This window comes from Loxodonta africana, chromosome 25 (assembly GCF_030014295.1).
Source record: "Loxodonta africana isolate mLoxAfr1 chromosome 25, mLoxAfr1.hap2, whole genome shotgun sequence".
NCBI lineage: Eukaryota > Metazoa > Chordata > Mammalia > Proboscidea > Elephantidae > Loxodonta > Loxodonta africana.
In genome coordinates this window covers 58,134,523-58,261,460 of record NC_087366.1, presented here as the reverse complement: position 1 = coordinate 58,261,460, position 126,938 = coordinate 58,134,523, and the positions used below count along the sequence as shown (strand labels likewise).

At 44.5% G+C, this 126,938-nt stretch overlaps 1 protein-coding gene across 3 annotated transcripts; it reads left to right on the top strand.

Annotated features, from left to right (window-relative positions):
• The first annotated feature begins 12,339 nt into the window (after positions 1–12,339).
• On the top strand, positions 12,340–122,865 carry TGFB2 (transforming growth factor beta 2). Of its 3 annotated transcripts, none has more exons than XM_010599415.3 (8): positions 12,340–13,403; positions 30,275–30,358; positions 81,661–81,824; positions 111,107–111,239; positions 111,352–111,462; positions 113,143–113,205; positions 114,993–115,146; positions 120,020–120,140. In XM_010599415.3, exons 1-8 carry the CDS (start codon positions 13,058–13,060, stop codon positions 120,042–120,044), a joined length of 1,080 nt encoding a protein of 359 aa, XP_010597717.1. In that variant the 5' UTR covers positions 12,340–13,057; the 3' UTR covers positions 120,045–120,140. The 3 variants fall into 3 exon arrangements, with proteins under 3 accessions (XP_010597717.1, XP_003419926.1, XP_003419925.1); XM_003419878.4 differs by having other exon boundaries at positions 12,344–13,403; positions 113,028–113,205; positions 120,020–122,865; XM_003419877.4 differs by lacking the exon at positions 30,275–30,358 and having other exon boundaries at positions 12,351–13,403; positions 113,028–113,205; positions 120,020–122,865.
• Positions 122,866–126,938: the final 4,073 nt, after the last annotated feature.

Below are 126,938 nucleotides of genomic sequence, written 5' to 3'. Positions count from 1 at the left end.
GTTCTCACCATATGGCTTGAGTGATAACTTGAGATGAACAAGCCTCCCATCTACCTGGACGTTGAAATCTAGGTGCGTAGAATAATCTGCTGATACTCTATCGATATGTTAGCGCCATTTTCATTTGAGAAGATTTTTCAGTTGAGGGAAGGAGAATTCATTCTGCTTTGTCTTCAGATTCGTCTGTTAGTATCAATATGATACTCAGCTCCACTCTGTGTCAGTGAGAGGGAGAGAATCAGGTGAACCCTGCAGATACCATGAGTGCAGAGACTGTTTGAGCTGAATTGGCAGTTAAGACCAAACTTTGGAAACAGGAGAGAGAATTTCTGTGTGCCCACAGAAAGCTCTGCCATTCTGTCCCTGAGAAAACAGGAGTCTGAATTTTGGCCAGTTGGGTGGACGAATCTTACTGTTGCAGAGGTAGCCATGGTGAACTTCTTACTGGGTGAACTTTTCTGACACTTGATTAAATGTATTAGTCAAGGGCACCTATGAACAGAGGGGAAGTAAATTGATGTTTGAGGTAGGTGATAGAATGTTTCATGATTGATGTTTAACCAAAGGCTAAGAGTTATAATGAATCTAGTCACAGAATTTTAGAGATGGTGAGATCTTCTAACAAAGTGAGGTGTTCTAGAGAGTGTTTTCCGGCTTAGAAAAACCACAGTGATATTTTTCATCTAGTATGTTAAACATGACTTCAGGGAGTTAATGATTTAGGACTTTTTATCTGGATGTGTGATGAGCCTTTTGTGCTCAGAGAGGTATCCTCAGAGGCAGAGTTATAAAGCACGTTTTATATTCCTCTGCTTTGCTGAGGTATCTGGTCTGCTGTTGCCCACCTGGCTTCTCCCTCCTCCTCGCTCTCCCCTTCAGTAGGAAATACAGATGTAGCTTTGGTTGAATGCTCTTTGATTTTCATCTGAGTGAGGTGAGCAAGGATACATCTTAGAGGAGCGGGTGTTCCCACTCATTCCAGTTTCTAAACCAGCACTGGCCGATAGGGTTTTCTGTGATGATGGAGTACTTTATATCTGTGCCACCCAGCACGGCAGCCTCTAGCACACGTGGCTGTCGAGCGTTTCAGATGTGGCTAGTGCTCTGGAGAAACTGAATTTTTAACTTTATTAATTACGTTAAATTCTAAAAGCTACTTGTGGCCTAGAGAGCCCTGGTGGCACAGTTAAACGCTCAACTAGTAACTGAAAGGTGGGCGGTTAGAACCCACCCAGAAGCACCTCGAAAGACAGACTTGGCAACCTGCTTCCAAAAAGCCACAGCCTTGAAAACCCTGTGGAGCTGTTCTGCTCTGCACACATGGGGTCGCCATGAGTGGGAATCGACTCAGCGGCTGCGTACGGCAGCATCATGTGGCTTATGGTGGTCTATCCAATATGAAAGGAACAAAGTTGCAGAGCACGTATTTAGTGTCATGAAATAGCAGTGAATTTTGGAATCATAAAGCTGTCTTAAGCTTTTCGCATAAACTTTTAGGGATTCAATTTAAGCATAGTACAAATACTGGCGAAACTTTATTGACTGAATTACTGTTGATTTCTTTTTTCACTATTAATGTTTTGAAAAAGCTAATTAAATTGCTTTAAAATATGAATTATTTCCTGAGGTAGCTGTTGTCCTTAAACGTTAGGGTATTTTTAATAACAGATAGCCTTTGATTTTTTAGTATTGTTTATCTGCAGCTTTCGGAATTACTGCACCAAACGTTAAATCTTATTGCTGTACTCCAAAAGAACGGGCCTGTGACGCACCAGAAAGGGCACACTCAGTTGTCATTCAACAGACGCCAGACACGGTCTGCGCCAGCCAGTTCCCATGTCCTGGACATCTGTCTGGTAACATACTAACTCAGGAGCTGTCCTGAAGAAGTGGCTTCATTGCAGGGCTCTAGGGCTGTGCAAGAGCCCCAGTCTATTCTGACACACACTCAACATCTTGCCAGAGCAAATGTACATGCAGATTGGGGCAAAAAAAAAAAAAAATAAAGAGCATAATGAGCATTTTTAGCACAGCCAGTTTACAATGATGAGGTGTTAACCGCATTTGTATAAATAACAGTTTCTTTAACCCCTGAATCATTATCCCGCATTTTTAATACAATCGGTTCATAAACATCAAAGCAAGAACACCAAATTTGTATGAGGTCAGGACCAACTGGGGCTCTGAATGGAGAGACAGCTGAGCGCTGTGTCCTTGTGCGTGGGTGGCCTCGCAGCTGTTGATCTACCCTCAGGCTACTAGACAGTTGCCTCTTTGCTCTTGCAGAACCAGACTTCAATCTTAGGTAAAAATGTATCCCCTCCCGTGGAATGGACATAAACAATGGATTCACAGCAGCTCTCAAAACACCAGTGAGGCAGCCAGACACAGCAGTCTCCCTGAAATACTGAGCAGTACCAAGCATAACATCAGAGCTGTTTCTACACAATAATATTTGGTTTTGTAGAATAACACTGGGTTCTCTTAAGTGTATTACAAACATAAAAGCTCATAGTTCATAAGGTTCACTGTGATACTATCCTTTACAAATGGCAGGAGTGCTACAAATAGCTTGCATGGGACACAACTGCCATATCTTGGCCCTTAGTCCAAAATACGCTCCTTAAAGATAAGTGAAATTATATTCAGCTTTTATATTGGGCAATTTTTGGAAATATTAATATTCACTGTTAGAGGAAGCAGAATTTTGGAATCAGAACTGAGCTCAGAATCATTTAATCAGATACTGGCTTCGTGTCCTTGCACAAGTGTTTCGAGGTGAATGTGTGAATCAGACATAAGGAGACATAATTCAGAAGGGTTGGGATAATGTACGCACAGTGAGCACAGTGCTGGTACACAGTAGAGGCTCAGGAGGAGTGCTGTGTCAGCACAAATTCGGAGAACTAGGTGCTGCGCTCAGAGATTTGTCATTAACATCTCGTCTCTGTAAGGATTCCACTGCCTCCCAGAAATTTAAAGGCTGGCGGATAGCAGAGACTTATGGAGACCCGTGAATTCTACGTGTGGAAACTGTCCTCAGGAAAGGATCCTGATTTCAGAAAGTGCTGTGTGAACAGTCCTATAGCACTGCTTTTAATAGCAAGAGATTTTGAACAGCCTACACGTTCAGTGATACGGGGATGTTTCCGTCAACTGTGATACTTCGCTCTCCCGCTGCCGTTTAGAATGCTGACTGAAGGCTAGTGAAGCACACGTGTCAGTGATGTGCTAGCTGCAGATGTAAGATTAAAAATGTTATGGGTAGTATAAGTACGTTGTTTAAATGCCAAAAATGCATTAGGTGAATATAAAGATAGACCAGTACATTCTTTTTTGTAAGTGTGGAATTTCTGACAGTCTGAAAAGACAAGCCTCATGCCAAATAGAAAGATCCTGACATTTAACGAGATGCTGCAACGTGTTTCTGCCCACCTCTCTGTCCGCACCCAGACTCTGCTGTTAATACACACTAGGCGGAGACAGAGGCGCAGGAAGACTGTGCAGAGCCCTGTCTGTCAGGATCCTACTTGATCTTTTATCTTTTCCTAGTTACCCTGCAATGAAAGTTGAATATGAAAGAAATGACTTCTTCCCCTCTCAGTTATCATCTCTGTCCTGTGCCTCTTGATTAATAAAAATTTATTTTGAAACAGGAACCTCTGCTTTCTTGATTTATTTAAAAATGTTGTTGCCGTTTCATTTTAAAGCATCTTATTTTGCATAACCCCGATCGATCATTCAAGTAAAAGCTGGGACAGAACGAGTACTAAGAGCAAACATTTTTACAGTATTTATTATCTGCCAGACCCGAAGGGTTTTATACTGCCCTTATTCATAGTCTTTCTAATAACCCAATGAGAAAGACGCTCTTACTGTCCCCATTATACAGATGGGAAAACAGTAGAGAGATTAAACCACTTGTCCAAGGTCACACAGTCCCCATTATACAGATGGGAAAAAAGGCAGTAGAGAGATTAAACAACTTGTCCAAGGTCACACAGTTAATATAGTCAAATCCAGACGCGAGTCACAGAGCTGCTGTACACACAAGGAGTCCTTACATTACATTTATGGCTTACCGAAAGCGAGAGTCTGTAAATTGGACTCTGCTGTGGAAAATTAAATGGGCATGTTCATTTTCTTAGTTCATTTTCTTACTTGTGACATGAACCTGTGACCAGTAGGAGACAGTAGATGCATGTATCAAAAGGCGGAAATGTTGAAGTTAGCAGATTACCCTAGACGTCATTTTGGCTGTTGTCAGTTTATCATACAATGTTCTATTGAAGAATTCCTTGTCGGTCTTCCCTGAGCATGCCTGATCCTTAGAACCTCGGCATTTTAATTATCTGCATGTTGCAGAAATGGAACTAAGGTAACCAGTGGAGTGGCGTCCAGTAGCCTCGTCTTTTTGCTGTTGCTTTTTTTATTAAAAAAAAAAAAAAACTAAGATACAATATTTTGCCAGGACGCTGCTGTTTGTTATTTAATGACACCTGATGACTCGCAAAGTATAAGTGATGTAAGTGGCTGACACTTTGGCTATCAAGAATGTATGAGGACTAGCTTTTAGCATAGAATGTTATTGGCTTGAAGATAACAGGTAATTAGAACTATAAATAATGAAGTCCCATTGCTATTGATGTAGCATTTCCTAAAAAATGCGTATCTTACAATATTTATATGAAATTGTGGTTTTTATTTTATGTGGAGCAATTTTTGTTCCAGTGCTTTTCCTCTGGGAATAAAACCAGAATCAGTGGAAGATACTCTTGAATATCTTCTTGAAACTGTTAAATATATTACAGTTTTAAAAAATAATTTACAGCGGACAAATGATATTATGATTTTATTGTTTAATAAACTGTGATGAAGGCACCCAAAAACAATTGAGCATGTTGGCTTTCTCCAAACGCGAAGTTGTAAGATACACCACCGCTCTCCCCTAGGTGGCATCGTTTAGGCTGCCCTTGAATCAACTGATAGAAATGCTTTTCCACAACCAGGTGAGTGGCTGGTTTCTGAACAGTCAGTACGACTGTGGCTTTGGTTAGATTTAAGTGTTACACCTGGTCAAGTAGTTAGAATGACCCGGTAAGAGTCTGTTGTTAATTAACATTAGAAGACAAAACCAAAACCAAGCCTGTTGCTGTCGGGTCATTTCCAACTCAAGACAAAAAAAAGACCTCTTTAAAAACCAAAAAACAAACAAAAAAACTTGTTATCGTCTCTAATAACCAGGCAGCCACAGTAAGTTTTGAGTAGCCCTGGTATGAGTCGGAATCGACTCGATGGCAGTGGGTTTTGGGTTTGGAGTCTTCAGGTCACAGTGACATCCGTTTCGTATTTCACTGGTTTATGATATGTAGCTTGCCGTTTACTGAAAACCGTAAGGACAGTACTGCCTTTGTACTTGGAAGGACACCTACAATATAACTGAAGTAATTGGAAGAGAAGCCACAAGCTGCAGGAATCTTGGTCACAGAATTCTTCAATTTTGTGAGCTGAACTTCCCAGGTGTGTCTGGGTTTGTGAAGCAGTGACTGTGTGTGGAATAGGAAGGATCAACATGTAGGAAGCCAGTATGAGGTGGCCCATGATCACCAAAGCACAAGCAGAACGTTCTGGTCTCTTTTTTCTGTGCTGGCGTTAAAATGAGAAAGGGGCAGAGCTCATGTTTACTCTTTATTTACTCTTCGTGCTTCATTTTCTAAAATGTAACAGTTGCGTACAACGTTTGTGAATCCCCAATCGCTGGTATTTTCAGCTTCTTCAGTGGGAGATTTCAAGGAGTTCAAAGAGTCTCAGCCACGCCCCTCTTTAGGGACTTCATTTTCGGGGCTGTGCAGATTTATATCAACACCGGAATCGTACAAGCAAGCATTTTGAAAGTGGCGCTTGGAGCGTGATTATCAGAACCTGCACCATGGGCAAAGGAAAAGAAGGCTTGGAAATACGCAGACCATACTATCTCCATTTTAACAACAAAAAAGGTGACAGTCGGGTGTATTACAGACTTAGACTTCAGAGTGGCTCCCTCCTAACACCGGGTGACGGTGTGGATATGGCTGGGACAGCCCTGGTGTCTGCCTGTTGTCCTCTTCACTCTGAAGCTGCTTGGGTTTGTGTGATAATTGTATGGTCACCTAGTGACCAGAACTTATTTGTTACTAAGACTTGAAAAAAACAGCGAAAATTTGTGGTCAGTAGGCCCCAGCTTTGTAAATCATAACCACCTATGTAGCTTTGCTTTTTAAAATACTTATTTACTAGTTTTCTCCTCATATAAAAACTACATGAAATTGTTCTTTTTATATGCAATTTTCTGTTGGTTTTTGTCATTTTTTCAATTGCAGGCTAATTGAGGCAGCAGAAAGGCAAGGTTGTTAGAAATACAGCTTGGTAACTCTGCTAATGGAAATTTACACAGTTGGAATTTTACACAATCCATGAAGCCCAGTGAGATGATGACAAATTCATTTAAAGACCATACATAGATCTTAAAAAATAAAAATTCCACTTTATTATGTCAAGGCATACTCGTTTTGAGTGTTTCTATAATCATGTTTTTCTATATCATTTGCCTTCTCTTTCCCTTCCTCTTAGTTTTTTATTTTTAGTGTTACTTTGCTGAAACACTTCTCTCTCCCCCTTTTTCTACCAGCAACCTACCCCGGCTCCTTGGTTTGTGAAGTGGGTCTCTAGATTGTTGGGAGTGGTGGGGTAAGTGAAGTAAGAACGGAGATTCTATTCCACAAGGATGAGTGTCAAACTTTGCCCTAAAAGCTAAGGACACTGTTGCAGCTGGATTCCTTGATCAATGTTAGCATTTTATGAAAAAGCATCAGTCCATATTGTCATGCCATACACCACTGTCCCTATATGCTTATTTATATCACTCAGTCACTGTTCTTTCAGTGGATAGGTTGGCACTGATTGGCAGTGGACCGTGGGGATAACAGCCCAGGCCACTGGGAGACTACATCCCAAGGGAAGATCTTGGCAGGACGCTCACAGCTGAAAATGTGTAGATAAAAAAGCCACAAAGAGTAATCAGTCGTAACTCCAAAGAGCGGGGTAATGTTCTCACAGTGCCCTTACGTTGTGATGAGTTTATCTCTTTGAGGCCCCACAGCCTGCTGCTGTCCACGCTCTGTTTTTTTTCTTGTCTCTGCCTGGAGTTTATCCCTTTACCTTTTACAATTTCTGATCATCTCTTTAACCTCTTCTCCTTCCATTTCCCTCTCTGCCTGTAGTACCCTCCTCACCTCTTGTTCCGCCGATTAACCTCTAGATACAGAATGGCAATAGTAATTGGATGGCGTTTTATGAGGAAGCCCTGAACCTTTCGTCACTGAAGAGCATAAGCTTGTTTACCTACAGCAACGCTAACAGAACACGAGACAAAAATTGATACAGACCAGATGTTAACCTGTGGTGTCAAAAGATAAAATGATTAGAACTGAAAAGCGGTGTATTTTTTTTTTTTTTTTACATTAAATGATTATTTTGCATTTGTCAAGTGTCCCCATAAAATCTGATCAATTATAGTAGTTTCTTCTCCCCACTCTGGGTTTTTAATGTTTGAAATCATTGTGGAGTACTTTGAGAATTTTGCAAATGAAGTTATTCTTTTGTCAGAGTTAGGAAGGAGCTACCAGATCCTCGCCTCGCTCCTGTGATCCACAGGGGTGAGACGCCAGGCCAGGGATGGGTAGTTGTTTTCATACAGAACATTTGGTTCACCCCTTGTAAGAATTCCAGATTCCTTCACTGAATAGACCCATTAATGAGCAGAGAAGGGTTAGTGGTTGGAACAGCTGCACCCCTACCTCTGATCTGGAAAACAAAGAATTCCATTTCAGGGTGTTAAATACTAAGAGACTCGAATGCTTAGCTGGACTTAACTGGACTTTGATAGAGTTCCGTTTACCAAAAGCGTATTTTCTTGCTCTTTCTTCCTGTAATCACTGGGGACAAAATACCATAACGTTTACAATAGTGAGCATGTACCTAAAGAAACTGCCTGGAGGCATAGCCCGGAAGCAGATTATTGCCTTCTTCCTTTGACCCTCTCCTACTATCTGTATCTGAGAAAGATGTTTTATTACAAATTCCCTGACGAATGAAGTGGGTACGATAATGACAGTAACTTTTCACTAGCACACCCTGAGTGCCAGATTTGTTACAAGCACTTTCTCTACATTATATAATTTAACCCCGCAATCTTATGATGTTGGCAGTGTTTGTTATTGTCCCCATTTTACAGATGAAGAAACTAAAACCAAGGGCCTGAATAACTTGGCGAGGATCACAAAGCCAGAAAATGACAGGAATTTGAACCCACAAAGTCTTGACACTGGAGCCTACCCATTTAATCACTATGTTCCAACCTCCTTGAGATAATCAAGATGGTCTATTATTGGTTAAATACCATTTTTTTTATGGAGACTATATACAGTCCCTAGCACCTTGTAAGATTTCAATAAATTGAATACTTTGCTTCATGGATATAGAGGTAAAAAAGCTCCAAAAGGGTTATTTAATAGAAGAAAGGACTCCTTTATGGTTACCAGGAAGGTAAGTCTAGCAATCCTACCTGTTACATTTTGTAATGATGGCTGCACCTGACTCTCTGGTTCCCCACAGAGGTGGAAGGAGGGTCCCTCACTTTATACCAGAAGATTTCACCAGCCAACCCCTGTCCCACCTCCTGGGCTTTGGGGAAATTAAAAGTAGCATCTCATGAATAAGTCAGAGGTTTCAGGTGTAAAGGACTATGTAATAAGCAGTAAGTGCTCAACAAACTAAGTGTTGTGAACCAAAGTGTGTACGTTGGGAAGGGGTGGTTGTCAGAAGCATTTATAGCTTAAGTTGTTTCTTACAAGTGATGTAGATGGACTTTTGTTGTAAGAATATTCACTTTTTCGTTCTTTGTGTACAGCAGATGACTGCAGTTCTCAAAGTGCACCCAAAGGGATGACTGGATGACGTGACCAGCCCCATGACAGCTCCTCTTGATTAGATTTGGTTTGGTTTTTAGGATGGTAGCTGGTTGTCTAACTCCTTTGGAGTTGTTTCAATTTGAGACTGGCCACCAGGAAAGAAACCTGAGGATGCTGACTTACACATAGTTTTCAGAATTATTCAGAAGTGGGTTAGAGCCATTTCTTTATTCCAGAGTTTTCCAATGGGTAGGTAGTAGGGGAGAAAATCCCCATGTTCAAGGAAGTTTAGAAAAAGCCCAGTTAAAAGAGTAAAACATTTTTCTTCAGGATTCTCAGAGCCTTTAACATGATACTGGGGGTTATTAACCTACAAGAGGAAAATTGAGTACCTGGGATCTCCCAAACTCATTTGACCGAAGAATTCCTGTTTGTCAGAACATATTCTGGGACCGGTGTTTCTTAGAAGTACATTAAAAACCCGTTGCCATCGGGCTGATTCCAACTCAGAGTGATCCTATAGGACACAGTAGAACTGTCTCATAGGATTTCCAAGGAACGGCTGGTGGATTCAAACTGCCGACTTTTTGGTTAGCAGCTGAGCTCTTCACCACTATGCCATCAAGTATGTAGTGGGTGAGAGTATTGGCAAGGAATTCTGACTGTAAACCCAGCTCTGCCACTGCTCGCTGTGGTCTTGAACAAGGTACCTAACCTCTCTTTCCCTCAGTCTCCTCAACTGCAAAACAGAGGCAATAATAATGCCTACTTCACAGGGCTCTGAGGAGTAAACGAGTCTGTCTGCCTATCATGGGAAACCCTGGTGGCGTAGTGGTTAAGAGCTACGGCTGCTAACCAAAAGCTCAGCAGTTCAAATCCACCAGGCACTCCTTGGAAACTCTATGAGGCAGTTCTACTCTGTCTTATAGGGTTGCTAGGAGTCGGAATCGACTCATGGCAGTGGCTTTGGTTTTTTTTGGTTTTGGCCTACCTATCCGGAGCCCTGGTGGTGCAGTGGTTAAGCATTTGGCTGCTAACCAGACGTTCCTTGGAAACCACCATATGGAGCAGTTCTACTCTGTCCTATAGGGTCGTTAATGATTCGGAATGGACTCGACAGCAATGGGTATTTACCTACCTATCCGCTTAGAATAGTGTCTGGCACATCACTAAAAAAAGTGTGATATATGTTAGCTATTATTTTTTATTATTATTTTAGTGGCACAATGGTTAAACACTTAGTTGCTAATAGAGAGGCTGACAGTTCAAACCCACCCAGCCTGCCGCCCTGTGAGGGAGAAACATCCTAGTGATCTGCTCCCATAAAGATTAACCCATTGCTGTCAAGTTGATTCCGACTCATAGCAACCCTATAGAACAGAGTAGAACTGCCCCACAGGGCTTCCAAGGCTGTAAATCTTCAGAGAAACAGACTGCCACAGCTTTCTCCCGAGGAGTGGCTGGCAGGTTTGAACTGCCAACCTTTTGGTTGGCAGCCGAGTGCTTAACCACTGTACCACCAAACTACTGTGCCACCAGTTCTCCTTCCCATAAAGATTACAGCCCGGGAAGCCCCATGGGCAGTTCTACTCTGTCCTTTAGGGTCTATGAGTTGGCACCAATTTGAGGGCCCACAACAACAATGGTTTTAGAAAGTTGCTAGGGACTTTTTTGTAATAAAAGGAACATCTGAACTAGGAATAATATCAAGGCTACGAGTTTGGGTAAAAACTCCACAGTTTCCATTTGAATCATCCTCCTAGTCACTATGGGCACAGGGTCATGCAGAAATGAAAATGCTGACTTTGAGTAACTAGAGGTAAAAAAAGAAAAGTGAGCAGTGGCAGGAATTATTCTTGTTTCATCTAATTTGGACTAGGTAGAAAAAGTTATGCATAGTGTACAATAGTAGATCCCAAACACTTGAAATTCCACTTTCCTGGATGTGTGCTATGGGAAGAATGAAGTTGGCTGATAAGGTCTCCCTGATGAGGAGGGAGGTGAAGAGAAAGCCACATGAAGAAGGGCCTTAGGCAGCAAATGAAGCAGCTGGCCATTTCAGCAGCAAAACAAATATGCCTTACTCCAGTGAAAGATCAGGGCTCTTGTTTTCCAGCAGCTCACAGTCAAACTAGATTGCAAACAACTAGTAAAATACACACTAGGATACAGGTTAGTAACATGTTGTGGAATCTCAGAAAATGATAAGGTTAAAAAAGTAGGATATAAATCTTAGACTGGAAAATGACAATATTAAAGAAGCAGGATGTAAATCTTAGATTGGTAGCATGTCTTTAAGGCTGGCCTGGCCCTAAATAGACTGTACATTCTCTCCGGCATAGGGGTGTGTGTGTGTGTGTGTGTATGTGTGTTATGTGTACATACAAGAGTGACGACCCCCATTGGGTGATTCCATTGGGGAGGCAGTGAGTGAACCACACGAAGTAAAAACGGGAGGCTTGATAGTTGTCCTTCAACAGGCTGGTCCAAAATGACTATATAAAGTAAATACCGTAAATCACTGTTGTCAGGGCGCACACTCCACCTCCTCCCTCCCTCCCCACAGCCGTCCACATTTCCACACCCCCTCAACCGTTCGGGGAGAGCTCGTGGTCTAAGTAAACGAGAAGACTTCTGACTGTAATCCTAGCACGTCACTTTGTTGAAGGCAAACACGTGGTTCAGAGAGAACTTATAAATCTCTCCTCCCCGGCAAGATCGTGATGTTATCTGCTGGCAGCAGAAGGTTCGCTCCGAGCGGAGCTCCGGAAGCTCCCAAGGAGAGAGAGAGAGAGAGAGAGAGGGAGGGAGGGAGAGAAACGGAGAGAGAGAGACAGAGACAGAGAGGCGCAAGTGAAAAGAGGCTGGGGAAAGGGATGGAGAACTTAGCATAACGGTCTAGGGAACTATTGGGGAACAAACCGAGGGGTTGCCTGGCTGCAGAAAGGAGGAGAAAAAAGAGAGGGTCTATTTCAGAAGGGTGGCAAGTGCCTACGTACCCTAAGCGAGAAGGTCCAAGTGGGTGAGAGACCAGGAGAGACTGGGAAAGGACATTCGTCCAAGGCAGCCCCTACGCGACCCCCTTAGGAAATAAACTCCACGGGCAGCGCGCCCCGGGGGTCGCAGCTGCGGTCCGCAGGGGGTGAAAGCAACGTCGCGGCGGCCGGTCCTCTGTTGCTGGGTTGGCGTTTGGAGCGAGAGGAGGAGCAGGAGAGAGCTGGAGGCTGGACGTGTTTGCAAGCGGCGGCGGCGGCAGCATCGAGGAGCAGCCGGGCGGGTCGCTGCGTGCCGGCCGGGGCGCAGGCCACAGCGCGGCTCCGGGAGCAGGATCCTCGCGGCCTTTGCAGCCTCTGCGGTCCCTGCAGGAACCGACCGAGTCCCGAGCGCCGTGCGAAGCGCAACCGCCTCCCGCGGCGCGCCGGGCTCGTCCCCAGCGCGCGCACACAGAGGCGCGCACACACACAGGCGCGCACACACACATACACACAGGCACACACACACGCACACACACACACACGTGCGCTCCTCCGCTCCCGAGCTGCTGCTCCTGCTCTCAGCGCCGCAGTGGAAGGCCGGGCCGAAGCGCTCCTTCTCTAAACACATAAAACAGCCCCGGCCAGCACCAGCGGCCCCGTCCCAGCCCGGCCGGCGCCCTCCCGTCGGTTCGCCCGCTGCCAGCCCCGGGACCTTTTCATCTCTTCCCTTTTGGCCGGAGGAGCCGAGTTCAGATCCACCACTGCGCACCGAGACTGACACACTGAACTCCGTTTCCTCCGCTGCAATTTAGTCCTGCTTCATAGCCCCGTCTCTTTTTTCCTCCCATCTTGTCGCTCAGAGAAAACTTTTTCTTACGCCCAAAAGTCAGAGTGTCCCCCTGCCCATCCTGTATTAATATTTCCACTTTGGGGACTATTTGCATTTTCTTTTTTTTAAGGAATTCAAGAGATTTTTTTTCTATTGAGAATCGACTCTCGGTTGATTGCAAAAAGTTTCTCATTAAAAAAAAAAACAAAAAAACTCTACCTGATCCATACTTTGAGAATTATTGATTTTTTCCTCCTTTTGAATTTTTTTTCTTTTTTAAACTTTTTCCACCGTAAAAAAGAAAAATGCACTACTGTGTGCTGAGCGCTTTCCTGGTGCTGCATCTGGTCACGGTGGCGCTGAGCCTGTCTACCTGTAGCACGCTCGATATGGACCAGTTCATGCGCAAGAGGATCGAGGCCATCCGCGGGCAAATCCTCAGCAAGCTGAAGCTCACCAGCCCCCCAGAAGACTACCCTGAGCCCGACGAGGTCCCGCCGGAGGTGATTTCCATCTACAACAGCACCAGGGACTTGCTCCAGGAGAAGGCGAGCCGGCGAGCTGCCGCCTGCGAGCGCGAGAGGAGCGACGAGGAGTACTACGCCAAGGAGGTTTACAAGATCGACATGCCGCCCTTCTTCCCCTCCGAAAGTAAGTGCCCCTCTTGGCTTCCGTCGCCCGAGGTCTGGCTCTGCCCGGGGCTCTCAAACCGCAGCCTCTCCGGGCGGGGATCGCCCTGCCCTGCCCGGGTCCCCGCTCGCTCTCGTCCCGGTGTCCTGTCCTCCTTCCCATCCACCTCCTCTCCAGCTGTGCGTCTGAGAACGTCTGGCTTCAAAGCTTTCTGCTTGATTTTCTCCATCCTCCCTACCCCCAACGCCTCGGTAATCAGGCGCTATTCTCTTTCCCTTTTTTCTCTGCCCCGATATACTTGACTCAGCCACCGGCAAGGACTCAGCCCTCCTCCGTCCAGCCCGAGGCTGTCCCTGGGGCAGAGTTAAACTGGGACATCTTCGTAGGTTTGTTTTCGTGGCGCAGACTGGCGTGGAGCCCGCTGAACTGGTGCGCGAAGGGTTAAAAAAAGTGGCTCAAAACTAGTTTCTCCCGAAAGCGCCCCCTTTCCGTGCCGACCCCCCCACCCGCCTAGTGGTACCCCCAAACCTTCCCTACTGTCCAAAACTCCCCTAAAAATAACAATATCGTCAAGACAAAACCCGGTGACGAGATCCTTGGGGAAAATCCACCTTGAAACCCTGAATCCTTGATTTATCCACTGCCATTGGTAGGTGTTTACACTCCCCAAAGGCGAGCTCTTGCGGCCACTTCCCGGTTTGCCTTCACCTGGAGTGGGAGAAAGGACAACTGCGTTTCTGCCCGTGTTTAAAAGGGTTTTTTTTTTAAACTTCACGTTTTTCTTTTCAGAATCCACCCAAAACCTACCTTCTTCAGATCGCCTTTGACAGTACCATTTTGTTTAGAGCGTAGCAGATATTTTTTCTTAGGGTTTATGATTGATCTTTTTCAGTCTTGAGCCCGGTGCTGCCTGCCCCTTCCCCTGGCTTCCTGTGGCTCGTTCGCCGCATTCCTCAATCTCAGATAGGGCACAAGCCTGCAGCCCTGTCACTGGCTTCTCTGAGCGCAGTGTCAGCAAAACCAGCTGGCATACAGTAGCAAGGGAAGTGAAATGATTTATTGTGGGGTTCTTTGGAGAGAAGGGAAGAGGGTAGTGAGTTTAGAATTATCTCAAAATTCTTCTTAAAAAAATAAAGGAGAAGAAGCATTTAGTGATACCTGAGAGGGTTAAATACCAGGAAGAAGAAAAAGAAAAGGAAGGGGGGGGGGGGGAGACAGCTTCCACATTTGTGTATCCACATCCCAAGCCCTAAACTTTTCATTGGTTGCCATTTCTCTCCTCCCCTTCCCCTGCCCTATATACTTGTTGGCTGCCTTTGCCAAGCCTCTGTGTCTTGCCTAAATAGATAATACAGCCATCTTGGTAATGTTATCCTAAAACCCAAAGAGGTTCTAATTGCAGGGTGGTGCTTTTCTTTTTTAATATTTATTTTTAGTTTGACAAGTTGTAACTCTGTGACTTGCCATGTCTTGTACTTGATGGTCTCAGAAAGTCAGCCGATGTGTCTAAACCCCAGCCTTCCTGGCCACCTTTCTTTTTGCAGCAGCTCCTCTTATTGTTCAAAAGCGGAGCAGATACAGGAGGTGCTGGCAAGCAGGACGATTTCCTTATTGTGATTGTGGCACCTTCCAAAACAGCGTGGTAAATACACTCCACCCTGCTTATTCCCCCTGGGGAAGTCAGGCTTTCTACTTGAGGTGCAGCCAAAGACATCTTAGGAAAGAAAGTTCATTGTAATTAGTCCAAAACCGTTGAGACCGAGCAAGGAGCTGAGTCGGTCTGCTTTCTCCAGCACGTGCATCAGTCCTGCTGGTACTCGGGCAGACAGGCACGTGTGCTCTGTGGGACCTGATCAGCTTATCCCTTCAGTGTTTGCTGACCAAAGCTCCAAAGAACTGCCAGCGCTTTTGTAACAGCGAGAGGAGACCTGACCTCATATTATATAGGTGTGGAGAGAGCAAGTTACCAAAGAGGGCCTTAATTCTTTGCTCAGAGAGCTGAGATGACCAAACCCAGGGTCATGGTCATCACCAAATTAGAAAAATTCTCAGATTCTTAGGAGGATTTCCAAGTATGGCATTTAAGATCAGTGTGTGGATTCTCCTCTCTCCAACCCAAGCCCCCAAATAAATGAAAAAACTGGCAAGTCCAGTATAAAGATATGTATATATTATGTAAAATCAGTTTTGATACAAAGAATATGGGCTCCTTAGAGTGTGCACTGGAAGTTTAGGAGAGAAAACTATATTAATAGCAGGTTTGATTCCACTGTGCAAGGGCTGTGGATAATTTTATACAAAGTAGGTTAACTGATTTTCCAGCACTTTCTAGTTATACTGGAATATGGTGAACTCTTCCAAAAATAGGAAGAAACGAAGAAATCACTCCACCATATTTTTAAAGAGCAAATTGAAAGTACAGCACTGACTTAGGGTCCAGCCTTCCCTCTGGAGGACTTCACTGCCTGACTTTGAACTCTGCTGGCACTGAAGTGACTATGGGGAGGGAGTGCGCCTGCCGTTTCTTGCAGTGCCTTTGCCGAGGGTCCTAAGCCCAGAGATGAAGGCATGGGAAAGATCACTGTCTCATTTTTTTACCACCAAGTTGTTAGTGTTCGGGAGTGACTGCGACTCAAGTATTACAAATATGCTCTAATTATATTCAATGAGCTATATATCATTAGAGATTGCTGATAGTCCTTTTTGTAGGACATTTTATAAAGTGCAGACTGAATATTTTTAGCAATGTAGAGATTTAAAAGTAAAATATAAGAGATATTGTATATGCCCTAAGGCATATTTGGCCTTAAATATTATCCTTGGCCAAGTGTACTATATAAATACAGTAAATATGAATAGAACTGGCCAGGTGCCAATCTCCTGGGATGAATTTTAGTCGAGAAGGTATTTATGGGATATAAATAATACTGTGTCAACATTTAAAGAAGGGGTCTGATTAGTTTTGAATTTATTCATATTGATCTTTTCACGTGCTGTTAGTTTAAGGCTCAAAGGAGGGTTATGCTAAGGTTTACCGACAGTTTGCCCAGTGGGGATTGGTGGGCTTCTAGTCCTTTTGACAATCCCCTTGAAGTTCAAGGCACATCCGTTCAGAAGACCCTGCACAAGGCTTCAGAAGTTTAGAAAGAGTGATTGCATTAAGTACAGTAAGAACTGAAGTAATTGACAACCAAAATCGGTGGTTGCTTGGACTCTCAAAAAAAGGAAGAAAGAAATGTTTTCTTTTTATTTTGCCCCTTCCTCTGGGGGGATGGGGTGTTCGACAATGTCCGGAGACATTTTTAGTTGTCATGACTTGGGGTGGAGGGTGCTGTTGGCATTAAGTAAGTAGAGGCCAGGGGTGCCGTAACTATCCTATAATGCACAGATGGCCTCCACCCCCTCCCCTGCAAAAAAAAAAAAAAAAGGAAAGAATCATCTGGCCCAGAATATCAGTAGTGCCTACACTGAGAAGCCTTGGTAGTTCTGGTATTTGTTTTGGGTTGTTGACTCCTGCTAGCAGTTCCATTTTAAAGGTAATAACTTTAAAATATCTTCATGGTCAAAGGGCATTGAAAGAAGAGCGTCAGACAGGAGGATAATCAGAAAGTTATATTAAGTGAGAGTACAAATTAGACCATTTTCTATCATACACACTTTACTTTTGTGACCCGAAAGCACCTAAATTGGAGGCATCAAAATCTGCCATTCATTTAGCTTAAGTAATGTGGGCCCACCCACTAGCAGCTTCAGTCAGCGCCAGCGTGATGCTATTCAGAACAAGGAGAAAAGAAGTGAGGCATAATCTTGGATTCTCATTGCAAGGAAAATAAGCAGCTCGTGTTCATGAAGAGTGGAACCTCCAAGCCAGGCAACCGAAGAAAATAAATAGCCGTGTTGGTTGATTCTGTCATATTGAATGAGATAAACTAAAGTACACAGCCTGCAAAATCACAGTGAGGTTTCCTTCGTAATTGTTGCATACGAATGTCAAACGTTTAATACCCAGCAATCTCTTTTTTTGTTTCCACCGTGATTTTCCAAGTGGAATTGCAGACTGTAGAATGAAACCCCCCTTGCCCTCTTTCCCTCAGCCTCTGACTTGCCTTCTTGTTCTTCACTCTTGTGGAATGTCTGCATGTTAGGGGTTAAGTGCTCCTATGTCAGGTCCTCACCAATACTCTGCTGAGTTCCTTGGAGGTCGCAGCTGTCCGGTGGTGCCCTGAGAACCACTTCAGCTAGGCTGGAGTGGCTTAGGACCTCTACCTCCTTCTTTTCTATGGCTTTTAGGAACGTGACTGGGCATTCTATTCATGAATGTGCCTTTTTCTATGTAAATTGCTGGTCTACTGGCCGGTTGCCCAATGAAAGAAAATACGGGTTAGCAAGTGCTGGGACATAAGTAGTATTTTTGCTTGATGTTCAAGGATTTTACTTTTTAATATTCTATCTCTGTGTTTGTGTGGGCACGTGTGTGCGTGTGCGTGTGCGTGTGTGAGAGAGAGAGATCTCAGCAGACAAACACAATTGAACCCTTTAACTTCCTGAGTGATTATTAATACACAAGCTTTAATTTCCCACATTCTTATTGCATCATTGCTTGTGCTAAAACTAGTGCCTGATTGTGGTTACAGTTAAGTTAGGCCGCATTCTCCTTCTTTCAGGATTTCCTTTTTTCTTTCTTCTACGTTTCAAAGACTAAAAACAATCCTCAAGGAAATATACTGTTTATAACTGAAGCAGTTGGGCAGTGTTTGCTGCCAAGGGAAGCCAGCCTGCTAGGTGTGGTGTCCCTGCTGAGGAGAGCTGACCTGAGGGAGGCAGGTGGTGACCACTTGACCTCACAGAGGGAATGGGGAGCCCTCAGCGCCTCCACAGCGACCCCTGTGGTCCACTCAAGGAGCGGCACCTTTTGATTTACAACTCCTTGGCGAAAAGATGCTGATGTAACCTAGTCGCTGCCTCTTTCATATAAAGATATTAAAGGATGACAAATCATTTTTCCTAGAGGAAAAAGAGACGTGAAAAGAGGCCTTATGACTCACTGTTGGTCCCACATCGAATCTGGGTTAGAACGGAGGAGGTCACTGACTCCTAGGCCTTTGCCCAGAGATTACAACACAGGGACCGCTGCTGCCCTTTTACAGGGTTAGGAGGGAGCCTGGCCGTGGGGAGGGTGTGCAGGCGGGCTGACCGTGAAGTGCCCCACCCCGCCCACCTTTTATATTCAGTAGTAAGGTGGGCAGCTAGCAAAGAGACTGAATTAAAGAGCTCTGGAAACAGCCCTTTCAGCTCTCTTGATGTAGTATTTCCGGTACTGATGGGATCCTGGAGAGAAGATTGGGGTTTGCCAGCTGTGCTTGCTCTCCCTACTCCCTACGCAACCCTTCCGCTGAAGGGTGTGTTCCACGTTGCAGGCTGCAAGTGAGCGCTTGCTCGGAACAGTTTGATGAAACGTGGCTCTGGCCGAGATAAACAAACGTTCCCTTGTCATTTTGAAACCATATGGTGTGCTTCTGTTTTTTACATATATATATATTTTAACAAGCATAGTTTTTTAACCTAGGAATTCAGTGTCCTCCAGGTATTTTATTTTTAATTTAATTACATGTTAGGAATTATTTCGCAGGTTTGTTTAGTCTGAAAAGTTTGCCTATGTCATCTCTGTACAAGAAACTTGCTTCATACCCACAACCACAAGTTGGTTTTGGTGGTGGTCTCTGGTTTTGTAGGAGTCCCTAGGTGGTGCAAATGGTTAAAACCCGGTACTAACTGAAAGGTCGGCAGTTCTAATCCGCCCAGAGGCCCCTTGGAAGAAAGACCTGGCGAGCTGCCTCTAAAAGATCACAGCCATTGAAAACCCCGTGGAGGGCAGCTCTACTCTGACATGCATGGGTTTGCCATGAGGTAGAATTGATCCCATGGCAACTGTTTTTTTTCTGACTGGGCGGGGGTCGGGGGGTGTCTTGGTTTTGTTACCAGTCCAACATCTGATTTCCAGAAGTGAGCATTTTACTTCTCCACTCTTACCACCACCTTGCTCCCTAGTTGGCTTGGTGGGCTTGATGAGGCACGAAACTCCCTCTTGCCCTGTTTGCCTCAGCCTCTGACTTGCCTTCTTGTTCTTCGCTCTTGCGGGACATCTGCATGTTAGGGGTTAAGTGCTCCTACGTCATGTCCTTGCTGATACTCTGCTGAGTTCCGTGGAGGTCGCAGCTGTCCAGTGGTGCCCTGAGAACCACTTCAGCTAGGCTGGAGTGGCTTAGGACCTCTGCCTCCTTCTTTTCTTTGTAAATTCCACCCAACAGATGCATTTCTCTTGCTCATTCCCATTGTTCCTTTGCCACTTATGGGCAGTGATGGTGATGGGTCTTGGAACAGAGAATGGCAGAACTGGTAACTGCAGTGTTTGTCTTGGCCTGGTCCTCATATGAGGATCCTGGTTGGCACAAGTGGTTTGTCACTGACTGTTAACCTAAAGATTGGTGGTTTGAACGTTCCCAGCAGCTCTGAGGAAGAAAAGCCTGGTGAATTGCTTTCATAAAGATTACAGCCAAGAAAACCTTACAGGGCAATTCTACTCTTTAACGTACAGTACTCTGTAACACACGGGGTTGCCGTGGGCTGGGGGCTGGCACAAGAGCAGCCAACAACAGCCCTCACATGGGGGTCTCTGGGAGCTCAGACCCCTTAGATAAGAGCTCAGACTTCTTAAATAACATCTGGCCTCTCCTCCTTGCTCAGCCTACGTCTCACGGACCCATTGCCATCGAGTCAATTCTGAATCATTGTGACCTTATAGGGCAGAGTAGAACTGCCCCATAGGATTTCCAAGGCTGTAATCTTTACAGAAGCAGATTGCCACGTCTTTCTCCTGCAGAGCAGCTGGTAGGTTTGAACTGTAGACCTTTCAGTTAGCAGCCGAGCACTTAAGCACTGCACCACCAGGGCCCCTTCCTCTCACTGGATCCCTGCATTAGTCCTCCTCGCCAGCCACACCACCTTCTTTGCCTTTACCCACGTGTGCCATTGCTTTTCATGCCTCTGGGCCTTAGTTTCTGCTGTTCCGCCTGGTGAGCCATCCTTTAAAACCTTTGCAGGCCCTTGTAGGCTTGGCCAGAGGCCACCTCCCCAGGAAGCCTTCCTTGATTCTCCTAAAAAAAAATCCTAGCCATGTTTAATTCCTCTTCCTCTGCGCTCTCACATACTGGTGTTTCTCTCCATCACAGCCTGTTTTCTTTTGCCGTTGGTAAAAGTTAGCTGTGTTCTGGGCTGTCTTCTTCCGTGGTTTGTAAACTTCCTCAGATCAAGAACTGACTTCTGTATTCTTACAGAACCAAGCACATTGTAGTTGCTCAATAAATCTTCAATTCATGAATGAGCATCTCCCTTTAGAGAATGAGAGCGAACCATTGAGGAAGGTCTATGAGTTCAAAACGTCAGGACCTGGAGGTATGGAGAAAAAGAACCTATTGGCTGACGGAGCACCTCCTCACTATGCTACAGGCAGGGTGGCATTTCTTACAACCCCACAGCTCCCGTTTCCAGTTTTGTAGATAATAACGGCAAAACCAAAAATGATGGTGATGGTATAGCTAACCTTTATTGAGCGTTTACTGTGTACTGAGAAGTTTTAAATATTTCACACGTACATACTCTTTAATCCTTAGGGCACCCTGTGAGGTAGACGCTAGTGTTTTCCCTTTGACATATGAGGAAATGGAGGCAGCTATTTTTGTCAGTGATGTTGTATTACAACTAAGGTTTTCAGTCACCATAAAAGGTTTTCAGTCACCATAGATAATAAAAAAAAAACAAACAAAAAATCCAGTTGCTGTTGCGTTGATTCCAACTCATGGTGACCCCGAGTGTTGCCGAGTAGAACTGCTCCATAAGGTTTTCATGGCTGTGGTCTTCTGGAAGCAGATCACCAGGCCTTTGTCCCCAGGTGCCTCTGGGTGGATTTGAACCTCCAACCTTTCGGTGCATGGCTAAGCGCTTAACTGTTTGTGCCACCCAGGGACTCCTGTATAGATAGGAAAACCCGTTGCCACCGAGTCAATTCTGACTCATAGTGACCCTCTAGGACAGAGTAGAACTGCCCCACAGAGTTTCCCAGGAGCAGCTGATGGGTTCCAACTGCCGACCTTTTGGTTAACAGCCTGAGCTCTTAACCGCTGTGCCACCTAGAGGCCCTAATATGGAGATGAGGAAATAGAAAACAAAACCAAACCCATTGCAGTCTAGTCGATTCTGACTCATAGCAACCCTATAAGACAGAGTACAACTGCCCCATAGAGTTTCCAAGGAGCACTTCGTGGATTCGAACTGCTGACCTTTTGGTTAGCAGCTGTAGCACTTAACCACTGCACCAGCAGCGTTTCCCGGGAGATAGAGACCAGGACTTTCTTCTCCCGCTGCAAAACGAGGTAGTGTGTCCCACCACGAGCTACGTCCTTAAGTTCTGCGTTCTTTCCCTAGAAAAATTGTGACTGAGTACCTGATTTTGGTCTTGAGCTGCAACCATTTTCTTCATAAAAGCTTTGATGAATTTGATTGATAGGGGAGCCACCTCGTCTTTTTCAGACAGTTAATTTATTTGGGAAGGCAGGATGGTGCCATACAATGAGCACAGACATGGGAGTCAGACAGACCAGTAAGTAAAGGGAGGTGAATAAAGAGAAGGGATTGCAGCAAAGTAACCTCATAGGTTGGAAGGGAACTCCAGGCCTTTGGCAGTCATTAAAAAGCGGTCCTGTATCGGTTAGCAACACGACTCTCCCAGAGCAAGTTATTAAAACCACTTCATTGACATACTTGTATTTTTTACGTAGATAACGTGCATGTTCTACGTTTACTTGCCAACCGCTCCCCGCCCCCACCCCTCAGAGGTATTTTCATGCTGTAAAAAAAGAAAATTAGCATAGCATGCTTACAAAATTACCTCATGGGGTAGGGGAGGGAGCGGCTGGTAAACAAGGGTAGAAGGCACACATCATTGGAGTAAAATATGACAAGTCACTTCCTGCTGAATTTGGACCTTGGCTCAGCCATTATTGGCTTTGTGGTCAGATTTAAGCCTCTTCACATCACCAAGCCTCAGCTTCTTTGCTTGTCAAGATAAAGGAAACAATACGTACGATAACATGTGTAAGAAAGCACCCAGTGCTGTGCATCGGGGCTCACAGGCATTCTTCACACATCAGCCATTATTCACTGACTCTCAAACACCACCGATTCTTAAGATGCCCCCTTGTTTTATGTGCTGCTAAGAAAGAACTATCGCTACCAATTAAATATAGCATGCCATTCATTGCTCATAAGGGAACATCTGGATTTTGTAGATATTCAAATGTGAAAAATCCACAGAATCAATGAAATCAGATAAATATTTGTGGAATGAAAGAGTAGTGGTTCACTTGCACATAAGTACAGAGTGCTGTGCTAGAAGTGTTTGGAGAATAAAATTAAGTGGAGACGTAATTGCTGCCCGCAGGAAACTTGTTCATGCAGTAAGAGGCAGGAACTGCTAACCGATACTGCCCATCTTTGGAACAAAACCTCCTTCCAGCCACAGCATCTTCTGGTGCAGGCTCGGTGTGTTCATTTCCAGATTTTTTTTTTCTTTTTTACATTTTAGTTACTAATTGTTTTAAAGGTATATATATATATATTAGGAAAAACATATTTAAATTATTTTAGTAGCTCACTCTGAATATATCTATATACACACACATACGCTACATAGCACTTGCCACTTTATCTCTCAGGGTCATAAAGTATGATTTCCAGCCAAGGAGTGAGGGGACAGTGTTCATGGATGGTCCACGCTGTAGGTGTGCCTGTATAGTGTGCATCCAGGGGATGACAGTGGTGGTTCAGCGGTAGGATTCTCCCCTTCCATGTGGGAGACCCGGGTTCCATTCCTGGCCAGTCCACTTGGTGCACATCCACCGCCCGTCTGTCAGGGGAGGCTTGTGTATTTCCATGACACAGAGCTTCCAGACTAAGATGGACTAGGAAGAAAGGGCGGGCAGTCTACTTCTGAAAATCAGCCAGCGAAAACCCTATGGATCACAACCATCTGCTGCTCTACAACCAATCACAGGGATGTCACAGGTCTTGGGAGCGTTTCGTTCCATTGTGCATGGGGTCCCCATGAGCTGGGGGCAACTTGACAGCAGCTAACAGCGAGGCCTGTTTCAACCCCTCCCTGCACATCCCCTGTCCCTCAATACTTCCCCTAGTGATAGTCTCTGTTGAGAAGGTGGCCAGGACATTTGGAATCAAGGCTGAGCCAGGTCAGGCAGTGGTGGTTAGATCGGGGTAGACTTCATTTCACCTCTATAACCAGGTATAGTCTGGCAGGCGATGTGAATTTAAGAAAAGGCTTTACCAACAGAATGCCATTAGGGAGTTGATGTCTCAAAGAGGAATGTGGGTGACCGGAAGGGGAGGAGGTGGTCACCTCAAAGGGCTCAAGGGGAAAAATGATGAGTTGGGAGATGATATCAAAGAAGGGCTCCTGTGGTTAACGGCTCAAGGCATTCTCTCAGGTCAACAATATTGTGGCTTTCCTGAGGTAACCTTAGTGAAACCACTTCATTGGTGGTAGAAAACACTGATCGCTGTGCAAGAGGGATGCTGAGTTCAGTGGATCTACTGTCTGTTTCAAGGAGGGAAAGGAGCCCTGGTGGCACAAACAGTTCAGCGCTCAGCTGGTAACCAAAAGGTTGGCAGTTCACACCCACCAGTGACTCTGCGGGAGAAAGACCAGGCGATCTGCTTCTGTAAAGACCACAGCCAAGAAAACCCCATGAGTCTTTTCTACTCTGTCACAGGGATTCGCTGTGAGTCTAAATTGACTCAAGGGCACCTAACGACAACAACAGCAGAAGGAAGGAAAGCCTCACAGTGCTGAGAAAGCTCTCCTCTGTGGACCTGGGCTACCCCTTCATTCTCTCAAATGAGCACCTGGATTTGTCACTGCCTAGTAAGTCAGAAACGTGCGGCTTAGATGTTCCTTTAATCACAAAGACGTGAGGAACTTCAGGCAAATGGCAAATGCTCTCTGGATTTTGTGAAGCCCAAACCTTCTGGAAACAGTTTGAAAGCATTTCCAACTCTCCACAGGCGTCTGTTCCCTCTCACACTAGCATGTTCCACGCGTCGTGTTCGCAGGCAGAGTTCCACTGTTTTCTAGGGCATTCCAAGTTGCCTACATGTTGCTAATTATGAAGCAGGTTATTCCTAAGGAAGAGATACCTTGTTTCTGAAGGAAAAGTCATGGAGTGGCATTTGGAGAAAGAATAACGCTGTTTTTCTGGAGTAGTTGTTTGGGTCAGGAAATACTAGCGCATCATTCTGGTTTCATGAAAGGAAAAGAAAAATGCTGTGACTTAGACCTTGGCTCTGTTCATTTGGCTTCCCCTATCTAACCCACACCACACTGACAAATACCACATCTGTCTTGACAAGCTAGTTCACAAAATACTATTCATTCATAACTTTAGGCTGTTGTAAGAATCTTTATTTGTTGTTACCTCATCTTGTGAACGAGAATGCAAAGTTTAGTTTTGAGAAAGACTCTAAAATGACCACAGCTCCATTGGGTTTTCAAGACTATGAGGAAGCACTATCTGAAGGAGAATACTGGGTATTTCCTGGGGCATTCTTAGGGCATTAATATAGTCCTTGGAAACCCTAGTGGCATAGTGGCTAAAAGTTTGACAGCTAATCAAAAGATTGGCAGTTCGAATCCACCAGACACTCCTTGGAAACCCTACGGAGCGGTTCTACTCTGTCCTATAGGATCGCTAGGAGTCGGAATCGACTTGCTGCCAAAACATAGCTGGGAATGTTCTGGGAAATATAATTTAATTTTTAAGTTTTGGGTTCGTTTCAGCATTGGTAGTTTCAGTGCTTCTTGGACCACGTTTATCAGGGATTGCTCTGTCTACACCAGATGTAGCAGTGCCTTTGTCATCCTTCCGTTGGGGGTTTGCCTTCTTATACTGTCACTTATTTCCCTGTCTATTGGCTTTATCTTATGTTCATGTCTACTTTGACATCTTAATGACAATACCACTAAAGTTGTTTCTACTTTCTTTATAACGGACTCTTGCAATTGAGCTGCTCGGTAAGTTCAAATTATGGTGGACAATGTATTCTGATTCAAGTATTAAAAAAAGAAAAAAAAATCACAGGCTGAGAACATTCCCTTGCGGAAAATGGATTACTTGGTGAAGGGATCATCTTCTTGAAGGTCTTTTAGGCCTTTCTGTGGGCAAATGTCTCCATACGTTAGCTCACCCCTTGAGGGAGCTCTGGAGGTTAAGGAGAGGGGAGAACCTGACTTCTACCTGGAAGTGGCTGACCAGAACCAAAGCTGAATCACAGTTGTCATCTCAGGTTCTGAAGTCACAGCTCCCCCTTAAGATGGGTCTTTCCAGTTCTACAACCCTGGCTTGCCCGCATCTTCCTCCGCCCTGTTTTATGTCTTAGCCATTTGAGGTATTAAAAAAAAAAAATCATGTTTATTTGAGTAGCAGTTTAATTGTTCATTTGTTCCTCTTCATAGAATTAAGCCTGAAATGAAGTGCGTTGACTGGAGTCACTGGTGTAAACCAAGCCTTGAACTGCCGTCTTTCACCGATTAAACTTGTGCTTTTCCCCTCTAAACAATGCAGGGACTAGAGATGGTTTGTCTTAGAGAGAGAAATATTTAAGAAGAATTCTACTGTCAGAAAATATCAGTATCAGTAATAAGACTATGTGTGGAGAGCCCTATATAATTTCATTCTTTGGAACTAGCATTCGGGTTCTAGGAAGGGGATCTTGAATTAGGCCGACTGAGTCATTATACGTTTGGGATCAGCACGTTGTCCTTTCTCGGGAACATTTGCTGGGAATTTTCAGAGTAGAAACTCATTGTAGTTCAGTATTGGGAGGAAGTAAGAGTACCCACCTACAGATATACTGTAATCCCAAGAGGAATGCATTCTGTTTGTGGGGAGGGCTTGAGAGGGATGATAAGGAGTTTAGCTGGGCATTTTTTGTTGATACTTAATTCTGCTTAAGATACCACGAAGCAAAAAAAACACAAATCAACTGCCGTCAAGTTGATTCCTTCTCATAGCGACCCTATAGGACAGAGTAGAATCGCCCCATAGGAGCAGTTGGTGGATTCGAACTGCTGACCAGCATGAGCTAGAAACACCGTACTTTTGTTGCTCATTTCTTAGTCGTCATCCTAGGCAAAAATGAAGGGCCACACTTTTATAATTAACTTCTTGGTCATTTAGTTAGCCTGTAAATTAACTATGCAAAATGTTAATTCCAAGATTGTTTCTATCTTATTACTAGCGTGAGCCGCAGTGCTCCAATATCACTTGGTGTGTACCTGAGTACTTCTGAGAAGTATGATTTCTCTTAAACTATTACTCATGGCCGTCAAGTCGATTTCAACTCATAACGACCCTATAGCTCTCAGATTTTGGTAATGTTTCACATTTTACAAAGCATTTTTAACATTTACCCAAAACCTTGTTGATGTAAAACGATGTGTCCAAACCTTAATGCTACCCCAGCCATGTAGATTATTCTTGTTAGGCGCCATCGAGTCAGTTCCAACTCATAGCGACCCTACGTACAACAGAATGAAACACTGCCTGGTCCTGCGCAAGCCTCACAGTGTGTTATTATGCTTGAGCCCATTGTTGCAGCCACTGGGTCAATCCATCTCATTGACGGTCTTCCTCTTTTTTGCTGACCCTCTATTTTACCGAGCATGATGTCCTTCTCCAGGGACTGGTCCCTCCTCATAACACATCCCAAGTATGTGAGATGCAGTCTTGCCATCCTTGTTTCTAGTGAGCATTCTGACTGTCCTTTTTTTTTTTTTTTGCAAGACCATCCATGTACATTATTGAAAATCAATTATTAAAAAACCCAGGATTTCTTTCTTTAGCCTAAAAAATTATACCAGTATCACTTATGTCTCCATCCAGTTCGTGTTCTTAACATCTGAGGCATTGAATTAGCATCGGAGTTCTCTATCCTTCCAGTAAAAAAAAACGGTTGCCATCGAGTCGATTCCGACTCCTGGTGATCCCATGTATGTCAGATTAGAACTGTGGTCAGTTGGGCTTTCTTTTTTCAATAGTGCTTTAAGTGAAAAGTTTACAGTTCAAGTCAGTTTCTCATACAAAAACTTCTATGCACATTGCTATGTGACTGTAGTTGCTCTCCCCATAACGTGACAGCACGCTCCTTCTCTGCACCCTGTATTTCCCGTGTTCATCAGCCAGCTTCGTCCCCCTCTGCCTTCTCATCTCGCCTCCGGACAGGCGCTGCCCACATAGTCTCCTGTGTCTCCTTGAGCCAAGAAGCTCACTCCTCACAGTGTCGTTTTAGATCTTACTCAATTGGATTTTCAATGGCTGATTTTTCAGAAGTAGGTCACCCGGCCTTTCTTCTAAGGCACCTCTGGGTGGACTCTAACCTCCAGCCTTTTGGTTAAAAGCCAGTTGTGTTAACTGTTTGCACCTCCTGTCCTCAAAAGCAATCAAACAAACAAAAAACCAGTTAGGCCCTTCTGTTAAAAAAAAAAAAAGCAAGAAAAGAATAGATTTTAATACTGCACCTTTATAGCAGAGTGGAAGTAAACCACAGGTGCCTACTTGAGGACTGCCTGCTGGAAGTGACTACTGGTGGTCCCTACCTTGCTGGTTTCCACACAGACTTCATATGGCCCTAGTGACCTTGGGAGGTTTCAGGCTCTGAATTCAGTCAGTAGAACTGCCCTTTTTTCTGCACCACAACGTACACTGGCCTGAAGAAGGTGCTGTTTCCCAGGAAAAGGAGTTAAATCCCCCCAAGAAATGCAGAGGGCCATCATTTGAAGAAAAAGTATTGCGAAGTGACTCACTCTGCGTATTCTGCATTAAAAATCTGGTTATATTCAGCGAGATTTTTATTTAAGATAACTTTCAGAATCTCTTTTTAAAGATCAGCTATGAATGAGAGAAGTTTGTTTGGCTTGCTAATCTTGTGACAAACAGTTTATACCCAGCGTAGCTTCCTGTCTTTGCTGACTGGTTATTTGAGGGAATTTTCCCTTTGTAAGGCTCTGGAGAAGGCTCTCAAAATAAACAACATGGCTGCTTATTGGTGGGAACATATGGAAACAGATGTCTGCCGGCTGGAAGCAGCACGTGGTGGCAATATGACAGCAGCCTGTGGGACAGGAGACCGCGTGCTGGGCACTTTGTGCATGGGTGCCTCTCGGGCCATCCTGAGGCCCAGATTTGCAGGAGAGTATAATCCATACGTGTGTGAAAATATGTCCCTGGGTTCTGGTTAGTGGGATGCATGTTGTTAGAGACGGTTGGAGAAGGTAAGTTACAGGGTATAGGAAAAAAAAAACAAAAAACAAAAAAACAAACCTTCATTATCAATTTTAAAATCGAGACATAAAAGACACAAATCTGGAAAAAAAAAAAAAAAATTGAAAGAGGAGTGAACCAGGCCTTTGCCCTTATCAAGAGAAGTTTTGAAGTCAGGTCTGAATCACGGCAGTGTCCCTTCTGGAAGACATGCCCTGTCCGAGTAGAAGGTGCCTGGGTTCTAAATCTGTGTAAGGAGCTAGGAAAGAAATACATTCACGCTAGACGTAGAAGCAGTGAAATAAACCAGGTAACTAATGTTGTTAGATTTCCTGAGCGCCTCGTATTTGTCAGTCCCCTGATTTCACTCTCACAGAAGCCGTCAGGGATAGCACTGTGCCTGCCTCATCGTGAGTAGGTGAAGGAACTTGTCCAAACATTCACAACCCATCAGCGACAGGGCTGGTGTCTCAGTCCCGATCTTCTCAGGCAGAAACCCTACACTGACCTCCTCTACCACAGATAGGGGAAGTCTTTGAACGCTCAATAACGTTTCCTTTGCAATTTCTGGTATTTTTCGATGTGTTCTCTTTTTATAAGGACACGGTGGGCAGTGTACAAGATCTCGTTGCTGTTATTTTAAATGTAGCAGCGTTCCAAATTTCGGTATGTAATAACTATCATCATAGAAGGAGCCCTGGTGGTGCAGTGGTTAAAGTGCTCAGCCGCAAACCGAAAGGTCAGCGATTCGAACCCACCAGCTGCTCCATGGGAGAAAGATGTGACAGTGTGCTGGCATTAAGGTCACAGCCTCGGAAACCCTACGGGGCAGCTCTACTCTGTCCTATAGGGCTGCTGTCAGTCGGAATCGACTCGACGGCAGTGGGTTTTCTAATCATTATAGATACGTGCTTGATCTAATCCAAGGAGCTCTAGCATTTTAAACTGTCACTTAGAAGCCTGAACTAAGGTACACTTGTATTTTTGACTCCTTCCAGAAGGAGCGTGCATATGCAGGTTAGAAATAACGACGGGTGATTAAAAAAAGAAAATCTAGGCCCATCAAATAAAAAAAAAGTTCTATAGTTTTATTCCTAACAGGTCAGCTGTCTTTTGTCAAAGGAGGTCAAGCCCTTTCCTACTCACCTTGGCTTCCAGTGTAAGTCAAGGTGTTTATTTTGCCATTTCAGCATAGACACTGTCCGTTGTTACCCTAACACTAGAGGGTCTGGGATGGAGGGAAGGTGAGTTCAGAAGCCTGTTAACCCAGTTAAGGGATGCCAGAAGGTCTGGATCTAGAGTCCAGGTATCCTCCGTGGGTCACTGAGTGTCTGAGGCTCTGGCTGTCATTTTATCCCAGGGTCCTCAGGAGCAGGGAGCTTATATTACTGGGGGAATGAAAAGAGTACCCAGTGAGTCCCTCTTCTGCTTTGAATCTTTGTGTAGCTCTTTGCAAGGCATCTCTTCAGTAAAATAGCTAATGACTGTGCTTTTTAAAACTCCTAGCTGTCTGCCCAGTTGTTACAACACCCTCTGGCTCAGTGGGCAGCTTGTGTTCCAGACAGTCCCAGGTGCTCTGTGGGTACCTTGGTGAGTATCCTTGTCTGTTTATACCTCGTTTGACATAGTGATATCAAGTCCGTCTTTAGTATTTGTTTCCTGTGGGGAACTGGTCAGAGGCAAAACAGAATTCGGAAATGCTGAGCAAGCACTAAGGTGCCCTAAATTTTCTATTCTGAGCTTAAAAGAGAAAACTTATTAGTAGCTTTGAAGTAATATGATGACTTGATTGCAGTATGTGAAAAAAAAAAAATGGGTTGTGGGTGTATGAGATGTGTGTTCTAAGACTTACAGGGTGATTTGAAATATTGACCGCCTGACCCCAGGGAGGCCACTGTTCTGGGGGTTGAAGGGTTTCCTCGAGTGTCAAAGGTCCCCTTTTTGTCAACCTGTGGCATTATTAGATAGAGGGGCTTGGACTGTACTTTATTTGTTTCTATATTCTTATTTCTAGCACAAAGTAGTTGCTCAATGAATTTTTTTTGAAATTAATATTTTATTGTGCTTAAAGTAAAAGCTTACACAGCAAATTAGGTTCCCATTTAACAATTCCTACACCAGTTATTTAGTGATATCAGTTACATGAATTAATGTTTCTTGAACTGAGGCGGGCAAAGGAGATTTTCTCTCTGGGGAGGTTTTGGAGGGAGGCCTGTGGGTGAGTTATGGTAATGCCATTATTTTGACTTTCATTTTGATATTTCTGTGTTGCATGAGAAATGAATTGTCATGGGTCAGGCCCTCCGCTGACTGGATGTGGGGGCTTGCTGCTTGCTCAGACCACTTAGCTCTGACCCTAATACCCAGGGCAGACTCCCCAGAGCCAATGCTGGGCATTAGGCTGAGGGCATCAGCTCCAGAGATCTCCATGCCATTACGACTTGGAACATTCGGCAATTCAGCCAGCATTTATTGAGTGTCTTCTGTATGCTGGGCAAGGAGACCACAAGGACGAGTAGGATTCGGATGGTCCTGACACTCAAGGAATTCAGTGACCCAAGTTGTCCCTGCACTGCGCTCGAGAAAGTGGGAGTAGAAAAGCCTGGCTTTGGTTCACTCAGAGTTTTTAAGGCCCTGAGAAGGTGTGGATTATGGTGATTCCGAATGTGGGTGGAGGTCCCTGACAGGGACAAAGGAAGTGTTTTTGTTACCTTAGTAGAAGCCTGGTTCACGTGGATGTTTTACTCCGCAGTTTTTGGTGGTATAATTCTTGCCTTCTACACGGGAGACTCGGGTTCGATTCTGAGTCAGCGCCCCTCATCTGCGGCCACCAGCTGTCGGTCAGTGGAGGCTTGTGTGTTGCTGTGATGCTGAACAGGTTTCGGTGGAGCTTCCAGACTAAGTCAGACTAGGAAGAAAGGCCTGGCGATCTACGTCCAAAACCAGCCCATGAAAACCCTACAGATCACAAGAGTCCGATCTGCAGCCAGTCACGGGGAAGGCGCACAGTCAGGAGGCATTTTGTTCTGTTGTACGTGGGGTGGCCATGCGTCTGGGGCCGACTCCACAGCTAACAACAGCAACAACAACCTTGCTTCTTAGGAATCAGTATAGCTTATTTACAGTGGCCTAAGCTGGGAGTGGAGCCCTGGTGGCGCAGTAGTTAAGAGCTCGGCTGCTAACCGAAATGTTGGCAGTTTGAACCCACCAGCTCCTCCTTGGAAACCCTATGGGCCAGTTCTACTCTGTCCTGTGGGGTCGTTAGAAGTTGGAATTGACTCCACGGCTCTAAGTTTTGAAACTGGTATTTCCTCAAAAAGAACTGATCCTACTGAGAACCAAAAAACCAAAAACCTGTTGCCGTTGAGTCAGTTCCAACTCATAGCGACCTTATAGGACAGAGTAGAATGGACTCATTGGCAAAGGGTTTGGATTTTTTTTGAGACTGGAATTGGAGCCCTGGTTGCACAATGGTTAAAGTGCTCATCTGCTAACTGAAAGGTCAGCAGTTCGAATCCACCAGTTGCTCCTCAACAGAAAGATGTGGAAGTCTGCTTCCGTAAAAATTATAGCCTTGGAAACCCTATGGGGCAATTCTACTCTATCCTATAGGGTCACTATGAGTCGGAATTGACTTCACGGCAGTGGGTTTGGTTTTGGTTTTAAAACTGGGATTTCCTCAAAAAAACAAACAAACAAAACCTCGTTGCTGTTAGGTTAATTCCGACTCATAGCGACCCTATAGGACAGAGTAGAACTTCCCCCATAGAATTTCCAAGGAGCAAGCTGATGGATTCGAGCTGCCAACCAGTTAGCAGTGGTAGCTCTTAACGACTGTTCCACCAGGGCTTTGTATCCTATTGAGAGTATACATTTATTTTAAAGCAGAGAGCCTCAGGGTTTCTAGAAGCTGCCACGTGAATAAAAAGAGCAAAAGATTCAACCCATGCCTTAAAGGAGCCCTGGTGGTACAGTGCTTAAGAACTCAGGCTGCTAAGGGTCAGCAGTTCTAATCTACCAGCTGCTACGGAAGCCCTATGAGCAGTTCTGCTCTGTCCTATAGGGCCGCTATGTATTGGAATTGACTCGAGGGCAATGGGTTTGGTCTTTGGTTTTTGTGAGACAGGTTTATTTTGTTTTCAAGTTCCAAATTTTAGTTTTATCTTACTTTTACACCAAGGAGTTAAAAACCCGCTCCTTCTGGTTAGCTCTCTTTAGAAAGGAGAAGGGCAGGGAACGGGAGAAGCAGACACTTGCGGAATACCCCCACGTCCTTGTACCAAAAGCTACATCGTCCTAGTCTTCCTACCAATGTGGTAGGGGCATGGGTGACAGTCCCATTTTTCAGGAAGCTGTGGCTTGGAGAGGTAAATACCTTGTCCCTGGTCACAGAGCTATTAGTAGCAGGGCCAAAATCTGAATTTAGCTCTGGCCTGGATGCTTCCACCATACCACAGAGACCCCAGACATTTTCCCCCTTCCTTTTGCTCTCCCTTTGGAATCCTGGCCCATTTATTTTATAACTTTCTTACCTACTACTTTGGATTAATTTTCCTCTCATCATTTCCTCCCATAGTAAACAAGTCAAGAGGTCTACCCTGGTTCCTGGGTGGTTTTTCTTTTCAGGCACTCCTTCCCACTTGGAATTTCTTTCAGTCACTTAACTGCTGCAAGTTTTCCCTCTTTCTTTGGTCAGAAAACATTGGAAACCCACTGTACCCTTTGGCGAGTCTGGGAAAACCTGAACATTTCTGCAGGTGTGGAAAGGGAGATAGGGTCTTCTCCTGGAGCAGGGGGTCTTCCATCCTGCCTGTGGGAAAAACACTGTGGACCTCTCTCAAACCTTCCTTGCAAAGCGGCTGAGCGGTGGGGCTCTGCAATTTTTTTTTTTTTTTTTTTTTGGTCTCTGTTCTTAGAAATAGTAATTGAGTAAAAATGTAAGTGAGTCTGTGCCAGGGGGCAAACGTCCAGGGTCAGAGTGGATTTCTCCATGCTGAGTGTGATTCTGAACACTCGTTAAGTCGAGCCTGGCCAGTGCCAAGCAGCTCGAGGGCCATCCCTGTCACCTTGCGTGAACTGCCTTCCCATTCCAAGGAGATGTTGGGAGTGGCTGGAAAGAGCAAGCTTGGGGCCCTGGTGCCTCTCACCACTCTTGCTCTGCAACCTGGGGGTTGTTGATAACTGTATGCTCCCACTCCCATGGTTGGACCTGTGGCTCTGATGCTTCACAAGCTTTAAGGAAAAGACTCTGGGGTCTGAAATTGTCCCATGTGGCTGCAAAATTATTTTTCTCTTTTTCAATTAATATCCCCAACAGTATTGATTAAGATGAGCTTAGCCTGAAGATATCCCTAATGAGATACAAAAGTCCACAGGGTAAGCCATATGGGCAATCTCTCCATGAAAGAATGGGTTAACAGACAGGAAGGTGGATTAAATTGATTCCAAGCACTTATTGGGTAAGAGGCTTTTAACTGACTCAGGTTTTCAAGATGGGGTTCCTTAACTGTGACCTCCGTTTGTATTTCCTTAGGCTTCTCCAGAAGCAGATTCCCTGGTCCTGTGGCTGACCCACCCAATCAGGACCTCTGGGGTGGGTGGACTGAGAAGCTGCACTTTGTAAACAGGCCCTGCAGGTGATTCTCAGCCTCACGGAAGTTTGCAGGTGTTTAAAGCAGTGGAAGGCAGCCCTGGTGGTGCAACAGTTAAGTGCTCAGCTGCTAACAGAAAGATGGGTGGTTCAAGCCTACCAGCCCCTCCGAGGGAGAAGAGACCTGGCAATCTGCTCCCATAAAGATTACGGCCTGGAAAACCTTATGGGACAGTTCTACTCTGTCCAGTAGGGTTGCTGTGAGTCAGAATAGACTTGATGGGCACCCACCAGCAACAGGACGGCAGTGGGTGCTCTGACTGAGCAGGTGTGTTGACTTACAGTCAGCCAGCCTGGGAGGACCCGGATGCAGAGGGGCTTCTGGTCAACCAGCTGGTCCTCCAAGTGTGTGACCCCGAGTCCATGGCACAGCGTGTTTCCCATTTTTCACAAGTACCTGCAACATCAAGGCAGACCCATTATTGACAGTATGACACGTGTCCCCTGTTCACCACAGAGGAAGACAGTGAGAGTGAGGGAGTGAATCAGTGAAATGGGTGGTGATGCCTAGTATGGAAGTTACAATTGGAGTGAATTCCTTCTCTTAAGTGACTTCAGCTGGGCAACTGTGACGTGGGAAGGAGATTTTTAGTGAATGTATGATGTAGAAACTGTATACATTTTATAATGTATAGGTCAATGTATAATGTACGATTGCCCAAGGCAGTGTTTGGTCAAAGCATGCTGACCTCCTAATGGCCTGAGTCCCTTCCTGAGGCGTTCCACGGGGTAAGGATCTAGCCGACAATGGGATATAAACACTGCCACCTCAGCCAACCTCAGCTTTGGGTAACTGCCCTTTTCTCTTTGCAAGTGACGGTCTTCTCAACCGGAGGTATTACAGCAGGTGAAAATCTGACCCAGCCATTAAAAAGCAAAGTTAATGATCAATTACTTGGTATTTTTTCTGTATAACCTAGTGTTTTCTGTTATTCTGATGCTGGTTTTGAACCACCCAGTATCTTGAATCCAACATACCATATGAATCTTCTATAACTACAGAAACAGGAAACTGTTTATGCTTTCCAGAAAGAAAAGATTTGCCCTTACTTGTTGTTTCCTTCCTCTGGGAGCTTGCTTGACTATCGTTTTGATGAGTCACAGAATAGAAGGAACACTTAATGTGGTCTTGGAAAGAACCGATGCATTTTTACAGGAGAATCCCTTTGGATATGGAGACTGGAGAACATGGTTGTATCGTTGCTTCTTCTACAAAGTTGATAACGTTCAGAGGACATGATTGGCCTGCTGCACATGCATCAAATGCCATTGAGTTGACTCCGACTCATGGCGACCTCACGTGTGTCAGAGTAACAACTGTGCTCCATAGGGTTTTCAAGAGCTGATCTTTTGCCCATGGAACTCTTTAGAAAAATATCTAGTTCTCCTATATGGCCTATATCACCAAACAGCCCCCATGGCTATGAAGTATGAGAAGAATGGTTGCTAGTGTTAACTCCACTTCCCACAGGTCATCAATGAAAAGATTTCTACCTTAACTACAGATATAGATGTAATTTTAAAGCTAAATGTCAAATACCTGTTAAGCTTGTGGGAAGACAAAGATAGGCCTGAACGGTATATTCAGTTATTCAACAGTATTTATTGAGCATCTGCTATATGCCTGGCACTGATCTGGGCACTGGTGATGTTGCTGTGTGCCGTGGAGTCGATTCCGACTCACAGAGACCCCATGTGACAGAGCAGAACTACCCACAGGGTTTTCCTAGCTGTAATCTTTACGGGAGCAGATCGCCAGGTTTTTCTCCCGAGGAGCCACTGGGTGAGTTCAAATGGCCAGCCTTTCAGTTAGCGGTCAAGCACTTAACCGTTGCGCCACCAGGGCTCCTTGGCACTAGTGATACCATCAGTGAGTAAAAAAGCAAAAAAATAAAAAAAACAAAAACCTTGTCCTTGGGGAGCTTACATTCTGGTGGAGGAAGACAGACCGTTAATAATGAAAATTAAATAAGAATGTTACAAGCTGGCCAATGTTATGGGGAAAAAATAGAACAGAGTCAGGAAGATGGGGAAAGGAGTTGCAATTTTAAGCCAGCTGGCCAAGGTAGGCGTCATTAATAAGGTGGCATTTAAGCCCAGACTTGGAGGAGATGAGAGAGTCACCTGGGGCCATCTGCAGGAAAGCTTTTCTGGCAGAGGGAGCAGCCAGCACTCTTCCCGGCGTGTTTAAGGATTAGCGAAGCCTCGAGGTGAGATTAAGAGATCCCGGGGACAGGTCCTGTGGGGCCTTGGAGGCTTTGCAAGGTCTGAGGCTCTTGCTCTGCATCAGATGAGAAGTATAGCTCTGGCAGAGGAGTGACGTGCTCTGACCTAGGTTCCGAAAGGGTCGATGTGGCAGTAAAGTGAGAAGATCCTGAAGGATGGTAGGGGTCAAAGCAGGAAGACCCACTGGGAGGTCCTTGAATGCCACTTTGCAATGGAGAGAAATGGCGCTATAACAAGAATCCCAAACAGACCAGCCTGTGTTAAGTTCCTTTTTTAGCGAGCAGTTTTCTTACGGGCTACAGTGGGTTCTGTATATAGAATGTGTTATTTTGTGTGATTGTTTTCAATTCATAGACCTGAGTTACTGGCAACTCACTTACCCCCTTCCTTTCTGGAAAGAGTCTAGCTTTGCAGCCTTCTGTGCGTGGAAATAACGCTTTGGGTCTTGCATCTTGTGCTGACAGATGTGGAATGGCAGCTGGTAGAGTCTGTACTTGCTGTGGAAACCTAGGCTGTGTTGCCTAGTCATAACCCTCTTTGACTTGGTGGCCAGGGACACATAACACATAGGTGACCATACCTTGGCCTAGGAAAATGACAAACCGCCCTTCTCTGTGTGAAATAGAGATCTGGGCCTCGAAGGGCTTTGGATCTGTCCAGCTGTGCTGAGCACATGAAATACAAGTGCTTTGCCTAAACCCGAAAATGAGGTCAGAAGCCAGGGAATTTGTGAAACTATGTCTCTTATCAGTCGCCACCCATTTCTGTTGGACTAGAGTTTGCTTTCTAATTCTTAAGTTTTGAGCAGCAAGGTGGCTTTATGCTGGTATGTTGACTTTATTCCTTCATTTGTCTGTACAAGAGGAGGAGATGGAAAAGAGAGAAAGATCTCATCCATTTTAAAAACTTACTACCTTGTGGGCATGACATGATCTGATCCCCGCTGTTCCTGTGTCTGTGGAGTCATGAGGAGCTTTATAATGGATATTTACTGAGTAATGAGTAGGTTGGCTTTATAAGACAGAGGCAAATGTTATTTCTCTCCATCTTTATATATGACTTACTTCTCCAAGGGAGACAAGTTTATGTGGTATAAGAGGCAGAGTTGGGAGTACCAGGCTTCTGCAGCAAGTCCTGATGTGTTATGTGAAGTTATGTATATCAGGAAAACTCCGAAACTAAGGCTTACCTCCATAACACGCAGAGAAATCCCTTAGCCCTAGGGTCCTAGATTGCCACCATGGTCTTGACATGCCCAGCAGTGGCTGGTAGGTGCTGCCCATGGTAAGGATTCAGGCTAAGTTTCTAGGAGAGTGTAAGTCTGTAGATGCTTAACTGTTTGCTAGAGGGAACATGACTTTGCTGTTGATTATCTCCCTGGTGTGAGTTCAATGCCAAGTTAAACATCATGTACCATGTAGTTCCCTAGAATCCTGTCTAGCCTGAACCATGGGCTCCTGACAGTGACCTACCAGGTACATTATTTAGACTCAGGCTTCTTCCTGCAAATTGAAAAGAAACCCAGCCTGGCATGGGACATCTCCTGTGTAACTCAGCCCAGTGATGGCCATTGGCTTTGACTGCCCCGAACCTTCTAGGTAGCTTGGTGTTTGTGAGTTCGTAAATAATCATCTGCACAGCCTATTTTTAGAAGCAGCAGATGCTGAGCTTTTCCACCCTGCTCGCAGGGTCAGCGGTGGGAAAGAGAAGAAAAAATGAAAGCATTGTTTTGCACATGGCTGGCCATCTGTATTCCTGAATCGCCCTGTTGTGGGTATGATGCAACTGCTGGAGCTGTTTTGCTGAATATGAACTTTGTCCACCAACTGGAGTATAAATTGGTTTTGGATTCTTCTGAAATCTAAATGGTCAGACCGTATTTTTCTAATATTCCGTTGGATTGTGCGTTTGCTCTGTGGTGGGGGTGACTCGTATGTGCTCACCATCACAGCAGGGGATGCTTCTCTCTTTTCCCGATTGTGGTTGCTTGTTTGCTCAAGACTGCTGCTCACCTCAGCCAGCCGTCGGAAGCAGGAGGGCAGGAAGGCCGCTCCCTGGGGACCTGCAGCCACTGTGGCTTCAGGATCCTTTAATACCAGGAACCAGTTGCAATCGAGATGGCCCTGACTCAGGGCGACCCCGTGTGTGTCAGAGTAGAACTGTGCTCCGTAGGGTTTTCAGTAACTGATTTTCTGGAAGCAACTCAACAGGACTTTCTTCCGAGACACCTCCGGGTGGACCCAAACCTCTGACCTGCCGGTTAGCAGAGAAAGTATTAACCGGTTTCACCATCTAGGGACTTCTGGGAGGATCATTTACCTAGTGTTATTGTTAGGATTGAGGGCAAATGGTTTTTCAGAAACGAAACAGGTGAAGCACCTAGAAGATCAGACTTACTAGATAGGACACACTGGTCCTGTGGCAGGACTTGGACTTTGGAATCAAAGGGCCCATGTCCCTAATTTGGGACCTCGACTCCTAAGGGAGTCCCTGGGTGGAGCAAACGTTTAACGAGTTGGGCTGCTAACCTAAAGGTTGGCGGTTTGAGTCCATGCAGAGGCACCTTGGAAGGGAGGCCTGGAGATCTACTTCCAAAAGTAGAAAACGCTAAGGAGCACAGTTTTACTCTGATTCATGTGGGGTTGCGATGAGTTGAGGTTCTCAACCTGACTCTGCATCAGAATGACCTGGGGAGTTTTAGCATATCCCCGCGTTGGGGTAGCTTCCATATTAGCCCTGTAAGATAAGCTCTGTTACTACTCTCAGTTTTACAGATAAGGAAACTGAGGTTTACAGATACCACAGCATTTCCCATAGTCACACGGCTATTAACTGGCAGGCCCAGGACTTGAACTTGATCTGTCTGACTCCAAAGCTCATCCTATTAGTCACTCCTCTAAGATGATAAACCAAAAAAAAAAAAAAAAAGCCCCGTTGCCGTCAATTCCAAATCATAGTGACGCCATAGGACAGAGTAGAACTGCCCTAGAGAGTTTTCAAGGAATGCCTGGTGGACTCTAACTGCTGCCCTTTTGATTAGCAGCTGTAGCACTTAACCACTACACCGCCAGGGTTTCCACTCTGATATGTAAATTTAAGTATAAAGAGAAGATTGGGGATGAAGGACATGATAAAGGAGACTCCGCTGAGTGAGAGTCGTACGTATTAATGTGTATTAGAGAAACGTTTGCCTTTTTTGATAAAGGAAAAAGATGTGTTTGGATGTCTTTCTTTCTTCTTTTAAATCTAGTGTTTCTCTACTGAGGAGCTCTGGTGGCACAGTGGTTAAGTGCTTAGCTGCCAACCGAAAGGTCAGTGGTTGGAACCCACCAGCTGCTCCACAGGAGAAAGATGTGGTAATCTGCTTGTATAAAGATTTACAGCCTCGGAGACCCTATGGGGCAGCTCTACTCTGTCCTATAAAAAAAAAAAAAAAAAAAAAATTTATAAGGACACTATAAGTCGGACTTGACGGCAGTGGGTTTTGGGTTTTACTTCTGTCCCAAAGAGGGACAGACAGACCAAGGCAGGCAGCAGAAGCCGAGGACTTGAACATGGCATTGGAGCTGGCAGTGGCTTCTGAGTTTAGCTCACACCCTGCTCTGTGCTTCCTGCTTGAGGAAGGGAAGGGTTTCTTCTTGTGTGACCTGGAGGATGAGTGCATCTGGCCCTTGTCTCTTGCCCAGGCTGGTGGCTAATTAGCACGTGCAGTCTAAAACCCTGATGCTTTGTATTTTCTTCCCTGGACAAAAACAACTTTTTTTATTTTACAGGCTGGTAAACAATTTTGTGCAGGCTGGTAAATTTGGGCATTTACTTCAAAGTCTGAATTGATTGTTTTTTGCATTGATTCTTTAATGATAGACTGGTAAGGGCTTCCTAAAACCAGTTGCCATTGAGTTGATTCTAACTCAGGCAACCCCATGTGAGTCAGAGTAGGGTTTTCATTGCCTGATTTCTTTGGAAGTAGATTGCCAGGCCTTTCTTCCAAGGTGCCTCTGGGTGGACTCACACCTCCAACCTTTCGGTTAGCAGCCGAGCATGTCGACTGTTTGCCCCCTGAGAGGCCTGAGTTATTTGTTAGGGTTCCAGTCTCTCCATGAAGACACGTACGTGGTCTGCTAACCAATTCCTGAATCCCTACCTTGGAGAAACTTTTTGTGCACGAAGTGTGATGATATTAATAGATTTTCTTTTCTTTTTTTTTCTTTCACCTTATCCTCACCGTCCTCTGCTTATCTCCCCTAGCCTTGGTGAAGAGATATGGACTTTTTATTCACTCTAAGTGGCATTTTTCACATTGTAAGTTAGAGAATGTTCAGAGTCCCTGGGGCACACGGGAACGGGAGGGAAGCTCCTGGCCAGATGAAAGAGGTGAGGCCCACTTCCATTATTCCTGCCTCAGACAGTCCTGCTGGGACACCTGGGAGGCCCCGCTCCCTCTGTGAGTTCAGACTGCTGTCACTGGACTCGTAAAGGGGCATTTAGGCCTGTATTCTTGGGTCCGCAGCCAGACAGCCCAAGTCTTTTTCGGGCTCTTCGTGTCTCCATCTGTGATTCCTGCATGAAACTTTCACACCCACAGGCTGCAATGAAGTGACTTTTAATCTGCTCTCTGGGTCGTGTTGGAGGCCTTGGATTAGTACTCCAGCCTTTAAACAGTGTTTTTTTTTTTTTAAATTGCTAAATATCCAACAGGCTAAATGGAGGAAATTCAAGCCTAACTCTGGAGGGACCCCTGTTTAGTCATCCGTCTAGACAGACGAGTTCATATAATGGGCTTTTTTTCTGTGTCTTTTACTTTGTTACGACAGACGGTGGTCCCTTCCTTTAAATGCAGTGACGATGTCAACCTCTGGTTTTTTGATCCCAGCCTTCTGTTGATAAGCCAAGAAAGTGACTCACACATGAACCAACGGTGACCCTTAAGTGTGACAGCTAGGCCACCATGGAGTAGAAGGAAAATGCAGGCTTCGCGTAAAGAAGGCCTTGTAAAATCCTGGCTGTGTGACATCGGGCAAGTCACTTACCTTCTCTGGGCCTAATTTTTCACTTCTCTAAAATGAGCATTAAGAAAAAACAAACAAACAAAAAGGCAGCTGCCTCTTAATGGATCTTTAAAGGAAGAAATTACCTGACGAAAAATGCCTTGTGCATGACAGTGGCTGAATAAATTGTCATTCATTCATTCATTCATTCATTCATTCATTATTTCAAGGTGCTCTGTGAAGCCTTTAACTTACTTTCTTTCCTGAGACCTATAGGAAAACTGAAAACTGGAAATCCCAGTGCAGGCTTTTAACATCAAGTTGGCATACATTGAGAGAGGCAAGTGATGTGTTTTTGAAAGTATAGAAAAAAAAAGAAAGAAAGTGGTACCAGCTTCTGTAAGAACATAATATTGGAGATACTGTTTAAGCATTGGTAGAAGGAGCAGAGAAGGCAGAGTGACATTCTTCGTCTTACAAGAGGGCCTGGACTTTAAAACCAGTTGCCTCTGAGTCGACTCTGCTCATGACCATCCCGTGTTGCAAAGTAGAACTGTGCTCCATCAGGTTTTCATGACAGTGGCCTTTGGAAGCAGATCGCCAGGCCTTTCTTCCCAGACATCTCTGGGTGGCTTAAACCACCAACCTTTCGGTTAGTAACTGAGCACTTAACCGTTTGCGCCGCCCAGAGACTTGAAACTCTCGTCGCGGTTGCCTAAAAGGACTGTGTGTTAGAAACTATTTCTACAACGAGGTAGTACGTCCCATTTTCCTGTTATTTCGCTTTAAGCACTGCCTGGATTGCTCCTGAAAATAATGACCTGGTAAATTTTGTTTTACCCAGTTTAACTCGGGAAATATCCACTCTGTATATGCTGCCTTGAGGGCCTGGTGGTGCCTGAATTACACAGGAGGATAAAAAATTTGTTAAGTAGGGGTGGGTCCCTCCTGGAAGAGTCAGCCCAGAAGGCCCGGTGGGCAGGCATGGGCTCAGAGAACCTGGGTTTCAGTGGAGGCGCCACTGTTCCGGTTACGGAAGACTCAGCTAGCTCCTCGTTATGCCTCAGTTTCTTATCTCCTACCTAAATTGGACAATCCATGTTATGGATTAACATGACTAGTTATTGGGAGCATGACAAATGGTATGCTCCCAATAACGAGTAATGTTGCCTTTGCTATTTTTATTCTTGTTCTGGGTGGTGTGAACCCATTAAGTGCTGGACTACTAACCCAAAGGTTGGCAGTTTAAACCTACTCAGGGGCACCTTGGAAGTAAGGCCTGGCAATCTGCTTCTGAAAGGTCACAGCCTTGAAAAATCTTAGGAGGGAAGTTCTACTCTGCACACATGGGGTCCTTAGGAGTCAGAATTGACTCGATGGCAACTAACAACAACAGAATTATTATTATAGTATCCTTGTCCTCAAGGGGCTTACAGCCAACGCAGAATCAAAAGCCCCAAGAGATATTTACAAGCAAAATGCAGTGGCAACACAGAGGAAGGTGTAGCTGATGAAACCTACTTGTAAGAGAAGCAAGCCCGACCATAGTCCGTAGAATAACGTGTGGACCTGGATAGTGGATAGCCCCGGCCTTAAAGTGAAGAGGGAAATAGAAAGAGCAGCCTCTTCTTTAGCGTTTTCTTTGTTAGAGGACAGAAGCCAACGACCTGTATGTTGATAGCAGAGCTGTTCACATTTCATAGTACAGCTCATGACATTCTTATACATTAAGATTCCATTATAACCCAGCGCCTTACGTGGCTTTGGATATGGTATGTCTGAGTCATGTCTCTTCCAATACAGCTGCAATCAGTAAAAAGCCCAGTAAAACGCGGTTAACCGCAAGGACATCCCTCCCCACCAACCCCACCCCCCAAGTCAACACTGTGATTCATTCAACTGAGTGCCCCCATCTCCAGTCTACTTCACACTGAGAAATAGACACTTCTTCAAGTGCAGAGACCAGAGGTCCCGTGTGCCGGTTGCCTGTTCCTGCGTTGTATAAGCATGAGCCCCTGTGTCCTGGCAGCTGTGGCTGGGAGGACTCCTGCCCAGTTTCTTGGGGAAGCAGGGTGGATGCCTCCAGAGAATGCCAGAGCTTCCAGAAGGCCTTCCCGAGTGAACTCCTTTTCGTCTCCCTCTCTGGTCTAACTCTGCCTTCTTCCCGTAACCTCTTTTACAAGGAATCTTGAGCGGAGGGTTCCCGTTAGTCACCGCCTGCTCAGTGTTAATTCATTCTGTATGTTGTGGTGCTTTGTTGTTTTCTTGCACAGAACGGACCTGAGGGGGCAACAGCGTTTGAGTTTTGGGGGTGCAGGGCGGGGTGGGGGAAGTCAGGGGAGAGGGAGGGGAGGAGGGAATAGAAAAACGGGCATGGAAAGTGCACCAAGAGCCATGGCCTACCTCCTGTTTGGGTCTGTGGCCCTTACTCACCTGAGCAGTGCTTTCCCAGGCCAGCTGAGCCGATAAGGTTGTTGGCCTGGAGACTCTATAGTAATTGTCACATCAGTCCTCGAAAGTTTACCTTCTGCTGCCCTCAGGGGTCACCTGGGTTCACTGTTACCATTAATTGTAAAAGTAGACTAAGAAAGTGTGATATATTTTCTTTATCCCTGTGAAAATGTTACACCTTCCTCCCTGATGCTTGAACTCGGCTTTCATATTTTTCCTCAAGGTTGCCATTGCGGGGGAGGTTTTATTGAAAAGTTCTGGGGTTAGTTATATATCTGGAAGATGAGATGGAGTCAGTTGAAAAGGGCATCCCTTTTCTGTTCTCCTGCCCGAGAGAGGCTCAGTCTTGATACCTGGGTCAGTGAAGGCCGAAGTCCAAGTCTGCTGCCTGGGATACAACCTCATTTTACCATTTTCCTCTGCATGGTTCAATTACTGGGGAAAGATGGGTCTAAGTAAGTCCCATTGCATTTAACATCTTTTACTTTCTTAAGGAACCAGTTACTTAACGTCTAGATAAATACCTATATCTAGTTCCGTTTATTATCACATGGCATTTTGTCAATAATAATGTTGATGATAAGAGTCCTGGTGGTACAGCGGCTAAGCACTTGGCTGCTAACCAAAAGGTCAGCAGTTCCAACACACCTAGTGGCTCCACAGGAGAAAGGCTTCGCAATCTGCTTCCGTAAATATTACAGCCAGGAAAACCCTGCGGGGCAGCTGTAGCTGAAATGGACTTGATGGCACCTGACAATAGCAATGACAATGATAAGAGCCAGGGTAGTAATAACATGTACTGCTTCTGGTACTCCAGGTTCTCTCCCAAGCACTTCAGAGGCACTGAGTCACCTAATCCTCGCCACGGCTGGTATGGTGATTTTCTCCATTTCACAGGTGTGGAACATGGCACAGAGAACGACCGAGTCACTTTTCCCAAATCAATAGCTGTTAGGTGGTAAAGTCAGGACATGTCCACCATGGCTGCCCGTCATCATTGCTTCTTCTCATTAATGGGAAGCTCAAGTCACTCACTCCTCAGGTGACACAAGAGCAGCAGTGTGGTGTAATGGTTAAGGGCACGGACTCTGGAACCAGAAAGTGCCCAGGTCTGTTTGTTTGGAGAAACGCATTCGTTCCATCCTAGAAGTAGGCTCCACCTGGCCTAAAAGATATAAATCACGGTACTATTATGCCAAGCTAGAAACCTCCGTGGTGTGTGCGTGCACACACACATGCACACACGAGCACACACAAGCGCACACGTGCAGATGCACACACACGCAGATGCACACACACACAATGCTCCTGAGGGTCTGGAACTGAAAAGAGCAATCAACGCGCCAAGTTCTTTTTAGATAGCTTTCTTTCTTTTTTTTAAAAAAAGCTAACCCCTTTGATTAGCAAACAATACAAATGTTTATAGAGTCAGAGGATTTTTAATATCTTTATTTGAATTGCACAAAGCAGCCAAATGTAGTTTGGCCCCAGGCTGCAGAGTGTATGTATGTGGGTGCCAAGAAGCAACTGCGCTCCGCCTGAGATGCCAGGCATTCCAGACCTGTTACCTTGTAAGTGTAATATTTACCAGATTTCCTTCATCTGGAGATGAAGAGCAGGGCTGCGGGGTAGGGGCGGTCGCTGCTGGGAAGGGAGCTCAGCGTGAAGCGGAAGCCCTGAATGAGTGGGTAGCCGGGAAGGTGACCAGGCTGTGCCAAAAGCAGTCCTTTTGCTGGCAGCTTGACATCTAGGAGAAAACCATAGAGACTGGCACAATGGGGTGCTTATCATATGCCAGGCGCCACGCACAGTGCTCTGCACTTACCTACTTAGGCCTTGGAAGTCTGTGAGGTCCATGCTGCTATTACCTCCATTTTTAGAGAGTTAAGCGGATTGCCCAAGGTCATGTATCTAGTTCTCTTGCAAGGTCTGTCTTTTTACTTTGGGGAACTGGTGTCGAGGAAGGAGGAGTAGTGGCTACCGCAGGGCCAGGTTGTGCCAAAGCACTGGCTGGACCTTCTGTTGGTTCTCGTTCCCTAGGCTTCCCCAGGGCCCTAGAGGTAGATGTTACGTCGCACCTACTGAGTTAGACTGAGGCCTAAAGAGGTTACAAAAGTTGCCAAAGTTTACATTTTTAAGTGGCAGAGCCAGGAGTAAAACCTGGGTCTGCGAATCCCAAACCTTCAAATGCTGTGTATTAAAAATGTGACATCTTCATCAGGCCGGGGGGCTGAGATTCCAAACAGAAGAGAACCCTAAAGCTCTGGACGAGCACAGCTTCTGTGATGTTCCTGAAAGAGAAGGGGTTGAGGCAGATTCCAGACAATCTGTACTGAGCCCTCCAGGTCAACAAACAGCTGGTAAATGAGAGAACGTTAATAAGGATGTGGTGTGTGTGTGTGTGTGTGTGTGTGAGTGCACAGTGGCAGGTGGGGGTGTGTGCGTGTGCGTGCACGCGATGGGCGGGTGGGTGTGTGCATGTGTGCACACGCATGTGTATGTGGTGGGTGTGAGTGTGCATGTGCACACATGTGTATGCGATGGGTGTGTGTATGTGTATGTGTGTGCACGTGAGTGTATGTGATGGGTGTGTGTGTGCACGGGTGCGTGCACATGTGTGTATGCGATGGGTGTGTGTGTGTGCACGTGCACGCATGTGTATGCGATGGGTGTGTGTTTGCGTATGTGTGTGCACGTGAGTGTATGTGATGGGTGTGTGTGTGTGCACGTGCATGCATGTGTATGCGATGGGTGTGTGTATGCGTACGTGTGTGCATGTGAGTGTATGCGATGGGTGTGTGTGTTGTGGGCTGGAGCAGCGGAGGATTATTTTCAAAGTGAAGAAACCAGCAGTTGCGGGAGAAGCACGTGTGTGATGTTCCATGTTTCACTTTTTACTTTTATCATTGCTTCAACTAAGGAGTAAAAAGTGAAAAGACCCCTGCAGGTCAACAAAAGGAGAGATGATCCTGGTTCTTCCCTGCCCTTAACCAGACAGAAAGGAGCCCTGGTGGTGCAATGGTGAAATGCTCGGCTGCTAACTGCAAGGCTGACCGTTCAAACCCACCCAGTGGTTCTGCAGGACAAAGACCTGGCAATCTGCTTCCATAAAGATTACAGCCAGGAAAACCCGATGGGGCAGTTCTGCCCTGTCACATGGGGTCACAGAATTGAGAGCACCCAACAACAACCACATGGGGGCTGCAATTGGGCTTCAGAACTTCGAGATGCGAGGACTCCCAACTCATCTTCGATTTAAAAAAAACAGTTGTTTTTAAGTGCTGTGGAAATTAAGCTTGAGCATTGGAAACAGCCCTCCTACACCTTTTAAAAGTTTTTTTTTTTTTTTTTTTTGTGCAGCGCTCAGGGCCGTCTTCCAACAGAGGCTGGAAATACAAACAGAAGAGCCTTCTTGCTCTGGGGCCCCTTTCGAGAACCCTTATTCAGCTACTGGTCCCTTTGCTTCTGGGGACTAGGCTTTGGTTGAGCCTCACCCAAAAAGCAGTATTTTTAGCTGAAGGTGGAAGATTATAAAAGCCAAGGTGTGAAATGAAGCTCTTTAGTTAGTTTTGTCAAGGGAAGAGCAGTCACCCTAGCATAGAGAAAGTGCACTCGGAGTCACAGACGCTCTGACTCAAGGAGGGCCACTGAGGAGTCCAGGGTGCTCGCAGGGGTCAAACTGATAGAAGGACTTTGTTTTAAGCAGCCGGTTGTATTTTCAAATTAAAGTAGGCAGTCAGCCTTTCTCTGTGTGGAAAAAGCCAGATTTTTTCTACTGCGTCCTGATGGGTATTTGGGAACAGGAACTGAGTCCAAAAACTGATTTTCCTTCATTTGAAATCTTAAAGCAGAAGAGAGGTGGAATAACTTGCCTGTAGTGTAACAGCCAATCTTTGGGTAAAAGACACAGGACTGGGAAAATGAGGGCTAAAGTCACCAGCTCCCAACAGAATCCCGAAACCGTCTTTGAATGCCACCTCTCGCTTCCCTGGAGGCTCTCATCTTTAATCGCGTTCCTTTTCTAACGCTGGCCTTAGGGAGACAGCGTGTGGGAGTATTAGGTGCTCTTTCTCTTTTGACCACTGATCTCAGTTTTTGAAAACAAATGTTTGTGTGGGCAGGGAGCTTATTACGTGCCACAAGACTACTCTAATTGTTTTTCGAGTCTTCTTGGAAATAACTGAGTTTTTGAACAAAACACAAGGCCCTAAGAAACAGTTTCAAGGAAGAACAAAAAGCAAAGTGAAAGGCAGTTACCAGCCAGGAGGAAAGAAAACCGTGGCATAGAGCCCTACGCTTCCTGTTCTGCCCTTGGATATTACTGGAAAGATGAGGATTGGATTTATGGTATAAAAAACAACAACAAAAAACAAACAAACAAAAAAACCAGTTGCTGTTGACTTGATTCTGACTCATGGCGACCCCCTGTGTGTCAGAGTAGAGCTGTGCTCCACAGAGTTTTCAATGGCTGAGTTTTTGGAAGTGGATTGCTAGGCCTTTCTTCTGACGTGCCTCTGGGTGTACTTGAACTTCCAATCTTTTGGTTAGCAGCCAAGCACATTAACCATTTGCATCACCCAGGGACTTCTTTGTGATATAAACCAAAAAATCCTAAATCCATTAACGTCGAGTCTGTCCGACGCATAGCAGACCCTATAGGACAGAGTAGAACCGCCCCCATAGGGTTTTAAAGCTGTAAATCCTTACGGAAGCAGGCTGCCACATCTTTTCTCCCATGGAGCAATGGTGGGTTTGAGCCACCGACCTTTTGGTTAGCAGCTGAGTGCTTAACCACTGCGCCATCAAGTAGGGGTTTTATTGGAAGACTATGAGCACAAATGAATGCACATTTTAGATATGGTCTGAAGCCCGCCCTCCTCCACCTGTTATCTCCATAGTGTAGTCATCCAGAGACATTCAGGTGACCTTTAGGATGGTCAGTAGAGCAAACCACATAAGCCTGTATCTTTTTCGAATATATTGTCTGTTGCAAATATTAAGTAAAACAGAAGGACATCTTGAAAAATAGTGACAGCACTGCTAATTTGCCCTTCAGCGATCCCTTTCGTTTTCCTTTGATGGGAAAGCGGGTGGCACGGGTGGCCCCAGGGTAGGGGAAGACTGCAGGGGTCACAGGCCTTAACACCCATCAGGGTCCTGTTGTCTTCACAGGCAAAAGGGCATTCTTACTAAGCAGCGGTAATCCTTAGCACAAACCCTTTAACCATGATGTTGGCAGTTTTTGGCTGAAGGGTATTGACAGGCCCACATGTCAGAGGACTTGCAGGATTTGGTGACATGTCCCAGAAAGCCAGGCTCCTGGAGCTTAGAAGTTGCAGCACAATTAACCATAGGCTTCGGAAGAGCTATCCACAAGAAGCGTTTTCAAATAACAAACGTGGCCTTTGGATTTCCCCACATACGAAGGTAGAGAGTAAACACGTACTGACAGTAAGGTCCTGCGTTCTGGAGCCCCTAGATTACTGTGGGATGGCACAGGATGCAGAGCCTTCTCGGCCTCTCCCCTGCCTTTCAGCCTCGCGGAGTCTGCCGCGCACGGCGATCCTGTGGTGCTGTGGCAGTTCTGGAGAAAATGGAATGCAGAGCGAGTTTATTTAAGATTAATTTAAAAAACAGAGTCCCTTACAGTTTTTTTCTTCTCTTCTAAAACATCTTGATTCCTCAAAAAATAAATGAAAAAGCACACGTATTTTGAATGGGTAGGGTGTATGCCTTGCATTTAATGAATGTCTGTACCCCATCATTCCTTACTTTATAGGGTTAGAAATTATGGCTTTTTCATGTCAATAATTAAAATAGCTATGTACCGTATCTTAGAATCAGAATACCTGGAGAATTTTATGGTGACAACAGCATTAGTAGCTGTGTGGGGTAGTCAGGTATTTGAAAGGCTGAGAAAAGCACGTTAAATGCTTTCAGTACTGCTGAGTGCTATAGAGAAGAATTGTGTATGATGTGGGTCTGTCTTACCGTCCATCTCTGGCTACACCACTGAAGAGCTGGGTGATCTTAAATAGGTTGTTTAACCCTTCTATGCCTTAATGTCCTCATTGTAAAATGGAAATGAAAACAGTGTCTGCCTCCTAGAGTCCATGTGAGGTTTAAATAAAATCATCCAGGTAAAGCTCTTAGCTGCTTGTTATTGTTGTTGTTAGGTGCCATCAAGTCAATTCTGGCTCATAGCTACCTCAAGTGACAGAGGACAACTGCCCTGTAGGGTTTTCTAGGCTGTAATCTTTAGGAGAGCAGGTCATCAGGTTTTTTTCCCTTGGAGCCCTCTGGGTGGGTCCAAATCTCTAACCTTTGGGTTGGGAGCTGAGCGCTTAACTGTTGTGCCACAGGGACCCTTTCTACTACCGGCCCCTTTCATAGTGAGAGACAGATTTTCCAAGAAAGGATTCACCAGACGTTTGCTTCACGATATTCTTCTTTAGCTCAGGGGTCAAGTGCAGTCCATTCGCACCCCTACAGTCTGGCCAAAAAGGGTCAGAAGGCAAAGCTCAAACCTGCTGAGAATGGGTAGCTTAGGTAAGATAGGTAAGATAATGTAAGGAAATGTTTTAGGGTAACTAGGGGGATGAGCTGTGGGTGAGGGGCATTCAGTGAAGCCAGGGTCCTCTGACCCTTGTTAACCGTGGAGATTTGCCTGAAGGTGCGCTGGAGGAGGCCCGCGTGCCCGTGGCCACCCCACACACTCATTGCTCACGGGACTGAGGAAGCTGACCTCGTATTATCCAGCTGGGGCCTGCTCTGAGAGGGGCTTGAAGTGGATGTGCTGAGTGGGGAGGATATCTGTTAGGAGTTAGGACCTGGTCTGGTCCCTTCTTCTTCCATTTACCGGTACTTTCTGGTTACAAGTTCCGAGCCTTAGTCTTATCATCTGTTAGTGGGAGATCTAACTCAAAAGTTGTTTCTTAAACGTTAGGTAAGATAATGTAAGCATATGCTAATTATCTTAGATGTGCATGGATGTTGTGTTGTTGTTAGGTGCCACTGAGTCGCTTCTGACTCATAGCAACCCTGTGTGCTACCGAACGAAACACCGCCTGCTCCTGCACCATGCTCACAGTTATTGTTACACCTGAGCACATGGTTGCAGCCGCTGTCGGTCCATCTCCGTGAGGGTCTTCCTCTTTTCCACTGAGGCTGTGCTTTACCAAGCATCATGCCCTTCTCCAGGGACTGCTCCTTTCTGATAACATGCCCAGAGTATTTAAGACGCAGTCTCGACATGCTTGTGTCTAAGGAGCATTCTCGTTGTACTTCTTCCAAGACAGATTTGTTCGTCCTCTTGGCAGTCGATGGTGTAGTCAGTATTCTTGGCCAACACCACAATTCAAAGGCGTCAACTCTTCTTTGGTCTTCCTTATTCATTGTCCAGCTTTTACATGCATATGATGCGATTGAAAATACCATGGCTTGGGTCAGGTGCACCTTAGTCTTCAGGGTGACATCTTTGCTCTTCAACACTTTGAAGAGGTCCTTTGCTGCAGATTTGCCCAGTACAATGTGTCTTTTGATTTCTTGACTGCTGCTTCCATGGCTGTTGATTGTGTATCCAAGTAAAATGAAATCCTTGAAAACTTCAATATTTTCCCCATTTATCATGATGTTGCTTATTGGTCCAGTTTTGAGGATTTTTGTTTTCTTTATGTTGAGGTGTAATCCATACTGAAGGCTGCGGTCTTTGATCTTCATCAGTAAGTGCTTCGAGTCCTCTTCACTTTCAGCAAGCAAAGTTGTGTTATCTGTATAATGCAGGTTCTTAATGAGTCTTCCTCCAATCCTGATGCCCCGTTCCTCATATAGTCCGGCTTCTTGGGTATGCATGGGTAGCATAGTCCTGTTCAATGAAAATTAAAAGTGAGTTCATGTCAGTGATGCCACCTTACCCTTTTTTGTAATCACTGTATTTAGCAAAATACTTGTTCCATGCATCATCATATTTGAGCCAGACTGGAGACCTGTGGGGAAACCCTGGTGGCGTAGTGGTTAAGAGCTATGTCTGCCAACCAAAAGTTTGACAGTTCAAATCCACCAGGAGCAACTTGGAAATCCTATGGGGCAGTTCTACTCTGTCCTGTAGGGTCGCTATGAGTTGGGATGGACTCAACGGCAGTGAGTTTGGTTTTTTGGTTTAGAGATCTGTGGTGGAAACCCTGGCAGTGTAGTGATTAAGTGCTACACCTGCTAACCAAAAGTTCTGCAGTTCAAATTCACCAGGCACTCCTTGGAAACTCTACGGGGCAGTTCTGTTCTGTCCTACAGAGTCGCTATGAGTTGGAATTGACTCGACAGCAGCTGGTTTGGTTTTTTGGTTTTAGAGACTTGTGGAGCCCTGGTGGCCCAATGGTTAAGCACTTGGCTGCTAACCAAAAGGTCAGTGGCTTGAACCCAGCAGTTGCTCCATGGGAGAAAGAGGTGGCCATCTGCTTCCAGAAAGATTACATACAGCACTGGAAACCCTACGAGCCAGTTCTACTCTGTCCTACACGATTGCTACGAGTCAGAATCCACTTGAGAGCAGACAATAACAACAGAGACCTGTGAAGGGGCCACCAGTTTGCAAGGCACGGATGGAGAATGTATGAACCTCAGAGGCAAATGGAAACTCTCATAAAGGAGTGTCAGTCCTTGGCATCAACCCTTCACCCTCTTTAACGATAATGATGGTACTTGGGAGGTGTTCACTGTAGTTTTTTTTAATACATTTTTTTTAATCGTGGAAAAATATATCTAACATAAAATTTGCCATTTTAACTATCTTTAAGTGAACAATTCAGTGCCCTTAATTATATTCACAGTCTTGTACAACCATTGCCATTATTTGTTTCCAAAACATTTTCATCACCCAAACAGAAACCCTGTACCCATTAAGCAATAAATCCCCATTCCCTTCTCCCCTAAGCTTTTCTGGTCATCTCTAATCTACCTTCTGTCTTCTATGCATTTGTCTGTTCTATTCTAGATGCTTCATTCAAGTGGGATCATACAATATTTGTCCCTTTGTGTCTGACTTATTTCACTCAGCATAATGTTTTCAAGGTTCATCCATGTCGTAGCATGTCAGAACCTTGTTTCTCTTTACCAGAGAATAATATTCCATTGTATGGACGTACCAAATTTTGTTTATCCATTCATCTGTTGATGGACCGTTAGGTCGTTTCCATCTTTTGGCTATTGTGAATAACACTGCAATGAATATTGGTGTACAAGTATGTTTGCGACGTGCTTTCAGTTCTTTTGGGTATATACCCAGGAGCGGAATTGCTGGGCCACATGGGAATTCTATGTTTAACTTTTTGAGGAACCTACTGGAGGGTTTTAACATGACCACATATCAACACTAGGACCAGCATCTCCTCACACAGGTGCAACAGACAGCATTGGGTCAGGAGCGCGCAAGTCAAATGCAAAGACTGACCTCGGCTGGTGAGGAGCTGATGAGAAGGAGCAGTCATATGGGCTTGTATGGGCTCCTTCAAAACATGAATTAGGCTTTTCTTAAGCTCAGTCTTTGAGCTCTGAATGCTATCTGGCTCTTCTCCCATCTTTCTTCTTTCAGGAAGATTGAATATTGAAACTTTTAGAACTTGACTAATGTGATGGTTAAGGTTGTGTGTCACCTTGGCTGGGCCATGATCCTCAGTGGTTTGGCAGTTATGATGTAGCTTGGTAGCTTTTTAATGATATAATCACCTCCATAATGAGATCTGATTTAATGTGATCACCTCCGTGATGAGATCTGTTGTGAGCAGCCAGTCAGTTGAAAGGGAGTTTCCTTGGGACCATGGACTGCACCCAATAGAGGTGGACTTTCTGGCAAGACTCTCTGGCTTCTTCTGTTCACTCTGGATCCTGCAGCTGGCTCCTGTTCATCTGATTTCTGGTTCTTGGAACTTGAGCTGGCAGCTTATTTGCCATCTTACCTGCCAATCTTGGGATTCGTCAGCCTCCACAGCCTGTGAGCCAGAGGCCTGCTATCTGACCACCTGATCTTGGATTCATGAACACCTGTGGCTGTGTGAATCAGGAGAAGCCTCCAGCCTGACCCACGGATGTGGAGCTTTCCAGCCTCTACAACCGCATGAGCCATTTCCTTTACATAAATCTCTCTCTGTGTGTATATTTATATGCTGCACTGGTTTTGCTTCTCTAGAGAACCCAGCCTAAGACAACTAATAATTGTTCGTACAGAATCACAGGTCATCATCCGGGTGGGTGTCATATTTAAAGGTCATTGAGTTCTGTCACCTCTCCTTGATTCCTGTTTTAAGGTCCTGGTTACTTCCAGGGAAGTCAGCAGCTCCTTCTGTGGGTAGCTCCGACTATTAAAATGTCCTTCATCGCACTGGGCTTGGGCTGTCCGACAGGGACTTCCTACCCCTGGTATACAGAACAAACCCTTCCTGGGAGGGGAGGAGACATGGAGCAGTAGAGAGTGTGGACTTGGGATCAGGTAGACTTGATTTGCAATTTCTAGTCACTTCCCCTTTCTAGCTATATGCTGTGGAACAATGATTAATCTGCTTTAAACCTCAGTCTCTTCATTTGTGCAGTGGGAGTTGTGTGATGTCATGGACTGAATAGTGTCCCTCAAAAATATGTGTCAACTTGGCTAGGCCATGATTCCCAGTATAATGTTGTTGTCTTCCATTTTGTGAACTGATGTAATTTTCCTATGCGTTGTAAATCTTAAGCTCTGCCTGTGGTTAATGAGGCAAGATTAGGTTATATTAAAGAAGATTAGGGTGGGATGCAACGCCCTTACTCAGGGCACAGCCCTGATGTAAGGGTGGTTTCCTTGGGGTGTGGCCTGCAACACCTTTTATCTTAAAGCCAAAAACCAAACCCACTGCCGTTGAGTTGATTCTGACTCACAGCGACCCCATAGGACAGAATAGAGCTGCCCTATAGAGTTTCCAAGGAGCGCCTGGTAGATTCGGACGGCCGGTCTTCTGGTTAGCAGCCGTTGTACTTAACCACTATGCCACCAGGGTTTCCACCTTTTATCTTAAAAAAGATGAAAGGAGAGAGAAGCAAGCAGAGAGGTAGCGACCTCACCCTGGGAGTGGAGCGGGCAGGGTCGCTGCTCTGAGAAGCTCCTTCCCTGCTCTGACAAGGACCTTCCCTCAGAGCTTGCAGAGAGAGAAAGCCTTCGCCTGGAGCTGGCGCCCTGAATTTGGACTTCTAGCCTCCTAATCTGTGAGAGAATAAATTTCTGTTTGTCAAACCATTCACTTGTGGTATATCTGTATAGCAACGCTAGATGACTAAGACGTGGGATAGTAGGTACTGTCGATGAGGTAGGACCTATACGAGATAACTAGATGTCTGTCACTAAGGCTAAAATGAGACTAAGTCCAAGAAAGCACTTTGTAAATTGTATGCTAATATGGGTACTATTGATAGTAAAATCACTAGAGTCTCCTTTTAAAAAACCAATCACCTGCCATCGAGTTGACTCCAACTCCTGATGACCGTATGTGTGTCAGAGTAGAGCTGTGCTCTCTAGGGTTTTCAATGACTGTTTTTTTAGAAGTAGATTGCTAGGCCTTTTTTTTCTGAGGTACCTCTGAGTGAACTCGATCCTCCAAACTTTCAGTTAGCAGCTGAGTGTGTTAACTGTCTGCCCCACCCAGGGCCTCCAGAGTCCCCTTTTACCCTTGGTTTATATGAGAGTAGTCCAATGGGCCAACACATCTGCTGAATCTAAGAGTGGTTTTCATGTCCAACTGAATCAGGCACGTGTCTGCCCACCATGTTCCTGGTAGTGCGGGTTCCAAACTGAGGAAGAGAGGGAGAGTCCCTGCTTGTTTTCTCTGTAAGGTGAAGAAAGGGTTTTAGGTACTGCTGTAGTCTTGTGATACATGGCCGTTTCCTTTACTCCTGGTTGTTGTTGGGTGCTGTCCAGTCCATTTCCGTCTCATAGCGACCCCATGTGACAGAGTAGAACTGCCCGATAGGATTTGCAAGGCTGTAATCTTTACAAAAGCAGATCACCTGGTCTTTCTCCCATGGAGATGCTGGGTGGGTTTGAACCACCAAACTTCTAGTTAGCAGCTGAGTGCTTAATCGTTGTGCCACTAGGGATCCTTCACCAAAACCAAAACCCATTGCCATAGAGTCGATTCCAACTCACAGTCACCCTGTAGGACAGAGTAGAACTACCCTATAGTGTTTCCAAGAAGTACCTGGTGGATTTGAACTTTTGGTTAGCAGCTAAGCTTCAGGGCTCCGTTAGGAGAGTCTTACTGGCATAGAACTTCGAAAAGAGGTGCAATCTTTTTACTTTTGGTCCCAGAGGTCTGTTAACAATATAAGCTTACATTTACTAGGAATTGGCTATGTTCTAGTCATGTCCGATACCTTATTTAATCTTCACAGCAGTTCTCAGAGTAAATGTTAGTATTTTCACATTTTAAAGACTCAGAAATGAGACCTTGCTCTCCTGTTGCTCCTATCTGTCAGGGTAAAATCCTATAGCGGTAGTTACAAGACAGACTATTGTAAACGTTGGCACACAAAGAACAGTGTAATTAATCCTGCTCTGGAGAGCTGGAGATACTTGTGAAAAGGGAACAGTAAAGCTGGGCCTTAAAAGACGGTAGAATTTGACCAAATGTAAAAGATTTCTAGGTGATGGACTAACAGGACGTGGTGTGGTGGTGTGCCAGTGCTTGGCGTATTTGGAGATTGGAAAGATATGGTGTTCTTAGGGCCTGAAGCAGAGGGCAGTGAGGTGGACTGGGCCGGGGGTGGGGGGCGGGGAGCAGGTGCACATGAAGCTGGAAAGGTAAGTTGGGGTCATAGGATACAAGCAAGACATGTAATGCAATTGTGTCTTTGGGGTATTTGAAATTTGTCAAGGCTTCATACTGGTTAGAGGTTAAGAGAGAGGAAAGAATGGTTAGGAATGGAGAACGTGCTTGTTTAGTAGTAGCATAATGCCTATATTACTAGAAAAGCTATGCCAAGCTGATCAGGTTATTGATTTCTTCACCTAAATCCCAGTGCCTCAAGGGCAGGCAGTGTCTCTCTCAGCCCTAGACTACAGAGCTCTAGCCCAAGCCCATCATTCTTTCAGACGTGGGAGAGCCGAGACCAGGAAAAGCTGATGATGCTCCCAGGTGAAATCTGTAGATAGATTGTACAGCCCCCAGCTTTTAGAGCTCACTTCTGAAAAACCACTTGCCATTGAGTCGGCCTCAACTCTTGGTGACCCCGTGTGTGTCGGAGTAGAACTGTGCTCCACAGGGTTTTCAGTGACTGATTTTTCAGAAGTAGATTGCCAGGCCTTTCTTCCAAGCTCCTCGGAGTGAACTCAAACCTCCCACCTTTCGCTTATCAGCCAAAATGTTAACCTTTTGCACCACCCAGGGACTCCCACTTCTGAAAAGCACCTGGCATGTTGCTCACTTTAAATCCCTCCACACCCCAAGTGGCTACTCTTCAAGACCTGTTCCCACTTGACCTAAATTTTAACTTCCCTTTTACTCATACTAGTCAGAAAATGTCATCTGTTTGAAGGTTTGGGCCATCTGATTGACTGTGTTTTGGTTGTCTATTTTAGACTCCTAAAAAGCTTTTAGGATCCTGGGATCCTTCTTGGAGATATTTTAAAATGCTGTCTATGTTGTGCTATATATCACCCCTCCCCAGCTTTGGAAATGAATACAGCTGAAAGGGCCACAGAGAGCAAGCCTGAGCATTGGGCTGTGTCCTCTGTGAGAATAGAAGCCGCAGTTGGAGGTCCCCACGAACGCACAGAGGAATGGATGTGGGATTAGATGTCGTATAATTACAGAAATGCTATAGAAATGGCACGCTTGCCTATTACAGCCAGCAGCTCACTTCCTGTAATTAAAAAAAAAAGAGTAATTGTATGGTCAGCTGGTTTGGCAAAAAAAAAAAAAAAAGGATGCAAAGGGGTCTTTATAAGCCCGTCTTTGTTTGGGCTGTGCTGATTGTCCACACAAGGCAGACTGACCCCTGCGAGGCCATCTCGAGGGAAGAGAACCCACAGCTGCTTTCCCCCATCCACAGGGGAATTTGAAAAGCGCCGTGACCTCCTGGGCAATCAGGGACTCAGGCTGAACGCTGACAAGGGATTTGGCATTCAGGCTGATGGTCAAATAGCGTGTCTGCTCCCTGCTGCAGCTGCCTCTGGACCTGCTCCCCTCCCACCCATCGCAAAAGAAAGAGCAGACTGTTCTAAAAAAAAAAAAAAAAAAAAACCCAAAACAGTTGCAGTGACTCATGGAGACCCCGTGTGTGTCAAAGTGGAACTGTGTTCCATAGGGTTTTCTTATTATTGTTTACTTAATACTGTTTTATTGTATTTTATGTGCAAAGTATGTTCCTATTCAACAATTTCTACATGAATTGTTCAGAGACTTTGGTTACATTCTTTGCATTGTATCAACATTCTCATTATTTTTGTTCTAGTTGTGTTCCCATTAACCTAGTCTTACAGCCCCCCAGCCTTCTCATCTATGCTTTATACAGTATTTGTTGACTGTTGGGTTTCATACAGGTGATATTTTTAAAGAGTGCAGCATTCAAGGTTGATATTCATTACTTTATGAGTTAACCTGTCATTTAGTTAAAAGGTGACTTGAGCAGATAGTTTCTGTTCAAGGTTTAAAGAGAATCTCAGGGCAGTAGTCTCGGGGATTCCTCCAGTCTCAAATGGGTCCAGTAAGTCTGGATTTTTTGAGAATTTGAATTCTGTCCTACATTTTTCTCCCTTTCTATTAGGATTCATCTATTGTGGCCCTGATCAGAACGTTCGATGTTGGTAGCCGGGCACCATCTAGTTCTTCTGGTCTCAGGGTAGAGGAAGCTGTGGTTCATGTAGACAATTAGTCCTATAGACCAGTTCCTTCTTTGAATCTTGGGTTTCTTTCTTTCTCTTTTGCTCCAGATTAGTAGAGACCAAAGGTTGTGTCTTAGATGGCTGCTCACAAGTTTTTAAGACCCCAGATGCTACTCCCCAAACTAGGATGTACGATGTAAACTTAATGAACTGTATTATGCCAATTGATCAAGTTGTCCCATGAGACTATGACCCTAAGTCTTCAAACCAAGAAAACTGATCATGTGAGATGACTGGTTATATCTAAGAAGTATCAATTTCTGTGACCCTTATTTATATATATACTTATGTGTAGATATATATTTTGGTTGTTACAAAATTATGTATACCATAAACCAAAACCAAACCAAACCTGTTGCTATCGACAATTCCAACTCATTGCACAGCGCTTACCAAGGCATCCTTTTGTTGTGTGTGTGCAACTTCGTGGCCTCACTTACCTTGGTCAAGCTGTGCATGCTTCGCCCACATTCAGAGCCACCTTTCTCTTCAGCATAAATAAAAAGTGACTACTCCCGTTTTGTGCTTTTTACTCCCTAGAGGATGAGTCCACTCCTCTCCCCCTCCCTCTCCCCCCCCAGTGACCCCCCAAAGGACATTGGTCTCTGTATATATGCCTAATCTTGTGCTCCATAGGGTTTTCAATGGCTGATTTTTTTGGAAGTAGATCTCCAGGCCTTTTTTCTAAGGTGTCTTTGGGTGGACTCGAACTTCCAACCTTTTGGTTAACAGCCAAGCTTGTTAACCATTTGCGCCCCCCAAGGACTCCCAGACTGTCCTAAAGACATCTTACGTCTCTGCTAACTATGGGGAACCTGGCATCATTCTCTCTGCCTCTCTTGCTCTTTTTTTCTGTCTCTAAGTATTGAGTCTCTAAGTCATTCCCATGCAGTGGCTCTGCATCTCCCCAAAGTACTAGTTATGGAGAAGGCTGCTGAGTAGCTGACCCCTGAGGTGGCTGCCTGAACACAAACCACTTTTTCCATCTTAGTCTCTTCCAGGCACCGTTGCTCTCAGGCTCCATGCATTTAGCGGAAGGACGCTTCTGCTCTTGGCACTGGAAATGTTGTCGTTGTTAGGTGCCGTCGAGTCGGCTCAGACTCATAGCAACCCTATGTACAACAGAACAAAACACGGCCTGGTCCTGCGCCATCCTCACAATGGTTGCTATGTTTGAGCCCATTGTTGCAGCCACTGTGTCAGTCCATCTCGTTGAGGGTCTTCCTCTTTTTCGCTCACCCTCTACTTTTCCAAGCATGATGTCCTTCTCCAGGGACTGGTCCCTCCTGATAACATGTCCAAAGTACGTGAGATGAAGCCTCGCCATCCTCATTCTAAGAAGCATTCTTGCTGTACTTCTTCCAAGACAAATTTGTTTGTTCTTCTGGCAGTCCATGGTATATTCAATGTTCTTCGCCAACACCATAATTCAAAGGCATCGACAGTGGAAATAGCTATCCACAATTACAATGAAGAGAAAACCTCTCTCACCAGAGTATCAGCGCCAGTTCAAAAGAGAGCTTGTATGTTTATTTTAACGTTGCTGGGTCTCTTCAAGTGGAAACACCATGGAGGTCTCAAAATCAAACTCCTCAGTGTCCTCAGCTGACACCAAGCTCCCCTGTCTTCACTTTAAAATGCACCCTCTAGGGGATTTTGTTTTTATGCTGGCTGCTTTCTGTCTTACAGGGGAGACCATTCCTGAGCCTGGTGTCAGAAGGCAAGCATTGGATTAGCACCAAGAAATCCTGAGAATCATTAAATCAAACCACTTAGCCTCTGGATCGTGGTTTTCTTGACAGTAAAGAGGGCTTACAGGGACAGCAGGCTCAGATGACATAATATATGAGAAAGTGCTTTGTGAAATAAAGCCCTTGAAGTCACTTAAGACACAAGTGATTGTAATTAACATTCATCATCATCATATGACTTTAAAAAAAAAAAAAAACTTTGCTATCCAGTGCATTCTGACTCTCGGTGGCCATATGAGTTACAGAGTAGAACTGCCCCACAGGGTTTCTTGGCTGTAGTCTTTATGGAAGCAGATTACCAGGCCTTTCTTCCATTGCCCTGCTGGGTGGGTTGGAACCGCCAACATTTGGATTAACAGCCAAGCTCGTTAACCATTTGTACCACCAAGGGATGCCTCCTATGACTTAGCTGTTTGAAAAAGCAAATAGTTTTCTTTTTCTTTGTGATATGTATTGAGCACCTACTGTATGCTAGGAGGCCTTATCCTGAGCATGGAGTTCTGGTAAGGGGATGGGAAGAGGACACCTTAGCCTCCGTGCTTTTGTGACCCTTACAAAGGTCCGTCTCCCCCTATGTGGTGCTCCAAGCATGGTGTCCCCTGCGCAGTCCTGGCCGGGAGGGCCTGTTGGAGAGCTTGGCCATGAAGTAAAATAGATGCATGAAGGCTTCATCTCCGCCCTCAGTGACCGCCAGTCCAGTGGCTCAGGAGAGCGCCACACAACTCTCTCACTGCTGAAGGGAATTCTCAGGGCGGGTAAGCACACTTGAAAGGAACTGAGACCAAGTTTCCCTGCTCAACATTTCCCTCAGGACGTGTGTACTCAGGACGGGTATCACATCGGTGCTCTGGGGTAGAAGGTATGTGGATGCTAATCCGCAGTGCTGTTGTTGGGTGCCGTGGAGTCAGTTCCAACTCATGGTGACACCATGGGACAGAGAAAAACTTCCCCCATAGATTTTTCTAGGCTGTAATTTTCATGGGAGAAGATCACCAGGTCTTTCTTCGGGGTCTCCATTAATCAACGGAACAAGGAATGTATTTTTCTTACTGGTAACCTTTCCTTGCAGACACAAAAGGCCAGTCGATTTATTCAGATGAGATGATGGAACTGGCTAGTCACTCACTTTTCTGACACGAGGGAATCTTCCTGACTTCTTGCCTAGCCTCAGAAGTAGTCTAAGAAAACCAGTGTAATATGGCAAGAAATGGATGTTTTTAGTGACATGACTCACATAATCTGACATGTTTAAAATTATTCTACCAGGTACATTGAGTACACTGGGGTACCCTGAATTTAGGTACACATAGGTAAGCCCTATGCAGGCTTTGTGTAAATTTACTCTTTAGTTTGTTGTTAATTTTGTTCTGGTTATACCTGTGTGTGGAGCCCATATACATGTGCACAGTGGCTAAGAGCTCGGCTGCTAACCAAAAGGTTGGCAGTTCAAATCTACCAGCCGCTCCTTGGAAACCCCGTGAGGCAGTTCACTTCCGTCTTATAGGGTCACTATGAGTTGGTATCAACCTGACGGCAGCGGTTTTGGTTTTTTGTATAAGTACATGTATACTCCCATATGGGGAGTTCCTAGGTGGTGCAAACTGTTCATGAGCTCGGCTGCTCACCAAAAGGTTGGAAGTTTGAGTCTGCCAAGAGGCACCTTGGCGACTGTGGAGCACGGTTCTACTCTGACACGGATGAAGTAGCCATGAGTCAGAATCGACTTGAGGACAACTGGTATGGGATGGTATACTCTGGTATGGTACTCCGGGAATTCTGTTCGCTTTCACCCTAACACATGTATGAAGCACTGGCTTTATTCAGAGAACTTTTCCTTGGTAATTGCTTTTTAAGAAGTGTGGGAGAGCCCCTGACTTGGAACTAAATAAAGGCATTTGTCTTATCCCGCCTGTATAACCTCCTGTGATAAAAAAGAGTAAGGAAAGCTTCAGAAACCACCTGAGTTTTGACACCCCCTCAGAAAGACTTCTAAAAAAGAGACCTGTAAGACAGAATCTAAGCATCCCCAAAGAGAGCTGTGACACAGAACCTAAGCTTCCCCAAAGAAAGCCGTAACACAGAACATAAGCTTCCCCAAAGAGAGCTGTAACACAGAACCTAAGCTTCCCCAAAGAGAAGAAACTCGTCTTCTCTTAAGACTTCTTCTCCCACCCTGAAAATCACAGTGCCTCCACCTTCACTGGGCTATAAAATAAGTTGGAACTAGTTGGATTAACTCTTTGGGCTCCCTGGATGTTCAATTATTTTTCTCTCCTAGCCTCCCTAAGAGCAGGCTAAAATTTGGGCATGTTACAGCCTCTGTACACAAAAATAATGAGATTGAAGCCAAACTGTAGAGCTTGCTCTCAGCTCACTCAATGAAGTAAAAACAACACACACTCAAACATTTTAAAGTACTTGGCCATGGTCTAGTTCTGCAGTGGAGAATCTTTAAAGACTGTTTTTCCTCTTCTTATAAATGGTGGCCCAACCTTGGAGATCAGAAAGCTGCTTAGCACCCAAGTGTACATGATTTCTTAAAACAAGCATTAACACCCTTGGCTCCGTTCCAGTACTCGTTCATGCCACAGTTCATCTGGATTCCTCTAATTCCTGTATGTTCCCATATCTTAATTGCCCAGAGCTGCCTTGCCAACGCAAACAGGATGAAGGAAGGGTGCATACCGTTAATGAGTACATCCCAACCCTAAGAAAGCACTGTCCTTTCAAACTCTAATATTCTTTGTAAGGTACTAAATGGTCGTCTTTTGACATGCTAACAAGGATATCTGATAACTAAAATTTTTTTCTAAATTTTGTTTTTAATAGGCGTTATTTATTTATTCCAAGTCCAACCACTTTTTGGACTTACAAACTTACTGTTTTTTGGGAGCACAACCAATTTGTGGTTGAGGATTAACTTTTTTTTTGCCCCAACAGTTTCTGCATGTACGATTTAGAGACACTGATTACATTCTTGGAGTTGTGCGACCATTCTCACCCTCTTTTTCTGAGTTGTTCTGTCCCCATTAACATAAACTCACTGCCCCTTAAGTTTCCTATCTAATCTTTCAAGTTGTTGTCAGTTTGATCCCGTATAGATAGTTCTTAAAAGAGCATGATGTTCAAGGCAGACTTTTTTTTTTACTAGTTAAGCTAAACTGTTGTTTGGTTTTAAGAAGACTTCAGGGAATATTTTTGGTTTGAGGTTTAAAGATGATCTCAGGGCAATGGTTTCAGGGGTTCATGTACCCCCCGATGGCTCCAAGTAGTCTGGAGACCATGAGAATTTGAAATTCTGTTCTGCATATTCCCCCTTTTGACTGGAATTTTTCTATCAAATCTTTAATTAAAATGTTCAGTAATGGTAACTGGGCACCAACCAGTTCTGCTGGTCTCATTGCACAGGAGGCAGTTGTTTATGGAGGCAATTAGCCACACATACCATATCTTACTCCTATTCCTGACTTTCCTTCTTCCTCAGGTGAGTAGAGACCAGTTGTTGTGCCTTGGATGGCCACTTGCAAGCTCTTAAGACCTCAGGCACTACACAACAAACTAGAAGGTAGAACAGAAGCACTAAACATGTTATTAGGCCAGTTAACTGGGATGTCCCATGTAACCATGACCCTAAACATCCAAACCAAGAAACCAAATCTCATGAGGTGTTTGGCTGTACATAAGCAGCCTCAGCAGCTACTGTTTTTTTGTAAATATATCTATCACACAACTTTGGCCAATTCAACTTTTCATGAGTGTACAACTTATTGACAGCAATTAAAATAATCGACCGTACAACCCTACCCTTAATTAATTCAATTTTTTCATCACCCTTGGCCCTCTTTTCCCCCTCCCTCACACCTCTGGTAACCACTAATAAACTTTGGTCTCTATACGTTTGCCTTTTCTTGTCCTTTTATATAAGTGAGGTCATACAATATTTGTCCTTTAGTGATTGGTTATTTCACCAGCGTAATGTCTTCAAGCTCCTGCCGTCCCATAGCAGGTATCAGGACTTCGTTTCTCCTACTGGCTGAATAGTATTCCATTGTATGCATCTGCCATGTTTGTTTACTCAGTCGGCCGTTGATGGGCATTTGGGTTGTTTCCACATTTCAGCTATCGTGAATAGCGCTGCAGCGAACATTGGTGTACAAGTCTTTTTTTGAATCTCTGCTTTCAAGTCTTTTGGGTATATACCCAGGAGTGAAATTGCTGGGTCATATGATAGTTCTATTCTCAGTTTTTTGAAGAACTGCCATACCGTTTTCCATAAAGTCTGCACCGTTTTGCATCCCCACCAGCAGTGCATAAGGTTTACAATTCCCCCACATCCTCTCCAACATTTGTTATCTTATTTTATTTTTTAAATCTTAGCATCCTAGTGGGAGTGAACTGATATCTCATGGTGGTTTTGATTTGCATCTCTCTGGTGGCTAATGACCCTGAACATCTTTTCTTTTCATGTGTTTGGTGGCCATCTGAATGTCCTCTTCGGTGAAATGTCTGTTTGGGTCCTTTGCCCATTTTATGGTTGGGTTATTTGTCTTTTTGTTGTTAAGTTGTCGAAGTTTTGTATATATTTTGGTTATTAGATTCTTGTCAGATATATGGTTTTCTCCCAGTCGGTCACTTGTCTTATCACTGTTTTAGTAAAGTCTTTTGATGAACAGGAGTTTTTAATTTTCATGAGGTCTCATTTATTTATTTTGTCTTATTCTGTTTGTGGTTTTGTTATTATATGTTGTCGAAAGCTGGGCCTGACAGCATTGCCCTGCTTGTTCTTCTAATGATTTTATGGTTTTAGTCTGCACACTTAAGTCCTTAATCCATTTTGAATTTGTTTTTGTGTATGGCGTGAGGCATGGATCCTGTTTCAATTTTCCACATGTGGAAATCCAATTTTCCCAGCACTTTCCAAACAATTTTTTCTCCCTAACCATTGTTATGGGGAAACCCTGGTGGCATAGTGGTTAAGTGCTACGGCTGCTAACCAAAGGGTTGGCAGTTCGAATCTGCCAGGCGCTCCTTGGAAACTCTATGGGGGACAGTTCTACTCTGTCCTATAGGGTCGCTATGAGTAGGAATCGACTCGATGGCACTGGTTTTGGTTTCCATTGTTATGGAGTCCCTGTGTGATGCAAACAATTAAGAGCTAGATTACTCACCTAAAGGTTGGTGGTTTGAACCTACCCAGAGGTGCCTCAGAAGAAAGTCCTGGGGATCTTCTTCAAAAGGTCAGAGCATGGAAGACCCTATGAAGCAGCTCTTCTCTGCACACGTGAGGTTGCCATGAGTTGGAATCAACTCCACCACAATTCGCAGCAGCATCATCTTCATAGGTCCCTGGGTGGTACAAATGGTTTGTGCTCGACTACCAAGCTAAAAGCTGGCAGAGCGAGCTCACCCAGTTGGTGGTGTGAGGTCACCCAGTTGGAGGTGTGAGCTCACCCAGTTGGCGGTGTGAGCTCACCCAGTTGGCGGTGTGAGGTCACCCAGTTGGCGGTGTGAGCTCACCCAGTTGGTGGTGTGAACTCACCCAGCTGTGCTGGTTAAGAAAGGCCTGGTGATCTGCTTCCATAAAGATTACAGCTGCGAAAACTGTACGGAGTAGTTCTACTGTGTAACACATGGATTTGTTGTGAGTCAGAATTGACTCAATGGCGACAGGTTTTTACCATCTTTATATTCTAGACCCAGGGCTTGCATTTAGCGTAAAGGAAAGTCCAGGCTTTCCATTCGGCTTTTCTTGGGATAGTATTTGCAAGCTGATCCCTCAGAGTGCTGGGTAATAGAGGATAGGCATTCTGAGGAGGGGTGGGTTCCAGAACCCTCATCAGCCTGCACCATTGCCATTTTTCTTGGTGATTGGCAGTAAGACAATAGGCAGTAGCTGGCAAACTGTATCACATGCTGAAGCCAGCTTTGAGGTGGCTGCAGCCTGTGACTCTGTAGCTACAGGGCCCCTTCGCGTGGACTTGGCTGTGTCCCCAGAGATGTGAATCATGGTGGCAGGTACCTGGTGTAGTAAAAGCACCTCCGAAGAAAGAAGTTCAAATCCAGATTCAGGTCTGTACCCCACTTAATAAATCTTAGAAACTTTGTTCCTTATCCATGAGTGTAGGGGGCCGAAATAGACCGTAAGAACCGTTCTGGTATTAAGACTATCCCATGCAGTCTCACTTAACAAGGGGGTGCCCAGGTTTACCAAATGGAACTTCAAATTCATCTCAGTATACTTGGAAGGAGGAAAATTAAATAAGTACACATCAAATCGGGGTATATTGTAAAACTTACACAAAAACCTCAGGGTATTAGTCTGGGATGACGACATCTGTGCAGTGGTTTGTGTGGAACAGACCTAAGGCTGGGTGTTGATAATGCATTCAGGACACATGGAAGGTAAGATGTGAGTGCAAAGGTCAAGGACAAACGGAAGAATACTTCACCGTTGGGAAGTACTAAAATATGAGTTCTGTAATAAGGAAGGTGATAGTTTTACTCTGTTCTGCCTTGAAAATTGTGTCCAGATCTCTTGTCGTTGTTGCGTGTGCCATCGAGTTGGTTCTGACTCATAGCGGCCCTGTAGGACAGATTAGAACTGCCCCATAGTTTCCTAGACTGTCACATGTACGGTAGCAGATCGCCAGGCCTTTTTTTCTTTTTCCCCACGGAGCCGCTGATGGGTTCGAACTGCCAACAGGTTGGTTTACAGCTGAGCGCTTAACCGTTGCACCACCAAGACTCCTCTAAGTTCAGATTTAGGGATCAGATTCTAAGATTGGAGCAAATCTGGTGAAAGACAACCAGAAAAGGTGAGGTACTTTCATGAAGAACAATGCAAGGAAATAGGGGATGTCTGCTTAGAGAGGAAAAGGGGAACATGAGGCCTGGCTTCAGAATTCCCAAGAACCAAGTAAAAGGGGAGTCAGTTCATTCTGTGACCCTTTGGGTAGATGCTACAGATGGGCAGACTCAGCCTAGGATGAGGAAGAACCCTTGTACAATCAGAGCCGTCAGAGGCCGCAGCTGGGCCGCCCACCTGAGTCCCAGTTTCCCATCACTAACGGGTCCAAAGAGACACTGCAGAGCTGCTTGCCTTGTAGAGAAAACTGGTGCAAGGTTTAGGCAGCAGTAACACAGCGTGGGAGCAGTGGTGGGTCAGTGGTAGAATACTCACCTTCCGTGCGGATGGGAGACCCCGGTTCGATTCCCAGCCAGTTCACCTCAAGGGCACCCACCGTGTTTGTCAGTGGAGGCTGGAGTCCTGCTGTGATGCTGAACAAGTTGCAGTGGAGCTTCCAGACTAAGAGGAACTAGGAAGAGCATGTACTTTTCTGAAAGTCAGCCAATGGGATCACAACGGTCGGCTCTGCAGCCGATCTTGGGGATAATACAGGACCGGGCAGCCTCTGGTTCATTGTTGTGCATGGGGTCACCAGGGGCCGACTAGACAGCAGTTAACAGCAGCAGCAGCACTGAGAGAACACCTAATAGGTGGCAGGCAATCCCGTTCTCTGCTCTCGTTTCTGCTGCAGTGGTTCACCCATCAGGGAAACTGAGCGTTGGCTGTATTGGCTTTCCTTCCCTCAGACTGGTTAATCCAGGCCATTTATTCCTCTTCATATTTACTCACTCCCAAGGCCTGAATTTAATATGTTATAATAACAGCCCGTGCCACTTGGTTAAACTGGTAAACAGCTTGCGATCCTGGCATGACGTGCCTTGCCGCTTATTAACTTAGCTTTAGGGCAAAGCAACGAATCATCACAGTGCCTCAAAGTAATTAGGTGATTGCTTTACAGAGAAATTAGGCCACAAGCAAGGAGCTCATGGAAAACACAAAGAAAAGCTTACAGCGCAAGACACGCATTGGCCATTATATGCATCACTGCTATAATTTTGGAAAGATTAGAGAACAATTTTCAGGCTGGTAAGAAGACACTACGCCCATTAAGCATGTCAAAGTCAACACCAATCATTGCAAGCTGCAGGCAAAGTGTAGTCTTTTCTGGAAAAGGGAAAGTTGGAATTTGTCCTGGGATACTGTCCAAGGCTATGCATTTTAATCTTTATTTTGCCATGCTTGGTGTAATCCTGGAAAGATTTCAGTCCTCAGTTTCTCAATCTGTAAAAAGGAATAAAAAGAGCATGTGCTTCTAGTTTTTGTTAAGAGGACAGGACGTTATCATTGTTGTTGGGCGCCATCGAGTCGGTTCCGACCCACAGCGACCCCATGCACGACAGGATGAAGCACTGCCCGCTCCTGCACCGTCCTCACGATTGTTGCTGTGCTTGAGCCCATGGCTGCAGCCACTGTGTCAGTCCATCTCCTGGAGGGGCTTCCTCTTTTTCGCTGACCCTCCATCTTACCAAGCATCCTGATTGCATGTTTGATCAATTTCAGACTGCGCAAGTTGGTAAAAATCTTTAATTTCTTCATCTTTGGCCTTAGTGGTTGGTGCATAAATTTGAATAATAGTTGTATTAACTAGTCCTCCTTGTAGGCGTATGGATATTACCCTATCGCTGACAGTATCGTACTTCAGGAGAGATCTTGAAATGTTCTTTTTGACGATAAATGCAGTGCCATTCCTCTTCAATTTGTCATTCCTGGCGTAGTAGGCCATAGTAGACAATTTGTCATTCCCGCAGTATGGTATTCGAATTCACAACGGCCAATACCAGTCCATTTCAGCTCACTAATGCCTAAGATACCAGTGTTCATGCATTCCATTTCATTTTTGAAGATTTTCAATTTTTCTATATTCATACTTTGTACATTCCACATCCCAGTTATAAATGGACGTTTGCAGCTGTTTCTTCTCATTTTTGAGTCATGCCACATCAGCAAATGAAGGTCCCGAAAGCTTGACTCCATCCACGTTGTTAAGGTTGACGCTACTTTGAGGAGGATAGGATAATATCCTAATTTTCCAAGGTTAATTCATTAATGGAATCAACATATGTTATCTTCCTTCTGTTGACCTTAATTGAAGCTATTGCTTAATTCCAGAATAGTTGTCTGAGAAGCTGTGTCATGGGGTTGGAACTGTTGGCCTTTTTAAGCACCATCCGATACCAACCAAACCAAAACCTTTGCTGTCGTGTCAACTCTAACTCATGGTGACCCCATGTGTTACAGAGTAGAACTGCTCCACAGGGTTTTCTTGGCTGTAATCTTTATGAAAGCAGATTACCAGGCCTTTCTTTCATGGCACCACTGGGTGGGTTAATCCAAAAAGCAAACCTGTTGCCGTCGAGTCGATTCCGACTCATAGAGATTGTACAGAACAGAGTAGAACTGTCCCATAGGGTTTCCAAGGAGCAGCTGGTGGATTTGAACTGCTAACCTTTTGATTAGCAGCCCAGCTCTTAACTACTGCACCACCAAGGCATCCTTTAGGTTAATAGTCAAGTGCAAACCATTGGCAACACCCAGGGACCTGTTAAGCACCATGGGTGGATGGAAAACACGACTCTTTTGCCCCTTGGATATCACAGAGAAGAAAAGTGCAGATTGAAGTGAAGAAATGGAGCAAAGGAAGGATGGAGGGTAGGAAGAACAGAAAGGGAAAAAGAAAAGAGCTTTATGTGCTTTACAAAATGAGAATGTGGCAGAGAAGGGTTGCTTCAATGGCCTGTTGCAACCACGAGAGGACATACTGCCATCATGGCCGTTCAACAAGGATAAGTCATATTTACGCCCCACCTGCCCACAAAAGTGCTTCCGGTGCCCTTCTTCTAAACTGGATGCCTCTGGCGCCCTCTGAGTTAGCCATCAGCCCCTCAGCACCAGCAGTCTGCCCACCCCTCTTGGCACCCAAAGCTTCCCTGCTGAAACACAGTATTGATGATTGTTGTTAGCTGCCGTTGAGTCGGGCCCCAACTTATGGTGACCCCACATGTGTCAGCGTAGAACTGTGCTCCGTAGGGTTTTCTGTGACTGAGTTTTGGAAGTAAATTCCTGGGCTTTTCTTCTGAGGCACCTCCAGGTGGACTCAAACCTCCAATCTCATGGCTAACAGTTGAACGTGCATTAACCTTTTCTAACACCCAGCGATTCTGAAGTGAAATAAATGTCTCCGTTTAGGTGGGGTTCCATGGAGGTGCTAGAACTAAGTGTCACCAAGTGGGTGGCTTTAAACTAGAGAAAGCTACTGTCTCACAGTCTGGAGGCCAGTTGTGTCGAATCAGAGTGTTGGCAGGGCCATGTTCTCTCTAGAAGGCTCTAAGAAGGCCCTTTCTTGTCTCTCTCAGCTTTTGCATAACTCTGTCACCTCATTTCCATCTTTCTTCTGTCTCTCTGGGTCTCTCCCTCTCTTTGGATATTGGGATTAGGGATTAGGACCCAGCCTATCGCATTATGACCTCATGCTAATTTACCTGATAATGTCTTCAACAACCCTATTTCCAAACAAGGTCACATTCACAGGTACGGGGGTTAGAACTTTAACATAAATTTTGGGGGACATGAAATTCAACCCATAACAGTGATGGGAACTTTGAAATAGAGGGTAAAAACCTCATATCTGTCACAGCTGGAGAAAACCAACCACGATGGGCCGGCACCGCTGGTATTTGACTTTTTTTTGCACTGTGTAAGAAGAGGCCGGAACACTTCTGCTGATGGTACACACAGTCTCAAATAGCAGTTAGATGAAGGCCAAGTCACATCGGCCGATGCTGACACAATTAGACTCGCAGCTGCCAAGGGCATGTCAAGTTTGACACGGTCCCCCTCTTGGAGACTCCTGCTCTGAATCGCACAGACGCGGTGCTGTCTTACATTCAATAAAGGAGGAGGGATGGTTGGAGAGAAACTCAGAAACCACTGCTGATGTGCTGTTTATTTCTCAGTCATTTTGTGTTAAATTGCTGTGACTTGAGTGTCAGCAGTGTTTGGGATGTGGTAGTGAAATCAAATCCATATCCAGTGTGCCAAGACAAATTTCAGAAAACCCCAAAACACAATTGTCTTGGTTTCTTGCTGGCTGTGTCTGTGCACACGAAAATAGAAGCTAGCCCAGGTCCCTCCAACCATTCTGTGGGTTGCTTGTCTTGCCACGCTCTGGGGAATGGCTAATGAACCCCAAACTACTTCCCTCAACACCGGGGATGTCAGGAATGAGGGGCCACTACACCCACCAGGAAAGTCAAAAGTCTTCCCCAATCATTGCAAAGCTGCCGGGAAAGTGAAGTTGTTTCTGGAAAGCAGAAGGTCAGAGTTGGTTCTGTTCAGTTCTGTTCTGTTCAGTCAAGGTGCTGGGGGATAAGAGCCAGTGGATACCTCTGGGGGTGGTGGAGCTCGGCATGTCTGACGGGCAATGCTGGCACTAACCAGGTGCCTCTTACAGGGAACCGTCACGCTGGGAGAGTCGTCATATCTCCAGATCCAGGGCTGTTCTGTTAAGGAGTATCAGTGACAATGCTGAGCCTTGAATGAGAGTTTCTCCACTGTTACTGCAGTGTCACACTGACCGGGCGCTGAGGAGGTGCTGCTTCTTTGCAGCCATTCCTTGCACCAAAGCTCTAGTGCATGAGTGAAAAGCCTTGAGCTTTTGATTCAAAGGCCTGACCTTAGGCAAAAGTGTTATTTCACTTTCCCTGATTTTAATATCTTTATCTGTGAAATGGGGGTTACCAACACCTTCCTTGGGGAGAAGAAGGATGTAAAGCTTTTTTTTTTTTTTTTTGTACGAATGTAAAAGAGAAGGATAGGAAAGGAACAGGGTCATGAAGTAGCAGACTGCTGAGTCCGATGGGAGAGCGGGTGGTTGTTAGGGTGGGGATGGTGGGATGAACATATATTATGTCCCTGGCTAGTTCATGACACTGAGAGATAGGAAGGGCTGCCTGACTAAGTTCACTGTGGTTAGACCATTGTCTAGGGCAGATGCTCTCAAACTTGAGTATAAAAAAGAATCACCCAGCACATCTGGGACGGAGCCCAGTAATAATCCTATTAATACCTCCCCCAGGTGATTCTGGCGCAGGTAGTGAGTTAACTTTCATCTAATAGATAATCCCTAGAGGAATTTGGAAGGAGCCCTGGTGTCACAGTGGTTAAGGGCTCACCTGCTAACGGGAAGGTCAGCAGTTCGAACCCACCAGCTGCACTTCGAAGGAGAAAGCTGTGGCGGTCTGCTCCTGTGAAGATTACAGCCTTGGAAGCCCTTTGGGGCAGTTCTACTCTATCCTATAGGCTTGCTTTGAGTTGGAATATACTTGATAGCTGTGGGTTTAGTTTGGAGTTTTTTTTTTTTTTTTGTAGCGGGATTTGGGGAAGTCCCTAGGTGGTGCAAATGGTTAACGTACCCAGCTGCTAACAAAAAGGTTGGCGGTTTAAACCCATCTAAAGGCACCTCAGAAGAAAGGCCTGGCAATCTACTTCTGAAAAATCAGCCATTGCAAACTTATGGAGCGCAGTTCTACTCTGACACTCATGGTGTCGACATGAGTCAGGTGACTAGACGGCAAATGGTTTCGTGTTTTTGGTTTTAGTGTGATTTAGGGGAGAAAGGCAGTTTTTGGAGACTCCATCCAAGGACAGCTTCAAAGCGAGAATGACGTCATGGCAGAGCTGGAAGGGCACTGAGAGACCATCTAGCCCAGGCTGCCACCAGATTCAGGAAGCCCCACAGCACGCATTTCACTATGACGTGGATCCTCCCTCTGAGGTGGGCGCTCACAGCCTTGAAGGGCAGTGCATTCCTTTCATTTAGTTATTTCTAGAATTCTTCTAAGTTATTAGAAAATTCTTTATATGTTGAGCCAGAATATGATGCTCTGGCTCTAGAAAGTAAGAACTTTCCATATGGAAGCCCTTGAAATATTTGAAATCCCTTAAGGGATTTGCCATCCCCTATGTCTTCTCTTTTCCAGGGCTGGATTACCAGTTTCCTCTCATTGAGGGGTTCTCAATCCTGGCTGGGCATTAGACTCATCTCAGGAGCTTTGAAAAGCCCACCCAGTCCAGTTAAACAGGCTTTCAGGGGCTGGGGCCCAGGCATCGGTACGTTGACTGAAATAGTGCAGTCAAGGCAGAGAACTGGTACAAATCATGGAGAAATTCCATTTTTCCATTGTAAGAGCCTCATAGTTCCTGTGTTACTGCAATTTCTTCTTTTCTCTGTTTTGCTCTTTTTTTCTATGTGTGATTCACGACCCAGAGTTCAGGTACTCTTTTGTCTTTCTGCCTTTCTTTGTGTTTTTTTTTTTTTTTTTCTTCTATCTTTGTTTTAGTGGCTCTCGATCTTTAGGGTAGATAAGAATCACCAAGGAGTTTGTGAAAATGCAGATCCTCGGACCCCACCCCACGCTTTGAGAAACACTGCTGTATAGGATCCACTGCTGTTGTTGTTCGCTGCCATTGAGTGGGCCCCTGACGCACGAGGCCCCATGCACAACAAAGCAAAACACTGCCTGGTCCTCAGCCATCTCCATGACTGGTGGTGGATTAGACCGTTGTGATCAACAGGGTTTCCATGGGCTGATTTTTGGACGTAGATCTCCAGGCCTTTCTTCCTAGTCCATCATAGCCTAGCAGCTCCCCTGAAATCTGATCGACATCATAGTAACACGAAAACCTCGACTGACAGATGGGCGGTGGCTGCGCATGAGGTCTTTGTCCAGGAATCGAACTCATGGAAGGCGGGAATTCTACCACTGAACCACCACTATCCCTTCCTCTCTATGTGCTGCTCTTGGCAGGTGCTGCCCAGTTGGTTCCGACTCATAGCGACCCTGTGTACAATAGAACAAAACATTGTCGGACCTGCACCATCCTCACAATTGTTGTTATGCTTGAGCCATCGTCGCAGCCGGTGTGTCAATCCACGTCATGGATCTTCCTCTTTTTCCCTGACCCTCTACTTTCCAAGCATGATGTCCTTCTCCAGGGACCGGTCCCTCCTGATAACATGTCCAAAATACATGAGACAAGTACATGCTCCTTGTTTCTAAGGAGCATTCTGGCTGTACTTCCAAGACAGATTTGTTCGTTCTTCTGGTAGCCCATGATATATTCAATGTTCTTCGCCAACACCATAATTCAAAGGCATCAATTCTTCTCTGGTCTTCCTTATTCATTATTCAACTTTCACATGTGTTTGTAAATATCATGGCTTGGGTCAGGCACAATTTAGTCTTCAAAGTGACATCTTTGCTTTTCAACAGTCGAAAGAGGTCTTTTGCAGCAGATTTGCCTGATGAAGCATACTGTTTGATTTCTTGACTGCTGCTGCCGTGGCTGTTGATTGTGGATCCAAATCAAATGAAATCCTTGACTACTTCAGTCTTTTCTCCATTTATCATGATGTTGCTCACTGGTCCAGTTGTAAGGATTTTTGTTTTCTTTATGTTGAGGTGTAATCCATACTGAAGGCTGTAGTCTCTGGTCTTCATCGTAAGTACTTCAAGTCCTCTTCACTTTCAGCAAGCAAGGTTGTGTCATCTGAATATTGCAGGTTGTTAATGAGTCTTCCTCCAATCCTGATGCCCCTTGCTTCTTTGAATCGTCAAGCTTCTTGGATTATTTGGTCAGCATGCAGATTGAATAGGTATGGTGAAAGGATACAACCCTGACGCACACATTTTCTATGTAGGGGAGGGGAATTGTGATCTATGGGGTTGGTATACACTACCCAGTACACTTAGCTACTTCTGCTTTTTCTCTTGTAATTAAATCAGTCAGGCAGTAAGAAAGTGCTCTCTCTGTGAAGGCACTCAAGGAAGGCCAAATGACCACTTGGCAGCTTTATTGCAGAATAAAGAGGGGGACAGGAAGAGACCTTTAGGAATGGAAATTTGTGCTAGACCCAGTGCTCAAACTTTGCATCTGCTTTCTTATGTAATCCTGATGACACAATCCAATATATATGAGCTAGGTAATTATATAGGGGGCATTAGTAGTTCAGTGGTAGAATTTTCGCCTTGCGTGCAGGAGATCTGGGTTCAGTTCCTGGCCAATGCACCTCCTATGCACCCACTGCCCATCTGTCAAGGGAGGCTTTAGTAATTATATAGATGACAAAGCAGACCCAGAAAAGCCAGCTAAGGAACATAGCTAGAAACTTGTTGATTTGGTATTAGAACTCAGAAGGCCTTAAATGTCCCTCACTGCATTGGGATCCTATAACTTTACATAGCTGGAAGGGCCCGAGTACAAAATTTGCAGGTCCCCTTGTTCAAAATAAAAATGTGGGCTCCCTTGTTCAAAATGCGGGGGGAAAAATGTGTTATTAAGTGTACTAAAATATAAAACTTTTTCGTTCTTCTGTAATCTCTCTTTTGAGCTGTCCTTGTGTTTTTATTTGCTCCCTAGTGTTATTAAGGAACCCGTGGTGGCTTAGTGGTTAAAAGCTACAGCTGCTAACCAAGAGGCCGGCAGTTCAAATCCACCAGGCTCTCCTTGGAAACCTTATGGGCCAGTTGTACTTTGTCCTATAGGGTCACTGTGAGCCAGAATTGACTCAATGGAAATTTTTTTTGGGGGGTGGGGGGTGGTGGCTTATTTATGCTATTAATATCATGCTCCTTTGGGCATGGAGGTGTTTGTGTGGGGTGAATGTGGGCACCCATGGGCACCCAGGGCCTTACTCTAGGGCGTGCAGGCAACCCACACTGGCCTGGATTCCTCCTTTTACCAGCCTCCAGATGGATGCCAAGTCGAGCCAGGCATCTCCCTTCCCACAGGATTACCTACTTGGCGCTGGAATCACAGGTGCTCAGTACCTGGGTCAGGAGTGGGTAAGAGGACCACTCCTACCAAATTGCTCACCGAACGTGGGTGGTACTGCCAGCCTGGGGTAGAAACATGCCACCATGCCACCCCCAAAATATCGTGGGTGTGCACTCCTGACTCAGACTCTCCCTGAGGGTGGAGGGCGACAGTGAACACTGGTTGGAAGGGAGCTGGGGAGGGCTGCGTGGGACTGGAGGCAAGGGGGAGGTGTGTCTGTGGGGGTGTGGGTGGGTGATGGCAATCGTAGGGGGGCAGGCAGGCGGATGGCAGGAGGGGGACAGTGCCCGAGCCCAGCCCCCTGAACGTGCCCCTCGGTCCCTCAGACCTCACAGACCGAAAGATAAAATGATCAAGGATGTGAAGACGGTGGCTGTCAGGCATTAGGGTGCGTTCTTTCTGAGTGCAGGGCCCTGAGTGTCTGCATTGACCATGTGCCCCTGAGGCCAGCCCTGCGCTGCGAAGAACCAAATAAAAGATTTCTGAGCCCTCAGTGCTTACATTAGAGCCAGGGAATACAGTAATTTGCAGTAATCTGCTCACGTATTTGGAACAGAGGACAAGTCCACATGTAAAGCTTTAAAAGTCGTTTGTGATTGGTGCTCTTCGGAGGGTCTTTGTACACAGTGACTTGTAAATGAATCCCAGTTAGGGTTCCTCCTTTCCCTCTCTCCACTCCCACAAGCCTTGATGCAGCAAGGGCGTGTGGCTGAGGTGAGGGGACGCCCCTCGCTTGCTTACACTGTGAAACCTTCCTGCAAGCATTTCCCTGCGAGGAAGGCATATGGGAAGTCGGGGAGGAGGAGCCCAGCCAGCCCGCTGGCCAGCCGTCTGCGATCCAACGTGTTGAAGGAAAATCGATTTGATGGAACTGAAAAAGTGGGTCAGAAACGGAGAGGTGGGAGCTGGCCAGGATGGGCGTGTGGGCAGGTTGGTGAAGGTCAAGCCCAAGTACCTAGAGGCCTGGGGGAGGAAGAGGAACTGGGCCTGGAATTACGGAGGACTTTAGGGAGAACTCCTATTCCACAGGGGGAAATGAGTTCTTGGCGAAGGCAGAGGAAAAAGCTCCCTCCGTCCACGACTAACTGGGTGGATCTGACTAAGTGGGTGGATCCTGGCTGCCCCAGCCATTAAAGACCTGGTCTGCTGCTCTGAGCCCAGAGTGAGCTCCCTGCGGCCCCACTGAATGGTGATGGGCTTGTTTGGTGGCTCCCCCAGGCCCCTCCCCTGCACCTTGCATCCAAAAACTGAACTCAAAGCAATTTGCTATACTTTCTTTTTTTTACAAATCCAGAGATATTTGAAATGTTGCTCAAGTTCTTCAGCCAGTCAGGGGGCTTGTGACCCATAGCAGATATCAGCAGGGGACAATGTGACCATCTGTTGGAAGGGGCAGACAGCACTTCAGTCCACGGTCTTTATGGAGCCCCTGGATTGTGTACCCACAGGCGTGTGTGGAGGCTGCTGTTTCTTCCCGGCCTCGTTGCCTCCCTGTGGCTCCAGGAGCCGAGCAGGGTCGCTGCGGGCGGGGTCTGCTCAGCAGTCATTTTACCTTGTGCCTCAACTGCTTCTACTGTAAAACAAGAAGAAAATCGTGGGTTCATATTATTAGTCAGTTGAAATATAACCAGCCTAAGTGGAGCCCTGGTGGTGCAGTGGTTAAGAGCTTGGCTGCTAACAACAAGGTCAGCAGTTTGAATACACCAGGCGCTCCTTAGAAACCCTATGGGGCAGTTCTGCTCTGTCCTATAGGGTCGCTATGAGTCAGAATCCACTCGAGGGCAACAGTTTGGTTTAAATGGTTATAATCAAGGTGGGTTACCCGATAAGCAAGGTACTCACTGACTTCATTGTGCCTACTTACTAATCTGCCCTGCACAGTTTCGCCTGGTTGTCATCACATCAAAGATTGGCATGTTTCCTGTAAGCCAGTGCATACCGTGTTCCCTGGTTAATCTGCCCCCGTTATAATTGCCAGGAGAGGAGGGCCATTCGCTGATGTACAGAGAACAGGGCAGACCTAGTGCACTCAATTACCAAGCTGCTTCCGTAAATATTTGCAAATGCCCCTTCAGTGTGCTAAAGCCTAGGGCAGGATCGTTGGATGATTTGCTTAGAAGAAGAAACAAAATGGACCTCATGGTCTGAAGCAGCCATTAAAAAATATGTGTGTGGGCAGAAGACCAGAAAGGGGGGAAAATTGTTCAAAGTTTAATAAACAGAAAAGAGAATAAAAATAAATCTCAGGAGCACTTATTTACAAACTTGATGGAAGACTGAGATCAGGGCGGGTGGGTGTGAGAGCTCGGTGTTTGTAGAACAGACCTGCGGGGCTTCCACTGAAGGAGAAGGGGAAAAATGAACAAGGTGTTCACTCTTCCCGACAACAGGAGACGCACTGAGTTAGCTTTGCTCTCTTAGGATGCTCTTTCAAAGATGCTTGAAGCTTCTGTTGTCTAATGGTGAGGCCCCACGGAGGTGAATGAGCCAACTGGTTTATGGAAGACTGGCCAAGCAAGAGGGTATGTGAAGCTAGCGAGCCTGGCCCCAGCCCTGGCCTGCTTTCCCTGCTGGTCCCGGTAGTAGCAGCATTTCCAGTTACTGGGGTGAGCATATTCTGGGGGAGAGGAATATCTATTTCTTTTTAGCAGCTGCCTTATCAAACTGCTGTGCTACTGATGCCAGTCACCATCAAGTTGATTTCAACTCATGGAGACCTCACATGTGTCAAGAGTAGAACTGTGCTCCATAGGGATTTCTTGGTTATAATCTTCATGGAAGTAGATCGCCAGGCCTTTCTTCCGAGGTGCCTCTGGGTGGACTCGAACCTCCAACCTTTCTGTTAGCAGCTGAGCACGTTAATCATTTGCACCACCCAAGGACTCTCAGCTGTGCAGTTGATGTGTGCCGACGAGTCAATTCCAACTCATAGCGACCCCATGTGACAGGGTAGAACTGTACCATAGGATTCCCTAGACTGTAGTGTTTACAGGGGCAGATCGCCAGGTCTATTCTGTTGCAGAGCTGCTGATTGGTTAGAACTGCTGACCTTTTGATTAGCAGCTGAGCGCTTAACCATTGCGTCACCGAGGCCTCTTGTCCAGCTATATTAGAGGTCTCCAAACACCCTCCTGCTTGTGTGGATGTTTGCCATCCTGAAATCTGTTCTCCAGGCCTTTCACGGCACTCACGCAGCGGCTCGTCCCTGCATCTGAATGAGTGCTTTCTTTTCTCCTAAACCTGAATGCTTTTGATTTTTTGTTTCTGAGCTTTTGGTTTCAAAGGCTCACAAGGCCCCGATTCACATAGTTGCTTTAATGTGCTTTGAGTGCCAAGTGCCTACCAGTCATCGGGTAGAGTGTGGCTTGGAACTCGCTGCTTCTCCAAGAGCCTGCTTTCTGAGAGCCACAAGAAATGGGCAAAGGGATGGGGCAAAGTCCCCGTGAGAAACAAATGCAGGGCTCTTAAGATGAGGCAATGTTGGTGTGTTCCTAGAGATCTTGTCTGTGGAATTGCCGGGCCATGGGTTTCCCAAGAAATCACGAAAGGTATTTATTTCTATTTTAAGATCGGCAAGATGGCTGGTTTATTTCATAAGTAGTTAGGTTTGCCGATAGCTAGATGCCTGAGTCTTTCAAGACTCTGTTGACAATCAACTCGGCAAACAGTGGGCATTTGGTGAACTCCATGTGTGCAGAGTCTTGGCCTGTTATGTGGGGAAAAAGAATGTGGCAAATAGGGTGTCTGCCCTCAAGATGCTAAAAGTTTTATGGAAGGAAAACCAAAATAAACAAAGGTAATGCAAAGGGTAATAAAAACATGTGTAACAAAACATAAACAACGATGAGTGTCTGTGTTGTAATGAAGCTACCTAAATGAAGAGAGGGTACAGAGTAATGAGGTCACCAGAGCTGGATGGAGCTTTCAGGAATGGTGAAAGTAGACTAGCAGATTTCAAAAGAGGATCATAGAAACATGGCCAGAACAAGTGGCCTGCCCAGTCTAAGTGCTCAATAATGAATGTTGTGTATGAAAACATGGAAGTAGGCTAGGATCTGCTTTGGTCTTGGTCTAGCCTGAGTTGCATATTTGAAGGCAATGGCACATCGCCACACCAGATGCTGTTGAGTCAATTCTGACTCATGGCGACCCCATGTGTGTCAGAGTAAAACTAGGCTCCATAGGGCTCTCAATGGCTGGCTTTTCAGAAGTAGACCCCCAAGTGTTTCTTCTGAGAAGCCTCTGGGTTCATTTGAACCTCCAACCTTTTAGTTAGCAGCTGAGGACATGAACCGTTTTCACCACCCAGGGAGTCCTGAAGGTGATGACAGGAGTCTAAAACTATAGCAACTCATGAGGTTGAGGTTGTCAGCAGTTCAAATCCACCAGCTGATCCTGGGAAATCCTATGAGGCAGTTCTACTCTGCCCTATAGGGTCACTATGGGTTGGAATCGACTTGACTTTTTTTGACTTGCCTCTCTGTGTTTTACGTAGTTCAGAACTGAAGGAATCTGTGTGGATTCTTTTTCTTCGTTGCCTAGAATTCCTTCCCACCCACAGACATTATCCTGAATAAAGAATTTTAAGACTGGACCTGGTATAGCCAGTATGTTTTGTTTGTTCAAATTCTTTCACCGTAACTTGGTTAGAGAGTGTGTTTGGTCATACGTGTGTGAAAAACCAAAATCTGGAAGCCAAAAAAGATGCAATACGTGAGCCTGGATAGAGTAGAGTATTTAGACGCCAGACTTTCAAGGAAAAAAAATCCATGGGCAAACTGCTTGCCATTAGGAGCTATTTTCTTGGCGCATCTGATTAAAGTGTATGCAAGCCCGACAGCTTTCTCCAGGCATCCACTGTCAGGAACTTGTTCTAATTCATAACCATCTAGGATTTTCCACCGCACTGTCAGGCTTCAAAGGACGGGGTTAACTGTGTGCCCTCAAATGGAGTTGGAAATGGTTTGTTAATCTCTATTAATCTGCTACTCCTGTAACCAAACGCACATGTTTGTCTGTTCCCCTCCACCCCCAGTTAAAATGTTAATGGTATTAAATTGGCCCTTGGAAACTAAACCATTCTGTAGATATTTCCTTTATGGTTTCTTAGGACTGTCTCATGCTGCAGTCTTTTGAGCGAACAATGGATTTTATCATTTTCAATGATTGCCCTAACTTTTTACAGACGCCATCCCGCCCACTTTCTACAGACCCTACTTCCGAATTGTCCGGTTCGATGTCTCAGCGATGGAGAAGAATGCTTCCAATTTGGTGAAAGCAGAGTTCAGAGTCTTTCGTTTGCAGAACCCAAAAGCCAGAGTGCCTGAGCAACGGATAGAACTGTATCAGGTAACTTTTGTTTGGGTTGTCAGAAGGAGCAATCCAGTTTGAGATCTTAGGGTAAAAGCCTTTCTACTGTCTTAGATTTTTTCTAAATTATCTAATAGAAGCCATGCTACACATCTACAATCGTGATAATGTACAGTTGCCAGAAAGTCTGTTCTGACTCATGGCGACCCCATGTGTGTCAAGGTAGAACTATGCTCCATTGAGCTTTCAATGGCTCATTTTTCAGAAGTAGATAGTCAGGCCTTTCTTTTGAGATGCCTCTGGGTGGACTTGAACCTCCAACTTTTCAGTTAGCAGGTGAACCATTTGCAGCACCCAGGGATTCCACAACCATGATGTAGGCTCTCATTTATTAATAATATTACATTGATAGCTTGTTCCTCAGTCACTCAGGAAGTGGGACCCTTTAGAACGCAGTGGTAAAGCTGTGAGCAAACCTCTTCAGCGGTGTGGACAGCTGGAGGACTCACCCATGGGAGGACTTCAGTCCCGAAGAACCTTCCACCCCAACTGGAAAAACAGATTACGTAGCCCTATTCCACCCTGAGGAAAGAAGTCGGCTGACCTGCCTTTACGCCACCTACAGCTATGGCTTTCTCCTTGTCTTCCCTCCTCTATTCCTTCCTATCATTCTCCCTTCCCATCTTTTTCATTCTTTTATTTCTTCTTCTTTTTGCTGCCTCCTGTCTCTGCATTAACCTTATCCTGTCTTCCTTTCTCCTCGATTCTACCCACTCCCTTTGATCCGCCCCCACCCGCACATACCTTTTTCCATTATTTCTGGCAACCTTGAAGTCACTTCTCCCTCATCTTTCTTAGTAGAGTTGCTGGGCAGCTGTGTCATACGATGATGGTGGTGTCAATGAAGTGCCAAGTCACTGAGGTTTCGGAGATGTCCTTAAACCTTGTTGCTCAAGTGGGGTCTGCAGAGCAAGCAGATGCGTCAGCATCACCTAGGAGCGGTGGGAAATGCAGAGCCTCAGGCCCCACCCCAGACCTACCAAACCAGAAGCTCCCCAGGTGACTTGGATGCACGTTAAAGCACTACTCTACAGCCCTGAGTGTGGTGGGAGGCAGATGTGTGAGTAAGAACCAGTCACTGTCAAGTCCACTCCAGCCAGGCGTGGATGATCCAGTAGGCAGGTAACCACGGTGCTTACCTTGCTTACCAGGTCACCTGTAGCGAACAATTTTACATGTTTCACCACATCAAAGATTCTGTTTCTAGGTATGACTGGCGCCTGTCTCTCTCCCAGCCCCATAGCACCTTCCAACAGATTCAAAGCCTCTTTTCAAATTTCTAATCACTGACAGGATGACCCAGGAAGCAAGGTAAGCACAGGCTTACTTGTGCTTACTTATTAATTGGTAGTGAACAATTTCACATGGATTCCACCATATCTTTTGTTCATTACAGATGAGCAAGTAAGCACAAGTAAGCCTGTGCTTTCCTTGCTTATTGAATAATCCGCCATTGACTCCAGCTTGTGGTGACCTTATGTGTGTGCTCCATAGGGTTTTCACTGGTTGATTTTTTGGAAGTAGATCACTAGGCCTTTCTTCCGAGGTGCCACTGGGTGGACTCAAACCTCCAGTCTTTGGGCCAGCAGCTGAGCACATTAACCATTTCCACCCCCAGGTATGTAAACAGGTAGCTTCCGTTCATCATAGTATCACCTGAACAGTGTGTGCAAGCACAGAAGGCAGAGTTGGAAGACTCTACCAGGGAGTTGAGAAGTGTGAGTTAAAACTGTTCAAAGCAGAGTCTCACATCATCCTGTTGGAGTCACCTGATGCTTGGAGCAGAGGGCATGGAGGTAGGAGTGACAGAGTAGAAGGCTGCCCTCCAGGGAGATCGTGCAGAGGAGAATAACAAGGGTCAAGAACAGACCCAAGGGAACCCCGGTGCTGGGGAGCAGACCCGTATGACAGCGTGATGAGCAGAATGGGTGTCCTTGGGGAAAAGAAGAGACTTGACATTGTGTGCAGAAACTTCCAGTCACTCTGGATCCTAAGCATTTGGGAATTTCTGTAATTTGGGAGGAATTTCCTCTGTATTTATCATGAAAATGGAGATTTACTGTAAAAATGAGCATTGCATGTGAGATCTCAGAGAATGAGTTTGAAAGTTTTAAAGCAGTTTTGAAGTACTAATTTACAGATGTGTTCCTGAAAAATAAATCTTATTAAAATGCGTCCCCAAGAACTTCTCCTTGGAGACCTTTAGATCTTGCCAGTGTGCGCTCTGAGGGTGCCTTGGAGGTGGCACCGTTGCTTCCCATCGCCTGGTGGAGTCAGGCAGAGAGAGGGCTTCTTGTGCTCCAGACGCTAGGCTAAGCGCTTCAGAAGTCTTGCCTCAGTTAACACTCAACAATGCTGCAAGGTGTGCGCTTTGTGGTATTCTTTCGACTACTGCATTCTTCTCCTATTTTACAGAGAAAGATGCTGAGTCACAGAGAAATGAGGTCACTTGGCCAGGGTCACCCCGCTAGGAAGTGGCAGGGCTGGGCTACGAATCCACTCTGACTCCCAAGTCCCTGCTCCTCACCACGTACTATGCTGTTCATAGTGGCTCTTTCCCTTCGTCTTGCCCTCTGTGTTAGCCAGGGTAGAAGAAAAATAAGAGAAACTAGGCCAGAGGGTGGAGTGATACTTGGATGGAAAGCAAAGACTGGTTCCTCTGAAGAAAAAGCCAGATTAAAGGTAGCCAAATAAATTGCAAAGTGATTTCACACACACACACACACACACACACAAATGTATCTCCTCTATTTTTAAAATCCATGTTCAATTAAATCCTTCTTACATTTCCACCTGTGCTGACAGTGGCATCGTGGGTCATTCTCTCAGGTTTTGGTTCAGTTAGGTGGCCTTTAGTAACCTGAAGGCAGAGTCTCCTAGGTTTCGTTGCCTGTAACATAAGCTGCTAAATCACGGCCATTCTTGTGCCCCCTGACCTTGTGCTCTGGGAGGAGCCTCTGGCAGCAGCATTACTGTTGACTTGCCTTACTCCTAGAGGCCTTGTTGTCTCTGGGAGGCCATGTGTCCGTTGAGGCTGGCCATTTAGAGGGCCTTAAAGAGTTCTTGGTGGATATGTCCCTTCTGAGAGATTATGCAGCAATGGCTGCTCCACGACATGAGCCACTCAGTCTGTGTGGGTTAGAGTCCCTCAGTGAGAAAAGATAAGGACCAAGGTGGAAATGTATAGTATGTAGAGGGTGAATGTGGGCATTTCTATTGCCACCGAACACAGGAATCTGGAAGGAGGTGGTTTTAGAGCAAAAATAAGTAAGAATAACATCTCCGTATCTCTCTCAAGCCCAACTATGCGGCGGTCTCACCTTCTGAAACTCAGCCAAAGTCTAGAATGTAGGTCAAAGAGATTTGAGGGCCCCCTAACAGAAGAACAAAGCACGCATGCAGCTGACTTGTAAGAAAGGAACAACCTTTAGTCTTTTATTCACTTCTGACTTAGTTAATTACCTCTAAGACTCTAAGAAACACTAAATTAGAAGCGGGGAGGCCACTGGAGAAAGACACCCTACAGTCGCCTGTAGACTTGAGGTTTTTTCCTGTGCACACAGTGAGGCTGGCACGGAGTATCAAGCCACAGGATGCAATATGTGCTGGGGACCGTTTTCCTAAATCTTACCCTGTGTGTAGTTGTATGAGTCCCCCAGGGCTGTGGTAACAAAGTAGTATAAACTAGATGGCTTAGAAGAACAGAAACTTACTGTCTCACAATGCTGGAGGCCAGAGGTCTGAAATCAGGAAGTCAGCCATGTTGATTCCTTCTGAGGCTTTGAAGGAGGATTAGCTAGCTCCATGCCCCTTGCCTAGCTTCTGGTGCTGGCAGGTGGTCCTGGGTAGTCCTGGGCTTGTAGATTCATTACTGCAACCTCTACTGCCATCTTCCTGTGACTGTCTTCCTCCTGTGTCTCTCTGGGCTGTGTTTGTCCTTCTCTTCTATAGGGACCACACTCAGATGGGATTACAACCCGGTCTACTGGGGTATGACCTCATGTCAACTTAATACCATCTTCAAAGACCTTATTTCCAAACAAGGTCATGATCACAGGTAGCAGGGATTAAGATGTCAACATAGCTTTTGGGGTACAGCATTCCATCCATAGTAATAATTAACCCACTCTTTATCTTCTTGACTCCCTACCAGGCCTCTAATACCAGCTCCCGGGCTCTTTATTTGGAGTGCCATTTTTTGCTTATTATTCTCACTTCTCACTTGCTTTCAGCTGCTCTTTGGCGATCTTTGCAACCTCCAGTAATAAACTCCCTCTTCTAGCCTCAGTACAGAAATTGATGCTAATGATAATAACCTTGAATTATGAAGGCAAGGCTAAATTATATTCAGGAAGCTGAACATATACAAATAGTTTAGAGAGATTCCTATCTGAAATAGCTGAACTATTATTTTGAAGAAAAAACAAAAAGGCTTGGCGCTTAAACGGGCGGATGTTCAGCTATTTGTAATGCTCAACTATTTAGCACAACAAAACCTCTGAAGTGTCCAGATATCCTTTGATTACTGTATCACGTGACATCCACTTGACATGCCATCCCCCTAGGGTGACTACGAATATGGTCTCACAGTGTTTTTATGGTTGCATGGATGATTTATCAGCATTCCTCAGGACATTGGTTTTAACCAGGGGGAATGTCTGTGTGTGTGTGTGTGTGTGTGTGTGTGTTGGCGTGTGTTTATGCTCACTTGTGGGTGCAGGCACTCTCCTGAGCATGGAAGCCTGGTGTGGGAAGGGAGGGGACTTTTACAAGGATTGCCCGTCCCCCCTGCCCCCCCCGCCCCGCCCCGGAGAGACCGATTCTCCCTGGGGAGGAAAAGAAGAATTACTTCTGGGAATATGGGGTTTGAAAAAGCTCTCCTGGTAATTTGAAAGTGACCATTCTCCATTGGGAATCGCTGATTCAAGGCATATCTCAAGCTTTTTGGGGTCATTCTGTCCTAGGCACTATTTCTAGAGACAGGATACCAGCCTGGATGGGCCTAAGGTAGCATTTTGGACACCTCAACAGATGGAATTGAGGGCTTGTCTTTTCCAGGGCTATGCGGGTCTGTTGATTCTCCCTGCTCTGCAAAGTTAGGGCACCCCAGCCTCTGTTGCAGAGAACTCGGGGTTCTCACTCCCCCCTCCCATAGAATGCTCTACCAGAACTTTGATGAGTGGGAGTAAATAAAATCTTACCATCCTTCTACTTTCTCAGACCTCTGCCACGCCAACAGACTCTAAATAGCATCTACTGGCGTGATCCACGTCTGATGGCAAATGAACCCCAAGGCTGGAGAGAATGTGAGAGGGATAAAGTCCTCTGACAGATGAGGGGGAAGAGGAGAGAAAAGTAATGATGAAAACTTAAGTTTTTCCAGATAGGAAGACCCTTGCTATGTTTTTAAAGCTTTATGCCAAAGCCTGTCTTTATTGGAATACTCTCAGGTAAAGCTCCAGAGCTCAGGGAATGCCTTTGAACCCATGAGATTCATTGCAGCTCTCAACCCATTTGCAAATTGGAATACATCTTTTTTTGATTAAGATGCTCCTGTATTTATGATTAAAATCATGTCTAGAGTTATGAGGTAGAGAGAGGAGAATCCTCTTCAAATTGAACATCATTAGTATAAGAAAGGGCACCCATACTGTGGCATAGGGTAGACCTTACAGTCGTGGTGACCCCATGCACTATAGAACAAAACGTTGCCAGGTCCCGTGCCATGAAGAATTGAAGCCCAGAGTGGGTAATAACTTACCTAAAGGCTCTCATGACCTGATACCCAGTGGGACCACTAAGAGTACTTACAGTTGGACATGCTGACTTCAGAGAACCTTGGAGCTCTAAGGTATTTCTAACTTCCTCTCACCAACTCACACCCTTTTCACACTTCTTGCTCATTTCAAACTTTACCACCTCTAGGATAGTAAGGTTTGTACCTTTCTGTTTCAGTTATCCACTTGCTGTATAGCAAACAACCCCAGAACATAGTGACCTCAAATAAGAATCATTTAACTCTATCTCATGAGTTTTTGTGGGGTCAGAAATTTGGGCAGGGCTTGGCTGGGACCACTTGGTGGTATTTGGATGGCAATCGGGCTGGTTTGGAGGATCTATGATGAATAACTTCACTCACAGCCCTGGAGCTTTGACAGGATGGCTGGAGGCTGATCTCAGCTAGGCCCCTCTCCCTCTCCAAGTATTCTCAGGGTGTCTCTACATGGTCTTCTCAGAAGGATAGTCAGGCTTCTTACATGGAGGCTCAGGACTCCAAGTGTCCAAGGCAGAAGCTGCCAGTTTTCTTAAAGACTAGGCCCAGGACTGGCATGATAGCACCTCCACCTAACTCTATTGATCAAATAAGTCACAGTCTACCCCAGATTCAAAGGAGAGGGAAATAGATGGGAGGAGAGTTAATGATATTGCAGCCATCTTTATTCACCTTACTAAGCCATCGTGCAAGCTAACATACTATTTAGCAAACCCTGGCTGAGGACCTTCTAGTGCCAGGCACCATACCTGGTACCAGCAATCCAGAGATAAATCAGACACAGCCTCTGCCTTGCACTTGTTCAGGGTCTGGTGGAGGAAGCAGACATGTAAACAGTGACCCAACAGTAGGGTCTTTCCACTAATAGAAATATACCCAAGGTAGTCTTAGAACAGAGTCCTTGCTGCTTACCGAAAAGTTGGAGATTCAAATCCATCCAGAGGCACCTCCAAAGAAAGACCTGACACTCTACTTCTGAAAAATCAACCACTGAAAATCCTATGGAGCAGAGTTCTACACGGGGGCACACTTGGGATCACCGCAAGTCTAAGTCAACTCCATGGCAACTGGTTTGGTTTAGACTTAGAACAAGATCTGGAGAATCCAGAGAAATACCTCAGAACTCACTCCTGTCGGAAAGAGAGTTGTGAGAATTTTGGGTCAGCCCGCCATCTTGGTCGGGCTCCTTGAACAGGCTGGATGTAATTCCAATTTGCAGAGCCATCTACCTGAATGAAGAGATTCCTTTGAGCCCAGCAATATTGATAACGGGACACCTGGATAAACCAGATTAAGTAGGAGTGGGTTTGGTTAATTAGTATGCAGAGTATATTGTTTTATTTATGTTAGAACGACCTTCACTGTGTTTCTGTGTGTGCAAGAACATCCTGAGACTGGGTGACCACCTCTGTCTTCCCTATTCTTCCTTTACGTGGCGGCATGGCGTCGTATTCAACGGCATGGACACTGTGGCCTACGTTTCCATCATAATTCCTGATTCACTTGGTGTTAATTGTAAGCAGGAGAGCAAACAATGTATGTAAAATGCCAGGTAGAGAGTGGGCACTCCCATATGTTAGTGCCCTGCCTTCCAGGGAAACCCTGGTGGCGTAGTGGTTAAGTGCTACAGCTGCTAACCAAAGGGTCAGCAGTTCGAATCCACCAGGCGCTCCTTGGAAACTCTATGGGGCAGTTCTACTCAGTCCTATAGGGTCGCTATGAGTTGGAATCTACTCGACAGCGCTGGGTTTGGTTTTGGTTTGGTCTGCCTTCTGGGTCACCTCATAGATTTTTATTCCTTCAGGAGGAAGAGCCCTCTTCCATGTTACCTGCCATAGTCAGCTACCAGTTATTTATTTTTTTATTATGGTGCAGATATATGTTACAAATCAGTTGCCATTCAACATGTTTTCTCTTACCAGTCAATGATATTAATTATGTCCATCATGTTGAGCAGCCATCACAACTGTCCGTTTTCGAGTTCTTCTCCCACCTTTAACAGAAACTCAGTGCCCCCTAGGCGGTGACTCCCTCCTTCCCCTTCCTTCTGCCCACTCCTGGTAACCACTCAGAAACTCTGGTCTCTATACACTTGCCAGATTCTAGATATTTCAGATACATGGGGATCATACAATATTTTCCAGGTTATTTTTTAAAGATTAACTTATTAGCTTCAGACCACTGAAAACATAACTCAGTGTGATGTGCTGGGTTCATACATCACAAAGCATTAGGAGAAAAAGGCTCCAAGATGCCGCCTTCTCTCAAGGGGTTGGGGTGAGACCACACATGTTCATGCCGGGTAGCTTGGCAGAAAAGAATCAGTTGCAGGGTCCCTACTAATCATTAGAGAACAAATGTGCTGAGATGAAATAAACCCAGTGAATTTAAAGGCAACCTTAGATTTCTTTTTCTTTAAATATTTTATTTTTGATGGTGGTGGTGTTGAGAGTATACACAGAAGAACATACACTGATTGAACAATTTCTACATGTATAATGTAGTGACATAGTTCACATTCTTCGAGTTGTGCAACCATTCTTATCCTCCTTTTCTAAATTGTTCCTCCACCATTAACCTGAAGTCACTGCCCCCTAAGTTTCTTATCTAACCTTTGGAGTTGCTGTTGTCAGTTTGTTCCCATAAAGATAGATCTTGAAAGACAGACATTCTTTTTTAGTTAAGCTAACCAACCTATTGTTTGGTTTTAAGAAGACCTCAAGGGATATTTTTAGTTTAAGGTTTAAAGATGATCTCAGAGCAATAGTTTCAGGGGGTCGTCCGGCCGCATGACTCCAAAAAAGTCTAGATCTATGAGGGTTTGAAACTCTGTTCTGCATTGTCCCCCTTTTGATCTGGATTCTTCTATGGCGTCTTTGATCAAAACGGAAACCTTGGATTTCTTGACTGTGGTTCTGCTCATTTTTGTGAAGAGTTGGGGCAACCCAGATTCTGCTGAAGTCACATTTAGCTTGGCAGAAGAACTCAGGGTTCTCACTACCCTCCCCTCTCTATAGAATACTGTCAGAACTTTGACAAACAGGAGTAAAAGAAAATTTTCCTGTCTCCCTCTTTTCTCTGACCGCTTTCTTCAATACTGGGATTTTAATGCCTAGTTCAATTTTCATTTAAACAATAACCAGTTTCTCAAATGAGGTGAAATCTCATTTATAGTGGAGAAAATTTGCGAGAATATATATAAACGGTGGCTAAATCCTAAGTCATTTATATCCATTTATTTTTGGCTTCAGGCTGCATCACAAATATTAAATCATTTTTCAGATCATAAGAATGACAGGGTTAGCTGATGTTTATGGAGCAATAAAAGTAAACGAAGACCTTAGTATGGAGGAGTGATCATCAGCATTCTCCAATGGACATTCCACTTTTATCATCTCTGCAAAAGATTTTAAACTATGCACACCCCCTAACGCCTCCCGTGAAAGTTCCCGTCAGCGGCCTAGGCTTGAGGCGGAACCGACTCGACGGCAACTGGCTTGGTTTGGTTTTAACGGCACAGAACTGAAGGGTGAGGTTGCTATCTTGCAGAGAACACAGCACTGCTGGGGTTAATGAAAACTGCTCCCTTTTTCTGACGCCAGACACACACACACACAGAGTTCAGCTTTCATTTCTCATTTTGCCCAAGGGTGTGTAAAATAAAAAGAGGTCAGCCAAAAAAACTGACTGTCTGTTAACTTAGAGTTGCAGAAAGTGCCACTGGAAAAAAAAAACTTCATACTGTGCTCCCGTTGTACGGAATTTTACGGCATCCAATCCCCTTAATGCTTATCCTAACTTGGCGCCACGTCGGAGACATACACAACATAGTAACCCACTTAAAAAAAAAAAAAAGAAGCCATGAGGTATAATAAACACTTTGTTTGCACGTGGCTATTAATATCTCAGGTTTTTGCAAACTGATCAAATGTCATGCTTGCCTCATAAGGAAATTGGATCGCTATCATTTGCATTAGGTTCTGACATTACCTAGAGTCGCTCAGCCCTGTGAGCAGACAGACCCCAAACAAGTAATATGAACAGCAGTCGTTCCCCACTGTACTCAAAGGAATGTTAACAACCAGGCCATGGTGATTAGTAACCCTATAGTGCTTTTTGTGTACGGTACTCAGTGCTAATATTGATAATTTTCATTAGTATATACAGTGCTTCCTGTGTGCTAGGCACTATTTTAAGTGCTATATATGTGTGTGTGTGTGTATATATATATATAAGCTCTGGTGGCCCAGTGGTTAGGCATATGCCTGTTAACCAAAAGGTCAGCAGTTTGAATCCACCAGCCACTCCTTGGAAATCCTGTGGGGCAGTTCTACTTTGTTCCATAGGTTACCAGTTTGTCCAATCGATTCCAACTCGACAACAATGGTTTTCTTTTTTCTGGTTTATAGATAGATAGATAGAGATTCATTTAATCGTTATGACCAGAAACCAAATCAGTTGCCATTGAGTCGATTCCAACTCGTGGCGACTCCATGTGTTTCAGAGTGGAACTGTGTTCCACAGCGTTTTCAATGGCTGTGATCTTTCGGCAATAAATCACCAGGCCTTTCTTCTCAATGCCTCTGGGTGGATTCAAACCACCGACTTTTCAGTTAGTAGCCAAGCATTTAACAATTTGTGAATCCAGGAACGCCTAAGAATAACCTTCTGAGGTAAGCAGTATTGTTATTCTCATTTTATAAATGAGGAAACGGGCACAGAGAAGTTAAATAGTTTTCCCAGGTCACATAGCTGGGAAGAGGCTGAGCTGCGATTTGAACCCAGGCAGTCTGGCCACAGAGGCATACTCGTGACAGCTTTCCTAGTTGAAAGACAGCCTTTGTGGTTGGGCAAGTATGGGTTCAAGGCATGGCTTTGACCCTTTGGTGAGCCTGAGGAAGTCCCGTTACTGAGACGATTTCCTCATCGGTGAAATGTGGATAAAGTCACCTGCTTGGCAAGGATTTTGTAAAGAGTGGAGATAATTCATGGAAACATCTAGCACAGTGTCTGTCTACTCAACGTTTACTACTGTTCTTATAGTTTACAAAGAGCTTGAGCTTCTGTGAGAAGCAGCCTCTTAAATTTACAGTCTGCTTGAAAACCTTTAAAAATGAAAGCTCGCTGTAGCCTTGATTGCTTTTAACTGTATGGTCTGGGCTCTGAGTTGCCGTCTCAAGAGTTTGCTTTGAGAGTCTCCTTAGAGAATATTTCCAACTCACTGTGCTTATGGTGGCCTCAGTCAGTCAGTGGCGGCTCAGACTGGAAGGAGCTATACGGAGCCAGTCAGCCCTGAGTGCTCTTTCTACCCTTTTTACTGGTTACCTTTCTGGACTTACAAATACTATCATCTCTCTGAGCCTCCAGGTTCACCTGTAAAATGGCGATAACGGTGTTTGTCCAGCAAGCTACTGAGAGGAAAACACACATGTGAAGTGTCTGGCATGTTGGATGTGCAAGGATTGGACTGTGATCAGGGAGCCCTGGTCGCGCTGGTTAAGAGCTCAGCTGCTAACCCAATGGCCCACAGTTCGAATCTACTAATCACTCCTTGGAAATCCTATGGGGCAGCTCTACTCTGTCCTATAAGGTTGCTATGTGTCAGAATTGACTGACGGCAATGGGTTTGTTTTGTTTTTATGGCTAGTAGATTTTTTATTTTTTAGAGGAATGAAGGAACAAGGTTCATATCTTCCCTCAGGTTTCCTGTGATTATAAAGCTGCCCCTTGATGGCTAGTCATCTCTGGTGTGGCGAGGTCTTGTCTGTCCTACTTCTGGTTATCAGTGGAGCAGAGCGGAATTATGGGAGCAGCCATCATTTCAGCCCTTTGTGTGCTTGCTTTAGGAGTCCCTGGGTGGTAGAAACAGTTAAGCACTCAGCTACTAACTGAAATGTTCGTGGTTTGAGTCCACCCAGAGGCGCCTTAGAAGAAAGCCTTGGTGACCTACTTCCAAAAGATCAGAAGCATTGAAAACCCGATGGAACACTGTTCTGCTGTAAAACATACAGGCTTGCCTTGAGCTAGAATCGACTCAATGGCAATAGGTTTGGTTCGTGTGTGTGTGTGTTTGCTTTATCAAGACTCTAAGGGCAACAAAAGGAGCCCTGGTGGCGCAGTGGTTAAATGCTTGGCTGCTAACCGAAAGGTTGGTGGTTCAAACCCACCAGTGGCTCCTCGGGAGAAAAATGTGGCAATCTGCTTCCTCAAAGATTACCGCCTCGGAAACCCTATGGGGCAGTTCTCCTCTGTCTTACGGGGTTGCTATGAGTTGAAATCTCAACAGCAGCAGGCTTGGTTTTTGGTTTAGAAGGGCAGCAATGGAGGGCTGGCTGGGGACCCAATATTTCTTGCTTTTCTTCTTGAAGAATTACAATGAGTGACGGCTCTGAGTGGGAGTGTCTTTAGCTCAGCTCCTGCCCTGTTACTGCTTCTCCCTGTTCAATTCACCAGCTCCTCTATAACGTCCACCAGGTGAGAAACTGTTCCACGGGGGAGTGTGCATTTATTTCCTGATGCCAGTGGTGCTCAGAATATTTTTAAAACCCCTGCTCTAGAACTGTGTTCGAAGCCTGTAATACATACTTGAGAATTTCTTCAGTGGGGACCCATCTGGGTTTTTGAAAGGGAGAGTTGGTTTTGAAAACAGCTGTAGTAAAGGGAAAAGGGATAAGGAATTAAATCGATTTCCCTATGTAAAGGTAGAAGATACATGTGACAGTCCAGCTGCCCCTCAGATCTTTGCTGCTGCTGCCCTGGTCCACACGGTTCTCGTCTCCCTTGGGCTACTGCGGAGGCATCCTAGTCAACCTCCCTGCCTTCACCCTGGCCCCCTGAGAAGCTGTTTGCAACACAGCAGCCAGAGTGACCCCTGAAGATGTTGCGTGTATCAAAATCCGTTACTCCGAGGCTTTTTACCTGACAAGGAAGAGCCCATCTTAGTTTCTTAGAGCTCCTGTAACAGAAATACCACAAGCAGGTGGCTTTAAAGAACAGAAATTTGTTTTCTCACCGCTCAGGAAGCTAGAAGTCTGAATTCAGGGCACTGGCTCTAGGGGGAGGCTCTCTCTCTGTCAGCTCCGGAGGATGATCCGGGTCTCAGCTTCTGTAGTCCCGATGTTCCATGGTTCCTTGGTGATCTCCGTGTGGCGTCTGTCTTCCCCCATCTATGCTGGCTTCTGTCAGTCTCTGTTGCTCTTCATACCACTGAGAAGTGATTACGTTTAGGACACACCTTATACTGAGCTGATCTCAATAACAAAGACAGTCCTATTTCCAAATAGGATTATATCCACAGGTACAGGGTTCAGGACTCCACCACATATTTGTTTGCAGATGTGGGGGGTCACAATTCAATCAATAATAGAGCCAAAGTCCTTACTGTACCCTCAGAGGCTAGACCGGATCTGCTCCTCGCCTGGCCCAGGCCTGACCGCACAGCTCCGCCTCTCCAGACTCTTAGGCTGTTTCTCTGACCTCTCTGGGCACTGTCTTCCCTAAGGCCTTTGTGGCCGCTATGCCCTCCGCCCACAGTGCTCTCCCCAGCCACCCTACGGCTGCCTCCCTTAGTTCCCTTAGGTCTTTCTCAAATGTCACCTGCTCTGAGAGGCCTTCCCTGGCATCCTGTCTGACACCTCAGGGCCCTGTTTTCCTTCACTCCTTTACGCATTCCCTGCTGTATTTTTCTCCTGAACTCTCTTCTTCCCATCTGATGTACCTTATCTTCCGCTCTCCCTTTACCTTCTTTATGGTCCTGTCTCCACCTCTAGAAAGGAGTTCCTAAAACAGTGTGCCTGGCACATAGTGAGGAGCTCTGGTGGCGCGGTGGTTAAGCATTCATCTGCTAACCTCAAGGTCAGTGGTTTGACCCCATCGGCCTCTCTAGCAGTCTGCTTCCGTCAGATTACAGCCTTGGGTCCTGTAGGGTCGCTATGAGTTGGAACCAACCCGGCGGCAGCGGGTTTGGTTTTGGTGCGTAGTGAGTGCTCAATCAAGATTCTCAAATGAATTTAAGAGAAATTACAAAATAAGATTTAAACACGAGGAACACTTGAAATAAGTATGCAACTTCAGGCAGTGACTTCTGAAAACATCACTCATTTATTTCGATTAGGAAGTTCCAGAACACTTCTTTTAAAGATATCTAACTGTAGGGTCACTTTGAGTGGGAATTGGCTCTACAGCAGTGGGTTTGGGTTGGTTTATCTAAGTATGCAAAAAGCAATGTATATCATTACCCAGTTTCTGTTATTCAGGGCTAATTGTGGTTAAGTAGATAGTCACCATGTAAACAAAAAAATAAATAAAATGATATAATAGATTAACTAGACTCATATTCTTATGCAGTCCATAAACCCAGTATATTTGTAGATAAACCAGGTTCATTATTTTATAGTCACAGCCCCTGAATTAAAGCGCTCAGCTAAATGTAAGCAGGGGCTTAAATTACAGTGCAAGCTGTGTGTGTTCCAGGTAGCCAGGAAGTAGGAAAAAGGGTGTTGCAAGTGTGTTCCCCAAGTGTTCGTATATTAGTACCAAGTCACAGTGGAAATAGGAGGGGAGATTAAATAAGAAAATTAGAAGATATGGCCCCAGAAAACTCACAAGGAAACTTATTCTCCCCACAACAGTGAACAAATAGGTAATTATAAAAATCCATAGTACCAGGCTATGTCATTCCTACTCAAAGACTAGAGGAATTCAGTCAAGAAAAGGACATTAGGGTCTTAGATTTCCTTCAGATTCTACCTCTGAAGGCTGGACTGCACGTTCCGGTTTCCTTGATGGTTCTGATGTGACTTTAGTCCGGTAGATTCTTTTTCTGTCTATGTGATGTATGTAGGATGGTCATAAATGGTATTGGGTTGCCGCTTCTAAGAGACTTTGTCTCTTTTCGTTCACACAAAGGGCTCCTTCATTCCTTAGACCTGTAGAAATGGATTTGTTTGTTTATGCACATATGCAGTCAGCACAAAGGCCCATCTGTGGAGAATAAAAAAAAAAGATGGAAACAATAGAGAATTATAAGGTGTTTTCATTGGGGAGGAGTGGCTTTCCTGTGTGTGTTTTTGTGTGTGTGTAGCTTGAAGGCATATCTGATGACATTTCCATCAAGGTCATAAAAGGTCCTGTATGCCGTATGTCCTTCCACAACTTGTCTGGTCTTCGGTCACTAGTGTTCAATGCATCAAATCTATTCTTCAGATGGTCTCTAAATTCAGGTGGGATACACTCCAGGTCATATTTTGGCTCTCGTGGAATGACATCAAGGACATCATACATGAAGAAAGCAAGAGGTCATTGAAAAGAGAGGAAAGAAAGAAAAGACCAAGATGGATGTCAGAGGAGACTCTGAAACTTGCTCTCGAATATCGAGCAGCTAAAGCAAAAGGAAGAATTGATGAAGTAAAAGAACTGAAGATTTCAAAGGGTATCTCGAGAAGACAAAATAAAGTATTATAATGACATGTGCAAAGAGCTGCAGATGGAAAACCAAAAGGGAAGAACACTCTCGGCGTTTCTCAAGCTGAAAGAACTGAAGAAAAAATTCAAGCCTCCGGTTGCAACAGTGAAGGATTCTATGGAGGAAAATATTAAACAACGGGGGAAACATCGAAAGAAGATGGGAGGAATACACAGCGTCATTATACCAAAAAGAATTAGTCGATGTTCAATCATTTCAAGAGGTGGCATATGATCAGGAACTGATGGTATAGAAGGAGGAAGTCCAAGCCGCTCTGAAGGCATTGGTGAAAAACAAGGCTCCAGGAGTTGATGGGATATCAACCGAGATGTTTCAACAAACAGATGCAGCGCTGGAGGTGCTCACTTACGTATGCCAAGAAATATGGAAGATGGCTTCCTAGCCAACTGACCGGAAGAGATCGATATTTGTGCCTGTTCCCAAGAAAGGTGATCTAACTGAATGTGGAAATTATAGAACAGTATTTTATCATTAATATCACGCGCAAGCAAAATTTTACTGAAGATCATTCAAAAACGGCTGCAGCAGTGTATCAACAGGGAACTGCCAGAAATTCAGGCCGGTTTCAGAAAAGGAAGTGGAACCAGGAATATCATTGCTAATGTCAGATGGATCCTGGCTGAAATCAAAGAATGCCAGAAGAATGCTTACCTGTGTTTTACTGAATATGCAAAGGCATTCAACTGTGTGGATCATAACAAACTATGGATAACACTGTGAAGAATGGGAATTCCAGAACACTTAATTGTGCTCATGAGGAAACTTTACATAGATCAAGGCAGTTGTTCGGACAGAACAAGGGAATACTGATCGGTTTAAAGTCAGGAAAGGTGTGCGTCAGGGTTGTATTCTTTCATCATACCTATTTAATCTGTATGCTGAACAAATAATCCGAGAAGCTGGACTATATGAAGAAGAACGGGGCATCAGGATTGGAAGAAGACTCATTAATAATGTGCGTTATGCAGATGACACAACCTTCCTTGCTGAAAGTGAAGAGGACCTGAAGTACTTACTAATGAAGATCAAACACCACAGCCTTCAGTATGGATTGCACCTCAACATAAGGAAAACAAAAATCCTCACAATTGGACCAATGAACAACATCATGTTAAACAGAGAAAAGATTGAAGTTGTCAAGGATTTCATTTTACTTGGATCTACAATCAACAGCCATGGAAGCAGCAGTCAAGAAATCAAAAGACACATTGCATTGAGTAAATCTGCTGCAAAGGACCTCTTTAAAGTGTTGAAGAGCAAAGATGTCACCTTGAAGACTAAGGTGCGCCTGACCCAAGCCATGGTATTTTCATTCGCATCATATGCATGTGAAAGCTGGACAATGAATAAGGAAGCCCGAAGAAGAATTGATACCTTTGAATTCTGGTGTTGGCGAAGAATATTGAATATACCAGGACTGCCAAAGGAACAAACAAATCTGTCTTGGAAGAAGTAAAGCCAGAATGCTCCTTAGAAGCAAGGATGGCGAGACTGCGTCTTACATACTTTGGACATGTTGTCAGGAGGGATCAGTCCCTGGAGAAGGACATCATGCTTGGCAGAGTACAGGGTCAGCGGAAAAGAGGAAGACCCTCAACAAGGTGGATTGACACAGTGGCTTTAACAATGAGCTCAAGCATAACAACGATTGTAAAGAGGGCTCAGGACTGGGCAGTGTTTCATTCTGTTGTGCATAGGGTCGCTATGAGTTGGAACGGAATCGACGGCACGTAACAACAACAACAACATGCTGTATGTTATCATAATTGCATATGGAAATGTGTAATTTAGGCGGGTATCAATGTGTGATACTATGCACTGTGAAGAGTTTAATTTGGTGACATAATAATGTAGACATGTGCGCTCCAAAGAGACTTGCTTTTTTCTTCTGAAGCTGATGCGAGTTTCCTGGGAGCAGCCTGGGCAGGCTCTGCTGACGCTCTCGTGAGGCGCACCTTACTTACGGCCTCTTAGAGATCCACAGTTGCATAGGAGCTCTGGCAATCACAAGACAGCAATGGGAGACACAAGATAAATGCTGAGTCTGCTGAGCCACTTCGGAAGGAGAGCCGTGCGGTGTGTTGGTTTCCTAGGTACCCCCACGGTGACCCAGTATCCATCAAAGAGGCTGCGGTTAACAGGAACGGAGGGTCGCATTTGTTCCTCGGTCGAATAAAAGCATTTTACCCAGTTCCAGCTTTCTAAAAGGCCCCATTTTCAGTTACTCGGGACATCTCGTTCTTACTTTTTCTCTCTCATTTTCATCCCCACAAATCTTTTACATTAACTAACTATAAGAGGGGAGCCAGTGGTGGTCCAGCGGTAAAATTCTCGCATTGCATGCACGAACCCAGGTTTGATTCCCAGCCAGCACACGTCATGCGTAACCAGCACCCGTCTGTCAGTAGAGGCTTCCATGTTGCTATGTTGCTGAGCAAGTTTCAGCAGTGCTTCTAGACAGACTAGGAAGAAAGGCCTGGCCATCTACTGCCTAAAATCAACCCGTGAAAATCCAATGGCTCACAACGGTCCAGTCCATAAGTGATCCTGGGGATGCAAAGGACTGGGCGGTGTTTTAGGTTGCTGTGAGTCAGAGGCTGACTCCACCGCTGCTAACAAGTATAAAGGGGAAAATACGGTGTAAAATTGCTCACACTGTCCGATGATCCCTTCTGTCCTTGTGTGTGTGTGTGTGTGCGCGCGTGAAAGCCAAAGAAGCAGTTCCTATCGGTATAAAAGACAAACTGTTGGAAGGGCTTATTTGACACTTCATCAAACGTTGTCTTTCGATTGAAGTCTGTTAGTAAGAATTTACCAAGCGAGGATTGCATACACTACAAAGGAAAGACGGAGTGGTAATAAAAATGAGAAAGTATGCTCTTTGTTCTGAATGACCTCACGGTCAGACGGAGCATTTAGACCATATACGACACAGCACAATTTAAGCACAAATCCCCGTGAGCCCAGAGAGTCTAGGAAGACTGGAGGAGAAAGGGTGGTGAGTTTATTTGTTCTTCTTTCTAATCTGCCAGCAGCTTATCACTGCTGACCGGTGTGCTCGGCTGCTAGCCTAAAACGTGGAGGTTTGAGTCCACCCAGAAGCACCTCCGAAGAAAGGTCTGGCACCCAACTTCTGAAATATCCGCCACTGGGAGCCCAGTGGAGCGCAGCTCTGCTCTGACACACAGGAGGTCTTTCGGTGCCCAGTGTCCTGCTGGCTTTTCTGATGTTGATAGTTATCTTTTCACCCCCTTCTTGCTCCAGGAAACCTTCCCTGACCTCCATAGACTAGGGTGGTCACCCTGCCGCTGCGTCCTCATTGTACCCTGTGCATACTTGTGCCGTTGTTTTGTGCTTTTTGCTGAGATGTCTGTATCCCCAACTATACCACGAACTCCTTTAGGAATGGGGACCATCTTATTTTGCATCCCTGAGATGTAAATGTAATGCCTTACACACAACCTGTACCTGACACATGTATATTGAGCTATACTGGAGGAAAACGCAGACACTGAGTCGATTCTGACTCATAGCGGCCCTATAGGACAGACAGGAGCTGCCCCCTAGGATTTCCAAGGAGTAGCTGGTGGATTTGAACGGCTGACCTTTCAGTTAGCAGTGAGCTCTTAACCACTGTGTCACTAGGGCTCCACACTGGAGGAACTGGACTTCAAATAGAAGCAAATGAATAAATGAGGGCTCATTGTGGTGCATGCAAGATGCCCAGCAAATAATTATTCAATGAATGAATGAATGACAGAAGAAATTAGCTAAGCATTAAATGTCTCAGTATGCTTAGTTTTTTTGTTTTGTTTTGTTGAAAAGGACAAAGGCTCCTCCAGGTTAATGAAAGCCGTCCAGAATATGATTTATGGAGTGGCATGTTGGCAAAGGAGGCCTAGTGGTAAAGTGGTTAAAGTATTCAACTGCCAACCAAAAGGTTGGCAGTTCAACATCACCAGTCGCTCTGTGGGGGAAAGATGTGGCAGTCTACTTCCATAGAGATTTACAGCCTTGGAAACCCTACAGAGTTGCTATGAGTTGATATCCACTCAATGGCAGCGGGATTTTTTGTTTTTTTGGTTGGGGAATCAGTTATCCCTCCTGTGGCTAAGCCATGAAGTGCCTTCACGAGCTTATTCTGCCTGTCTGTCTGCAGGAGAGAGAGAATGTTGGTAGTGTCAGAATTGCAACCCAGAGAGCCAAATTCCTCCAGAATTGAATCAATGAATATGTATTTCCTAAACTGCTAGCGTCACCAAACTGGAAAAGAAGCATTTGTGGAGATTTAAATAAGCTTATCATTCCCTCTGTTTTAGGAGCTTGACCTCTCTAGGAGGAAATAAGATTTACAGACAGGCAGGATTACCATCAAAGCTGCTGTCTCCAAAGGGCCAAATGCCCAGTAATTGCTTGGGGAGCTAGGAAAAGAATCTGACTCTAGTTTAACGTAAAAGTAACCATTCCGTGGAGAAGCTGGGCTCTAAGCGTGGATTTGAAGAATGGAAAGGATCTCTTTGTTTGCTTACTTTTAGGTAGCAACGGGGAAAAATGGCCTTCCGATAGGGATACTAGTCTAAGCCCAGGGTTGGAATATGTAATGCATGTTTTAGAAATATTGTTTAGACTAGATTTTCAGGGATGAGAAGTGAGTCTAGGTTGATATTGGAAAATACTGGAGCCAGATCGTGTCTTCAATACTAAAGGAAGAAATCAGGAGTTTATTCATCAGGCAGTGGGAGTCTCTCCAAGTTTGTGACCATGTAAGGAAAAAAAAAAAAAAAATGGAACGTAATTGTAATTACGTAATGTAGTAATAACTCACATTAATTGAATACCAGGCCATGTGATGGGTGCTTTGCCTGTTCTGTGCCATTTAATTCTCTCTACAAACATGTAAGGTGGGTTTATTATCCTCTTTTGTGAGTGAGAAACCTGCCTATCCAGTAAGTGATAGTTGGGTTTGCCTGACTCCAAAAGCCTGTGACTTTTTCAGTACACCAACAATTTTCATAAGCACTTGGCCCAGCCGTACAGGTTCTTCAAAGAAATCTAAGGGGCCACTGAGGAAAAGAATGGATTGTCAAGTGGCCCAGGTGAGCAGGACGCCTGGCCTGGTAGAAACGTCACTTTAGCTAGCTCAATTCTGCCTTTTTCTGCTGTATACAACATACTATGGAGTGTTGATTAAAGAATTATAGCTATACAACATACTATGGAGTGTTGATTAAAGAATTATAGCGAACTAGGAAGAAAATGAAAACCCTGCTGGCTTAGTGGTTAAAGAGTTTGGCTGTGAACCTGAAGGTCGTCAGTTTGAATCCACCAGCCGCCCCTTGGAAACCCTATGGGGCAGTTCTACTCTGTCCCGTAGGGTGTCTGTGAGTTGAAATCGACTCCACAGCAATGAGTTTGTTTGTTTGTTTTTGCTTTTTGGGGAAGAAAGTGGAACCCTGGTGGTACAGTGGTTAAGGGCTTGGCTGCTAACCAAAAGGTCAGCAGTTCGAACATACCAGCCGCTCTTTGGAAGCCCTCTGGGGAAGTTTTTCTCTGTCCTATAAGGTCTCCATGAGTCGCAATCAACTCGATGGCACTGGGTTTTGGTTTTTGGTTAGTAAGAAAGTAACTAAGGATCCAACAACAGGCTTTGGTTTTGGCCCTGTGGTATTTAACATTGTCACTGTCAACTCGAGGAAGACACTGGATGCCCAGTTGTTGATAATATATGGCTAGGAAGGATAAACTTATATGTTAAATAGAAAAAATTAAGATTCAGAGATATTCCAGAAGGTTGGAAATGTGGATCAGATAAAAAGGTCAAAGCTAACAGAGATCTGTGTGTGGTTTGCACTTAGGTTCACAGACGAATTGCACCAGTGTAGAGCAGAGAAGTTCTCAGGTGCTCCCAGGACCAGCAGCTTCTGCATCACCTGGGGACATGTTAGAAATGCAGATTCTTGGGTTCCAGCCTCCCTCTGCTGAATCAGAAACTCGGCGGGGGGCGGGGGGGGGGGGCTCGGCAACCTGAGTTTCAACAAGTCCTGCGGGGGTTTCTGATGCTCACTAAGCTGAGTCACTGGGCTAGCGAAACCAGTCGTCTCTCTGTCTTCCTTGCCTTTCTTTGTTTGATTATTTCTTTTTATTCTACCTCATTCCAGAAAGGATTTGGGGTGGAAAATTTGACTTAACAACACTTTGTGTGTAAGAACAAATTCTGTTTTACAAAAAGCTTAATATGGCTCCATGGTATGATGCAGCTATTGCCAAAATAAATTGTTTGCATTAATTGTAGTGACCAGAACAAGGGGAGTGAAAGCACTCTCCTCTCCATAGTCAGAATATTCTGTATTCTCTCCATACTTTGCCAGACATTATCAGGAGTTTGTTGAGCAATTGGTTTTAAGAGGGGCACTAAAAAGGGTCTTGACAGGGATGGTGAAGCACCTGAGACCTTGTTCTGAAGGAAACAGTTGAAAGGAGCCACCTTCTGTTATTGGGGGCTTGACATAGTGAAAAAACAGGAGAATTTTTCATTTTGCTCCAGAGAGCAAAATATGTATTGGAAATCTCTCTTGATCCTAAGAGGGCAAGGCGTTAGCCCATGATCCTCCAACAGGGCTTTGGTAATCCACCTAGTGCTTCAGGCTTCTTTTTCTTCATCTGTAGAATGTGGATAATAAGGCCTATGATGTCCTTACCACAAGATTTTTGTGAAGACTAAAAAACATGTGAAAAACAATTAAATATTTGAAGAACCGTAATGGATTGTACAAATATGTATAATAGTGCTATTATTAACTAAAACCAATGGCAATCAGCTCATTGCCATTGAGCTGATTCCAGCTCATGGTGACCCCACGTGTGTCAGAATAGAACTGGGCTCCACAGAGTTTTTAAGGCTGTGACCTTTGGGAAACAGATCACCAGGCCTTTCTTTTGAGGGACTGCTGGACGGGTTAGTAGTTGAGCATTTAAGTGATTGCACCACCCTGGAACTACTTAACAGAGACTATTTGATGGAAATTTTACGTTCAATATAAAACGATAATTCCAACGATATGAACTATCCGAAAATGAGGTGACCTTCCTCATTAAGTAGTAAGTTCACCATCACAAGGGGGAAGGACAATCCACATCAACAGCCCAAGGCTGATCACTGTGAGGCGGAGGTCAAACATAACTCCACTCCCCCAACCTTTCTACCAACTCTGACACCAGCCGTCCCTCCCAAGGCACTCTCTACTTCTCTGCTGGATTCAATAATTTGTTGCAGTGACCACACAGAACTCACAGACCGTACTCACAGTTATGGAGCTTCTTAGGGAAGTAACAGGCTACAATTCAGGATCAGGAAGGACTCAGGATAGGGTTCTTTGATCAGGACAGCCTTTTCTCAGCCATGCCCACAGACATGCCTGTTTCTGGCCCTCCACCCCTTGCCCAGCCTCTGCTCTGCTTGGGCAGTATTACAAAGCTCTTTAGCTCTGCCATGTGCCTGGAGGCACCCCACTCCACCTGCAAACCTCCTGCCCGAAACCACTCAGCTTTCTTGCTGCACTGGCCGGGAAGCTCCCCGTGTCGTCTCCTGCCTCCTGCTTCTGCTGCCTCCGCTGCTGCCTTTTCTCTGCCGCTACTTCTCAGTGTCTTACCATCTCCAGTGTTACAGCTCTCTCCCTCTGTCTCCTGGGTCTAGAAGGGTCTCAGTGCAGGGATCCTGGGTGCAAAGGATGTGCTCCACTCTTGTCTTTTCTTCTTGGTGGTAGTCAGGTCCCCCTTTCTGCCTCTGAAATGGCTCACTTTAAGCCTAGCAGGATGGCAAAACTGACCAGTCCCCTCATTAGGGTTCCATATGCCTTATTTGCATGGTCCCACCCCCACAAGAGTGCCATGCGCCTTATTTGCATTGTTAGCAAGCTATCCAATCCCCTTGGTGGGCCACAAGTACCTCATTTGCATAGTTCCACCCAGTCATTTGAGGGGAGTTACAAGACCGTGGCGAGAAAGGCTATATAAAAGCAATATATCGTACCACGAAGACACAGATGTTAGAGAGTGAATTATATTGGGTCAGAGCAGATGACCTGTGAGTGCCTTTCTAACACTAGTATTTCATGAAAATGGAGTTAATGATTCAGTTACAAGCAGATCTAAGAGAATCGTGCTCACAGTCAGCAGAGTGAATGTTTAATTCAACATTTGTTAATCTCTCTGCAAATCACTGCAAACATAAATGTCCGGCTAAAAACAGCAACAAGATGGGCCCACACTGATGAACCTAGAGTCAGTTTTTCTCCACAGCCCTACTGTTAAGTGTTGCTTTTCACTGCAAGTCTGGTTGAATTGGCCCCTTGGCTCTCTTGTAGGTCTGTGGATGCCTAAATATGGGAAGTAAAATCGAATTCCCAATGCTTTCTTACAGGGCTTTTTTGATGTCTCATGGGAGTGTGAGAGAGATCTCTCTTGGTGTCTAAGCCAAACCCTGGGTTGATTTATAGCATTATTCCTTTAAGACTACGATTTCTTCTGGCTATAACTTTGCAGCTAGACTTCTACTTCTTTTTCTGCCCCAGAACTATTGGGTAACATCAGTGACTTTCACCTCTACCCACTCCATGGTTGGCTGCTTTCCAGTGGCAGAGAGATGAATGGATCCTTTTGTGTAGAGTTTCGTAATTTGCTGAATAGCTTAGAGTCTTGCCAAAGGTGATACGTGGGTATTTTACACATATTATATATAATTTATCTATATCAGTAATGCAATGAAGGTGACGTTCAAACATCACTCTGGGAGGTAGCTAAGCCAGAGACAGTTAAATTTTATTTTCAATACATCAGAATCTCTTTTCTAATTCATTCAGGATCAGTTTTTCATATGTTATTTAAAGCAAAAAGGTAAGCTAAAGCATATTATTGTTGCTAAGTGCTGTCAAGTCAATTCTCAATTGTAGTGACCTCTTTTAAAACAGAACAAAACATTGCCTGGTCTCGCGCCATCCCCACAATCCTTGCTATGTTTGAGCCCATTGTTGTAGCCACTGTGTCAATCCATCCCGTTGAGGGGCCTCCCTCTTTTTTTGCTGACTTGCTACTTTACAAAGCATGATGTCCTTCTTCAGGGACTGGTCCCTCCTGATAACATGTCCAAAGTATGTGAGATGAAGTCTCGCCATCTTTGCTTCTAAGAAGTGCTGCAGCCATATTTGTTCATTCTTTGTATTAACTGAAACTGTTGCCGTTGAGTCAATTCTGACTCATAGCAACCCTATAAAATTATGAAAAAAAGAGATGCATATATTAATTTTTTTAGCTTAAACATATATATGTATATCCATATGTATATAATCCATGTGCTGAATTTTTTATGAAAGACCAAGGATGTTTCTTTCACTATGACTACGGCTTGACATTCCATATTGTATTTTTTTTTGCATAAACCACATAAACCTCATCTACAATTTCTAGTTTTAGTTTCTTTGAAGTAGAAAGAGAAGCTTGAGGGCATTTGCCAGGCAGCATGAGCACAGTATCCTTCTAGATTTTTATCGTATTTTATTTCGGTCTTTTATGATTGTCTCTCCCAAATTATTTTTTACAGCAACCTGTCTTCGTGAAGACTGTCCAAAGCGTTCACCTTGGTCTTCACAGACGCCTCTATCCTTCTGGTCCTGTATTTCATCGGTTTCTAGACCACTTACTTAACTTGTGTAATTGTAAGAATGAGTTCAGTGGTCATAAAAAGGTTTAGAATCATATACAACTGATACTTGCCAAGTGTACAGCTCATCTAGTAGGGCCAGAAGTGCTCGGAGCACACTGAAACCAAAAAAAAAAAAAAAAAAAACCCATTTGCCGTCAAGTTGATTCCAACTCATAGTGACCATATATGTCAGAGTAGAACTGCTCCATAGGGTTTCCAAGGCTGTAAATCTTTACAGAAACAGACTGCCACATCTTTCTCCCACAGAGTGACTGGTGGATTCAAACTGCCAACCTTTCGGTTAGCAACCGAGCACTTAACCGTGCCACCTGGGCTCCTCGGAACATACTAGAGAGTAGCTTTCCAGCAGTGCGCCATGGGCATCAGCCAATACATGTATGGAACAGATGGAGAATACTGGTCAATCTGGTCAGTTAAGTGGACACCAGTTAAGAGACCTTTTACTCTTCAACTAAATTGTTGTTGTCATGATAAGATATATAAAGAATTTAGACGTGACTGCTGGTCTAGAAAACAAAACAAAACAAAATGACAGCTGCATATCCACGATCGTTCACATTCAACACACTTGTTGTTGGGAGATTGGAGAAAGGCAGAAAGCAAAGGCTAAAACTGGATGGAAAGTTGACCAACCTGATCACTTTTTGTACAAGCTCTTGAATTTAAGAAAGTACTAAGAGATCTTAGCAACAGGTTGCTTTTTCCGTGCTTTCTCCCCTTTAGGAGGTTTAACTTGGTGTGGGAGAGAAATGGAAAGTAAACATGGAACAAGGAGTTTGTGCCTATCCTTAGGAAGAACATAGCTTTCAAGTTAAGATTCGAGACGTTGAGATGTGATTAGAAGGTTTTCTAGCCAGTTATGAACCGAAATCATGAAGTTGTAGGAGGAGTAGTTTTTTTATAGCATCATCCATCCTTGTCAGCAGCCCAAATGATTAAAGGTTTGGGAAAGTGCCTCTCTAAATATGGGCTGAAGGAACTGGGTTTATTTAGCTTAGAGAGAGAAGAGCACAAGATGAGGCGGACTTAATAATAGTGTCTAAGAATATAAGGGATATTCTATGAGTGACAGAAGGCAGCTGTTTCCTGTTTCCACTGAGGACTGGGTAAGAAAAAATGGAGTTAAATTGCAGCAAGTGGGTTTAAGAACTCCTTGGCCATAAAGTTCAAGACAACAAACCCACAAGACCAAAGTCATTTCTCTGTTTGAGAATTATATAGCTAGCTAACTGTCTTTCTTGGGTGGCTTTAATGTGGCCTGTTTCTGAACTAGAAAAAGGTGTAGAGAACCTTCCACCATGAGAGGCTATGATGTTATCTGTTATCTCTGAGTTTTTTGATGAGATTTAAAAGAAAAGCTCCAGAGCCTCTTTGTTCTGTTATTAAAGTAAAATAATCTAGGTTTACTCCTTCACTCTGAGGTAAAGAATTTCCATATACTCCAGTGTGTTTTATCTGTCCTTTAGGTCAATATAGTCATGATTAAAAAAAAAAAAAATCTGCATCACACACAGACACACACACACACATATATATAAAAAACCAAATCAAACCCATTGCCATCAAGTCAATTCCTACTCATAGCAACCCTGTGGGACTGAGTAGAACTGCCCCAGAGGTGTCCGAGGAGCAGTTGGTGGATTCGAACTGCCCCAGAGGTGTCCGAGGAGCGGTTGGTGGATTAGATTAGACTGTAGTAGCTCTTAACCACTACGCCACCAGGGTTTCCCACAATGCAACATTAGGAGCCCAGAAAATATACAAAGCCTTATAGAATAATGCATCATTATAGGAAGTCAGCTGGGGGAAGAAACTTAGATACAGAAAAGTGAGTTTTGGGTATGTTACTAGATGTTAGGCAGCGGGGCAGATAGAAATGTCTGAAGACTTGTTCTCAATCATTGTTTTATTATTGTTATCCCATATCAGGTTAATTACAACATTTATTCCAAGTTATATAAACCCATTGGCATAAAGCCGATTCCAACACATAGCAACCCCATGTGTTGCAGAGTTGAACTGCTTCATAGGCTTTTCTTGGCTGTCAACTTTATGCAAGTAGATTGTCACACCTTTCTTCCACAGTGCCCTGGGTGGGTTCGAACCACCAGTCTTTATGACTTGACAGCAACTGGTGGCTATACACCCAGCTGTGGGAATGTTTTCAGGGTAAGATTTGATTCCCAGAGGACTGGCTGCTCTTAAGCTGTGTTGTATAGCTTTATGTCAGCATTAACTGTGTACACAATTCACGCAGTATAGTTTCATCTTGTACAAACATCTATTGCAATCTGATTAAAAATCTTTGCCTCTATCAGGAAAGGGGTAGCCGTTGCCATTGAGTCGATTCTGACTCATAGTGACCTTACAGGACAGAATAGAACTGCCCCAGAGGGTTTCCTGGGCTATAATCTTTAGGGAAGCAGACTGGCAGATCTTTCTCCCACGGAGTGGCTGGTGGGTTCAAACCACTGACCTTTCAGTTAGCAGCTGAGTGCTTTAACCACTGTGCCACCAGGGCTCCTTCCAGAAAAGGTAAAAGTTAAGAGTGAATTATGATCCAGCTCCGACTCCTTCAACTCTTCTGCCCTTCAAAAAATCAGACATTGATGTGGGAGCACGATTTGGGATTGCTTTGAATTGTCTCTCCACACTTGTTCACTGTGAGGCATTGGGCAAGTTATTTCACCTCTCTGAGTTTCAGTTTTCTTAATTTAAACAAAAGAGGGATGGGAGTGGGGATAATACTACCTTACAGGAATGTTTTGGAGATTAAAGTAAATTAAGTAATATGGGCCAAGTCCAGTGTGCCCGACACTCAGGTCATGTTAATTTACTTCCTGTAATTCACAAAGGTCATCTTTCGCCGGTGATAGAGTCAGGATCACTTGTAGACTCTCTTTATCTAGAGGGGTTAGTTGCGTGTTAGCGTAGGCATATAGAATTTGTCTAAAATTCAAGAGGGCGCCCCCAGAGTCCAATTGTATGCATCTCCTTCTTTTTCTAAATTTACTTAATCCAGAAAAAGCCTGCTCTCGTGCCAAATACTCCAGGAAGCGTTTGTTGCCAAATTACCTATAAGGGATCAAGAAAGGAAAGTGCATTTTAAAATCAGTGGACGGATTATAGGTTTTGTCGTACAAGGTTTAAAAAAAAAAGAGAGTTAATAAATCTTCTAAATATTCAGACAGTCGTTTCGTAGACATTGATTAAATAGAGTGCTGTGCTTTGAAAAGATATCAAAGTGAAGACAAATCTCCGCCCTGGGGAAGTTAATGAACTTGGAGAGACCAAACTCATGTGCATGAAATAAGGGCAGACCAGTTAGTCTAAGAGCAGGACAGGCAGTGTGAAACTGTAGGACTGAGCCCCTGGTACTGGGGAAAGACGGGATACAGGGTTTGGGTAAGGACTGAACACTGTTCTGGGAGACAATATTGTGGCTTGACAGATTCATAAAACACTATCATTTAAACACAGAATTAAAACAACAACAACAACCTAGAATGTTCATCTCCTATAGCAACCCACGAGCATACTACAGTTGCTTTTTACCGATTTGCAGTGAGTGCCTCCTTGGGAAGTCGTCAGTGTTCAGGCTGATTTGGCTTCCGACTCTCATCTCTACCCTGTGCCAGGCTGCTCCTGCCCAAATTCATTCTTAGTCTGCAGGATAGGGAATATCTTTATAAATCGTAACAACTCACACTGAGAGTAAAAATCGTAGCTAGATACTTACCTCAAAAGCCGAGGCACGCCAAGTGTTTTAATGTCATTGGGTTGAGCAGCTGAGGTTATAGGTCCTTTCTCTCTTTGTTAGGAGGAGATGTGTGATGCCTAGACTTCAGGGGTGAACATGGGCCCTCTGAACTGGACTTCTCCCCGACCCCTCCCCACACCCCAGCTCTCAAACCAAATAAGCAGGGAAGCTGAGCAACAAAACCATTAACTTAATAGCTTAGAATTTATGGCTGAAATCTTGCAAAGCTTGTGTGAGCGAAGGAAAATGATTACTGTCGCTTTCTTTCAGACACTTGGCTTTATGGTTCCTGTCACCTTTATCATAACATGCTGCTGATTTAGTAGCTCTATTTTTCATGGCAAACGGCCTGGTGTTGTGTTTTTTGTGCATGTGGCCATACTCTGGAGATGGCAATACATAGACTAGAAAAAAAAAAGAGTGGAGCTAAATTTAGATAATGAATTGGAATACTGTTAATGGGTTTGGTTTAGTCATGCTGTCAGCATGCCAACTGAGCTTTTTCCCTTGCTCTTTCCCCTTTCAGATTCTGAAATCCAAAGATTTAACCTCCCCAACCCAGCGCTACATCGACAGCAAAGTCGTGAAAACAAGGGCTGAAGGCGAATGGCTGTCCTTTGATGTAACTGACGCTGTTCATGAATGGCTTCACCACAAAGGTTGCAAACCACCCTTCTTTTTTCCTTCCTGGATGTTCAGTGGCCCCAAGTTATTGCATGTTGATTGCATAGATGTGCACAACAATGACCTCCCTGACTTCATGTTTTCCAGACAGGAACCTGGGATTTAAAATCAGTTTGCACTGTCCCTGCTGCACCTTTGTGCCATCCAACAATTACATCATCCCAAATAAAAGCGAAGAACTAGAAGCAAGATTTGCAGGTAATTAAAGCGTGGTCATGCGAGGTGATGGAGGAAAGGGCACGTGTTGAGTTGATAATCTCGTAGGGGTCAAAGTCAGTGTGCGTGTGAAAATGGGGTTGTTTGGGAGACCTGGAGAGTTGCGTTTGTTTGAGCAAAGATATGGTTGGAGAAGGAGATATGGGAGCAGAAAGGATTATAAAAAGGGCATTGGTTCCCAGTTTAATCAATCAATGCCCAGCAATGACTTGGTCAATATTAACTAACAGACTTGTTAACCCTCCAAATTATTAGTCAGCAAAGGCTTTTTCTCTTTTAACCAAACCAACTTTAAGTTGTGCATTCAAGGTAATCCATTGGTGATCCCCCATACCCAGAGTCAGGGACCCTAAACTACATTTTACAGAAGAAAGGAGACCTCTCTGACCATGGTCCGCATAACTACCCTAATATGTTTTGGAACCTTCTACCTTTTCTAGCTTGTACCTAACATTTCAAGTGGCTTCCTCGTCAGACTTTTATAATAGTTTATAAACATGTAACAAGGGGTTCATTTCCCCCTTACCTTGCATACCTTTTAGTGGCCCAGCCAAAAGTCAGGGAGAGTGATGAGATGCCAAGGGTTCAAGTCACTTCCCATATCAGATAATGAGTCCTTGGCTGATGGGACGTGAGAAGGACTCTGTGCCATGTGGCTGGTGCAGTGTCAGCCCTGTGCTGCCAGGTTGGGGAACTGATTCTCCTCCCCTAACTAACACCGCTGGGGACCTCCATCCACTTCCAGAAGACTACAGTGGCCCTTACTCTTGGAAAAATACTCCCACAGCTCTGGAGATTTATTTCAGTCTCTAACCTAGTCAGGACTCTCCAGTGCACGGAGATTAAATGCTTAAAGTGGCAGTCTCCTGAGCATGCTTTGGAGAGCTCAAGTTTCTGAATCTTGGGTGGCATCAGGAAAGTGTTGAGGATACCATAAAATAAATGAAAAATACTTTTCTTCACAGCTTCCCAAAGTAGCATTAGGTGAAGGTGACTTCTGTTTCACCTGAACCCAATTCACTGCAATTTAGTGGAAGTCTCCGTTTATGTTCATTAGGGAAGTCTCCTGAGTTCAGTACTCGTAGGAAGAGTGTGAACCAGCAGGGCGACAGGGCAAGTTTTATTGCTGCGCTTCAGTCGTTGAGGGGGTGGACACAGCCCAAACTGAGGACTGGCTAAGTAAACTGCCCAGAGTGCCCTTCACCATGAGCCAAAATCAAATGGGGACAACTAACAACAACAACAAGATTGCCCTTGGACTATAGGTCAAAGACTTACCCTGCGGTGACTTTGAGAGCCAACAAGCCCTCTCTTTGACACTGAACTTCCTTCCAGCAAGAGCCCTGTTTAGAAGGGCTGGTTGCCACCTGTGGTCACCCTCTTGTGCCATATCTATTTCCTTGGGGGGGAATGACAATAGCCAGCTGATGCTGCTGTGGTGGTCATCACTGCTATTTGTGACAATATGCAAGAGAAAAAAAAATATGGCTGATGATATTTGATGAAGGTAAAGCTAAATGTTTATTACCCAAATGCATTTTTTCAAGGTATTGATGGCACCTCCACATATACCAGTGGTGATCAGAAAACTATAAAGTCCACTAGGAAAAAAAACAGTGGGAAGACCCCACATCTCCTGCTAATGTTGTTGCCCTCCTACAGACTTGAGTCGCAACAGCCCAACCGGCGGAAGAAGCGCGCCCTGGATGCCGCCTATTGCTTTAGGTAAAGTAACTAAAAATAAAGGAATTGTGTCTGCGAACCCTTGAACTGTCTTTGCCCTTTCTTTTGTTACGTATTGGCCTGGACTGAACTCATTGGTTAAAGCCAGGTGCAGCACAGGCTAGCCATCATATCTTAAAACGCCACTCCTCCCAGGGGCTTAGGACAGTAGTTTGTATGTTAGATTCATCAGCTCTCTAAGGTCCCTAGGTGACACAAATGGTTTGTGCTCCACTACTAACTGAAAGGTTGGCGGTTCGAGCCCACCCCACAGTGCCACAGAAGGAAAGGCCTGGCAGGCTGCTTCCATTAAGAGCATGGCTTTGAAAACCCAGCGGAGCAGTTCTCCTCTGTAACATGTTTGGTCACCGTGAGTCAGAATCGACTCACCAGCGGCTAACAACAGTAGTTCATTAGCAATGACCTGAATGTGAAAGGGAAAAACTAGTCCCCTGAATTTTTCCCCTACATCTTCTGGCTGAAGAAGAAAGTGAGCTGTCTGCCGCCCCAGAGCAAACATGAACCTCCATGAAGAGCTTAGTGGCAGCTCCTTAGGGAAGGAAGGTGCACGGTCTGTATGAAGCTTTCACCCTGACTTCAGAAAGCCCAGTAGTACTCCCTTTATGATACAGAGCAGGCTATGAGAGAAGTGAGAAAGCAGGGCAAGAAGAATTTATTTCCTATTCCCAGTGAGTGCATGGTGGGAGAAGTCACTGCTCTTCCATGGGTTCTTATCAAGTTTAGTAAGAGGAGGGCTCTTTATTTTGAGAATTATGGGGCAATGGGAGTCTCTGGAGCCCTGGTGGTACAAAGGTGAAGAGCTCAGCTGCTAACCAAAAGGTCAGCAGTTCTAATCCACCAGCTGCTCCTTGGAAACCCTATGAGGCAGTTCTACTTTGTTCTGTAGGATCCCTATGAGTCGGAATTAACTCAACAGCAACGGGTTTTTTTGTTGTTTTTTTACGAGTGCCTCTGGGTGGCGCAAATGGTTAACACACCTGGTTGTTAACCCAAAGATTTGGAGGTTCAAGTCTACTCAGAAGGGCCTCAGAAGAAAAGAATGGTGGTCTACTTCTGGAAAATCGCCATTGAAAACCCTATGGAGCACAGTTCTACTCTGACGCACCTGGGGTTGCCATGAGTCAGGATTGACTCAATGGTGACTGGTATGGGGCAGTGAGAGGTCATCACTGAAAAGTGCCCAAGATGTCAGAGTTCATGAGTATAATGGCCTTTGTTGGTTGCCAGTGGTTGTACTCAGCAAGACTCCATGGCTTCTTGATCTCTGCTTCATTCCTAAATCAAGGAACATGAGATGAAATAAAGGATTTATTCTTGAAGAAAAATGCCTGAGATAGTTCTTTGACTATAGCTGTTGTACTTCATTTTTATGTTTGAAGGGATGATAGTGGCTGGATGGCAACGCTGCCCATTGTTGGTTGGAAAGAACTTGTTCCCTTCCAGCCGCCTGTCTGCTTATATTTGGTTATTTAAGGGTAAAGGTTTGACTTTCCAGGTCTCAGACAAAGACATTAAGGGAAGGTATTTCAGCAAATCACCATAATACCCCATCATGAAAGTCACTTGAAATTACAATAAGACTATTAAAACCTTGCCCATAAAAATACAAACCCAGTGCCGTCGAGTCGATTCCGACTCATAGCAGCCCTATAGGACAGGGTAGACGTATGCTTATTATATGTTGGTTGAATAAATGAATGAGTCATTTTTGCAGTTTGGGGCGGAGGGAAAACCAGCTTTAAAATCTCCATTGCTCTTTCTTTTAACAGAAATGTGCAGGATAATTGCTGCCTACGTCCACTTTACATTGATTTCAAGAGGGATCTTGGGTGGAAGTGGATACATGAACCTAAAGGGTACAATGCTAACTTCTGTGCTGGAGCATGCCCATATTTGTGGAGCTCGGACACTCAGCACAGTAGGGTAGGTATTTGGCTGACTTGTCTCTTCTGTTTTCGTGTTGCTAAAATGGACCTGTCAATGGTATTTCCAAAAGAATCCTATGTAGTGTGGCCTCCTTTCATTACCACAAGTGAATGGATGGTAGAGAAATCCTTTTGGATGATGAGGAAGTATGTAGGCTGTAGATAAAATCAGAAAGTAACACCCATTAATTTGAAACAGTAGATCTTTTCTTCCCATCTACATTTTAAGCACTTGAGGGCAGTTTTACTTACTTTTTTCCTTTGTTTTATAATTTTAACAGCTATAAGCAATAATAGATAGCGAGAAAAAAAATTGGAATGAACTAATATGTCACATAGTATCATGATACAGCTAGATGTGAAGGGTTGTTGGGCCCCATGTGACAGAAAAAAAAAAAATTCTTATTACTACTTAAGGAACTGTCATATTAGAAGGCCCATGGAGGACTTAAGTTGATGCTTTAGCTTAGGGATTTCCTGTCGTTGTTAGGTGCCGTTGAGTCAGTTCTGACACATAGCGACCCGGTGTACCACAGAGCAAAATACTGCTCTGTCCTGTGCCATCCTCACAATTGTTGCTATGTTTGAGCACTTTGTTGCAGCCACTGTGTCAGTCCATCTCATTGAGGGTCTTCTTCTTTTTCGCTGACCCTCTACTTTACCAAGCATGAAGTCCTTCTCCAGGGATTGGTCCCTCCTTACAACATTCCAAAGTATGTAAGATGAAGTCTTGCCATCCTTGCTTCTAAGAAGCATTTGGCTGTACTTCTTCCAAGGCAGATTTATTCATTCTTCTGGCAGTCTATGGTATATGAAATATTTTTGGCCAGCACTCTAATTCAAAGGCGTCAGTTCTTCTTTGTTCTTCCTTATTCATTGTCTAGCTTTCTCATACATATGAGGCGATTGAAAATACCATGGCTTGAGTCAAGTGTACCTTAGGCCTCAGCGTGACATCTTTGCTTTTGAACACTTTAAAGGATATTTTGCAGCATTTTTGCCCAATACAGTGCATCATTTGATTTCTTGACTGCTGCTTTCAGGGGTGTTGATTGTAGACCCAAGTAAAATGAAGTCCTTGACAACTTCAATCTTTTCTCCGTTTATCATGATGTTGCTTACTGGTCCAGTTGTGAGGATTTTTGTCTTTGTCAGGTTGAGGTGTAATCCATACTGAAGGCTTTAGTCTTTGCTCTTCATCAGTAAGTGCTTCAAGTCCTTTTCACTTTCTGCAAGGAAGGTTGTGTCATCTGCATATTGCAGGTTGCTAATGAGCCTTCCTCCAATCCTGATGCCCTGTTCTTCTTCATATAGTCTGGCTTTTAGGATTATTTGCTCAGCATACAGATTGAATAAGCATGGTGAAAGGATACAACTCTGAGGCACACCTTTCCTGACTTTAAAGTACGCAGTATACCGTTTTTCTGTTTGAACTACTGCCTCTTAATCTATGCATAGGTTCCTCGTGAGCCTAATTAAGTGTTCTAGGACTCCCATTCTTTGCAATGTTGTGTATGATTTGTTACCATCCACACAGTAAAATGCCTTTGCAAAGGCAATAAAACACAAGTAAACATCTTTCTGGCATTCTCTGTTTTCAGCCAAGAGCCATCTGAATGTATTTACTGGTAATTTACTAGTGTATGACACTGAATGAATTTACTAGTGTATGACAATAAGAAAGCCAGTGAACTTCCCTGAACCTCAATTTCTTATCAGGAGGAATGAATGTGTATATTAAAAATTAACTTTAAAGTTACAATGCTAAACATGAGAGTTGATGTGAAGAACAAAAAGATGGTAGATGTGAAATTATTTTGTTGAATAATTTGAAATTAGTATCTCTAAATATTTTTAATATAACCCAAAGTAAATGAGAATCTGAATATTTTATCAAATTGCTTAAATCAAAATAGAAGGCTAATTCCGAAGGCAGGTCCTTGATTGCATGCTACTGGTTCCCAGCCTGCATCAGCGAAGACTTGCTCTATGTAATAAGGATGGAGGCCCTGTGTGTTGCAGATGGTTAATGTGCTTGGCTGTTAACCGAAAGGTTGGCATTTTGAACCCACCCAGATGCCCCTTAGAAGAAAAGCCTGGTGATCTACTTTAGAAAAATCTGCCATTGAAAACCCTGTGGAGCACAGTTCTACTCTGACACACATAGGTCACCATGAATCAGAATTGATTCAGTAACAACTGGTTTGAGTCTTGTTTTCCTGATATGTAATAGAGGAGCCCTGGTGGCTGAAAGATTAGTGGCTTGAACCCACCAGCTGCTCCGCAGGAGAAAAGACCTGGAGATCTGCTCCCATAAAGAATTACAGTCTAGGAAACCCTATGAGGACAGTTCTACTTTGTCATATAGGGTCGCTATGAGTCAGAATCGACTTGACGGCGCATGACAACAGCAGTGGTCTTTGGCAGTATCCACATTGTGTTGGTTTGCATTGTGTATATTAATGTCGAATTAAAGATGGAAATGATTTTTATAAGTTATCTTATCCAGACCTTTCAGTTTTCTAAAGACATTGGAGTCTATAGAGCACAGATCACTTGCCCAAGATCAAACAGAAAGTTAGTGGCAACCAAGGTCTGGAATCCAGGCCTCGTTGCTTTATAACCAGGGCTGCATCTTCTCTGTCTCACTGGCTTTGGTTTCTGAGCTGTGGCCAGGCATCGGGATTTCTCTTCTGTTCTGTGTGGCTCCGTCAGTCTCCCTATTAGAGAGGCATTAGAAAACCGCCTTCACTGCAGGGGAGGAAAATGGATCTGCTGCCAGAAAGGTCACATTCAGCCAAGTTCAGGGGTTTGGGGGCGTTATCATTTATTTTGGACAATCTGTATTCTAGAATTCCTCTTTTATTCATATGAAAAATCATGTGTTAGTGAAATATGAAGTTTATTTATTTATAAATGCCTACATATGCTGGACTTTAAAGTGAGAACTATAGCTCCCCTTCCTTCAGCTGTTTTCCCAGCTCCCCTGTAGACTCTGGCGCTGTCGGGTGACCACGTGCTTGGCCATGTGAGAGTGCCTGGTCCTGCCTGTCCCTTTGTGTGGGCGCTGGCCGGGTTGGCCCTGCCTGTCCCTTTGTGTGGGCGCTGGCTGAGCTGCCTCATCTGGGCAGCAGCAGCAGTAGCTGTAATGTGGGCAGGGCCCGTTTGCCAAGTAGAAACATAATTCTCCTCCCTGATACGCAGAGGGAGTGTGTGAAGGCTGGGACCATGCTTGTTTTTTAGGGAGAGAGGAAGAATAACTGTCATGGTCACAAATACGTGGTTTGGACAGCTCCCCAAGAAGCCAGAGGTAGCTTAATAAAGTAGTCAGTGTTGCTGTGCTAAACAGATCTTCTGTCTTAGGCTAAAAAACTGCAGTGAATCTCCAGGAAAAGGCACTTTGCTGTTTGACTAACACATTTAATGGCGTCCTTGGCAATGTTCTGTGTCATGGCTGGGTAACCTGCATACTTCCATTGGCAAAAGCTGCACATGCCTTTGATAAAGTATGGGGTTAAAGGCACCAGACGAACTAGAGAACTTTCTCCACATTCTCTCTGAAAAGTGGCTATCTACTCCTCCAACTCAGCCGCTACCGTTTACCGCATGGAAGGCTAACGGGAGAGCTTATTGTTACTATTACTGTTTTAAGCAAAATGTAAGAAGGTGATTAAGACGATAGACTGCTTTTGATGCCCGCTGTTAGAGTCACTCCATTATGAAGCACACATAAATGAAAAGACTTTTACTAGCAACTTTTTTTTCGTAATGAAAATTTGTTGCTCTTGTTAAATGCCATCGAGTTGATTCCAACTCCCAGCTACCCTATAGGACATAGTAGAACTGCCCCATATGGTTTCTAAGGAGCGGCTAGTGGATTCGAACTGCCAGCTTTTTGGTTAGCAGCGGAGCTCTTAACCTCGGCAAGACTAGGGCTCCTAAATGAAAATTTAGGTGACATTAACTAGCCTGGGAAGACAGCTTAGAAAGGTTCTGCATTGTGAACAGGTGGCTTTTTCTGTCCCCAAGGGTAAACTAGAGCTCTGGTGGGAGCTGTAGTCAAAATGTTTACTCTTCTGCTTACCTATGTGTTCATTACTTCACCTAGCTGAAGGTATGATTTTGTCCAGAAAAGACTTACTGGGGCTGCAAGGAGAAAACAAAGTCTGTGGAGTCCCTGACCTCAAGGGAACTCTTAATCTCACTGGGATGTGAAAATGTCTACTTGTGAATCAACTTAAGTTACAAAGCAGCACAGGAACGAGAGCAGGGTACTAAAGGGTTCAGCTTTTCTGAGGAGCTGGGGGAGGGTACACAGCAAAGTAGTGAGCAGAGCCAAGGCTTTTTGGAAAACTTGTGAAATCTATTGAGTTAGCGGTTTTATCCAGTCTAACTTTTAGAGGATCATTTGTTTAAGACGTACAAGAAAAGGATTCAGGGGTAAAAGGTTCATTCACTAATTGCTAGGGACAGCTATATGTTTACCTTAATTTGGAATTAAGGAAAGGAAATTTTAACCCCCCCAAAAATTAAAATTACCTACTCAGAGCTATGAGCTCCCTAGGTGTCACTCTCCTACTAACCTAAAGGTTAGCAGTTCAAACCCACCCAGTGTCACCACAGAAGAAAGGTCTGTTGACCTGCTTTCGTAAAGATTACAGCCAAGAAAACACTATGGGGCAGTTCTACTCGGTAACACACGGGGTTGCCATGAGTCAGATTCGACTCGATAGCAACAAATCTGGTTTGGGTTGGGTTCTCAGTGCTACGGGTGATAAGATAGCAATATGGAACAGATCCTTGAAATAATTCCTTTTTTTCCTTTATTTGGTCTTTCCCTGTATTGTCTCCCCCTTGCTGTGCCCTTTCAGGTCCTCAGCTTATATAATACCATAAACCCAGAAGCCTCTGCTTCTCCTTGCTGCGTGTCCCAGGATTTAGAACCGCTAACCATTCTCTACTACATCGGCAAAACACCCAAGATTGAGCAGCTTTCTAATATGATCGTGAAGTCTTGTAAATGCAGCTAAAATTCTTGGAAGAGTGGTGAGGCAGTAATCACAACGATGCTGACGATGACAATGACGATGCTGTAACCAGAAAACATAAGGAAGCCTCGATTCATCAGTGTTTAAAAAAAAAAAAAAAAAAATTGAAAAAGCGGTACTAGTTCAAACATTTTGGAAGTTTGTGTTTTGTGAAAACTGGCATCTGAAAAAGCACCAACAAAAAAGCCGAAGGCCTTATTCTACACTTCACCTACTCTGTAAGTGAGAGAGACAAGGAGCAAAACCTTTTTTTTTTTTTAAGAAAAAAATAAACACTGGAAGAATTTGTTAGTGTTAATTATGTGAAAGAAAAAAAAAAAAAAAACAGGCAAACCCCGTTAAGTGGAGTTGCTGTGCATCCCGGCCCTGTCCCATGCCTCACTTGATTTTTCTGTATTGCTATGCAATAGGCACCCCTCCCATTCCTACTCTTAGACTTAACAGTGAATTATTTATTGTGTGTTACTATCTAGTGAACGTTTCATTACCCTTGGGAAAAAAAACAGGTGTCTAAAGTGGAGACCAAATACTTTGCCAGAAACTCATGGATGGCTTAAGGAACTTGAACTCAAACGAGCCAGAAAAAAAGAGAGGTCATGTGAATGGGATGAAAACCCAAGCGAGTTGTTATGACGTGACCCAGCGAGTCTGCGTTAAGATAAAGACCCTGAGAACGCATGCTATGTACCAACTGCCTGAGGAGGCTTCTTGTAAGGTTCAGAAACTGAGAAGTCTGTTAATAAAGGCAACTTTCAGTCAGAATAAGTCTGTAAGATTTTTTTCTTTTCTTTTTCATTGTAAATGGTTCTTGTTCAGCTTAGTAAACCAGTGAAATGTTGAAATGTTTTGACATGTACTGGTCAAACTGTGGACCTGAGGGTATTGCTGTAGAGCTGTGCTCTAGGGTTCCCCCCGCCCCTTCACTTCGGTCTATGTAACCATGCCTATATCATTACAATAGATGGGTATAGAAGCCAGCCTGATGGAAACACGTCTGCAGATCTCTTTTGCAAACTATTAAAACATGAACTACTTTATGTGTAAGGCATAAATTTTCACCATATTTTTAATGTTCTGTAATGATGTCAGCTATTATTAGAGTGTACTTCAGTTTGGGCTCTTTTTAATGATCACTTAGAATCATGTGTTTCCTTTAGCTGGCCAGTACTTTTGTGTAAAACCCCTATATTTTGACTTGCACTACGGATACATGTTTTATAGCATTTGCTCAATGTGCGCTTTGTATATTGTCCATTATTATGACATAAGCTACCTGAGTCCACTTGTTCTTCTTATTTTCTGTTACAAAAAGAATAGATTCAAGTTCAGTGGTCTTCCTTCACCTTCTAAACATCACTACTAGGCATTTCCAACTTCAAAAGTGTTTCTTTTAGGAGAATGAGGAGTGTTATAGATATTTAGATGATTGAGGTGAAATGTCTTAGTTTTAGCAGAAACTTAAGGAAATGAAGAATCTGAAACGAAGAATCTTGGAGACAAAGGTTTCTCTAGCTTGGTTTAATCGGTACTTTCACAGAATTCTATGGTTATGAAAGAGAAGACAGTTTATAGCAAACATCTTTCGCTTTCATCAGGTTTTTAGTGTTCCGGGGGACATAATATGATCTACATTTTAGTTGATTTTTTTTTAAAGGGGAAAAAAATGAGGTCAGCTTAAGCCATTCTTTTTATTTCATTGAAGTTAAGGGTTTTTAGAGATGTACTTTGAATATTGAAAGGGTATAAGCCAAATTCTCCCACTATCAACCAATTTTTCTTTCCCGGGTGAGAGTTACCTGCATCCGAGGTGAGAATTTACCTTGCTTTAGTAGATAATTTGCCCCTCAGTGCAGAGGAGGTGTTGTTATGTTGGGATTTGTAGGATTTCTCACTTTGTCAGGTAGGTCACTTATTGAGCTTTAAGATAGAAACGAATAGGTAAAACAATGCGGTATTTTCAGTTTCCCGAAAGAGCAGCATAGTGAGGAGAGGGCCCAAAGTGAAGTTGTTTGAGATGGCATACTTCTTTTTGTTTGTTTGGAATTTCCTGACCATTCATTAAAATGAAGAAATTGGATTTGCAAATTTGAAGACTGGAAAAGCAAGGGATGGGATACCACCTAGTAAACAATCCTTGTGTTGGGTTTGTAACCCAATCCCAGATTCGGTTGGGCATCAAAATATATATATATATTTTTTTCCTCTGCTACTTTCCCGTTAATTCTGTGTAAATCACTTTTGTTTCTGCAGGTATTTTCCTCTCAGATAGGATGATATTTTGTTTTGTATTATTTTGTCTTTCCTCGTGAATGCACTGATAGTTTAAATGCTCTATTTTAAGATCTCTAGAATCTTTTTTTTTTTTTTAATTTGGGGGTTCTATAAGGTCTTCATTTCTCTTAAGTAAATATTGCCACGGGTGGGAAGGGAGGCGGGAGGGAAGGGGAGAAACGTTAGTAGGCGAGTTGGGGTGGGGGGGCAACTGTTTTTGTGTGTTAACAGCAGTACAATTTCATGGTTAGCATGTTTTAAAAATCGGATATTAGAATTCTTATAAGAATACAAGAATAGCTGTTTTGTATTTTGATGATGGATTATGCTGTATTTTAACACCATGTATGTTTGTTTTTGTGGTGCTCTAGCGGTAAATAAATTATTTCAATTATGTGTCCATGTGTTTTTCCTCTCCTGGTATCATCTTTGAGGCTAGAAAACACCTCCAATGCAGACATGGATCTCAAGCGCAGAGATTCACACCACCTTTAAGAGTGCCTTTTGTGTTTTTCTTTCTTAAGGAATAGCCACTTCATAAATGTCATGCTTTGTAGCTCCAGAGCCAGGGCATATCCATCAAGGACTGCAGAAAGCCCTGTGCGGTCTTTTTCCTCTCTTGTTTATTGCTGTTTGCTACGTGTTTGAGATTTAGTTTCCATCCAGCTTGACTGTCTACCAGAAAAAAATGCAGAGATGTTTGGACCATGCTTTGGCTTTCTGGTTCTATGTACTGCCAACCCCGGGGCCAAAAGAACCGGTCTAGACAGTATCCCCTGTAGCCCCATAACTTGGAGAGTTGCTCAGCCCGCCAGATACAACAAGAGTCACGTGCTTTTTGGAGGCTGGTCGTTTGGGAGCGACTACTCTCTTCGTTCCAGCCGTACCACTGCACCAAAAACAACCCTTTTCCCCTCAAATCTCCTGGGCTGTTACCTACCAGACCAGACTTCCCAAAGGAGTTACCTGTTTCTTAATACACAGAACTAAAAAAATAAATAAATAAAAAAGTTGATTGCGGCTCAATCTGGTTGTCTTACTTTACCTAATGAAAGAGCTGGATTGGGCCTGTTGTGCTATGACCCAGAAGCCAATACAAGTGGTTGGGTAGTGTAGCAAGTGCTTCCTTTATGCAGTCTCATCTCTGATCTTTGATACTGAACTTGTAGGTACAGGAAGTGTTTCACTCTCAAGCATTCAGTTCACTCTTCTGAGTAGGGTCGCTGGTTCAGCCCCATCACCCCAGTCCACATCGCGGGTGATGGAGGGTATCGGAGGGTAATGGAAGGAGTTACCTAATAGCTGTACCAACTTTGGCAAATTGGCCAGCTTCTCTGAGCCTCTGTTTCTTTATAATTAGCATGGCCATACATGTTTCGCAGAGTTTTCCCTGTTTGTGTGCCCTTGTTGTTATGAAATCAGTTAGCGCTTGAGAAGTACTTGGCACGATGTTTGGCCTATTGTTGATGATCGGTAAATGGTAGTCTTAATATTTCCCAGCCTGTTCTGTTTTTGGCTTCTTGGGAATCCTGTTTTAATGAGCTTTTCATTTCCAGATTGTAAACTGGAGCCCATACTTCTCTGTCTTGCTATTTACTGAATGTGTAAAACCTGCAGGCCCTAATCTCATAAACTGATCAAGCCATCAGTCCAGAGAATAATCTGTGACTCTATTTAACTGTTTGGCTGTAGCTTACATGATTGAGTAGTTGTTTAAAATAGAGGGGAAATGTTCATTTTAAGACTTGCTTAAACTCACCAACTAAAATTTAAAGAGACAAAGTGGTTAGTCGAATGACTCACTGTTCCTTAAGATGATAACAATGACAGCTGCAATTTGCTGAGCACCTACTGTTTACCAGCATGGTTCTCTGTTAAGTTGTTCAACCTCGCAGTCCACCCTATGATGTAGGTTTTCTTTATATCACTCCATTTTGCGGGGAAGTGAGCAGACTCAGAATGGTTAAATTACTTACCAAAGACCACTCAGCTTGTGAGTGGAAGGTCTACAACTGCATCGTCTAATACATAAGACACTGGCCATATGTGGCTATCGGTCAGTTGAAACATGACTAGCCTGAATTTAGATACGCTGTAAGTGTAAGACACTCACCGAATTTTGAAGACTTAGTACAAAAAAAGGATGTAAAATGTCTCGTCAATAATTTTTATATTGATTACTTGCTGACATAATGATATTTTGGATTTATGGGATTAAATAAAGTATATTGTTAAAATGAATTTCACTTGTCTCTTTTCACTTTTTTCACATGACTACTAGAAAAATGTTATTTATGTAGCTCGTACACATGCCTTGTGTTTTATTTCTGTTAGTGGTATTCTAGAATTTGAAAGCAACTCTGTTTAGCAGCAAAGTCTAAGCCATTCCCATAAGCTATTTTACTAGCCTTTGTAATTAGCATACGATTGAAGATTACTATGTCAAACCCTATGAAACTGCTGTTTTGTAGGCCAAAATTTGTTGAATATTGGCAGCTCCAAACCTAACATTTGGAGCTGATTGGTAAATGTATTAATGAAAATACAAATATAAGACCCTCTGACAAATCTCTTGATAAAATTGATGGTTAAATGTGAGCAATATACTAGTAAATGGAACAGTACAACTTACTTCTAAGGAAGTTGTACTATTTTATCAAATGTTTTCAGCTCATAGGAATCTCATTAATATACCCATTTAATGAAATTTTCCTTCCACATTTTCTTAGTTACCTAGTGCTGCTATAACAGAAATACCACAAGTGAATGGTTTGAACAAACAGAAACTTATTTTCTCACAGTTTAGGAGGCTAGAAGTCCATTCAGGGCACCAGCTTCAGGGAAAGGCTTCCTCTCTCTGTCGGCTCTGGGGGAAGGTCCTTGTCATCAATCTTCCCCTGGTCTAGGAGCTTCTCAGTGCAGAGCCCCAAGTCCAAAGGACGTTCTCTGCTCCTTACTTTTCTTGCTTGGTGGTAATGAGGTCCTTATCTCTGCTCATTTCTATCTCCTTTTATCTCTTATAAGATGAAAAGTGATGAAGGTCACACTCCAGGGAAACTGCCCTTACATGGGATCAGGGCTGTGACCTGAGTAAGGGTGCTGCATCCAACTCTAATCCTCTTTAATATAACCTAGTCTTGCCTCATTAACCACATACAGAGATTAGGATTTATACCACCTAGGAAAATTACTTCAGAAAACAAAATGGAGGACAAACACACAATACTAGGAATTGTGGCCTAGCCAAGTACATATTTTGGGGAGACACTATTCAATCCATTGGATCCCTGGTGGCACAATGGTTAAGAGCTTGGCTACTAACCAAAAGATTGGCACTTTGAATCCACCAGCTGCTCCTTGGAAACCCTATGGGTCAGTTCTACTCTGCCAGATAGGGTCGCTATGAGTTGGAATCAATGGCAAAGGATTTTATTCAATTCATAATACTCATTTAAGAAAAGAAAAAGAAAAGAAAGCCAAAGTACTGTGTTTGTTAGAATCACTTACCTTAAGAAGACACGGTTTTGTGTACGAGAATAAGCTGTGGTCCTTGCCCTTTGCTGACAAGCCTGAGAAGGGGTGGATCCAGGACTTGCGTTCCTGAAGCTTATATAACTGGGGGAAGGGTGGGTTTGCTTTTATAAGAAGAAAGAATCAAAATTAAAATGTTAAAATTAGATTCAAGGACTTAGATGTTGTTAGCTGCCATGGAGTCAGCCCCTGACACGTGGCAACCCCATGCACAACTGAATGAATCGCTGTCTGGTCTCCATGATTCGTTGTGGATCAAACCATGTGCTCTATAGGGATTTCACTGGCTGATTTTTGGAAGTGCATTGCCAAGCTTTTCTCCCTAAGGCCTTAGAAGGGGCTCATAAAAGTGAAAAGCCTGGACAGGTAAACTTTAAGAACTTCACGGCAAACCTGCCTCAGCTTTAGCTAGCACATGTCCGTGTTTCTAATAAAAACTATGACTTTTCAAATCAAGCAAAAACTAGATCCCTTCTCTTTTGTTAAAAAGCCTATTAAATGGGTAGCTCTATACTCCACCTCTCCCATTGTCTCTGCAATCACATCTTCTATTCTCAACACAGAAAAACGAGACCCTCAGATGTGACCCTGGTTTTACTAACATTCCAGGTTCCAGGTAACCGAGGACATGTTATTATTATTTTTTTTTTACTACTTTTGAAACATAGTAACTGTAAGATTGGCAACGTCGTTAATGGAAGTATTAGGTAATTGTTCCAATGCGTGCGGATGACCTTACCTGAAATTCGGAGGGAATGCTTTCCAATAACTTTCATTCAATAAAAGCCTTGCTTCAGGTTTTTCTCTAATTGCGTCTCTGTTTTCCTGAAATGCTTTGTAGTTGGTTTCTTTATTTCAGAGGGTAAAGTCTGTTCAGAGAAAAGTTGAGTGTGTTCTCTGTAATTGGGCAGAAGCCTAGTAAAAAGGAACAGAATGTACC

Coding starts and splice junctions, on each gene's coding strand:
- TGFB2 (XM_003419878.4), top strand. CDS start 13,058: ATGCACTACTGTGTGCTGAGCGCTTTCCTGGTGCTGCATCTGGTCACG. Junction 111,240..111,351: donor TGAATGGCTTCACCACAAAG/GTTGCAAACCAC, acceptor CATGTTTTCCAG/ACAGGAACCTGGGATTTAAA. Junction 115,147..120,019: donor CGGACACTCAGCACAGTAGG/GTAGGTATTTGG, acceptor GTGCCCTTTCAG/GTCCTCAGCTTATATAATAC.